Source organism: Enhydra lutris, unplaced genomic scaffold, assembly GCF_002288905.1.
Source record: "Enhydra lutris kenyoni isolate GAN:26980312 unplaced genomic scaffold, ASM228890v2 scaffoldscaffold42, whole genome shotgun sequence".
Taxonomy (NCBI): domain Eukaryota; kingdom Metazoa; phylum Chordata; class Mammalia; order Carnivora; family Mustelidae; genus Enhydra; species Enhydra lutris.
Window position 1 is genome coordinate 665632 of NW_019154126.1, and position 144179 is coordinate 809810.

The 144179-nt window shown below is 41.6% G+C and overlaps 1 protein-coding gene across 2 annotated transcripts; it reads left to right on the forward strand.

Moving 5' to 3' along the window:
• The first annotated feature begins 13841 nt into the window (after window positions 1–13841).
• On the forward strand, window positions 13842–109819 carry LOC111155571 (phosphoribosyl transferase domain containing 1). 2 transcript variants are annotated; one of them, XM_022515815.1, is made up of 9 exons: window positions 13842–13958; window positions 23425–23531; window positions 29494–29677; window positions 89619–89684; window positions 100729–100746; window positions 102116–102198; window positions 102692–102738; window positions 105677–105753; window positions 106304–107084. In XM_022515815.1, exons 1-9 carry the CDS (start codon window positions 13911–13913, stop codon window positions 106349–106351), a joined length of 678 nt encoding a protein of 225 aa, XP_022371523.1. In that variant the 5' UTR covers window positions 13842–13910; the 3' UTR covers window positions 106352–107084. The 2 variants fall into 2 exon arrangements, with proteins under 2 accessions (XP_022371523.1, XP_022371524.1); XM_022515816.1 differs by lacking the exons at window positions 105677–105753; window positions 106304–107084 and adding an exon at window positions 109758–109819 and having other exon boundaries at window positions 13909–13958.
• Window positions 109820–144179: the final 34360 nt, after the last annotated feature.

A 144179-nucleotide genomic window follows, 5' to 3' on the forward strand; every position in this document is an offset into this window, starting at 1 on the left:
CAAAAAAGCTATTAATGAGGTGCAATCAAAAATGGAGGCTCTCACTGCTAGGATAAATGAGGCAGAAGAAAGAATTAGCGATATAGAAGACCAAATGACAGAATAAAGAAGCTGAGCAAAAGAGGGACAAACAGCTACTGGACCATGAGGGGAGAATTCGAGAGAGAAGTGACACCATAAGACGAAACAACATTAGAATAATTGGGATTCCAGAAGAAGAGGAAACAGAGAGGGGAGCAGAAGGTATATTGGAGAGAATTATTGGAGAGAATTTCCCCAATATGGCAAAGGGAACAAGCATCAAAATCCAGGAGGTTCAGAGAATCCCCCTCAAAATCAATAAGAATAGGTCCACACCCCGTCACCTAATAGTAAAATTTACAAGTCTTAGTGACAAAGAGAAGATCCTGAAAGCAGCCCGGGAAAAGAAGTCTGTAATGTACAATAGTAAAAATATTAGATTGGCAGCAGACTTATCCACAGAGACCTGGCAGGCCAGAAAGAGCTGGCATGATATATTCAGAGCACTAAACGAGAAAAACATGCAGCCAAGAATACTATATCCAGCTAGGCTACCATTGAAAATAGAAGGAGAGATTAAAAGCTTCCAGGACAAACAAAAACTGAAAGAATTTGCAAATACCGAACCAGCTCTACAGGAAATATTGAAAGGGGTCCTCTAAGCAAAGAGAGACCCTAAAAGTAGTAGATCAGAAAGAAACAGAGACAATATACAGTAACAGTCACCTTACAGGCAATACAATGGCACTAAATTCATATCTCTCAATACTTACCCTGAATGTTAATGGGCTAAATGCCCCAATCAAAAGACACAGGGTGTCAGAATGGATAAAAAAACAAAACCCATCTATATGTTGCCTACAAGAAACTCATCTTAAACCTGAAGACACCTCCAGATTTAAAGTGAGGGGGTGGAAAAGAATTTACCATGCTAATGGACATCAGAAAAAAGCAGGAGTGGCAATCCTTATATCAGATCAATTAGATTTTAAGCCAAAGACTATAATAAGAGATGAGGAAGGACATTATATCATACTCAAAGGAACTGTCCAACAAGAAGATCTAACAATTTTAAATATCTATGCCCCTAACGTGGGAGCAGCCAACTATATAAACCAATTAATAACAAAATCAAAGAAACACATCGACAATAATACAATAATAGTAGGGGACTTTAACACTCCCCTCACTGAAATGGACAGATCATCCAAGCAAAAGATCAACAAGGAAATAAAGGCCTTAAATGACATACTGGACCAGATGGACATCACAGATATATTCAGAACATTTCATCCCAAAGCAACAGAATACACATTCTTCTCTAGTGCACATGGAACATTCCAGAATAGATCACATTCTCGGTCCTAAATCAGGTCTCAACTGTTATCAAAAGATTGGAATCATTCCCTGCATATTTTCAGACCACAATGCTCTGAAGCTAGAATTCAATCACAAGAAACCATTCCAAAGAGTAACAAATTGAAAGACAGCTCTGTTCATTTTCTTTGAAGCACGTGAACTTGGTTTTCTAAAAACCAGAGAGGTGGTGGTGAGCTTCCTGTAATGCTGGGACTCAGAATTAGGGCTGAGCAAGTACTCGAGGGCTCTGTGGCTCCTGAGGCCTGGGCATGTGCAAGGAACAGACATGGTAGAGGGAAAAGTAAGGGAGGGAGGAAAATTAGAATACCATGAGTGACAATGATCATGATGCTAATGTGAGCCACAGCAATCACATCAGGTCATCATGGAAATTCTCATTTTGCAGGCGAGGAGCTGAACCTCAGGCTGGTAAGTCCCAAGGTCACATTAATTGGCAGAGGCATGACACAGACTTCAGATGTGACTCCTGATTCGGGGTTTGCCTGTGCGACCAGGTGCTCACCCAGGCAGTGGCTTGATCAGCCCAGCATGCACAGCTCTCTATGAAAGACAGGTCTAAGAAGGGAAGGTCACTTCCAACTTCCACTGTAAGCCTCAGGAATTTAAAACACCATTTGGGCAGTCTTATGTCCTCCCCCGAGACTCACCTTTCTTTATATTAAATGGAAAGAATATCAATGAACTTCAGAGGTCTCTTAAACTCAAATCCTTATTTGTAAACTCAAATCCCTATTTAGAAGGACTAGGAGAAAATGAAAAATGATTGAGTCATTAAGAAAAAGACAGTGTAGAAACCAAGTTTGGGTTTTGCTTTTCAACCTGAACATTGATTTGTTCCTCTATGTTTGAAACATAGTCAATGTTTTCTTTATGTTTGGGTTATGTTTCTCTATTCCAGGAAGCATCTAAGAAAGAAAACCCTCCCTCAAACTCTTCTAGCATTATTCTATAGCCAAAAGGGCTATTACTGTCTATGGGTCTATTGGCTATGGGCTACACAGTTTCCTTTACCTCCTTGAAATAGAGTAGGAAACAGGTAAGGCCATTGTAAGAGTTGTCACTCTAAGACAATGATTTTTTTTTTAAAGATTTTATTTATTTATTTGACAGAGAGAGCTCGAAAGGAGGCAGAGAGGCAGGCAGAGAGAGAAGGGGAAGCAGGCTCCCTGCTGAGCAGAGAGCTTGATGTGGGGCTCCATCTCAGGACCCTGGGACCATGACCTGAGCCAAAGGCAGAGGCTTAACCCACTGAGCCACCCAGGCACCCCAAGACAGTGATTTTTAACTGGGAACAATTCCCCCCCCACACCCTGGGAGGGATACTTGTTACTTTCTGAAGGTTTGTTTTTTTTTTTTTTTTTTGAGAGAGAGAGAGAGAAACAGAGAGAGGGTGCATGCATGCCTGGAGACATGGATGTAGGGGAGGAAGGCAGAGGGAGAGAGAGAGAGAGAATACTAAGCAGCCACACCAGAATGAAGCCCCACTCAGGTCTCCTCCATCTCACGACCCAACATCATGACCTGAGCTGAAATTAAGAGTCAGATGCTTAACCAACTGAGCCACCCAGATTCCCTGGGGATAATTTTAGTGACCACGACTGGGACTGCTACTGGCATCTAGTGGGTAAAAGGGGTGCTGCTAAAACATCCTGGGATGCACAAAACAGCCCCCACAGCAAAGACTGATTCAGTCCCAGATGTCAATATTGCTCATGGTGAGAACCTCTAGTCTAAGAGCAGATGAAATGCACTGAGCTTACCCACCTGGGCGCTACCTTTTAGGCTCTCAGACCTAAAGAAAACAGCACGGTGGAGTTGCCTGGGGTGTTCTGACAGGGGGAGAGGGAACATCTCTCCCACATTCTCTAGTAATTTTCAAAGTTCATCGGATGAGCTTAGGTAACTACTTCCACCATCTCCTTTCTCTGTGTTTCTCATTACACAAAAGTAAACTGGCTTTTGAGAATTGTTGCTAGTCTGTTGGACATCACTTTTCATAGCCTGATCTTCAAGCCAGAGTTTCCTCCTTTTTTTTTTTTTTTTTTTTTTTGTAATAAGGAGCAGAAAATGTGGAAGAAGATTCAGAAAAACTTTTCCAACACAAAGAGGTTTCTGATTAACCACCCAAGCGGCAATCTCAGTAACCTTCTCAATATTTATCATTTTTAAAAGTCTGCTACTTTAGGGGCGCCTGGGTGGCTCAGTGGGTTAAAGCCTCTGCCTTCAGCTCAGGTCATGATCTCAGGGTCCTGGGATCAAGCCCCGCATCGGGCTCTCTGCTCCGCAGGGAGACTGCTTCCTCCCCTCTCTCTCTGCCTGCCTCTATGCCTACTTGTGATCTCTCTCTCTCTCTCTCTCTCTCTGTCAAATAGATAAAATCTTAAAAAAAAAAAAAAAAGTCTGCTACTTTAAAAAAAAAAAAAAAACGTAGTTGATCAGACAACAGAACCCAGGAAATGCGCCCAAAGCAAGAACTTAGAAACACAAAGTAGTTTTAAGACCTAGAAAACATGTTGAGAAAGAAGGCAAAAGGTCCCAGGTAGCAAAAAAGTCATCACATAAAAGGTATATGACTTCACTATCAAGGTAAAAAAGTAAGGAGTATAAAGTCCAGGTATGACGTTCATAATTTTGAAGACTGTCTGTATCACCTAAGCTTTGGCAAAATCCCCAGACCCACAGAGAAGTCTGAGTCACTCATCTCTCATTCCTTTATTCTCTGTATAAGGTGATGCGGGTGTATGTTCTGTGGCTGAATGAACGCACTGAGAAAACTGAGCGTAAAAGGCCATTGACGTCAATCGCAGGAAGAGAAAGAAATTATTTCTCAGGTAAGCATTTGGCCTTTACTATAAAAACTAGATTTTTCCTGTCTCTAATTCCTCCGAATGGCTTTAATTTAAAGATGCATTAAAAATTTTCACTGTTGTGACTTTTCAGGTTGTCATTTGTGCGTCTGGTATGAACCAAAGAGAATCTGAAGGTTATTTCTCAAGCCAAGAACAAAGTCAGATAATGTCAATGTTGGCCTGAGTTTCGAGTTCAAGAGGTTTGTGATCATTTTGCTGAAAAAGTGGAGAATTTGGAGTGGAGAAATAGTGGAGAATTTGAGGTAAAGTGAGCGCTTCACCTCAGCAGGAAAGCCACTGACCACAGTAACCAATTAGCATCTAAAATGGCCTGTTGTACCAAAGCACCATTTCTGTTTCAAGGGACAGCTCTTTACCATAGGATTTTCCAGGTCACTCCTTACAGAGACACTGAGAAAAATGTTAAATTATTATTTTCCTTAATTAAGTAGATGCCATACACAACATGGGGCTTAATTAAACTCATGACCCTGAGATCAAGAGTGCCATGCTCTACTGACTGAGCCAGCCAGGTGTCCCTACATGATTTTTAAATTTGGTCCATTTGCACTTATTATTTACATGTAAACCATACATACTGAGATGACTGATGTATTTATGATTGATATAAGCTTATCTGAAGTATGTTAATACTTCTGGAAGTTAACTTTTATTGTTATCCTTCATATTCCAAACATTAAAAGCATTAAATCAAGTTACTTTTTTTTCTTTCTAATATAAAATTTAGAAATATAGAAAATATAGACTTCTTAATTCAGAATCCATCATTATTTGTACTAATCAAACAGATTCTTTTCCTGTAGGTTATTTTTGCTTTACACACGCGTACACACACTATATATATATACACACACACATTATTTATATATGTATTTATATATATTTTACATATATATATATAAAACAAGTTGGTAACACAATATAATTTCAAGGAAATTGTTAGCTCACTTACACGAAGAAACTTTTATTAAGACTTTTTTTTTTTTTTGACAGAGCGAGAGAGATTACAAGTAAGCAGAGAGGCAAGCAGAGGGAGAGGGGAAGCTGGCTCCCCGCCAAGCAGAGAGCCCGGTGCGGGGCTCGATCCCAGGACCCTGAGACCGTGACCTGAGCCAAAGGCAGAGGCTTAACCCACTGAGCCACCCAGGCGCCCCAAGAAACTTTTATAGATTATAAGTTTACTAATTCAAAACTCTTCAACAGATCTATTTATTCATGCAGAAATTCCAACTGACCAGAAATTCCATCTAAAATTATTCTATTTTAGGGGTGCCTGGGTGGCTCAGTCAGTTGGGCATCTGACTCTTGATTTCTGCGCAGGTCATAATCTCAGTGTCGTGAGATTGAGCCCCATGTCCAAGTCTGCTCTGCCCCTCTCCCTTCCACTCCCCCTGCCCTGGGCGCAGGTTCTCTCTCTCTCTCTCTAAAATAAATAAACACAATATTTTATAAACGATAAAATTGTTCTATTTTGATAAAAGAGGAAATGTGCTGGGAACTCCTGAGCTACTCAGTCCCCTGAGTACATTACTTTACTTAAACCTCACAACAACCTTAAGAAGTAGGAACTAAAATTATTTTCATTGAGCAGATGTAGAAATGAAGGTTAAAAAAAAGTTAGAAACTTACCCAAGTTCAGGCAGTAGGTGGTGAAGTCTGATTTTAAAACTGAGTTTGTCTGATGTAGAGCCAAAACCCTGAAACAGAGCACCATAAACTTTTCATTAGTCTAGATATTACTTTATGGACTACTACAATAAAAGCACATTGTTTTAAAGTAATCTTTAGTTAAGAATTAATCACAAATCCAAATTGACTTTTCTTTTAGTTCTAATTACTAAGCTTTTAGCATATGTTAACTAATACCCTTTACCTCAAACCTCAAAGTGTTTTTACTGTAAAATTTTATTCAATTTCAGTTAAAAATTGTATAAAATTTCTTATAGCTTTCCATTGAAGAGAGACATTAATATTGTAAGCTAAATTTATCAATATATGTCAAGAACCTTAAAATATTTATACCTCCTAATTTAGAAACTCCATTTCTGAAGAATTCATCCTCCAGAAATGGTTAAAATGCACATAAACATTTTATTAAAAACATATTTATTTATATGTAGTTATGAAATCAAAATTTGGAAGTAATGAAAATACTTGGGGAACGGCTAAATAAATGACGGTATTGCCATTTCAAGTGACATTTGTACAGAGTTTATTAGACCATGGAAAAAGACTTGTGTGATGTTTATTTTGCTTAGAGTGTGAGACAGAGAAGTATAGCAATACAGAGCAAGTATTTAGTCACAACTTTCCAGAGTCACAAAAGTGGAAGACCCCAGAACATGTTTAAAATGCCTTTCTATTTTACTTCTATTTTTCCAAGTGTCCTGATTTAAAATTATTGGTGCATACTACATTTAAAATGGAAAAATACATTTGAATTTTCTTTTTCAAAAAGTCATAGGTCAGCAAGATGGCAGACTAGGAAGTCCCTTGCTCCTATCCCCCCACAGCAACAATAATATGGCAGATATTCTGGGATAAAAAGGCCTTTGCGGAAGCTCTGGATCGAGGTTGGAAGCTGTGAAACCCTGGTGGAGCCCATTTGGAGGGCCCTTTGGAGAAAGCAAGCCCCGATCCCCATGTGGTAGACTCCAGACCCAGAAGCAGCCCTGTGCACCTGTTGACTTGCTACAGCCCCATTTGGTGTTGGTCCTATGGGAGGAGCCACACCCATCCTCTGGGAATCAGGTTGGACTTGCCAGGAGTCCTACAGGTACAGCTGAGGTGGTGACTATAGTAAAGAGATTCTTAGTTGGAAAAGACAAAGAACTCAGTTCTTTCAAGTACAAACCACAGAACTATTAATGTGGGTGCTACAATAGATGTCCATTGTCCTGGATATGATAGAGACCTCCTTGGAAATTCCAGGAGCCCAGCATGCCCACACCCAGTATGTTTACTGGTTCACCTGGATGTTCTCTATGCTGGCAATGTCTACAAACCATTGTCTTTGAAAGCCACTATACTATCATCGAGAGAGACCAAAGGGAATGGAAGCAATGAGATGGCTTTCATCTCTCTTGCTACTCAGAAGGCTGTTCTTATTCACAAGCTAGGGGGAAGGAGAGAGAATGAATGGGGGTGGGAATAAATTCCTTGTCTTCTAGGACATGCAAAGTTTCATGTCAACTTGAAGGACTATACGGAGATGGAAAAAGGTCTCAGCCATGTCCAATTAAGTTCTTAGTCATATATTTTTTAAAGATTTTATTTATTAGAGAGAGAGAGAGAGATCATGAGCAGGGGAGGGGCAGAGTGAGAGGGAAAAGCAGACTCACACTGAGCAGAGTCAGGTGGAGGGCTCAATCCCAGGACAGTGAGATAGTGACTTGAGCCAAAGGCACACCCCAACCGAGCCACCCGGGTGCTCCATTAGTGCATATTTTTTAAAAGAAAAACATAACAATACTTAGTATGAAAATAATGTTCTATTTAAAGGTTTAGTTCTTTCAGTGTATTTTTAGGACCACGTAAAACGTCTTACTGGGAGATAATGTTAAAAGTATAAATTAAAATATTTCACAATAGTGTAATTTAAAAATCTTTTATAAAACACCCACCCTGGGAAAGGTATCCACGGTCAACAAAGTTAGGGAAATATGGCATTTTGCTACAGTCTCCTTGAATATTGACAGCGTATGTTGGCATGTTGCAAGCTCCTAGAAGTCCCAGAAGATAGAGGTGTGTTTAACTTTGCTTATCTCATTGTTTGTCCAACCTAAAGAATCACAGCTTCACCTTTTTCAAATATAAAGAAAAGCAACACAAAACACACCTTAGGAAATGTTGCTCTAAGTCCCCCCTCTTTTTCTGTCTTAGCCTCTTCCCTCATGGGAGACAATGCCAGACCTCAAGCCACCTCTCCCCAACCTCTTTCCCAAGCTCCCGCTACTTCCTATCTAGAATACAACCCAGACACTGGCGATACTGATGAGTTCCTGGGATGCTGCCAGTGAGGACCGTACATCTATGTTGATCTGAACAGAACGTATGTACAGTTAACAGAATAAGCGGCTCAATTTCCACTCCCATTGGTCTTCCCTCTCCCCACCCCAGCCAAAGTTTAAGGAGATCTCCTTGGGTTTTGTTTTTGTTTTTGTTTTTTTGAACGGGACATCTTTCCATTAGAAGCTCAGCACTGGCTGAGGCAGCCAATTAATTTTGCATAAGCTGCCACAGCAGCATTAGATGCTAATCTGTTCATTCATAACCACAAGGTATTGTGTTAGGGTCATGTACATGACTTGTGCCTCCAGTCCTGTGGATTTATTTAGTGCTTCGCCTCTAGTTCCTGCAGCTGTATCCTTTCAATGACTGCTTTATGGTGGCCAAGAGAGTTGAGGTCGGCTGCCAGGACTCTGAGATCTGGAGGAACACATGGACGCATTATTCTTTTACTCTGAAGCTATCCAATTCCTCTTCCGGTCAGATGGGGAGATAGTGGGAGGATATCTCTGAAACAGCCCAGCACTTAGAGTTGGTGATATTACTCAGGCCTGACATTATTGCAAAAAAAAAAAAGCAGGCTGAAGTCTACCCATCATGTGTTCTTCAGTGGAAGGTTAATTACTAATGAAAGTGTAATAATACAAAACATAATTCTGAATGTAGCTCCTGGCTTTATTTGTAAGAACTACTATGGAGCCATTATTTCCTTTATTCTAAGACTACACATTGGATCCTGCTTCAAACAAGAGGTGGTAAAAGAGGGCTTACTATGCTAATCGAATACTAATGAGGCTTTGGTGTAAGTTGTTTTGTGTTACAATTATTTGCAACTATATTTCTTCTGTACATATGTACCAGCAGAGGCCAAACTACCTCAAAGGTAGCAAGATTCTCACTTAGCCTGAATATTTGGAAGAAAGTATCTTGCCACTCTTTCTTCTATACTTGTTACATTTGTAAAGGGTTTTGTTCAGCACTAAGGAAAAGCAAAATATCATCATCATTATTACTGGCCTTTGTCCACAGTGGATTTCATCCAGACTCTATCCAGTGACTCTGTGACTAACAATCTGAGTCACTAAGTTTCATATGTTTATGTATTTCAACACAATTCCCAGGCTGAGAGGTTTTTTTTTTTTTTTCGTGTTTCAGGGCTGAGAAAAAAATAAATGCCTTTCTGTTATTTTTGAATCCAGTGTTACTGAGTGACAGACTCCAAGCAACTCAACACACAGATTGAAATGCTCCTTCAATAACAGATTAGTATGGTCAAAAGTTTAAAAGCTACTGGAGTGTCAAAAAAATCAGTACGCATTTTTAGGACAAAAGTGTTTTGGTGTGGTGGAGAATTCAGGTAAGTATAAATATTTGTGATTACACCATAGTAGTGACATGTGATAATCTCAGAATTTAAAATGCAGGGAATCTTGGGGCTCCTGGATGGCTTGGTCAGTTAAGAGGTTGACTCTTGGTTTCTGCTCAGGTCAAGATCTTGGGGTCCTAGGACTGAGCTTTGCATTGGGGTCCTCGCTCAGAGGGGAGTCAGCTCGAGGATTCTTCTCTCTTTCTGCCCCTCCCACTTGTTGTGTACACTCTCCCTGTCTCTCTCTAAAACAAATACCCCCCCCCCCCCGCCCAATGAAATAAAATGCAGGGAATCTACAACTAAAATGTGATATGGAGAATGACTGAAAAACTAAAGTATATTTATTGGTTATTAATTAGCAAAGAGGTACATTTTTATTCTTACAGCTCCTTCAAAGAAATATCAGAAAATGGACAGTCTGAGCTAAAATATCCCTTTTTTGTGTGGAAAATTACATTATTTTACTAATTTTCTCATTTTCCTTATAAATTCTCAAACCAACCCCAACTTGTCTCTAGACTGTAACTGCTCCTGATTGGTCCATCACACCCATTTTATTTTATTTTACTTTTAAAGATTTATTTATTTATTTATCTGACAGACAGAGATCACAAGTAGGCAGACAGGCAGGCAGAGAGAGAGGAGGAAGCAGGCTCCCTGCTGTGCAGACAGCCTGATGTGGGGCTCGATCCCAGGACCCTGGGATCATGACCTGAGCCGAAGGCAGACGCTTTAACCCACTGAGCCACCCAGGCGCCCCACACCCATTTTATTTATTTATTTATTTTATTTGACAGACAGATCACAAGTAGGCAGAGAGGCAGGCAGAGAGAGAGAGAGGAGGAAGCAGGCTCCCTGCTGAGCGGAGATCCCGATGCGGGGCTTGATCCCAGGACCCTGAGATTATGACCCGAGCTGAAGGCAGAGGCTTTAACCCACTGAGCCACCCAGGCGCCCCTCCACACCCATTTTAAAAAGGCAATTACCCTGTCATTTTCTGATCAACTAATTTTACAAGCATTTGCTCATACATTTTCATGATGTCTCAGATTAATAGCACCTTACAGTTTCATGGGATTTTTCTAAGGATTCTCTTGCCTGTTATGTTATTCTCATCATTATATGCAACAGAGCAGCAAGGTATTGTCCCTTTTTATAGATGAGAAAATTGTGGCATATTAGATTGGGGTATTTGGCTTAGCCTCACTGGCTAAGATGATAAGGATTATCACTAAAAAGAAAAAAAAATCAGAATTCTAGTGCAAAGCTATCCCACTAGACACATAACAGAAAGTTGAGATTTTAAAAGAATTTTTGCCCCTAAATTTTCATAATTCAAGATTAAGAATTAAGCCTGGCCAGATGAGTTGTTATTTTTGGATATTTGTCCTTGCAATTACTATTTGTGATATCAAGTATTACATAGTGTTACCTTAATGCTGCCCAAAGTACTGAAGTATAATTAGATCACACAAAACGTTATCCAAATATGACAAGATAATAAATTTACTTTAAAAAATGATTTGTTAAAAAAAAACAAGTATATTAAAAAACTAGAACAGGGGTGCCTGGGTGGCTCAGTGGGTTAAAGCCTCTGCCTTCAGCTCAGGTCATGATCTCGGGGTCCTGGGATGGAGCCCCGCATCGGGCTCTCTGCTCAGCAGGGAGCCTGCATCCCTGCCCTCCAACCCCTGCCCCACCTCTGTCTACTTGTGATTTCTGTCTGGCAAATAAATAAATAAAATCTTAAAAAAAAAAAAAAAACTAGAACAAAACTCCAAATAGTTGGTGTCAACTTTTGTATTGCTAGTATAATTTCTACCAAGTTCTTGGAAAATTTATTGATCAATTATATTTGAAATCTCATCCTTTTCGTCTTTAGTTCCTTTCACTCCCAAGGTCTTTAAGTCAATGCAGTAAATTCTAAAGTACTCTAGATTTGCAACACCCAAGTATGGGAACCACTAACTAACCATAGGTAGCCACTGAAAATGTGTCTTTAAATGTGGCTACTTTAAACTGAGATATGCTATAAGCATAAAACACACTAGATTTAAAAGATCTATTATGAAAAAATGAATAGACATCGATAAATGTTGAAGTGATATTTTTCCCATATTGGTTTAAATAAAATGAATTATTAAAATTTTTAAAAATTGTTCATCATTGTGTGGTCTTCTTACGATGTCCTATACAGGTCTATACAGAATGTTCTTGAGCATACATTCATAAGATTCCTGTTGCCTTCCAAGCAAGTTATATTTTTTCATTGTGACCCCATTTGGTTCTGCATTTAAATTAATGGCTTTCTTAGGAAAGATTCACCCAGAGTTTCTCTTTCATCTTCCACAGTGCCTGAGCAGGGCCCTTTTTGATTTCTGTTTAAAAGCTACACCTCTCATTTATTTTGAGGCCCCTTGCCCCTGATCTGACTGACCCATGACCCACAGTGAGCCTCCTAGGGGTAAGTTTGATTTTGCGGCAGTAAGAGATAAAGTGGGATACTTTACAGCCTGCTTCGAGAACCACCTGCCTTTGGCTCATCTTTGTGTCTTGGTAGCACGGATTTCCACGTCCCGCCCCATGACTTCTCCCCATAACCTGCGGTTAGGGTTAAAGCAGCTCCCCAGCTAGTGCTGGGAACTCTACAGTCTGACCACAGCACAGGGAAAGTACTTCACAGTTTCTGGAAGTTTTAGTGACGGTGGTTGTGAAGATACTTCCTGGGTTTGGTCTTTGATAACGTCAGTGCAGGACGGACTTTCTCACCTTTGGGAAAAGAGGTGAGAGGCAGACGATAAAAACGGCCCTGAACAAGGACTTCTGACAAGGACGAGCGACATGTTTACCTATACGCCAGGAAACAGTATCGCCCAGTGCCCAGCGCGGTGCCTCGTGTCTGCGAGCCACAGAGCCGTCTTCCTTGAGGTGCGCTGGCATCTGGGGGCGTCAACAACAGTGCTGAGCGCCGCCACGTCCGAACGACGAATAATTTTCCAACCTAGAGCGACATTAACCGATCGATGACTATTTTCCCCTTAAGCCAAGCAAAATCTGCATTCCTCTCCCTGCCGCGCGCCAAAACCCAGACATGAACAAAAATAGCCTTTTGGAGAGAGAGGCCTGACGCCGAGAACCGTGTTCAGCTCCGGGCATTCAAGCCCAGAACCGGGCTGCAAAGAATGCGACGGGACAGCAGCGAGCAGAATGAGGATAGAGGCAAGGAAAGCGGGTCCCTAGAGGAACGGACAAAGAACCCGCACACTCGGTGGAGAGAAGCCTCGGACGAGGGGTTCAATGAACAAAAGCTTCATAAAAGAGGCTTTCGAATCTGAGAGCGATCGCTTTAAACTGCAACCCGAAACCATTAAAGTCTGGCCATAGGGTCTCAAAAAAGGGGTGAAGTAGATAATTTGTAAAAATTTCTCTCCCCTCGCTCGCTGCCCCCCTCTCGCCCCCCCCGAATACGGGTAAAGAAAGGCCCTATTTCAGATTCCAGATCCTAAACTGCGGGCTTCGGCTGGGAAAAGCCATCACGGGGCTCTTTCCAACCCCGGGATGGGCGTTTCGACGGTTTAAACACACACACACACACACACACACACACACACACACACACACACAGGAGAGTTTCGTCCACAGCCGTCCTTCGAGAACATCCCATATCGCAGACTCTTCCACGGATTTTAGTCGGGATAAAGAGCGCATAAAAATTAGCAGGAAGAATTCAAAGACATTGTTCGCCTGAAAGCCGCGGACCACACAGCCTTAGGGAGGCGGGGGCCATGGGAACACTTTCTGGTGCTGTAAAATTCCAGCCGCGGGGCAGCCTTGTCCTCCCGAGTCCCAGCGGGAAGCAGCCAGGCGGCGGGGCTCCGGGGCTCCGGGGCTCGCAGACCCGCGGGCGGCGGCCGCGAGGGACGCGCCCCCGGCCTGCGCTCAGGTGGAGCGCGCGCGGCTCGGCAGCTGCGCCCCGCGCCGTCCGCCCTGCGCTCCGGGCCCGCATGGCCGCCCGCGCCCCGGGACCCGCCCGGGAGGGGAGGGCCGGCCGGGGGGACGCCGCGGCCGAGCCGCTGGAGCCGCGCCAGGCCAGGGGTCCGCGGCGCGCGGTCCTTCCCCGCCGGCTGGCCCGGGGCGGGGCGGCCCCGTCTCTGTCCCCGTCCCCAGCCCCGTCCCCCCGCAGCCCCATCCCCCTCCCAGCCCTGCGCCCTCCCAGCTCCTTCCCGCGCCCTCCTTTCCTTCCCGCTTTCCCCGGGAGAAACATGGCCGGGAGCAGCGAGGAGGCGCCAGACTACGGGCGAGGCGTCGTGGTAAATGCAAACTCCCGATTTCTGGGCTGAGTCGTGCGCTCCCCGCTCTCTCCCCTCCCCTCCCTCCTTGGCACCCTCCTTTTCGATTAAATGCCTGAAATGCATTCGCGTGAAATGCGGGCGGGCCCCTGCTTTGTTCTCCCGTCCCGGAGCGGATGGCCTCCCTGCTCCCTTCCCAGCCGCCCCTCCCCGCGCGCGACCTGCCCCGACACTCAACAGCCCTTCACCCTGTGTTCTCAGTGTCCACCCCCCACCCCACTCCGCGCCCCTCCCTACCCGCCCGGGCCAGGAGTCGGATACGCCGGCGCTGAGCCTGTGTGGGGCCGGGTCCCCACTCCGGCTAGCGAGGACGGGTCACCTTTGGGAGCGGGGCGGGTCCGTGAAGACCCTCGCGCGCTACTCGTGGGGGCCTCCCTCCCTTTGTGCTTCCTCTCACCCCTCCAGAGCAGGCTTCCAGTTTTGTTTTCCAGAAGGATCCTGAAGCTTCTCGAGGGCAGCTAGGAATTAAAGTTGCTCAAATGGACGGACTTTGAGCTTTGAAACGTGGGCTGGGATCCTGGGGTCTTTGCAGAAGATCGACACAGGCTAAAGCCTCTGGGGAGTCAGTCTCCTTGTCAGCAAAAGGGAGACGCTGCGGCCTTGACCCTTTGAGTGAATTGGAAAGATTTTAAAATATCTATCTAGTAGTGTGTCCGGATGGGAAGATGTGGGATGATGGGTTCCCAGACCAGAGCCTCTTTATTCCTGGGAATCCCTCAAAGAGTCAGTCAGAGGGTACCTATTTGTCAGTGTCCTGGAATCAAATCCGTTCTTGCCCTGTGGCTACTGGCCTCTGCTCCTAGCTCCTGTCTATGAATGGTTTCTATATAGAAGGCGGTGGTTATTACTGTGTCAGGTGTGTGAGCAGGGGTGAGGGTGAAGAGTGGGGCTGACTTGCTGCATTAACACTTCTTTCTTCAGAGATCTGTGGTATTCACAGAGAACCTGTCTGTGATTATGCATGGATTGCTTGAGTATGGGATTTGAAGTCTGGGATTTGAGGAAGGAAACACCACACACTCAGAACTCATCGGTTGAAATATGTTGCTCAGTTCTCCATTTATCAGCAGAAAATTTCTGTCTTCAAGAATAAGGAATTCATTCATTTATTCATTCTACACCTGTTGACTATCCTGCTGGGTTTCCAGGTGGAGTTCTAGGCTCTGCAGATAGAGCAGGGAACCAGACAAAGCTCTGCCTTCCCTGGGCTTCCATTCTAGAGAAGGGACATAGACAAGCAAATAAAGAAGATAATTTTGCATAGTGATATGTGCAGTGAAAAGAAAAGAGAGTGATGAGATACAGAGTGATTGGAGGAGAGCTGTGGCACAGAGCCATGCTGTTTTTACTCAAGTGGTCAGGAAGCCCTCTTGGCAGTGATATTTGAACCATGACCTGAGGGGTGAGTAGGCAGTAGCCATATGAACACTTGGAAGAAGAGGTACAGGGCACACTGATTGCAAAGAAATCATTGTATCCTGAGAAGAAATCCTCACACTCAATTTATGCTTAAAAAAACAAAAAAAAAATCACTCCAGTTGCCATGGAGAGAATAGTCAGACCTAGGAGTGGGGGATGGGGACAAATGAAAAAATAACAAGGGAAGTAAGTTCAGTTCTTGAGTCTTTAAGGCCTCCAGGTCAAGATGCACTACAGGTGCAAATTCATATTTGCAATTGAGGAGAGTGATTGGATAGACTTGGAAGTCTTCAGAAAATAGAAAAATATCTGATGCTTGGCTTGGATAGGAAGGCACCAGGAAAATGGGGCAAAAAAAATTATAAACTGCTGTTATAGGTAGAAACTTGAAAATCCCCATATGTAAGAGTGCCCAGCAGAAGTCCGATAAAGAGACTGAGACTGAATAGCAAAGCCCAAGAGGACAGACAGGGTGGTAGGCGTCTAGGGAAGGGAGTTTTGTGGAGGGGCGAGAGGGCCCCTTAAGAGCGGCAGATGCTCCAGGAAGAGCAAATAGGACAAAGATGGAAAAGAGGCCATTGTATTTAACAATTGCAAAGCCATTAGCCTTGAGAATCATTTAAACAACCATCCCATCAGTAGAATGGCTACAGTATAGCACTACTCTTTAATAATATATGCTCTTAGAAAGGAATTAGGTAAATTGATATGACTAATAAGATGGGCGGATTGTTAAAATCTAAAAAGCGAATTATGGAAGAGTATAAATAGCCCAATCTACTAGTATCAAAAGAAGCGCTCTGAGAAGCAAGGTAATTTTGTGAGAAAGACTGTGTGAGGCAGTGAGAGGACCTCATGAGAGGTTGGAAACAATGTGTCATGGGGATGACCCCTGCATTTATGCTATTTTCTCCGATAGAGCTTGGCATCGTCAGAGGAACTCAAGCTGGATACAGGTAGGGAAGGCAAATTCAGAGCGAGTTCAGCGTTCTGGGGAAGCCCGTGGCTTCCAGGGTAGAAATGAAAGGCAAAGCTTAAGAAGATACCTATACAGGGAAAATAGAGAGCCCTCAAGGATGGTTGCAAAAAAACCAAAGGGTAGGTTTAGTACCAGTGGAGAAAGGGAGCGGGTAATGATAGCGAGCGCTTACTGAGCACTTACTATGTGGTTTCCCTGTATTATTCATTAACTCCTTGCAAATCCATGAGGGAGGACTATAATGATCTCCGCTTTACAGAGGGGGAAACGGAGGCCCTGAGACATTAAGAAAATCCTCAAGGTCACATAATTAGCAAATGACAGAAGCAGAATTGAAGTCAGGGTTTACTTACAGTGCCACATAGAAAGCTGTAATTGCAGGAAGTCCTTTGAAGGTGGGACTGCTCTAGAAGATGGGATGTGGCATGACGATGTAGTTTGGGTTAAGGCAGGTGAAGGAGCCACTGGATATAGTGTCTAGTAGGATGAAGGAGGCAGGTTTGGGGCTGTCCAGGAATGAGGTGCAGAAGAAAATTCCGAGTTGGTAGGAACTTTGTGAAGAAGATGGGGGGTGGGTTGCATAGAGCCAGAGGACATAAGCATAAAACAAGAAGTATAGTTGGTGCTAAAGAAGGGACTATTAAGAGATTTAAGATGGCTGTTGCCTACAAATGGCTCTCTGTTGAATCGGGGAGGTAGGACATTAGTAGATTCTTAACAGTAAGCGGTAGGAAATGCTCATTGCCAAAAAAGAGTTGTAGACCCTGAATTCAGAAACTTTGCTCAAGATTGAGTGGTCCTTTGATCTGGAGGCAGTGAAATCACCAGCTGGTGATTAGCACATCTTTGTTCCCATTTAGGGAGAGATAAAGATCTCTACTCACCTGGCCTTTTGGGACCAGGTTCTTAGATATGTTTTGTTTCTGCCAAAGCACTGTCAAGAGAATCATAGCTAATACCTACGTAGTGAGTTTGGAAGGAAGAAGAAGAAAATAAAATCTAAAATAATTGTTATGTTTCTCTTTTGGGTCTCCCCCTGCCAAAGTATTGGGGCAGTATTGGAGATAAGTAATCAGATAATCCTTTTAAAACCCAACTTTACCAGGTTGGGTGCCACAGAAGAGGAAGGCTTGTGTGATAACAAGGTGTCCTTTGGTCTTTATAGGTCTTTATTCCTCTGAGAGCAGAATCCGGAGCCCCTCTTTTAGGGATCAGCTTCTACACATGGTCTCAGCGTGTGGTTTGAGGCGCCCATCACAGCATGCCTCTTTGCCTGGGCCAGTCGATATTTGATGGTCCAGTGTAGGGATTCCTGGAAGCAGAACTGAGGGAGGAGACTCTTTTCCTCCCTGACGGTCGAGGGGTAGATGTAAGCCTGAAAATTGTCAGCACCCATGGTCACTGCCTGAAGGAGAGAGTGGGGCCCGGCCTGTGGGGCTCAGAGACAGAGAAGAAAAGAGATTTGCTTTTTGTATGTGTTTCCAAACTACTTTTCTCTGTGGGGGGTTGGGGACCTGAAAAATGGTGCGAGAAATATACTAAGCAAAAAAATTATTTGTAATGGCTTAGAAGGCAGGTTTTCAATACACCTTCAAATGGGAAAAAAGAGATGTCGAATGAGTTCTGGGGTTTGAATTTTGTATAAAATGGCTCAGTTAATGTGTTTGTCACTTCCCCAGCCTAGCCATGCTTTGTGTCTTTGGACAGAGAAAGCATTGTTCTGACTAAACTTAGAGCATATTATCTGTGATACTGAAACTATTTAAAGATTTCTTGTTTTGATTTTTTAAAAAGCAGATGAATAACATAATTATCTATAGTTCATAGCAGCCTCTGTTCCTTTAGCTTTAGGACTTATTTGCAATGCAATTTGCATGCACCATTAAGAATTACAAGGAGTAAAGCAGTAGCTTCCCTTTAAAAAAAAAAAATATTACTTTTTCTTCTCCATGATAAGTGTACTCTTTAATCCCCATCGCCCGTTTCACCCATCCCCCCCCACCTACTTCCCGCCGGTAACCAGCATTTGTTCTCCAGAATTAAAGTCTGTCTCTTGACTTGTCTCTCTCTGTCTTTATTTTTCCTTTGCATATTTGTTTCATTTCTTAAATTCCACATATGAGTGAGATCATATGGTATTTGTCTTCCTCTGACTTACTTCACCTAACATAATACTCTCTAGTTCCATCGTGTTGTTGCAAATGGCGAGATTTCACTCTTTTTAATGGCTGAGTAATATTCCTCTCTCTATATACACCACATCTTTATATGTTCATCTGTCGATAGATACTTGGGCTGCCCCCCTAGTTTGGCTTTTGTAGATAATACTGCAATAAATATTGGGGTGTCTGTATTCCTTTGAATTAGTGTTTTTGTATTTTGGGGCGTAAGTACCCAGTAGTGTGATTTCTGGATCGTAGGGTGGTTCTATTTTTAATATTTTGCAGAACCTCCATCCTGCTTTGCACAGTGGCTGCCCCAGTTTGCATTCCCACAAGCAGTGCACGAGGGTTCCTTTTTCCCCACATCCCTGCTAAGACCTGTTGTTTAAAAACCAGTAGTTTATCTCTAATCGTCTTTTTATCTCAACAAGGAAAACTCACTATTTCAAACTCATTGGAAAAGGCAAGTTTGGATTACAGAATAGTTTTAGAGAAATGTATTTCTTCTAGTTTTAAATGTGTAACTTTAACTAGGGTAACAAGACATTGGCAAATAGGTTGGAGGCCTATTTGTAAATTAATTCTGTATTAATTGATTCTGTAAATTAATTCTGTAATGTAAATTAATTAAGACCTTTAATTTGCAGGTTAACTCGTGATGTTTCAGCACACCTAGATGGTTAACCCTATAGACTAGAGGACGATGTGAGAGTTTTATTTCCGTGATATATCTCACTGAATCCTCACAATAGCTGTGAATGATTGGCAGTGACTCCATTTTATAGATGAACACACTGAGGCACAGAGAGCTAAAGCCCCAAGTGAAGTCCAACACTATAAGCCCCCCTCCCAACATGCACTGGATTTCTAAGTCTGGGTGCTTGACCACTGCGCCAGGCCACCTCTGACGACAGGTTACCATGATAGCTCTTATCAATAGGTTGATTTTGCCATTTGCTTATCATTCTTTTCTTCTTTTCGACATCAGTTACTAGGCACTTATTATACATCAGGAAATGTCCTAGGAGCTCAAAGTAAATTATCTCTCTCTCTCTCTTCCGTTTTGTTTGTGTTTAAACAATAGACATGTATTTCTGAAAGTTCTGGAACTTGCAAGTCCAAGATCAATGTGCTGGTTGATTTCATTCATGGTTAGGACTCTCTTGCTGGCTTATAGATAACTGCTTTGTTCTTCTTATTGTGTCCTCACATGGTGGGGGAAGAGAGAGAGAGGAAGAGGGGAGAGGGACGGGGAGAGAGAAAAAAGAGAGCGAGCGAGTGCGCGTCTGTGCTGGAGAACTCCCTGGTTTTTTCTTGTAAAAGCACTAATTCCATCATGAGGGCTCCACTCTCATGACTTAATTATTTCCCAAAGGCCCCACCCCCTCATGTCATCACCATGGGGGGTTAGGGCGTCAATACCTGAATTGGGGGTGGGGGAGCACCATAGACGCAGCTTCCTTGTAGCAGCTCCTCAAAATGGGGTTATTCCTGCCTGCTTTGGAGACTCGCTGTTCTCTCTGAATCCTCACATCAAGCCTGACCATAGGTTTTATTGTGTCTTATTTAAAGGAGGGGGAAACTGAGTATCCGGCAGGGTGAGTACTTTCCCTAGCATCACAGCCAGTAAGGGTCAGCGCTAAGCTCTAGAACACAGAGAGGAATGTAGGCTCTGAGGTGTAGCCAGAGCCGTGGGGGCCGGCAGTGGGGGGTTGGGGGCAGGGCAGTAAAGGATTTGCACGGTAGGAAGAATGGGCTCAGAAGACCACTAGTTAATGATGCCACCACCTGGAAGGGCTCCAGGAAGTGGAGTGGGGAGTGTGTGTGTGTGTGTGTGTGTGTGTGTGTGTGTGTGTGTGGTCTGGAAGGGGAGCCAGAAAATGCCGTGTACTTGAATGATCTCCCGGGGGCCTCATGCTGGTTGGGGTTCTTGTCTGGCCTCTACCGGGGCTTGCCGGGGGATCTTCAGCAGACGCCTCACATCCAGCCGGCGTTCGGGCTCTGACAGGGGATGGTGGTATCAATGGTTACAGCAGGCCCAGGGAGGTCTCAGGGCCGGAAAAGAGAGTTGCTCTGTGCAAATTCAATAGTTGCACCGAGCCAATTTGCAGATAGAGACAGAGCTTATGTGATACTTTTCAAATATGCAGATGGCACACACCATTTGGCCAGCAGTCTGCCCCTGGTAGATTTCTGGAGCCTTGAGCAGCGGTGCTCTTGATGTAAGGAGGCAAATCGAGACAAATCAGTTGGGTTGGAGCTCAGGTAGTATTGGGTAGTCTGTGGATGGAGAATGTGTCAGTCATTAACCCACTGAGCATTTTTGAGCACTTACTGTATTCCAGATCTGTGTTCTGAGTGCCGGGGTTTCAACAGTGACTCAGACATGGTCCCTGTCAGAAGGCCCTGACGTTCTAGTGGGAGGAGACAAGACAAGAGCACACAGAGAGACATACATGTGTCACATCCGGTGGGAACAGATGCTGGGAAGGAAAGTAAAGCTGGGGAAGAGGGATATAGAGATGAGTAGGAAAGAAAGGGGGTGCTATTTTCTATAGGGGATCAGCTAAGTCCTCTCTGTGGAGGTGACATTGAAGTCGGGGCTTGAAGGAAGTGAAGTGTAAGCCATGTAGAAATCTGGGGGAAGAGTATTGTAGGCAAGAGATAGAGCAGGTGCAAAGCTGTTGAGATAGGGGCATGCCTGGCATGTTCAAGGGTCAGCAAGAAGAACGTGGCTGACGCACAGTAAAGGAGGAAGAGAATGCTTGTAGATAAGTCAGAGAGGTGGCCCCCGTGGGCCATGGTGAGGACTCTGGGTAGTTCTCGGAGAGAAGTGGGAAGCCCCTGAAAGAAGACAAGTAGAAGATGGCAGCCATGTTGGAATGGGGTGGGGGTGCCAGGGTGGAAGGCAGGGAGGCAAGTCTGACAGCTATGGCAGTGATCCCTGCAGAAATGATGGTGGTGCAGACTGGGAGGTAGCAGTTGGGATGCTGACAGGTGGTCCTGGTTAAATTTTGAAGGAATTGATGATAGGATTTGCCAATGCGTTACATGAGGGAATGAAAGGAAGAAGTCGACAACAACTCCAACATTTTGATCTGAGTGAGTAGAAAAATATGTTGTCTTTTGCTGAGATAAGGAAGGGATACATTTGGAAGAAAATGCCCTTAGGTTTGGTTTGGCTGGCATTCCAGAACCCAGAACTGGGGTGGGTCTGGGTGGGGATTGGACCATAAGTTGCCCTTCCAAAACCCGAGCTAAGGTTTTGAGTCCTGGGTGAGGAAAAGGGTGGAGAGCTGGGGGACATGCCAGAATTAAATGAAGGGCAAATGGGTTCTATTACAGATAAGAACCAGTGAGCCAGAGGCTGGAGGAGGCAGGAGTCTTCTCAAGGAGCCTGAATGGGAGTCTTTGGAAAGACAGAGAGCTACGACGGTCCTGTCTATGAGGAGTTTTGGAGAGATCAGAGGGTAGGAGCAGCTAGCAAGACCTCCAGAAATAAGTGAGGCCTGACCTGAGCTTCTGCGGGAGGGGGTTGAACTTGGGATACAGAGAGAGAGAGACAGAGAGAGAGAAGGAAAGGATATAGGTGCAAGAAAGACAAACGAACAGGACACAGAGCTGGGAAAGGTCATGACTGAACTGAAGACCCGTCTGAGGATGGGAAGGTGATGATGTAGGGAACTGGGCTGGAAAATTAGGCTAGCTCTGCATGATGAAAGCTTCAGGTTGAATAGAGGAGTCTGATGGAAGTGTGCAGGAGTCATCAAAGAACAGGAACCCGCAAGACGGCCATGGAATGAGTTGAGTGCTAACACTTCCCTAGTGTATCCTTTCTCAGTGATCTGAAAGTAGAAGTAACTCACTCTTCACCTTCATTTTCTCTCCCACATCTTTGCTGTTCTAACCATAAAACTTTCACATCCAATGCTAAGCAAGGGGAAGACTGGGTAGTACTCTATTGCCTACATGAATAGGCCAATTTTTTGGAACAGTTTTTCCCGATAGGACTGACAGAAGTTCCCACCATAGTATATCATTCTGAAGTGTTTACTGTAATGACTAGACCACCCAGAGGTTTGTGTCTACACACTAATCCCAGGATACACGTACTTTAATAGGTAATCTTTCCCAGGCAGGTGAAGCATTTACAATGCATAGAAATTTAATAGCATATGTAATAACATTTATAATAATGTATGATCAGACTGTCCACATTTATAAGTCCATAAGTCCAATATTCTTATGAACATAGTGTTACTTATATTCACTATGCTATATAATTTAGATATTATATTAGATATGCTATATAATTTAGATATTACAACCATTAAAACAATACTATTAGACTAGCTGTAAGACATCAAGTGGATATTTCTTTGTACGATGCCAAAAGTTAGGAGTGGAATTCTCTGTTCCTTTCAGTCCTAGATCCTTTACCAGGTTTCGTGAAACAAATTACTTTCCCCCACTGGGCTTTTCACAGGTTGACAGAATGTAATCTAATGTCATATTGATCATCAGATCAATATGGGTTTTTTTTGTTTTTTTTTTTGTTTTGTTTTGTTTAAAGATTTTATTTATTTGACAGACAGAGATCACAAGTAGGCAGAGAGGCAGGCAGAGAGAGAGGAGGAAGCAAGCTCGCCACTGAACAGAGAGCCCGACACGGGGTTCGATCCCAGGACCCTGGGATCATGACCTGAGCTGAAGGCAGAGGCTTTAACCCACTGAGCCACCCAGGTGCCCCAGATCAATATGTTTTTAATGTTATTCTTTTTTTTTTTTTTTTTTCAAATGATGCCCATTTTTTACTTATTTATGTCTTACAAGGAAAATATTGTAACCAAGGTAATTTGACTTACAGATTATGGACGATTGGCCAGGATATGACTTGGATTTATTCACATACCCACAGCACTATTATGGGGATTTGGAATATGTCCTCATACCTCACGGCATCATTGTGGACAGGTGAGTGTTATTTCTTGTGTTAGTCTTGGTCCTGCCCTGGCTGGCCCCCTCTTGTGAGAATCATATAATATACTTTACAATGCTATTCCTGAGTCTTTCTAGAAATAGTTCTGTGTCGATATATATATTTTTTAATTTGTCAGACAGATATCACAAGTAGGCGGAAAGGCAGGCAGAGAGAGAGGAGGAAGCAGGCTCCCCGCTGAACGGAGAGCCCGATTTGGGGCTCGATCCCAAGACTCTGGGATCATGACCTGAGCCAAAGGCAGAGGCTTTAACACACTGAGCCACCCAGGAGCCCCGGTATATATATATTTTTAAAGATTTTATTTATTTATTTGACAGACAGAGATCACAGGTAGGCAGAGAGGCAGGCAGAGAGAGGAAGGGAAGCAGGCTCCCTGCTGAGCAGAGAGCCCGATGCGGGTCTCGATCCCAGGACCCTGGGATCACGACCTGAGCCGAAGGCAGAGGCTTTAACCCACTGAGCCACTCAGGTGCCCCAGCCCCGATATATTTTTTTAAGGATATATGGGAATTCTTTTTTTTTTTTCTTTTAAGATTTTTATTTATCTATTTGAGAGAGAGAGTGAGAGAGAGCATGAGAGGGGAGAAGGTCAGAGGGAGAAGCAGACTGCCCATGGAGCTGGGAGCCCAATGCGGGACTCGATCCCGGGAATCCTGGATCATGATCTGAGCTGAAGGCAGTTGCTTAACCAACTGAGCCATCCAGCTGCCCCTTGTGCCGATATTTTTAAGTTCTGTGCATACACATACACACACACACACACACACACACACACACACACACACACACACACACACGGTATATATATATATGTTATTATACATAACAGCCTCAAAATAACAATATTCTGCACAAACTGATAAAAACAGCGTTTGGGAAAGCATTGCTGTTTACCTGAGGACCTTTGTCTTGCATTTTTCACAGACGCTTGAGTTAACAAGGGATAATTAACAGGTGAACTTTGCCTTCACGGGACACACCCCTGCAGCCCTGGCTTTTTCTGCAACTTGGCACATATCTCGGATCAACCAGTGTATCACAGATCGGCCAGTCTGTGCCCGATTATGGTTTCCAGGCAGTGGTAATGTTTTGGGAATAGGCCTATTTTCAACTTAAAAATATCTGCACAGAACTATTTCTAGAACACTATTTCTAGGTCTCTCTGACCCGTCTATATAGAGATGCTTTAGCTCCTTCTTAGCCAACTGGCTTTCTAAAAGCCAACATTTTCTCGCCTGTTGTAAGCCCTTAAGTCACCATTTGTTTCTTGGTTTTCAGAGAGCATCCTTCACTTGAGCCCACCCTAAGCATCAGGATTTAAAGGTCTTACCCCTTTCACAAAACTGCCTAATGCCCAGACAATAATCATTCCATGTACTTCTCTGTTTTCTTGTACAAAGATCAAATACTTAAGCCTTCACATTTACATGGAAAGCAAGCCTCACAGTGCACTCCCAGGAACACAGAGACTCTTTAGACACCCAGAAATGGGGGCAGGAGAGGCACTGGGGAGTAGGAGCAGATCGAAACTTTGGAAACTCTACGCTACCTCTTGTTCTTAAACCATAGTACTTCTGCCCCTATTTTTTTGAAAATCTGTTATATCCTTCTGAGTTAATATTTAACTTTATGAAACAAGTCCTTAGCCAAAGTAAAGTTTGGAAAACACTAGATAGTCACTATTCCCAGGATTTTATCTTTTCATCAATTCCTGTCCATAGCAAAAGGAAATGTAGTTCTTTCACTCCAAGATTTTTCCATTGGATAAGACTGGGATATTGCACGTCCTCTCAAATGATAGTATATTATTAAAATAAGGTCTAGTTTGGAGTTTCTCATGGCCTAAGATGGCTTTCCATGGAATACAAGTTGCAATCCTCAGAGGGAACAAAATGTTCTGTGATCAAAGAAACTTGGGAAATTTTGCACCTCTCAGATGGCCAGATCCTCCTGTTAGTGATTTATATTGAAGATACAGAAATTCCTGCAAAAAAAAAAAAAAAGGAAGAAACCGGCTTGACTTTAACAATTAAACCAACCTTTCTTGTGCAGCGGAGTCCTTGCATTCAGCGTACCTCTTAATAACTCAGAGGCATTTTCCCCCTTAACACCAATTTGGGAACCCCCTGGTTTAAAAAAATTCCTGCTTTTCTCACCTACATTTTATGACTTTAGTTAATTGCGTCCTGATCTAGTACATAATTGGGCCCTGCTAAGACTACACGAAGCCAGTTCCCAGTACAGGAGACTTAACCAGTGAACTTGTTAAAATGTGTATTTTTTTTTTAAGCTTTTATTTATTCATGAGAGGGAGAGAGAGGAGAAGCAAAGGGAGAGGGACAGCGAGTCTGTGCTGAGTGCAGAGCCCCACGTGGGGCTCGATCCCATGACCCCAAGATCATGACCTGAGTCAAAACCAAGAGTCAGATGCAGAATCCATTGAGACACACAGGCCACCCATAAAATGTGTATTCTTACGCTTTTTATGTCTGGAAATTCTGATTCAGTGGTCTGGGGTGGGGCCCAGGAATGAATTTATTAAGTGTAATTTACATGCTACAAAATTCACCCACTGTAGGTCAATGATTCAATGATGTCTAGTAAATGTTTATGGTAGGGCAAGCACAACCATCATTTTACAGTATTTCTATCATCCCCAAAAGTTTGTTTGTTGTCAGTCCCTATTCCTACTTCCAGCATCAGGCAGTCACTAGTCTGATTCATTTCTCTATAAATTTGTCTTTTCTGAACACTTCATATAAATTAAATCATACCATATCTAGATACTGATTTACCAATCAGTGGTTATTTGGATGTCGAATTTTGGGCTACTGTGAACAATGCATCTATAAAAATTCGCATGTAAGTCTTTGTGTGGATATACCTGTTCATTTCTCTTGGGTGGTTTCCTTGGAGTGGTATTCCGGGTTTCATGGTTAAGTTTAAGAAACTGCCAATTATTTCCAGAGTGGCTGTACCATTTTACATTTCTCCAGCAAGGATGAGGATCCCGGTTTCTCCACATGGTTACCAACATTTAGTATCGTCTGTCCTTTTGACTATAGCCATGCTCATGGATGTATGAAAGTATCTCATTGTGTTTTTAATTTGTGTTTTCCTATTGTTTAGTGTGCTTCTTAGTTATTTATGTTTTCTCTGAAGAGATGACCATTGACGTCTTCTGCCATTTTTACACTGGGTGGGTTGTTTGTCTTCCTACTGAGTTGTAAGTGTTCTTTATATATTCTGGATATAAGTCCTTTACCAGATATATGATTTTTGAATACACCACCCCCCATCTGTGGCTTGTCTTTTTATTTTCTTATCTGTATCTTTCAAGAAGAATGTTAGATGAAGTATTCTATAAATGCTAATTAGGTCCAGTTGAGTGATGGTGCTGTGTGGTTCAATTATATCCTTAGTGGTTTTCTGACTGCGGGATCTGTCAATGACTGAGAGAGGGGTATTGAGATCTCCAACTGCAGTAATGGATTTATTTATTTCTTGTAGTTTTGTCGGTTTTTTGACACTCTGTTGTTAGGTGCACGCAGATTAAGGATTGCTAGGTCTTCTTGGCAAATTGACCTCTTTATTAGTATATAATGCCCTCTTTATTCCTGATAATTTCCTTGCTCTGACATCTGCTTTGTCTGAAAGCAGGAAGCTACTCCTGCTTTCTTTGGATTAGTGTTGATATGGTATGTCCTTCTCCATTCTTTTACTTTCAATCTATCAGTATCTTTATATTTATAGACAACATATGTTAGGGTCTTTTTTTGAAAATCCACTCTGACAGTCTCTGTCTTTTGATTGGTATATTTCGATCATTCACATTTAAAGTGATTATTGATGTAGTTTGTTTAATATCTACCATATTTGTAATTATTTTCTGTTCATTGCCCTTGTTCTTTGGTTTTTGGGTTGTTGGGGTGTGGTTTTTTTTTTTGTCTTCCACTCTGTGGAATCTGTCCCACCTCCCCACCCCCATGGTATGTGGCCTCCAATAATACGCAGTTTATTTTTCTTGTTTTTACTTGTAAGCCTCACTTAGTAGGACTCACCCCTGTGTCTGAATAGTTTAGTCTTCAGTCTAAGATTGGTTAGAGATTGTACTCAAGCACCTCAAACCCACTAAGCTTCCACTTTCTGCTGATAAATGTGTGTGGGGGCTGGCAAGCACTTTCAAATTCCCAGCCTTTCCAAATCTTCCCTGACTTTTATTGTTTCTTCTATTGTTTCTTGTGCTTCCTTGTGTCCAAGAAAGCTTACAGGCTCCATCATTCAGGAATGTATAGGTAGCTGGTCTCATGCTGGTCTCTGCTGAGCATATGCATAGCTTCTGGTCAACTTGGTATATATGAAGAGTGTATTATCTGTCCCTCTCCCCTGACGCTAACCTCCCAGAACTCCCTATCAAATCCCTAACTAGACTAGTCTGCTAGTTGCTCAAAGAGGACTGCAACTTCACAATAATGGGGCCATTGGCTCTCCCTGTTTACCGGCTACCAAGATAGCCATGCTAACTGGCAATGCTTCCTATGAGGGGAGCTCCTTCTGGCAGTGCCCCACCCTGGTTTAACAACCTAGTTGAACAACGGAGCTGATGTGGGGTGCAGGGAGACAGGAGCACTCTCTGACAAGGATGCCACAGACTTGTCCTGTTTCTACCCATAGTTCAGTATTTTCAGGAGTAAATGATTCTCAGTTTGTTATATGTCTCTCGTTAACTTCCAGAGTGCTGAAATGGTTGTTTTCAACAGTTTTATCTAGCTTTATAGTTACTTTTTTGTGGAGCGAAATGTGTTGACTGTCTCACTCTGTTATGCTGAAAACAAATGTCCCTTTTTGCAGACTATCTATCTGGCAGGCTGATGTCCCTTTTCTCAATGAGGATGTTTTGAGAAACATTGTCTGAAACCATGGTTGCCATTTACTATGTATAAGTTTATACATATGTATGCATATACACACATATATAACTTACATATAAAATATATTAGGCAATATATGAGATATGTGGAACATATGTAATATAATGCTTTATAGATACAGATGTAGATACATATACATATATATGTGTGTGTATATATATATGTATGTGTGTATATATATGTGTGTGTGTGTATGTATATATATACATATATATATATGTATATATATATTCAGATCATTCATTTATCACATTTTAAATCTAATTCTATCTGAAGTGCCAGTAGGAATTTTTTTAAATATGCACCTTAGCTCCTGCCTCCATTCAAGGTTTTAATGTGGGCAATGGACTTCTGGACATGAAACAATTAGAAAAAATACAGTGACAGTTCCAAATCAGGTTTTGGGTGCCAGCCCGAGGCTGCAGTGTTGTCTACCTCCAGGAAGTCATCATTCGCATGGTGCGCCCTGGAAATGGTGCCCCCCCCGGAATTGTACCCTGAGCTCCTTTCACATAGGTAATGTGCTATCTTTGTCAAATAGAAGACAGAGGTGATTCTTTTGATAGTTTCTGTGGGCTTGACTTTTCTTCCAGTCTCTTCTAACACTGTAAGCTGAGTCATTCTCCATGTCCTCTCTCTTTGCTATGACGTGGGCATAACATCACCAGGTACTTTCATAGCATTGTTAGCAACCAGGCTCTGCAGTGATAAAATAATAGCATTCGTGATCTTTGACACGTATTTTACACCTTACCCGTGTTTGTGACACCGAGGAACAAAAATATACGAGGGATGATATGGTTATCAGAAATAATGTTTTGAACACTCTCTCTTTGTCCAGTTTTAACAAAGCTGCTTTATCTGTAGGCTTCTGTCGCCCAAGCTCTCCTCCATGATCCTCTGTGTAATCTAATATGGGTAATGCATCATGCATTTTTTTGAAAGGGAAAAAAAATACTCAGAAGTACTAATGCCTTAATATATCTTTTAATCCCTCTTTCAGAACTGAACGGCTGGCTAAGGATATTATGAAAGACATAGGATACTGTGACATTATGATTCTGTGTGTGCTTAAAGGAGGTTACAAGTTCTGTGCCGATCTTGTAGAACACCTTAAGAACATCAGTCGAAATTCAGACAGATTTGTCTCTATGAAGGTTGATTTCATCAGACTAAAAAGTTACAGGGTAAGTTCTTAATTCTGTTTTCATTTTATAATGTTTAGAATAAAGAACTTTCTAGAATTAAAGAATTGATAATCTGGTAAAAACAAAGAATGTCATTTTTTAAATTTGCAAGATACTGCAAGCTAAAATTAAAATAATATTGTTTGAGCAGAGAAAAAAACCCTCTTTCTGTTATCATATGTACGGAAAGAGGCTTCAGGAATGATTCATGCTTTCTTTTATGGTTATAAAGCTGAGTGGTTATTTCCTGATGACTAGCCTCACAGATGAGTGTGTTAACAATGACTGTTAAGAAAGTCCAGTGAGTGCTGACATGTTTCCGGTCTGGATGTCACCGTTGGCCCTAGAGACCTGTGGGAGAGTGTCCGGTCCAGAGAGGACAGTATTAGTGCTGGGGTGGCTGCAGTCACGGCCTGGAAATGGAGAAGGGAAGTCTGTGGGACAATGAGTTACCAAGTGCAATGAGCCAAAATCAAAGAGCCTCCAACAGAAGGCCCCTCCACCAGTCTGTACTGGGGCTTTCTTGGCCTGCACTGGACAGAACCATGGGAGAGTATCCTCCAAAAATGTCATCTCCTTGGTCTTCCCTCTTCTGTGATATGACCTTCTGTGATGCTTTTGGGTTCAATGTATCATTAAAACTAGCCCACTACTCGTTGAGGAACTGTTGGAGTCAAAATCACAAAAGCATTTTCTGATTAAACTAGCTTGACACATTTTAATTCACTCTTCAAATTGGTTTTCTATTGCTAGGTGGCAGAATCACCCCAAACTTAGTGGTTTAGGCCAACACACATTTATCATCTCAGTTTCTCTAGGTCAGCCATCCAGGCACGTGTTCTCTGCTTAAGAGTCTTCCAAGGCTGAAATCAAGACATTAGCCGGGGTGGGATCTCAGATCTCACCTGAGGTTTGCAGATGATCGACCTTTCCAAGATCCTTCATTGGCAAAAGATCACTGGTTGTTGACAGAATTCCGTCTCTGCTTCCCTGCTGGAGACACTCTCAGCTCCTACAGGCTGCCCTTGGGGTCTTTGCTCCATGCCCTCCCCACCCGACACTGGGCAGTTCCCAGCACAGCAGAACCTTTCCATTTAGTGAGGGCTAATGCTGACCTGGGGTGCATGGATGACTCAGTTGGTTTGAGTCTTGATTTAGGCTCAGGTCATGATCTCCAGGTCATGAGATCCAGCCCCGAGAGGGGCTCCACTCAGCACAGCGTCTGCTTCCCGAAGTTTACTAGTTCCACCCACACTCACGTGGAGGAGATTAAACCGGGTGTGTACACCAGGGAACAGATGGGCGTGTGCCTTAGGGCTCTGCCTTCCGCTCTCGGTGATTCAGTTCTTTAGCTCTTGAGCAGCTGGTGGATTATTACCAGTTCTTGAGACACTCTGTATTCTCCCGATGACTTCTAAGCTGTTTTTTATAGACAACTTAGCCTTCAGTTGGTTTCATCTTCTTCTGGAAACCTGTTCTTTAGGTTCCTTTCATCCCAGATTAAGTCGCCGTTCTTCCATGTAAGATTTTTTTTCTCATTTAATTGGCTCTGAGATTTACTGGATTTTTCCCCCAGAAAACAGCTTTTAAAAATTAAAGTCAAATTTATGTGCAGGAGAAATTACCTGTTTTAGTTTACAGTTTTATAAGTTTTGACAATTGCATACAGTCATGGAAGTCACTACAATCAAGATACAGAACATTCTTCTCCATAAAAAATGGCCCTTTGTACTTTGCAGTCAACTCTTTCTTCAGCTCCTGGAAACCACTGATACATTTTCTGTCCCTAGAGTTTGCTCTTTCCAGAATGTCATATAATGTAATCACATACCACGTAGCCTTAGTACATCTGTAAATCTTAGCATAATCATTTGATATTCATACATGTTGTTATGTATACCAGAAGTTTATTTCTTCTGATTGTCAAATACAATTTCATTATATGGATATATCACAGTTTTAAAATCATTTATCAGAGGCACTTGGGTGGAGCAGTCACTTAAGTGTCCAGCTCTTGGTTTCGGCTCAGGTAGTGATCTCAGCGTTGTGAGATTGAGCCTTGTGATGGACTCCATGCTCAGCGTGGAGTCTGCTTGTGATTCTCTCTCCCTTTCTCTCCCTCTACCCCTCCCCCTGTGCACACTCTCTCTCTCTCTCAAATAAATAAATAAATAAATTTTTTAAAAAAATTTTAAAATAATTTATCAGCTGAAGATGGAGATGATTATGAACAAAGCTATTATAAATATTCACGTGCAAATTTTTGTGTATACTTATATCTGCATTCATCTTGAGTTAATTTCTCTTGAGATTGCTTAGTCATATGCTGAGTATATGTAAGAAATTACCAAACTGTTTTTTAGAGGGATTGAATAAATTTGCATCCCCACTAGCAGTAGATGAGAGTTCCAGTTCCTCCATATTTTCCACAGCATTTGGTATTGCTAGTTTTTAAGAAAAAAGTTTTTAAGAAAAAAAATCTTAAAAAAATAAGTTTTATAGTTTTGATTTATTTTTTAAAGATTTTATTTATTTATTTGAAGAGAGGGAAAGAGCACAAGGTAGGGGTAAGAGAGGGAGAAGGAGGCTGATGCAGGACAGTTTTAATTTAAATCTAGGTGTATGATCTATGTCATGTGAATTTGTTAATACGGTACTTTTTTTTTTTTTCTTAGCAAGTGAATGTCTGTTCCAGGATCATCTGATGAAAAAACTGTCCTTTCCCATTGTATTGTCTTTGCTATTTCACTGAAAATCACTTGACTGTACAAGTTATGGGTCTATTTCTGGACTCTCTGTCTAGTTCAGTCCATCTATATGCTTATCCTTTTGTCAATACCACACTGTTCTGATTACTGTGGCTCTATAATCAGTCTGGAAATCAGGTAGCGTATGTCTTCTAACTTTGTTCTAAGATTTTATTCATTTATTTGAGATAGAGAGAGAAAGCCAAAGCCGAGAAGAGGGTCAGAGGGAGAGGAAGCAGTCTCCCCGCTGAGGAGAGGCTTGATCCCAGGACCTGGAGATCATGACCTGAGCCAAAGGCAGACGCTTAACCATCTGAGCCACCCAGGTGCCCCTAACAGGTTGTTTTGTACAAATCAACAATATGATTTTAAAATCTACATGGAAAGGGGCGCCTGGGTAGCTCAGTTGGTTAAGCGTCTGCCTTTGGCTTAGGCCATGATCTATAAGTCCTGGGATCAAGCCTTCTGTCCAGCTCCCAGCTCAGTGGGGAGCCTGCTTCTCCTTCTGCCTCTGCCTCTCCTCCCCCTGCTTATGCTTTGTCTCTGTATTTCTGTCAAATGATAAATAAAATCTTTAAAAAACAAAAAACAAAACAACAATAACAAAAACCAACCTGTTGGAAATTTTATTGGGATTGTTTTGAATCTATAGATCCATTTGGAGAGAATTAAATCTTAACACTCTTTAGTCTTCCAATCCATAAACAAGATATAGTTCTCAATTTTTCTAGATTTTATTTAATATCTGTGTTTGTCTAATTTTCAAGAGTCAGATCTGAGACATCTTTGGTTAGATTTACACCTAAATATTTAAAATGTTTTTGGTCATATTGTGTTTGGTAAGTTTTTCTTTGAAATTCAATTTCCATTTGTTTACTGCCATATATAGAAATATTATTGATTTTGTTTATTGAATATTATGACTTTCCAAAACTCTCTGAGTGTTCTAACAACTTTCTTGTAGGATTTCTCATAATTTCTTCTGTGAACAGAAACGATTTTACTTCTTCCTTTCTAATTTGTAGACTTTTTATTTCTTTTTATTGCCTTAACGCACTGGTTAGGACTACCTGTACAATTCTGAATAAGAGTGGTGCAGGAAAACATCCTTGCTTTGTCCTCAATGGGTATGATATTGACTATCGCATCCCCCAATTTTTGGTACTTTGTTTTCATTTTCGTTCAATTCAAACTATTTTCTAATTTTCTTTGTGACTTCCTCTTTCACTCATGAATTATTTCTTGTTTAATTTCCAAATATTTGGGGATTTTCCAGAGATAGTTCTTTAGGATTTCTAGTTTAATTCTTTTGCAGTAACTATACTTTGTATGATATCAATTCTTTTAAATTTGTTGAGGTTTATTTTATGTTGCAGAATATGGGCAATCTTGCTGAAACTAACATCGTAATCCAAGTCAGATTTAGCAATACTGCTGTCTATCTCTTGTCCATTTCTCTGGACAACTTCTGTTTATTTGATCAACGTTTTAACCTAGAGGCACACATTCTAACACTCATATTATGCTAACTTATATTTATGTAATACTAATTCAAAGCGAACATTTGCATTTCTAAAACTGCAATAGCATTGTGGGCATGACTGCTGTCTCTAGACAGTTATTTCCAAAACAACATATTTTTCCTGAGGATAAGGATGGGGTGGTTCCTGACCAGTGTTCCAGTGAAGAAGGAAGACGGTGGTAGACTTTACATCTTCACCACCTTCATCCATTCTCACACACTGTGTATGTTTGCTTTCCTGCCCGGAAAGGTCCTAGAGTAAGTCCTGGAGGACCTGAGGACAACTGCCATGTCCCTTCTTTTCTTACCAACTGTTCTTCCCAATGTCTGTCAACAAGGTGACACAGATCATCTCCTGAGAAACTACCTCACATACAATGTAAAAGCCTACCTGCTCAGTCAGAACAAGCTTTTCCCCTAACTAAATATCCTCAGAAATGAATGGAAAAACCGTATTCGTAGACTGAGGTGTGATGTGAACAGGTTTCTGCTGGGAGCGTGCAAGCGGTCTTCATCTAGAGGTGAATTAATTGCTGTGTCAGGTTAGGCCTGAGCTGACCATCCCTTTACATACTTGGGTTCTTTCAACATTCCTGAGGGCAGAGATGTATTTTTTCAAAACCAAAAAACTAATAAACACCACCAAATAAGGGGAACAGGACCAGCTCATTTTCCTCTGTGGTGTTTGGTGTTCCCACATACCTCTAAACCTGTTCACAGAGAGCAGACATCTCGAAAACATCTCAGCAGGAACAGTGACCATGAAAGTGTTCTTTTTATTCCTTTAGAAATTTCTGGAAGAAGAGCAGGACTCTACCATTGTGCGTGCTGATCAAAAGCGTTGTGCAGTTTTAATTCCTCCTAGCTTCTTGCTCTGTGACTCTTTATAGATTTCTTATTTGGGGCAGAAAAATTGAAAGTCCAGTTTGCTCAGACACCATGTTTCTCCCTGTGACAGCCATCTGCGTTCATACGTCACTTGAGGGGCTCTTTTCCCGGGAGGGCTCTCATTGCTGGATGCCCTCCACTCTTTACTAAGGGACCTTCCTGTGGGGTGAATGGCGCCAAACATCCCAGATTCCAGGCAGTTTGACTTGTCTTTGCTGTTATATGAAACCTCCCATAAAACCTGGAATGAATTTGCATGAACGATAGCAATCTAGCCAAAGATTATTTAGAAATTAGCATTAGGCTAATTCCTTGGAAAGCAGGGCCAATATACTCCTGTTCTTTAATGAAAAGAGGAACACCGATAACCTTAATTCCCTAGCAGTTCAAGTTTTCTTTCCTTCCTCCCTCCTTTTTTTCCTTCTGTCCTTCCTTGTCTTTTCACCAATGTTCATTCAGTACTTGCTATATGAATTCGTTGTCTCATGTAATTCTGACTACAACCCTGCCGGGTAGCTCTCATCTCTTCTTTTAATGATGAAGAAAAGGAGGCTCAAAGAGGTTCATTAACTCACCTAATGTCACACAGCCAATAAATAGAAGAGATGGCATCAAAGCCCAGGCCCATCTATCTCTCACGTCTGTGCTCTTTGCAACATACCCACATTTCCCACAAATTCTTTTAAGGTTTTCCACAAAACTCTATTGTTTCATGAGCAATGAATTTGTTTGCCAACATTTATGAAGGAGTTAGTTATATTTTCCTCCTAAAATATATATTAGATAAATACTAAGTACATCTATACAATTATTATCATAATGTAATAATGTGCCTTTAAGAAATTGTGGTCTTGGGTGCCTGGATGCCTGGGTGTTTCAGTCAGTTATGTGTCCAACTCTTGATTTCGGCTCAGGTCATGATTTTTGGTCATGTTGGGCTCAATGTTCAGCATAGAACCTGCTTAAGATTCTCTCTCTCCCTCTCTCTCTGTCCCTCCATTCCACTGCTCTCACATCTGTCTCTCTAAAAAAGAAAAAGAAAAAGAAAAAGAGAGAGAAATGGTGGCTTTACTTGAGAAAATCTGGAATTTGCTTCAGAGAGAGAATTTATTATGTGTATGACATCCCATATGCACATAAGTGGCTATAGTTTGTAGCTTTTCTTATAAGATCAACAAAATTTGTGGAAATATTCAGTTTAATAAAAGAATCAAATTATCAATTATTTCTCATAAGAATTTAGTCACCTGTGAGGCCTAATTTTTCAGGAGATCTAATCCAAGGAAACACTGCACCTCATCTCTTTGTATTATACCAGTATGTGACACATTTTAAAAACCTTTTCTTTTTCAAAAAGTAATACATTCAAGTAGGTTAACGGACCAAACAGAGAATTTGGTTGTGGCAGTTTAATGGAACAGACAACTTGAAAATCCTCTTGCTACCAACACCTAAAAATGCTCAGCGAACATAATAATAAATGTTTAAAAACCTTTTCAGTGCTTCCTGGAGCTCACAAGAAGGTACACGGTAGCCACAAAACAGAAATGAAAAGTCTGAGAATTAGACCAGAAATGAACTGGGGGCTGGGCTTGTGGAAGAGGAGGAGTTGTTGGCTTAGCACTGGATTTTCACACCCATGCAGAGACAGAGAATAAAGCCTTGGACCAATATAAGATGGGAAGTTGAATGAGACCCTCCAGCAAATCCAGTGCCCTCAAAGATGCATGCCCTTGGTGAAAAAATCCACCCTTAATAATGGGAGACCCTAAGCAACTAGCTTGTCTTTTTTAGCCTGGGCTGGAAAGGGAAAGTAAAATATCCTGTGGGAATTTTTTAATTTAAGTCTGTACCACATGTGAGTTAAAGGTTTTAATTTACCTGCATCATCTGGGAAAGTCCAACCTGAGAATTTAGTATTAAAATTGGGCTCAGACCACAATATCCCCAAGGTGCCTGGTAGAAGGCTGCTGAAAACTCTCTGGAGGGAGTCCTTCCACGTAGGTGAGATTCTTTCAGATAAGCTGTATACTTCTGCTGAGTGCACAAACCCAAAGCACAAAGGATACATGGAAACAATCCACCATGGACGAGATCAGCTGCAAATATAATTAGAAATAGGGACACAAACAATCTGAAACAGAATATAATTATACGTAGTATGACTAAAGACATAAATGAAAGGATTTAAAGAAAAGGTGAGACAGCACGAGAAGAAAAAAAAATAAATGAAAACCTTTAGAACTGAAGTAACAGAACGTCTAGCAGTGAAAAATAACGTAACTGGATGGATAGGATGGTAAGTCGGCTGATAGGATAATGTCGATATGGATGGGAATTCTGGACTGGAAGATAGAGCTGAAAACTGTTGCCAGAAGGCAGCTTAGATACAGATGAAATATAGGAGGGAGAAGTTAGGGGACATCAAAGAGTGAATGAAAAGGCCCAAAATATGTCACCTAGGAATTCCAGAAGGAAAGACTATTCCTTAGAGACAATTGAGTAGAGGGAATTTTTTTTAGATTTTTTTTTTTTAAATTTGACATAGAGAGAGAGAGAATGAGAGAGAGAGTGGGAGGGGCAGAGGGAGAAGCAGACTCCCCGCTGAGTAGGGAGACCGATGCGGGGCTCGATCCCAGGACCCTGGGATCATGACCTGAGCTGAAAGCAGACGCCTAACCTACTGAGCCACGCAGGGGCCCCAAGTAGAGGGAATTTTTGATAAGCGGGTGCCTAATCATATTCTAGAGCTGCGGAAGGGACATGACTATTCAGACATAGGAAGCACAGTGAGACCACACCTAGCACGTCATCGTGAAGCTGAAAAACAAAACACCAGACTCAAAGAATAGATTGTGAAAGCAGCTGAGGAACAAAGAGAAACTATCTCTAAAGGAATCACCACTACAGGATGAACAGACTTCTCAAAGCCACAACAAAAATCAGAAGACATGGAGTACTATCATCAACACTCTGAGAAAAGATAATTGTCCACCATGATTTTCATTCCTTGTTAGTCTTTAACTCAAGTGTCAGTGCCAGCTGGAGACGTGAGCAATCACATGCTGAAAGTTTCCTGGTAACAAACCCTGGCTGAAAGCACTTCTTTAAGCATGTATCTTAATAAGAAGGAAATTGAACCCAAACAAATAAATGTGATATGAAAAAACTGACAGGAATGTAGGTAAATCAAAAGAGTTTTGATTGGGATGCCTGGGTGGCTCAGTCGGTTAAGTGCCTGCCTTAGGCTCAGGTCATGATCCCAAGGTCTTGGGATTGAGTCCTGCATCTGACTTCCTGTCCAACGGGGAGTCTGCTTCTCCCTCTCTCCCCTTCCCTCCTGCCTGTGATATCCCTCTCTCTTTCTCTCTCTCACGTGCCCTCTCTCTCAAATAATAATCTAAAAAAAAGAAAGAAAGAAAGAAAGAAAGAAAGAACATTGGTTCTAAAAAGAAGGTTTTGATTGGTTAACAAAATAATTGACAAAATAAAAATACTGATGATGACATCTTTTGGTGGTAAAATAAACAGGATGGAACTAAAATGCCAGTCCACCTTCACTTGTAAATGACCAGAGGGAAAGCATTCTAATTTTGTGCATCATTTAGGGGAAGCCTAGAGATGTCTATGACTTGCAAACTTTAAATTAGCTATGCCTATTTAAAATTTAGGGAGAACCATTGAAAGAATAGGAATATTATGTAGATCATGGATAACTTCCCAGGAAGTGGAGAGCATGAGAAGGGATAAAGAAAACTCAAAACTTGACTGACGCGATAGCAGAGAGAAAATGAGAAACAACTAGGTAACATTATACCCATTTCTCAGATGAGGAAACCGAGACCTGAAATGTTAATTAACCTGTCCAAGGTCAAACAGCTTGCAATCGAGTTTAACTCCAAAGTGCACGATTGCAACCACTGAGACATACTGTTTCTCTAGAGATGTGTTAATGTGTTGAAAGGTAGTAGGCTAAGAATTTCACCAAAAGGAATCAATCAACTTTAGGGGCACCTAGGTGGCTCAGTCTGTTAAGCGTCCAACTCTTGATTTCAGCTCAGGTCGTGATCTCAAGGTCCTGGGATAGAGCCCCGTGTCGGGCTCTGTGCTCAACGTGGAGTCCACTTATCACTCTCCCTCCACTCCTCCCTGGCTCGTGCTCTCTTTCTCTCTTTCTCTAAAATAAATAAATAAATTTAAAAAAAAAAAAAAAAGGGATAAAGGGATCAACTTTATTTTTTTTTCTGAGGTTTATTTTAATACATACCTGACTAGGTTAAGCCAGCTCCTGTAATTTCTGGAAAAAATGGCAATGTCTATAAATAGACAATTGACGGCATAGTTTTTGACATGTTTTATACCTGATATTAATAAACTATGAAGGAGTACCCTCCAGGAAAATGAATAATAAATGTTAACTCTTGGTTTTCCTGTAAATTATGGGAAACTATGCTTTTCTCTTCATCTTTCCCCTTTACTCCATGGAGACTTTCCAAAAGATTTGAACATTCACTATACCGCTTGCTGTCTGGATTCCCTAAAAGCTGATGCTCTTGGGAAGCAAATCCAGCAGAATGGCAAAAGAGCCTTGAGCACCAAGCTCCCTACCAACTCCTGAGGGTGTAAAGACTAGAATCAAGGAGAAACAATCATACTTTAGCTGCCCTTGAGCTACCCAATTTAGTGTATGGGGAAAACTCTGTCAGGGTTGGAGTGGGAGAACTTTTGGAATGTCTGTTCGAAGGGGCTTAGAAGTAGAGAAACATAGGAAGATCTAAGGAAAGTTGGAGGGGAGTACTGGTGGGTGCCAGCAAATGACTTTTCAGCCAGCTTTTTTGTGTGTGGATGTACTATTTGCCAAGCAGTTTTTCTTCATTGCCTCCAAAATGTTGCCCTGATTTAAAGGCCTGTTAATTTACATACAACCCCACCAGAGGCTAAAATGTAATACTCTTCACTTCTTTGTTTTCCATCAATTTGGATAGCTAACCTGTGAGCAAAGTCTTCAACAGACTTTGAGGTTTAAAAACTGACAAGGACTTTGTATTGGGCAGTCTGGAGTTTCCCAAGATCCTTGCCCCATGCTGTTTCAATGCACACTGCTCTGTATTAATTAATAATTCCTGTGTGTTGGCAGTACCAACAGAAAGCTTTTTGGAGATAAAATACAGTCCCGAGATTCGCCATGCAGGCAAATGTGGGCCCCTGGCATCTTTATTAAAGAGGCTCGTTAAAGCTAAGGGTTGGCCACAAACCTATTCCCATGAAAGAAGAGAAAAACTAAAATACGGCTCTTCTCTTTCATTCCCAGGGTTCAGAACAAAAGGTTTAGGTCAGTCCTTCATTAGCCATGCTGGTGAGGAATGAGGATGAGGAGATAAGCCACATTTAGCATCCTTAGTGCTAATGAGAAGTTCTCACTTTGCTGTTCATCGAACTTTCCATACGAACTTTCCATATATCGTAAGGAGGCTTTGAGTTGAGAGAGGGACTCTACCTTTAGCAGAGTCCCATCTTGGGTTTGGGTTGAGGAAGAGGATTCCAGTTCAACTCTTTGGTAAGGAACAAGTAGAGAAGACAGGTCCCTAGTTCTCTGAGGGTGCTGGATGGATCCAAGCCTGGTGTATATGTGTGTGTAGAGAGTATATGAATATACATTATTTGTATATATACAAACTTGTATATATACAAGCTGTATATGTACAAATTGTACATAATTTGTATATATGTATATCTATATATCTCTTAAGCAAGGAAAGGAGGAAAACTAAAGGAATAGGGAAGTCAAAGAAAAGAAAGAAATAGAGAAAGAGAGGTGAGAGACAAAAGAAATTCCATTATTTACCATATTTCATTAAACCTAAGACATCATAGACCGTAAAGTACACCACTAGTTCATGTACGACTTAAGAAAGGAAAAATGCTATAAATTAAGCCATGACATGACATGGATTGTGTGCTGCATCCTGATCTGGGATATATTAAAATGTGAAAAAAAGTACCACTTGGAATGGATGAATTGGTGGTCCTCCCTTTTTTTGCAATGCCATTTGCAAATGTTTGAAAAGCTGAAATGTAGCAGAAAACATTGTCTTTACCCTTTGGTTATTCTTGTATCTTGGGTGCTGTGATATTATTCCAATACTGTTTTGCAAATGGTGAGATACTTCTCTGAGACTGCAGATTTTTTCCACCTAGTATCTGAAGTATGTTTAATATCCTCAGATCGTTTTTGCAGACTTCAAAGGGTGATTTATTTACAAAAGAATAAACCAGGAAGAGGCCTGGGTGGTTTGAATCCATCCACTGAAATCCTTAAAATTAATCAAAAGCATTTAAGAAAACCAGAGTATAATTTCTATGTGACCTCTGGATAGAGACACTGGAACATCTGTCATGTTCATACGTTTACTGAAACAGAGTGTTGACATTACCTGTTTTGTCTTTGACCTTTGGTTCTTAAGATTTATTTACTACTGGCTTTCAACATGCATGGATGAAGAAACTCAGCATGAAGCAAGTATCTAGTCTGACCTTAAGAGAGATAGTTGAGCCTTGCTCTGGGCAAGTTTACTTTGAGATTTCCAATTCTAGCAAGTAAAAGATACTAAAAAAAAAAAAAAAAAGAAAGAAAAAGAAAGAAAGAAACCAAAGCCCACTGTGTAATAAGGTTAATGGTAGGTTTCCAGTGATATTTTTAGTTATCATTCCTTATGGTCTTTATTTTGTAAATAACTCCGCATTTTATTGGTATACATGCTTGGTGTTCACATTTCGTTTTCTGTAGAGATGCTTATTAGGATTTGTCTTTCCTTATGAAAAGCAAACACTGAGAGGGCAAATAAAAGGATAATGCAGAAGTAATTACTAAATTATAGAGGCAACCAAGTTATCAGGTGACTCTGGGATAGAGCTGTGCTTAAGTCGGTCACTGCCACAGGCTGGGGTTGAATTCAGGATGAGAAACAAGACCCAGCACACCATGGGGTGCGCTGAGGAATGGACTCTGCAGCCCGTGCGAGTTAAAGTCAAGTGCAGCAAGTGTAACAGATAGTTGAAAAATGGGATGTAAGCACCACAGGCTTTAGAGCCTCGCACACTAGGCTGGTAGTGTCAGCTGAATTGTATTCTATTATTGCTTCTACAATTAATGAAACCTAATATTCAGAGAGCCCTTATATACTATGACCAACCATTGTTCCAAGTTCTGTATATGTATTAACTATTAAATGCTCACAAGACCCCTATGAAGTTGGCTGTACTAATATTCCCTTTGCACAGGTTAGGACATGGAGGCCGGAGAGGTTAGTTGGACCCCCAAGGTCTGTCCAGCTCCTAAATTAGGACTATTAACCACAACACCATGGCTGCTCTTGGAGTTGTGGGTGAGGAAAAGGACCCTAATGCCTATGAAGCAGGTGGGCAAAAGGGAGCTTCCCAGTTCTTTAGGAACGCTGCATGAGGTCCCAGGAAGGGGCTTGGGCACAGCAAACAGGACAAGGCATAAATCCAGAACACATTGGGTAGTGGATCTTGAGAACAAGGCAGAAGGCCAAAGCCAGCAGGAGAGGACTGAATCATGAGGCAATTAGGCTCCGGTTGCCGGCCCAGCAGTTCCAGAGTTCCGATCCCATCTAAGGTTGGGTTTGTTCCTAGAGATTCACTGAGGTTGAGTCAATAGGTGAAGTGGGCGTGGGGATCATGTGACTTAGCCCTTAAGAGTGAAGGCCTCATAACCTGGGAACTAGGCAAGGCCTGGCCCAGCAGGTGTGTGATCTGGGAGTCCTGACTGCATCCGATGCCTCAGGATTCCCATTGTATCATATGTCCCTGCTTTTGTCTCATTTATCTTTCCCATACATTCTAGACCCACAGAACTTAAGCATGCTATATAAGCATGCTGTTAATCATTTTGATTTATTTGTATCTGACCATTTCCAAAAAAGTTGCAATGTGGTATTTTATTAAGTATGTCCAGAGAGGGACACCTGTGTGGCTCAGTCGGTTAGGCATCGGCCTTCAACCCAGGTCATGAACCTGGGTCCTGGGATGGAATCCTGCATCGGGCTCCCTGCTCAATGGAGAGCCTGCTTCTCCCTCTGCCTGCCCCTCCCCCTGCTTGTTCTCTGTCTCTCTCTGACAAATAAATAAAATGTTTAAAAAAAAATTATGTCTAGGGAATGTCTAATTTTTAGCACAAAAAAATAATCACAGGCAGCAAAAATCCTTGCCCTGATTTTATTAAGTTGGACTACTTTTATCAATGTTTTGTAACTGACATAGAATATAAAACCTAACATCAAGGCCATAAAAGTGTTTATGAACTCAGATATGCCATGTGTATCTCATAAAGCACATGGAGTTTATATGCTAGGTAAGATACCAAGAAATAATTTGGATTTGGAGGGGAAAAAATAGTTGTAAAAAAATGAACTGGGGAAATAGTTATGAGAAAATAATCTCTTTAAATATCTTTTATCATGGTCATTGTGCTATAATACAGTTCAAATTTAATGTTTTTATTCTCATTTTGGATTATAGTATGGATTACTTCATGGCATGAGTTTGTCCTTACTAAATGCAATATTATTGTTAGCAATTTAGGTAATTTCAACATACCTGAAATGTTTGAAATTTGCAGCTTTCAAGGACAGAAATTATTCAACTTTAAAAAAAATTAATTTGGCATTCATTTGGAGGATAGTTGTGAAAATATTTCTTTTGTGGGTGGCTAACATTTTTTTTCTCTTTGAGAACAGAAATGGAATTCAAACAGACATTGACAAATTAGGAAATAATGCGCAAAAACAGGATGACCCTCAGTGAGTAAAAGGGCACAACAATACGTCAAGGACCCTGAAGCTCACGCCACGGATAGAAATGACTAGGCAAAAATGCCTCAGGAAGAGACTCAGCACTCATGGTAGACCAGTAGTCGGTGATGAGTCAGCACCGCCTTTAGGAAGAATGCTAATCGAATACAGTAGCGGGAAGCATTGGTAGTCATGTGACCTGTCAAATCCCGGAATTACTCCTTCCTCTCTCAGGAGCTCTTGGCTGAAGTACTGGCAGGGGCTTTGGTGCCCTAGTAACCTCTTGTCTGTTTTGTTGTAGAGGCTCTTCTAATCAGCAAAGGCAGATGGAAAGGACACTCAGAAGCTGCCCCAATTAGAATTCTAGTAATTCTAGTAATTCTGATACACTTTTGAAGTTCCTCTTGGCCTGTGTTTAAGAGATCTAAGAAGGGAAAATGTACAGTGTTATCCTTCTTTCGCCTGTTAAGAAAATGTCTGAAGATGAAAATAGGGTTTTCCCTTATTCCACTGATTTCTGAGCCCAGGCCACAGGAAGATATTAATTATGCCCATACTCAGTTCTTTAAATCACTTTTCACTGTTGTTGCATTACAGGCAGGGAAATACTTAACTATGAAAGAAACGTATCCTGGTTTTATTTCATTATTTAAAAGAAAATCCACTTCCTTTTAATGCAGATGAGTTGGGACCAGCAAAAAAAAGGGTAACTCTCCGTGTTTTCAAGTAGTGTTCCTTTTTTTTTTTTAAGATTTTATTTATTTATTTGACAGACAGAGATCGCAAGTAGACAGTGAGGCAGGCGGGGTAGGGGGAAGCAGGCTCCCTGCTGAGCAGAGAGCCCGATGCAAGGCTCAATCCCAGGACCCTGAGATTATGACCTGAGCCAAAGTGGCTTTACCCACTGAGCCACCCAGCCACCCAGGTAGTGTTTTTGTAAGAATTAGAATTGTTGGTAATTTTAGATGATTAATGACTATATTTTAACTTGAAAAGCCATCATGTAATCTAGCTCATTTCTTCTACTGGATAAATTTTAAGCATATTTCAAATGGATGGGTTCATGCAGACTTTTCCAAGGATGGTTTCTCCGTCAGCAGCCTTGTTAGGGTTACGTCTAGATATAGAACACATATACTAGAATAATTATCCCTAATATTCAGTACAAATTCTTAGATTAAGCTCTCTTTCTACTATAATAGTATTGTGTGGGTTTTTTAAAAGTTGAGTTAGATTTATGCAAACTAGTAATAGCAATGTTGATTAATGGAGTGCTATGACTGCTATGTGGAAGTGCCATTTTAAATGCTTCACAAATATTAATGCATTAATGCCAACCATGACTTGATGAGTTAGGTAACTGATATTATCCCCATTTTACATATAAGGAAAGTGAGTGACAGAGAGTTTGAGAAACTGTCTCAAGGTCGCAGAGCTGGTTGAAGATTGGACCGAATCACGAAACCAGGCAGCCTGCCTCAGTAGCATAAGGCCTGCCAACATCTTCATGCAGCTTTCCAGAAGAACCTCATGACGGCAGTTCACTTTGGCCAAGAACTTACTTCTCAGGGCTTTCCTTTCTTTTTTGTGAAATGACAAGGTCATCTTTCAAGATCGGTAGGGTACTGGCATATTTGAATTGCTATCATCTTTTCAATCTTTGAATATCTGTATGAAAATGACAGATTGACTGCATACGTTTGATTTGCATTTTCCACTAAAGTGACATTAATATATTAATTATATGTGATACTGATTATATACATATAATATATATACATTCATGTATGTGTATATATGAAATCTCAGTTGACAAATTAAACAGGAGAGGCATTTCACAGTGCCAGATATAATGCACATAATGTCACAGAGGTGCACGGGACCCAAGTTCCTGCAGGAGGACACCAAAAAGCAAAGAGCAAGTCAAGCGGGGCCTTGAGGGACTGAGTCCTGTATAGCAGTTAGTGAGCTAATATCTGCACAGACCATTTGCACTTCCTGGTGCTCTGACCTCACCTTCCTTGTTTGAAGTCAGGTGTCTGCTCTCCTCCCCTCTCACCCCACTCTTATTTCCCTTTTCCACTGTTGCAGGAAAGTAAAGTTTAATTTTGCAAGAAAAAAATGAACCAAAGAGGTGCCAAAATTGTGGACACCAAGGAAAACAGAGGCCTGGGGGATTAAGCTAAGATTTCTATATGAGATTCTGGGAATATCAGCCCCCTTCTTTAGCAGCCAGACACATTACCACTCCACACCCCACCAATGAGGCACTGAGGTTTGAAAGTAAATGCTCTTCTTTGAAGAAATTGAGTGGCCCTGAAGAAAAGACTTCCACATATTGCATTTGCGAGTCTCCCACAGAAAAGGACATCTCTCCCCTAAGGAATCCTCTAGTCAATTCATCTGTCATTACTCTCTGCCCCTTGATGGACACATAACTCTTTCCAATCAGTTTGTTTGGTGTCACTCTTTTAAATAGGAAAAGACAAGCAGGAGGAACTGCTTCTAACTTGGATGAGAAAAACCACACAAAAATACAACAAAATAAAGGGGACCGTCAAGAAATGGAGATAAAGCAGGGAACAGAAGAAAACTTCAAAATATTATGTTTAGCATTCCCTTGGAGACAAAATAAGGTTTGGTATCTCTAAAGCAAGAACAAGACCCTGTAACAGAATAAGAGAAGATGAAGAAGAGAGAAGAAAAATTTCTTAGAAGTTAAAAATATTTGCAGGGCACCAGACGCTCTTGCTTGCTTATCCAAAAGATATCCTTCCTCCCAACTGCAACTCTTCTGTCTTCCGTGACAAAAGCTGCTCATGCCAACTCACTTTCTCAGCCTCTCTTTCACTTAAGAAATGGGCATTTGACATAGTAAAGGAAAGCCTACAGCAAGTCTTCCCAGAGGGAATGATTTGTTTCCCTAATGAGGAAATCCCTCTGTTTTTAAAGTAAGATTTATTTTGTCATAAAGATTGTGGCAGTCTTCTTGGGCCCCCCAGAAAACAAATGTGAGGACTCAGATAATTACCAAGGATGGCAGAGAGGAAGGAGAGCCAGTGCATGGGTCTACAATGGCCCTGTGGAGACCAGGAACTAATTCTGAGCTAAACGGCAATAAGAAGACATGAATATATAGCAACTGAGCCATAAGGGAAAGTCTCTAAATTTAGGTGGAGGAGACAGTCTTGTCAGGAAATAGGAGATGATGTTACTGGGGGTACTATGAGCACAAAATTGCCATAGTGTGGTCATTCGAGAAATAGTTATGCTATGGGTCAGACCCTGTTCTGCATGCTAGGGACCCAGGAGTGAACAAAACAAATTCCTTGCCATTCTGGAGCTTACATTCTGGGTAAAACAGGCAGGAAATTAAAAAATGAGAAAAAAAAAACACCAAGAAAATATGAAATGTGTCAGATAGTGAAAAATACTACAGAGAAAAATAAAGCTGGGTGGGAGAGATAGGGTAGGTCGAAAGGGGTTGTGGGAAGAGTGGTCCGAGAAGGTGGTCTGTAACAAGGAGGTAATTTGAAGCAGAGACTTGGAGGAAATAAGGGAGTAAATCGTGTGGGCAGGGGAAGTAAAATCCAGTAGCGGAAGCAGCAAGTGAAACAACCCTTAGGTGAAATTATGTTTATTTTTGGCTCATTTGAAGAAAAAAAAAAAGGATCGGTGGAGGGGGATTAATAAGAGATGAATTCAGAAGTAATGAGAGGTAAAATCATGTAAAATCTGGCGGGCTGTTGTAGGGACTTCTTCTTTGGCTCTTTATAAATGAGAAGACTTTGTTGGGTTTTGAGTAGAGTGACATGATCTTCCTTACGTTTTAAAGAAGTCTGTTGTGTTGAGAACAGAATGAAGGAGGTAAAGGTTCAGGCAGAGAGATGTCTGGAAGACCTCTGCAGTAATCAGAGTGAGAAGTAATAATAGCTTGATCCAGAATGGTTACAGAGGAGGTGGCAGGGATCTAGATTCTATACACGTTCTAGAGGTAAGCCAAAACCGTCAACTGCATTTGCTGATGGATTTGACATTGCTTTTCAAGAAGGCCTCCAAGGTTTGGGGCCTGAGCCGCAGTATGAACTGAGTTCATTTACTAAAATCAGGAAGGGTGTGAAGAGAGGAGATTTGGAAGGCAAAACAAGGACCTTGGTTTTAAACTTTTTTCCTCTTGAACATCCAAGAGGAGCACGCCAAGGTATATACCAGTCTGGAGTTTAGGGAAGAGGCTGAGGATAAAGAGATGAATTTGAGAATAGTCAATGTGTAGAAGGGATTTAAAGCTGTTATAAAGGATGAGGTCACCCAGGGAGTCAGGATAGATGGGGAAGAGATCCAAGGACCGAACCCTGGGACACCCCAATATTTAGAAATGAGGAGGACAAGAAGAAACTAGAAAAGAATTCTGAGGAAGAGCCGCCAGGGAATCAAGTTCTCCTGGAATCCAAGTGAAGGGGAAGCTGATCAATCACTAAAGGCTGTTGATAGATCACATAAGAAGAAGACCAAAAACCAACCACCAAATTTAGCAAAATGGGCTCATTAGTGGCTTGACCAGGTGTTTTTAGGAACAAAGAGAGAGGGACAGGTTTGGCAAGCCATGATCTGTCGCAATAATAGCTAATCTAGACACACCATAGGAAGTGTGTGGGGACACTGAAAATGGCTCCTTGTCTAGGAGGTGTGTGGAATTCCAACATCGCTTGTAAGGGTGTGGTAGCCAAATGAGGGAAAAGATATTTAAAAGGAAAACAAGAGGCTCTGATTTTACCATCTAAGTTATGCTCTTTGCTACTCTGATTTATTTGGACTCATTGTAAAGGAAGCTAGATGACCCATTTCCCTGTCTAAATGTCAGAGGTCTTTGAAAAGGCAGCCATAATAAAAAGGAATATGGAAGTTATAAGCATCAACTTCCAAATAAAGATGTATCTGGCACAAATTCCAGTATCATAGACTAATTTTTTTAAAGATTTTATTTATTTGTTTGACAGAGAGAGATCACAAGTAGGCAGAGAGGCAGGCAGAGAGAGAGAGGAGGAGGAAGCAGGCTCCCTGCTTAGGAGAGAGCCCGATGTGGGACTCAATCCCAGGACCCTGAGATCATGACCTGAGCGGAAGGCAGAGGCTTAACCCACTGAGCCACCCAGACGCCTGACATAGACTAATTTTTGAAACCAAATTACTGAACCTTTCTGAATCTTTCTCATCTCTAAAATAAAGCTAGTCATGCCTACCTCATGAGAAGATTTTACCGAATCAGATAACATATGGATGACTCGGTATAGAGTCATGCAAACAGATAATTAATAAGTAACAACTATGGTAATGCTGATTTGTATTACATTCTAGTTAGGCCTGAGACAAGAGGCCACCTGCTTTGATGTGGAAAAGATGAAGCATTTGTTGATATGAACCTAGTTGGAAAAGGGGTTGGCTGTGCCTGCAGTTTTAACAAAATTCTTTAAAAGGCATTTATTATGACCTAGACCTTGTAAGAAGCAGAACAGGGCTCAAGGCCATATTTTCTTGATGTATTCCAAAATAAATTTCACTGACTTCTCTTAAACTCTACTCTTTAAACTAGATCATAGCATGTGTAAGGTTAAGATAATACCACACCTCTGGGATGTTGAGGGCAGAAAAGAGAACACCTTGCTGTCTAAGAATGTTGCCAGGCCAAGAAGTACATCTTTGTCAGCCTCTAAGCAGCCCTAAACTCACCTTCATCCTTTGTTTTTCTTCTCACGCATATATTTTTACTTCAGAACACTATGTACACATGGGTGTTGGTTTTATTCTCACTGGTTCACCAAATAGAAAGCAGATAGCAAATACCGAAGAAATAATTTTGTGAAAGTACACGATGACTTCCATTTTATTTTTGCAGTAATCCAAACCAAACTGGAATATTTCTAGTAGAAATAGTCACATTCCTCACACTTGAATAAAATATTTGGAAATTTAGCAAATGGGTTCTATGTCCTAAAACAATGTTTACTTGAAGCTATTATTAACTTCATTCTCTTACTTAAATATGTAATTTTGAGTCCCGGTCCTATGATTTATTTTTTCTAGCTGACTTGACTATGAAACTTTATGGCATGGAAGCACTGTAGCCAAGAGATTCACAGGGCAGTGTTAGTTTTGGATTTCGGTTTTGCATTACAGTTCATGGGCATTCAACATTAAAAAAAAAAAAAAAAATCAAACGAAACGGACATTCCAGAAGTCAAGTCCAGAGAATGCTCAGCTTAGGACTTTTTGACTTTACAGATGATGTGAAGGCAATATGTATTCAGTAGAAGCTGTACTTTGAACTTTAAATTTGGATCTTTTCCCAGGGCTAGTGACATACAGTCAGAATCTCTCTCGTGATGCTGGGTGTGACCAAGGCGCAGCCCATGGTCAGGTCCTCCATCATGAGGGTAAACAAGCAATACATTTATAACCATCTTGCTCGCATACAACCGCTCTGCTGTTCACTTTCAATACAGTATCCCGTAAATTACATGGGATGTTCAACACTTTCTTATAAAATAGTCTCTGTGTTAGAAAATTTTGCCCAACCGTCGGCTAATGTAATTGATCTGAGTTCATTTAAGGTGGGCCAGACTAAGCTATGGTGTTCAGTAGAATAGGTGTATTCAATGCATTTTTGACCTAACCATATTTTCAATTTTTCAATGGGTTCATCTGCGCATGAGGGACTGACTCTCTCCCAGAGGGAAAAGACAATTTCCCCAGAAGGAAAAGAAAAATTGCATTAGTTCCCAAATTAAAAAATCCTGACCTATTTAAAAATAACTGTGGAAATCCTATTTCTTCACATGTGACTCAAAGAAAGATTTGTTTGTGCATCTTGAATGTACAGCAGCTTTGTGTATTTCTTGACTTTCCCTTATATGAGTTCTAGTTCCTATATTAGAGGTAAATTGATTCTAAAAATTGACTTAGAACCATTGCCTGTGTTGTCCTTACCCTTCTTAATCTCTGACTATAACCGAATGAAAATACATTCTAACAGGGGCATTGAAAACCATGTAGGCTGACTTGAAAGGGACATTTCTGGCAGAAATGCCAATTCCTCAATACCCAGATCAGGTACAGTAAGCCTAATTAGATTCTGATCTCTCTCTCTGTTGTGGAGATCACAGTAGAATTTTACTTAAGAAGTTTCTGGGCCTAAGGAATTGTCAGTTTGGGCCTGCCCTAGGTTAAGATATTTGGAGTCACAGAACAGGCATTTGAATGATAACATTCAACAGAGAACTTTACTATAATAACTACTACATAATTAATCATCTCGTAAACCTAACATGTACACAGGAAGTTACTTAAAGTGTCAAGTAAAAGGATCAGTGAGATTGCTCGACATTCCTTGAGACCATTACACCCAGCCCTCTCTTAGCTAACCTAATTTTGAACCAACAGGAGGAAGTCAATTACAAGGTTATCTCTCAACAAAGTTATTCTACTAGATGACTCTGCCTTGGAAACCAGGCAGCCCTAGAAAAGTTGGTGTTTTCTCCCCTAGAGTGGCTGAAATTTCAATGGCAAATGGTATTAGGACTTCTAGATGCTGTACTTGAAATTCTTTATATTTGATTTACTGAAAAGATTGTGTTATACTGTATGGTCGTAGCTGATTCCAAAAAGTGAAAGTGGTGGCATTTTCTCTGTGTGAATAACCACCTGTAGTTTTTTACTTGGTCAAAAGGGAGGTTTTGAATGAAAAGGTGACATGTTTTGATGTATGGTTTGAAAGGATCACTCAGGATGCTGTTTAGAATATAATGAAGGGGCAAGAGAGACCTGTTAAGAGGTCACCACGGTATCCCGTATCCCAGGTGAGAGGTGACAGAGCCATGTGGTAGCAGTGGAGGTGATGAGAAGGGGCAGATTCTGGATACATTTTCATGTAGAACCAGAAGGACTGGATTGTGAAGCAAATGGGAATGAGGGATGTCAAGACTGATTCTAAGATGTGGGACTTAGGCACCAATTAGAAGAAAATACTTTTATTTTAAGACATATCTGAGAAAGGTCTTATATCTAGCCATATAAAGAATTCTTCTAACTCGTTATAATAAGAGGACATGAACTCAATTTTTTTACAAATAGGCAAAAGGTTTCAGTAGGCAGTGCACCAAAGAGATAAATTGAATGGCAAATGAGAATATAGGAAGATTCTTAGCATCATGGGCCATCAGGGAAATGCAAATCAAAACCACAATGAGTTCCTATTTCACACCCACGAGGATGCCTATCATCAAAAAGCTAGTAACGAGTGTTAGAGAAGTTGTTGAGAATTGCAACCCTCTTCCACAGCTGTGGGGAAGGTAAAATCGTATCACCACTTTGAAAAACTCTTTAGCAGTTTCTCATAAACTTAAATACGGTTGACGGTTGAACAACACAGGGGTTAGGGACACTGACCTCCCTCAAAGTCAAAAACTCACGTATAGCTTTGGAGTGGGAGAAGGGATCATCAAACTGGGGTCCAGCAACACAAAGGGTAGAAACCAAGCAAAGAATCATACACGCAACAACACGGGCACCTTTCCAAGGCACTATGCTAAGTAAAAGATCCAGACTCAAAAAGCTACATACAGTATGATTCCATGTAAGTGAAATTCTAGAAAAAAAAACCCCAAACTATCAGAACACAAAGCAGAACAATGTGTGCCAGAGCCTGTGGACAGAGGCGGGGGAAACAACTCAAAGGCCCACAAGGGAGGTTTTTGGGCTGACAGACATATTTTCTATCATGATCATAGTGATGGAGACTTGACTCTAGACATTTGCAAAACTCATTGAATTATATGCTCAAAATTGGTATATGTAAATTAGACCTCAGAAGAGCTGTTTTTTTTTTTAAGTAACACTAAATATAACTGCTTTTATTTTTGAGGTTAGCGCATATTAATTGCTTGGGACTCGAGAAATGAATGCGCAGGTGTACACAGCATAAGCACTCTTGAAAAATCGACTTCCTTCTCTAGCCATCTGTCACCTCAGATGCAAACTGGAGACCATAGTTCCTGATGTAGTGACTTTTTAAATCTGAAAAGTCAGGTATAAGAACTGTTTCTGTAAATTGTGTTGAATTTTCATTGCGTCAAGTTAGTTTTTATTCATTGGAAGCCCGTGGTGATTCATTTTGTAAGGTATTCTTTTGGGGTAAAGTAAGTGGGTGAGAATTATTTTGTGGACTGGTGTTTTTGAAAACTAGATTTTAGTAGAGCTGGATGGATCTATAATTATATAATCCTGAGGCGGGGCGGGTAGGGGAGGGATGCTTGCTCTCATATGCACAAGCAGAAATTCTAGGTTCTTAGGTGGTTCGCACTCAAGTAACATTGGATTACTGTATTCACTGCGATCATACACTGCGCTTGCAGACACACTATTTCATCTTCCACAGCCCCTTGAAATAGGTGTCATTATCCCCAATATGCTTACAATGAGATAAAAATCTATGAGCTGTTAGATGACATGCTCGTGGTCACCCAGCTTGTAATTGGTCAAATGAGAATTAAATCTAAGGTTTTTTGATTTTATGCTTTTCCCTCAACCAAAGCTGCCTTCTTGCTCTAGTCCTTCAAATACATGAAATTGTCAGGATAATAATTGGCCTTAACTTATGGAATCCCCAGCCTCCACCATTATTAAGCATATATTATTAGAATATATCTGCCTAGGAAGCCAGCCATGTCAGTAAGGTCTGGCCATGGGCACTGAGAAAGAGCCCCGTGCTACTAATTTAGCCCTTCCCCTAATTTCATTGCGGTGCTAATGGCTTCATAGACTTTCACTAGGAGGCGAGATGAAACAAAGTAGTCTTTTTCAATATAGAGGGTGAAATATGGAGTGAGAACATTTTGAAATCTAAAATTAATGCCAGGTGCAGCATTTTAGCCTTCCACAATTAGAAGAAAGGGACACTTTTCCCCCTATACAAAGCTGACAAATTTTAAAGACATACATGCCATGTTTTCAAATTCATCCACTTAAGTGATTTGCTGAAAGCTGGTGCATCGATGATTCTGCTAGATCCTGCAAATTTGGGAAACCGTTACACAATTGCACACAATCCCTGTCCTTAAACAGACCCACAGCTTAGTAAGGGAAACAGATGTTCCCACAAATGAGTGCTGAACAGTGAGATAATGGGTAATGGATACTTTTATATAATACAAAGGGAACTTGCACCCTAGCTACTTACTGGAAGTCCGACAATCTCTTTCTCCAATCTTTGCCATAGATCTTAACGTATGGGGGAGGTTAGATGCCCTGCTGAAGGCTGATCATCCCAGGAGGGGAGTTTATGTTTAAAATGCCTGCTCCTTTTCCTGCATAACCACCCCAGCCAGAGATGTTCTGGGTTTCTCGAAGGATCTGGACTCCAAGGAACTGTTCAGAAGAGGGGTTAACTCCAAATGTTCATCCCCGGCCTCCGCAACCCACGTAGGTACGAAGGCCAGAGTGGAACTAGGTCTAGATCCAGGGAGGTACCCAATAGCACATGGAAATCTCCAGCATTCAACCCTTTCCAGCCCCTTCAAGCCCTGGCTTATCAGCAGTGCTCTAGGGGGGGAAGGGGACACTTTGTCACTTGGTACTATATTTCGTTCTGCCTCAGATTGTGAAAAAAACATCAAAATGTGTAAAGAAACATTGTTCGGGCTTTAGAAACACTGCCTTGAAACACAATGGGGTGGTCTTCTAGTTCTTTATTTGATGAAAGCTAGAAGGCATGTTCAATTAAATGCAATTCAACAAAAATGTACTGAGGGTCTTCTGTACCTCAGTGGTGGTGATCAAAGCATGTGATGTAGGCCTGGGCCTCGGGGGCCTTTGCAGCGGATCAAGCAGCAGTCAGTGAAACTATTCTAAAAGGCCCTATTCAACGTTCCCTTTAAAGATCTTGGACCAAATCCTAGAAAGCAGTGCTGCCCTCAAGTAAAATTTTCCCACATTTAACGTTCAAAACACTTGGTTGCTAGAAAACTCTGTAAAGAAATTTTACTGAAAATCAAACTCTTAGGGCAAAGGTTATGACATTTTGTTGCCTGACTCCATAATGAAATGGGCTTTTATTCCCTGTCGCCTATTTATACGGGGTTAGAATACTTCACTTTGAAATGCATGTGCATGTAGTTTTAAAATGAAAGAGGATGGCGAGAAAAAGAAAGAAGACAATTGCTCCAAATATTTTTTTGATTGTTAGCCATTATATTTGAAAAAAATATAATTATGTGGCATTGGTGGAACTTGACGGGATGTTCAGAACCTAAGTGAAGTGAGATAACTCCAAAATGATTATGTTGCTATTTTCAAAGACATTTTTTTTCCCCCAAAGAATTTGCCTGGAAGTGATTGAAGTCAGATAACTTTTATCTTGTGGAAATTCTAACTCCTACAACTCCCTATCAGTCTCCATTTCCTGGGTAATTTTCCATTTTTATACTTATCTACACTATCCCATTTTTCTTTCTTTCTTTTTTTTCTTTCTTTTTGGAGTGGGGGATGGGCAGAGGGAGAAAGAACGAGAATCGTAAGCAGGTTCCACACCCAGTGCTGAGCATGACTTAGGGCTCCATTTCAGGACCCTGAGATCAAGACCCGAGCCAAAATCAAGAGTTGGATGCCTAACTGACTGAGCCCCCCAGACATCCTACACTATCCCATTTTTATGAAGTGTTTTCATGTGACTTTTATATTTAGGAAAGTAAGACATAGCTGCTTTATATCCTCAATGGATATAATTATAGACTATCCATATGCCTATATTCCATAGAATTCCCTTTAAGGAAAGATAAACCAGCAGCAAAACCTGGAAGAGTACCAAGATCTCCTGACATGTCCATTTCCCCATCCCTCTGACCCCATGCCTTTCAAAACCAGAGCCTGTGGTGCTCAAATGGGAGCAGGCAGCTAGCAGCCCTCAAGCCAGCTTTAAGAGCAGCTGAGGAGAACGTCTTACGTGTGAGCCTTGTGGCCACAGTTGCTCCCATGAAATGAGGTCTTGTAGCAACCCTTTTATTTCCCTGATAAATAAAAATGTTCCAGTTCACTGGCCTCTTAGCAGAAATGACAAGGATATTATTTAAAAAAAAAATTAAAGACAGACTTTTGTGTGCCTTCTGTGTGGTCTATATCCTGACCATTTACCAAGGAAGATATTATTCTCTTCGTTCCACATGGGAAGACACATTCATTCATTCATTCATACGAGTCATTTGTTCCAAGTGTCAGTGTAGCCCATCTTCATCTAGCAATGTGTGTGTGTGTGTGTGTGTGTTATGGAAGTATTCAAATTTGCACATTTTTATAATTCTTAATCTGCATATTCAGTATCTTTAGATCTCATAAGATGGGTGGTCCGGGCCTTGCTTCACTTCAGAGAGGACCGGGCAGTCACAGTGTAATTAAAGCTGTAATGAGGCGTATATACAAAGCATGGGAGCAGAGGTGGGGGAGGGGAGGCTCCCTCAGCTGGAGCATCATGTGGACTGGGACTCTCCCTACAGATAACAGGAGAGGAGGAGTTGGAAGCTGAGAAAGAAGCACCCACAACTGCACAGGGATAGGGGGAAGCCCAAGCCGGCATGGATGGAGGGCCACGTGCATGCGTCATGATAGGAAGCTGAGCAGCAGAGCCTGGTCTACCTCTGGACTTGACCCTAACCCTCTGGTCTGGAGGTTGGGAAACTATAAGAGGATTTTAAACAGGGAAGTAATACACTCAGCTGTGACATAGAGAGTCATTCTGAGGATGATATGGAACATCAGAGGTGGAAGAGACTAGGAACAGGGAAGCTAGTTAGGAGTCTATTGCCATAGTCCAGTCAAGACAGGAAGAGGCTCTGAACAAGGGCAAAGACAGAAGGGAAGCAGCAGAAAGAACAGGCTTAGTCTGAGGCTTCGTGTAAGTATTTTGAAGGCAGTTGGGCAAATAACTGAATATTTTTGAGTCTCTGTTTCTAATCTGTGAGGTTACTGTAATAACACTTACTTTGAAAAATTTTATCAGGTAAGATGAGATCACCACCCCACCACCAATGAGTCCTTCCTCTTTCTACTTCCCATGCCAGTCATACTGGCCTCCTGGTTTCCTGAAATATACCCTGAATACTCACACGCAGAGCCACCCCACCCATGGCTTTCCCCACTAGGATGCTTCTTAAATGTCTCCTCATCAGAGATATTATTCTGACTGCCCTGTCTAAAGTAATGTCCCCTACACCCTTCACCCCCCTGATCCTGCTTTATTTTTTGATAGAATTTATCAGTGCAGATATCTTATTTATGTATTTATGTGTGTAAATAATCCCTGTCTTTGTTCACTAAAATCTAAGGCCCATAAGAGTAGATACTTGTTTGTTCACTAGTGTCCCCAGAACCTAGAAGAGTTTCTAGCATAATAGTAGTTGGGATATTGTGATTTGTAATAAGAAATACACATTTGGTTTTCATCCACTTCCTGGCACAGAGCTCCTAAAACCCTTCGAATTTCCTGTGATGAGAGTGATAAAGGTGTCTTTTATTGTTAATGAGTGACTTTTGGAAAGCCCTTAAGCATGGGGGTTGGTTGCCAGTGGAGCTCACCTTGTGATGAAAGGGTTGGATATTTCAGACCCACCCAACCTCTAACCACCATACCCTGACTTTCTGGAAGGGGAGAGGGACAAGAGATTGAGTTCAATCACCAATGGCCAATGGTTTAATCAATCGTGCCTATGTAATGAAGCCTCCCAAAACATCCAAAAGGCTAGGCTTCTGAGAACTTCCAAGTTGGTGAACCAGAATGCATCCCTGTGTTGCCGTGCTAAGCCCTAGACTCCACAGGGACATAAGTTCCTGTGTTCAGGGACTCGCCCTGTGTATCTCTTCATCTGGCTGTTGATTCATATCCTTTGTAATAAACCAGTAATCAAGTGAGTAAACTGGTTTTCTTAGTGCTATGAGCCATTCTGGAAAATTGAACCCAAGGTGGGGGTTGTAGAGCCTCTCTGATCTATAAACAGATGGTTAGAGGACCAACCTGAACTTGTGACTGGTATATGAAATAGACGGTAGTCTTGTAGGACTGAGCCCTCAACCTGTGGAATCTGATGGATGTCCAGGTAGACGGCATCAGAATTAAGCTGAATTGTAAGACACCGAGCAGGTATCAGAGAATTGCTTGGTGTGGGGAGACCACCCATACCTTGGGATTGGTGTCAGCGTCCTACATATATTTTGAATGAACGAACAATGAATGTAAAGTGTCAGATACCTGAATCCTGTCACTTTTTGTATCTATCCATCTATCTTTCTACCCATCCACCCACCCATCTCTCTGATCAAAGCAACTGTCGTAGGGGTGATGATACTACTAGGACTAATAATCATAATTCATTGCATATTTACTGCTCAGACACTATGTAAGTGATCTACATGGACTTTCTCATTTAATTCTCAAAAAAATAAATGAGGGGCACCTGGATGGCTCATTCAGGCATCAGACTTTTGGTTTTGGCTCAGGTCATGATCTCAGGGTCATGAGAGCGAGCCTCACTTGGGATCATGTTTCTCCCTCTCCCCTTGTTCCTCCCACCCCCAACAAAAGCAAAATGAAACAAATGAAATGAGTAATCAATAGTGATCAATTCCTCTAGGTGATTAAATTAATAGATAACATTGAATATGGTTGATAAAAGGAAAAGAAAATAATTCTATGGCTCTGATGGATAATATATCCTCACGGAGACACAGGAGGAAGAAACCATTCAGCGGAAAGATAATAGGCACTTTCGTACAGACTGACTTTGAAGGTCCCATGGAACACCCCTTGTGGAGGTTTCCAGTAGAATGTTAGGAATATGAACTTTGGTACTTTGAAGATACCTTAGCAAGAGGCAAAAATAAAACAAGGCAAAAATAAAATAGTATATGGGGGAAGTTGAGACTATGGAAGAGATTGCCTACAGAATGTGAACAGGGATTGAAAGTGGGGGATAAGACTTTGGTGGAGTGAGGAAAAGGAGCCCACACTAGGAAGGGTCAGTAGTGTAGGGAAAGGACCAAGTAAGAGTGGGCTCTGTAAACCATTGTTTAGTCTTTTGTGGCTACTTCTGGGATAATTAGAGGTCCCTGGAGGGCCTGATGTATTAGGGTTTCCAGAAGACATGGCTCTGGAATGTTAAGTCAGGGAGACAGGATATAAGAGATGGCATAGTAGATGACCAGCGCCATGTGCCAACATGTTCCAAGCCCTCCGTACAGCTGACTGGCATGCCCCTTGACACGCTCTCTCAATCACTGACATACCTACCTCACAGCCTTGCAGGAGCCCTTCTGTACCGCTGACTTCATATGGAGGAACAGTTGGTTGTGCAAACATTTTTGGGAAGAGATATCTCAACAAAGATATAGAATAGTGTGACCGGTTCCACAAAAGCGGAGAATTGTCACATACTCATGTTTATCAACTTCAGAAATGATAAGGAGAATCACAGACTTGCAAATGGAAAAAAAAATTAAACCTTTCAAATGAAAGAGAATCTGAGTGGTTTAACTGTGCAGCCTACTGGGTTACAGAGGAAACCTCCTTTGTTTCTATCAAATGAACTTCACTGAAAGGAGGTAACTCTATCAAATTTCAGGCATTCACAGTACAGTGTATCAGAAAAAGATGAAAACTTCCAGCTTACGGTTTAAAAAGGCTGAAACAAGGCCAAGAAAAAATGAAATGGTACGTTTTTCTGAGTGACGCTCTTCAGAGATGGCCTTTAAAACAGAAGCCCAGACTGTTGAGGAGAGAATGTGGAGATAGTATCAACCAGGAAAACCAGGTCCTACCCCTGGCTCTACCAAAACCAGCCATGTGACCTTTCTACCCTTTACTTTTACTTCCTAGATTTTCTAGGCTTTTCCTTTGTAAAATGAAAGAGGATGACTTATTTTTTTTTTCTATAAAAACAGTAGTCCCCAGTTACCATGGGGGATTACATTCCAAGCTCCCTGTGGATGTCTAAAACCACAGTGAGTACCGAACCCTGTATATACCCTATTTTTTCCTATATGGATATACCTGTGATAAAGTCTAATATAAATTTAGCACAGTAAGAGACTAACAACAGTAATAAAATAAAAGAATTATATGTGGTAATGAAATTTATGAGAAAGTGGTCTCGTTCAAAAAATCTCATTGTGCTATATTCACCCTTCTTCTTGTGATGATATGAGATGATAAAATGCCTGCATTAGGAGATGAGGCAAGGTGAGTGACAGTTAGGCTAGGGTGACATAGCCTAACACTAGGCTTCTGGCAGATCAGACATAGGATCATCTGCTTCCAGACTATGGTTGACTGTGGATAATTGGAACTGCCAAAAACAAAACTATGGATTTGGGGGGACTACTGTATCATAGGGTGACTGTATTAAAATATGAGCTCCTTGAGAATTTGGATTGTGTCTATTAATTGCTTCCTGAGGTATGCATCTTTTAACAATGTTTTATTATGGAGCGCCTGGGTGGTACAGTCAGTTGAGTACTGGACTCTTGGTTTTGGCTCAGGTCCTATTCTTAGTGTTGCAGTATTTATCTCTGCATCAGGCTCTGTGCTCAGCACAGAGTCTGCTTGAGATTCTCTCTTCCTCTCCCTCTGCCTTTCCCACTTGTGCTCTCTCTGTCTCTCTCTAAACTAAATAAGTAAATCTTTATAAAAAAATGTTCAGTTGAAGTATAACTGCATACTGAAAAGTGTTCAAATCGTAAGAGGTCAGCTTAATGAATTTTTCATCAAATGAATATGAACGCACTCCTGTAATCATTACCAGCTAACAACAAATAGAACGTGACCAACTGTTTGCTTTATTAGTTTTCTGCTCACAGGCAATGCTCAGCTTATAACAAGTTAGTTTATGAAGATGACCTAATCATCTTTTGTCACAACAGTCTCTGTACCTTGTTACTCTATTCATAGCGGTAATTTTGTGCTGAATAATCCACCCAGTCTTTTAGAGTCTTAGGAGAATAGCAGATATTTGTTGAAAGAATAAATGAATGAGTATTGAAACAAACAATTATGGCAAAGCACTTAGACAACAAAGAAGGAAGAAATCTAACTGTAATCTTGTTAGACTACATCGTGCTTGCTTTCCTGTTTTCTGTCACCGTGTCACTGTGTGGTAAGAGCAGAAAAGCCTTTAAGCTCCACTGTCACTCTCTTTGGTCCAAAGTATGAAGGAAAATGTGAACATCAGTTTCCCCTGGGGCTTCTAGAAGAGTCTCCTTTCCTAAGAGAGGCAGTTTGCGCTGGATCAGAATTTATGGAGACGAGAGTCTAGTCCCGGTTCTGATGCGACCTTCTGAATCACAAGATCTTGGACAGAAGTGGACCAGGTCTCATCTGGACAATTGCTAAAATTCATTCCTGCTCTAAGATTCCAAGGACACCCACTTCTTTGCAATGACTGACTGTTGCCCACAGAGCAGATGCAAATGAACTGGAACCCCACGGTCATGAGCCATTGACATAGGGCCACACCTCTATGAGCTTGCTGATCCAACCAACCAGGCAGAGATGAATGCTTAACTCAAATGTGAATTGTTGCCTTGCAAAAGAGCAATTTAAAGATTAGGGAGAAAAAAATTCCCGGCAGACCATCCTTCTGCAATCCAGCTAAACAGGCAGCTCTGATGAGCAATCCCTCCACTGCTCCAAGCGGCCAGCTTTGTTCTTTTGCCCACTTTGCTGATGCAGGTTTCTGTGCAGATCTCACCTACCTAACACTCCTCTGTGGGTAGATGGGGCAAGGATTGCAGAGACAGTCATTGGGAAGACTCCGGGGCTTTGACCCTTGTAGACGGATACCTGTCACGGATACCTGTGACAAGTGACCACACCTTTATACCGTCTCAGCTGTGGTAGGTGTTATTCCTAGATGTTCAGGAAGAGAAATTGACGGTAGCTACAGAGTGATTCAGGACGACAGTAAGACATCAACAACATGGGGAAATTGGAAATGCTCTGTTTCAGCCTTTTTTTTTTTTTTAAAGATTTTATTTATTTATTTGACCGACAGAGATCACAAGTAGGCAGAGAGAGGAGGAAGCAGGCTCCCCGCGGAGCAGAGAGCCCCATGCGGGGGCTCCATCCCAGGACGCTGGGATCATGACCTGGGTCGAAGGCAGAGGCTTTAACCCACTGAGCCACCCAGGCGCCCCTGTTTCAGCCTTTTAAAAACACATTTTAGCATGTATTCGTGAGATTAGGCCATGGTAGTCAGTTCTCTTTAAAAGCAAATTTTGAGGCACCTGGGTGGCTCAGTCGGTTGAGCCTCTGCGTTTGGCTCAGGTCATGAATCCAGGGGTCGTGGGATCCAGCCCCGCGTGGGGCTCCCTGCTCTGGTGGGGCGCCTGCTTCTCCTTCTGCCTCTACCCCTGCTAGTGCTTTTTTTCTCTCTATCTCTAAAATAAATAAATAAACAAACAAACAAACAAATAAATAAATAAAAGCGAATTTCTGTCTATGGCTTCTGGTTTTGGTGCATGATTATAGCGTGCGCATGCGTGCGGCCCTGCCAGTTTCCCTTACCTTCTAACTGCTGACGCGATGCCGGTAAAGAAGCCCTCAGTTTCTCACACAGTCGCAGGTTCCCTTTTTCTTACTGGACTGACGTTACCCTGCTAGGCCATTCAAGAAAGGAGAGCTTGACAACTGAGGGGTTTTAATTGTGGCCTTGTGATCAACCACACATAAATAAAGGAACCTAGATACAGTGGTCTATTAAGTTATGTTCTGGGGTCTGAGGTGTATGATTCCGAAGCAGGTTCCAAGCCTAGACACATGTCTGATGCTAAAATATGATTTCCAGGGACGACTGGGTGGCTCAGTTGGTTGGACGACTGCCTGGCTCAGGTCATGATCCTGGAGTTTCGGGATCGAGTCCCGCGTCGGGCTCCCAGCTCCGCGGGGAGTCTGCTTCTCTCTCTGACCTTCTCCTCGCTCATGCTCTCTCTCTCTGTCTCTCTCTCAAATAAATAAATAAAATCTTTAAAAATATATATATATGATTTCCAGGCTGAGGTTTGACTCTGAGACCAAAGATTTCAAATTCTAACTTCAAACACCAAATCAGTGACTGGTGACTGTGAAATAATCTCCTTCCTTAAGGCCAGACACAGGAAGCAGGGTTTTTGTGTTTCAAATACAGTCTTTATGCATAGATTTTATTTATATAAAATGTTTATCCGGAGTTTTTATAAACAGTATTTACCCAAGTTATTTATTTTTTAATTCTGGAAATAAACATGCACAAAACTTAGCAACTAGAATCCAAACTCACTGGGTTTGCAAGTAATATTATCTAGATATGTTGATTGTGTTTGTGGGAGAAACAGTTGATTTTTTTTAACCCCATGAATGAACTTGATGAGAATATTTAAAAGACTAAGGAGTTGTGTATCCCAAAGAGCATGTTTTTTTCACCCAATTTCTCTTTCACAAATCGGTTAGCACATTCCTCTCTAACTCCATGCAAGATTCTGGAAGGGTCTGAGGTATTGCCTTTCTGTTAATTGGCCAGAATAACAAGGTAACTTTTCTAGAGCCCCAGAAGTCAATGGGAAAAATTACGTTGCAAAAATACCAAGTTACATAAGGTTATATAAAAAGTCAGCTACGAAAACAAGGCCTCAAAGTTTCTGGCTTTTTGCTGTCTGCCCCTCTTTGAGCGTTGGTGTGTGTGAACTATCAGCGTTTGAAGGGTCTTTGGATCAATACCCCTGCCGTGTTGTTTCTCACTTCTCCTCAATACTGGCTTAGGTGTTCACAGGAATTTATATTTAGAAAGAAACTCTATAGAGGCCAATACTGAAGGTCTCTCAGTTTAACAAGATGAGAAACGATATAAAGTAAATGGTGTGGTTTTCATAAGGGAGAACTAGGCTGCCGTCGGTCAATTAAGTGCGCTGTGGAATTCTGCCTAGTGATGGACAATAAGCAACAACTAAATTTCTTTCGATTAATTTTCAAACCTTCACCAGCTAGGAGTTCCTACACATTTACTACTCTTTCCATTTAAAAAACAACAACAAATCTGGGAGTTCATTTCCAATCCATCTTTTGCTCCCTTCCAAAGTCCCCCAGTTCCAATAGACGAGAGTCCACAGACATCTACATCAGTATAATAAAGAAAATCTGTAAAAGCAGCATTACTGTTTAATTTAGAATACTTCCCACAACATTGTTGGCTATTCTCAAACAGAATTAGAGAATTTCATTGCTGTGGGAACATGTTTAAAATAACCGTCATGTGTCATAGTCATCTGTCTCTATTGTCTTGAGATATTAGATTTTTAAAGGCTCATGTGTATTTCTCTCTCTCTCTCTCTCTCTCTCTCTCTCTCTCAAGTAGATGGTTCAAGTATGGCATCTCTATGATAGCATGATAGAGTTCATTTCTGGTTAGTTAGAAATCAGTATGTTTTAGGAATGCTCTACTGGATTCCTATGTAAGAAATGGCCGTTTCCCATGACCATTTCTTACCTGCTAAGTTTGGTAGAGGATATGAAGTATTTTGTCAGTGATGGCAGCTCTTCTGTCCGATCCCTCAGACAGTATGGCTGGGGATAGTTCTGCACAGCTCCAATAGTACAACCCCTACCCAATGCCCTTTATCCCAGAGCACTTCCCAACACAGTCTCAAAGGAATCCCTTAGTTCTTGAAATAAAGTAAGACAAAGGTACTCTTTAACACCACAACTAGGACCAACTACTGTGGAAAGCACTGATATATCCTATTATCAACTGAAGTTGTGGGAGACAAATTCGAGTGGGTGCCCCGCTTCCACCAATTTTCCCAATGGCCCAGACTGTGCTATTTCATCCACTCTGCTACTCTCATGGAGGGTCCACATTGCCCCCTTGGCCACAGCTATTGACCTAAGGGTAGATATCTGATACAAAGCAGGCTAATCACCGCAGCTCAGGTATACTTGGCCATAATGATTGGTTCAAGGGGAAGACATGTGATCTGAGTTCATTCTTCTATGGATTTTTCACATCCAAGTTTAAGAAAAATCCTTTTCTCTTGGATGATGAGGTTGTTAGGATGTGAGGCTAGAGATGGAGCAGAAGCAGAGACAAGAGAAAGGGAGGGTCCTGAAGCCATCTGAGTTGCTGGTTCTAGAGTCTCACCATTCCTCAAACTGCCCTGTGCCCTACCTTCCTGAACTTGGTGGTTCAGCTCTTCCTTCCAGTTAATCACCTTTCTGTTTAAATTACTCATCACTCACACTTGAGTAAGACACGTATCTTCAGTAAGACACATTTCGAAAAGAGGACTTTACAATATCACTTTTCATGGTAGGGAAGCATCCCACCATTTGCATATATTCACAGATTTTTCAAGTAATCCTCTATTATTGGACATTTAGATAACTTAAAGTCTTCCTGCATCATAAACAATGCTGTGATAAACCTCCTTATTCATAAAATATTGTACACATCTCTGATTATTTCATTAGGCTTTCTCCTAAAACTGGGTGTACTTTGAAAGCTTTTGATATGTTGTCACCAGATCTTCCTGAACGCTTTTTTTTTTATTTAAGTATAGTTAGCATACAGTATTACATACAGTATTATATTTCAGGTGTATGTAATGTAATGATTCAACAATTCTATACATTACTCAGTGCTCATCACCATAAATGTACTCTTAATCTCCTTCATCTATCTTACCCATCCCCCCAGCCACCTCCCCTCTGGCAACCACCAGTCTGTTCTCTATACATTTCTCTGAAAGCCTTTGATACATTAGCACCAGATTTCCCTTACAAACATTTAATGTACCTTTCCAACAGCAGTCTATGCAACTATCTGTTTTTTTTCACGCTGTCACCTCGGGATATGATCGTTCTGTTCTGTAATATGTTTCTCAATTTTCTAAGCAAAAAGTGCTAATTCATTGTTTTTTCACTTTGCACTTCTTGGGGAAAGCAGGTCATTCTTCTAAAGAAGGCCTGGGTTTCCATCACGTTTTAGAACCCCACGCTAGTGGCACTCTTATCGCTGCACTGAGCCTCGTTGCTGCCTGACTCACCCTATCAAAATGCTAACAGAGTTTCCTGCCATCGGAGGGTTTTGTCAAAATATCACGTTGCCTAATTTTAATCCAAAATACCAACCCTTTTCATGCTGAGAGCAGAAGAAGAGAAGTCATCGAGTAAACATCCTAAGAGATGATAGCAGGTAGTGGGAGCACCTTTGCTTTATTTTGTTGGGTTTTGTTCCATTTAGACTTAGGGATTGAGGGGGATGGGCAAGCTCTTTTACTGGCAGAGAAACTGACCCCAAGTTTCTCTTCCTAAGGAGGAGACTTTCTTTTGACTCATATTGCTCTCAATTTTTTTTTAATGCTCTCACAATAGTTTGTTCTTTTGCTATGGAGCTGGGATGACCTTGGATTTCACAGAGGCACTTTTCAGGACTCTTCCACGTCATCCTTTTCCAAAGCATTTGCAATGTTTGACCGCCCAGTGCTCCCACAACGGACTGAATGACACACTTTCTTTTTCCTTTGCAGTGATTCCAAATAGGGTGCATTTGCACTCCCTTCCATTAGCAGCAGGCTAAAACTAGCATGACATTGTCAGAAATTGAACTTGGTGAACTCTGGGATTCTCGAGAAGAGTCTCCAAGTGAAGACAGGCCATGTTTCACAATTAAAAACTTGGGGAAGCGTCCTTTAGAGTAACCACTGTTGACATCTGTGCTGCTGTTGTCCAGGACCAAAAGCCCATTTTGTGCCTATGTGGCGTGAATGTGATGTGGCCAAAGAGTTCGCTGAGGCTTAAGATTTTCACCGTGTCTGTGCAGTATAAGAAAGAAAGGAGGGAACTATTTTCATTTTATTTTTTGATTAAGTATGTGTTGACCTAGCTTTCAATGGTTGGGAGAATTATCACATGAAAAAGATTTTTAATATAGTTAGGTCTCTACTAATATATCAAGAGATTTAATTAAGGCATATTGGTTTGCATTTTCAATCAGTCTATATTTTTGTATATATGAAAAAATATATGTATATATATATATATATATATATATATATAAGATTTTATTTATTTATTTATTTGACAGGCAGAGATCACAAGCAGTCAGAGAGGCAGGCAGAGACAGAGGAGGAAGCAGGCTCCCTGCTGAGCAGAGTGCCCGATGCGGGGCTCGATCCCAGGACCCTAGGCTCATGACCTGAGCCAAAAGCAGAGGCTTTAACCCACTGAGCCACCCAGGCACCCCTGTATGTATATATTTTTATACATACGTGTGAAAAGCACAGACTGATTCAAAAGTGAAAATCCATATGCCTTGATGAATCTTATTTTAACCTATTACATCAATAATACTGATATTTGAATACATATATGGTAGGTGTGTAGCCCCAACTCTATCCCTCCTAAGTTTTAAGGTTTATTCTCTCCCTTTTTGTCCACTGCTATACCTTTACCCTAAACTCACATCAGCACCACCATCCCCCATGTATAGAAAACTACTTTATTTGAATAAGAAAATTTAGAGATTTCCGGAAGAAAGCAAAAAAACAAAAAACAAAAAACAAAAAACCTATCTGGAGCTAGAAACAGAATGGCTTATAGGCTATAGGTGTTTAAATTTAACCTTGGTACAAGTCACAGCTTCCCTGGATCTCAGTTTTCACATTTATAACAGGAAAGGGATCTAGTATTCTCTATAGTGGTATTCAGTTTTACAGTTAGAAGTTATAACACAGGCAGACATGTCTGGGGAGCCAGGTCCCAAGTTCCTCTTTTATAAAGCTCTAGGCACTTCCCCTTCTCTTTCTGGATTTTAACCTAATTCCCCTCTAGCTCATCACCCTCTAATGGGACCAGATGGTAGTGTTAACAACCACCATTTCCTGATGCCTGTTCTGAGCCAGCATGTATTTGAGGTTCAGAAGGGTGGATTAAGTTGCTCTGTGAGCACCCAGTCCAGGAATGGTAGAACCTGGACTTGAACCCACATTGTCAAGCTCCAAAGCCATGATCTTTACCACCATGCCATGTCGTCTCCCAGTAGGCCTGTGATTTTCAAATGTGTTTTCAGCACTGAAATGTTTTAAGTGGTATCTTCCATAAAACCTCAAAAGTAGAACGGCTTTGGGTTAAGTAGAGTGGGAAGGTGAGTATGGGCCCCTTTGCCTCATCTACAAGCCTAAGTTGGCCTCACTGTGCTTTCACAGGACTCTGAACTGCATGACATGGCTAAGAAACACGACACTCCCATGACTACACACAGTTGTGATAGGGCAACATGCACCTTGTCTCCTTTCCAGACTTTCTGGGTGAAGCTCAAGCAATCAGTGTCCGCAGAGGCAGAGGCCCAAGAGCATGACTCACAGTGTAAGTAGCAATTCCAACAGCCAAAGAGCCAGTAGAGCAGCCCTATTTTAATATTTCCTTTGGGGGCCACGATAACGTTATCAGGAAGCAAGCAGTTTCTGCATTTCCTTTGTCTTGTCTCCATCACATTTTTAATAGACATAATAAGTAGGAACCTTCAGGCCCTCGTTCCTGAAGCACCACTGCCATTAGCATTGCCAAGTTGATTAGTGTATCATTTTCCTGAAGTTTAACATAATGCTCAAGTGTGAGGACTTTGCTATGAACAAGCCTAGGTTTCCATTCTGACCCCACCAACTGCTGAGTGGGTTTGGACCAGCTATCTAATTAAGATCCCATTTTCTCATCTCAAAAATGAGATAAAGTAAGTAAAACCCAGCACAATATCTATCACAATAAAGGTTAGCTATTAATATAATATTGTAAGTTACTGAAACATATTCTTCTAGTTATAAGAAAATGAGAAGGATCAGTACTTCCAAAAAGTTTATTAATATATCTGGTAATCTAATTATTCAAAGATGGACTCCTCTCTTTAAAAACTTTTTTTTTAGGGGCTCCTGATGACTCAGTCACTTAAGCATCTGACTCTCAGTTTTGGCTTAGGTCTGATCTAACGGGTCATGAGATAATGGAGCCCGGTGTGAGGTTCCGCATTCAGTGAGGAGTCTGCTCGAAGATTCTCTCCCTCTGCCCCTCCCCTTCCTCAAATAAATAAATAAATCTTTAAAAACTTTTTTTTTTTTTTTGGTTTGGATACTCCCCTGAATTGCATCTAAATTTTTTGTTTTTATGACTGCCACAATAAGTCTAGTTAACATCATCAGCACACATGATTACAACTTTTTTCCTTATGATGAGAACTTCTAAGATCTACTATTCCTTTTTTTTTAATAGTAGAAGGAATTTTATTTTTTTTTAAGATTTTATTATTTATTTATTTGATATAGAGAGAGAGATCACAAGTAGAGAGGCAGGCAGAGAGAGAAGGAGAAGCAGGCTCCCTGCTGAGCAGAGAGCCCGATGTGGGGCTCGATCCCAGGACCCTGAGATCATGACCTGAGCCAAAAGCAGAGGCTTTAACCCACTGAGCCACCCAGGCGTCCCAAGATCTACTCTCTTAACATGATGCAATGTACAACACGGTGACCATAGTTAATAATAATACTATATTTTATTTTTTAAAATTGTGGTTGAATTTTACATAAGGTCTCTTTCTCAGATATGTAATATTATGTCATATGGGGTGTGACATAATTCCATGTTCCTGGGAGTCAGTTGTGCCATTACAAAGACAGATCCTATAATGATCAGAGTTTAGGTGAATTTTATTATCTATTGATAGCTAAATCCAAGGGATTTTTTAAAGATTTTATTTATTTATTTGAGAGAGAGTGAGAGAGGGGTAGGGGCAGAAGGAGAAGCAGACTCTTTGCTGAGCAGAGAGCTCGATCCCAGAACCCAGGGATCATGACCTGAGCCGAAGGCAGAGGCTTAACCGATTGAGCCACCCAGGTGCCCATAAACCCCAAGTTTTAAAGAGAATTTGGAAACTCCTTTTCCTATTCTCTCAGCCAAATGAAAACTGGAGTTATAGAAACCAAACTTCTGTGTGGCAGGTTTGGGAATCATTAATGCATGCTTAAAATGTAGCCATGTCTTCCAGTGGTAGCAAAACTTGCTTTTAGGTCTTTAGTGCTCCAGAAATAACTAACGCTTTAATAAAACCTGAAACGTCAGTGTTCTCGTGAAGAATCTGCTTTCAATGCCATTGCCTCCTGAAATACCTCAGTCCCTTCCCACTTGTGGACTGGTATATTTATAGTACCCACAATTTGTCATTCAATTTTGATTGTTGAATTAGGTGTGCTTGGAAGGCATATGAACACAGAACCAAGGCTCCATCACTAATTGGCTCCTGCAGCAGATAAATGAGAAGAGAAAAGGATTATTTTGACTGCAGGGGTAAAAAAAAATAATGTCATCAGCCCCTCTGAGCAGATGAGAGTCAGGGGTGAATGTGCAGAAGAGACAGATGGCAGTGAGTAAAGAGAAGGAGGCTAGAAGTTTTACGTAAGAAGTGATTTAATCAGAACACCAGGGACTTGACGCAGATTTGAAGGGCATATTTGAAGGAAGTCTGACTTGGTCTCTATGGTGGCAATGGGATTGAGAAGACTTGGAGCAAATTCCTAGAACTTTTGGCTACAGAAGTTATTTAACATTCATTGAATATGTGTATTGACTTTTTTTTTTTAACTGAGCTTTTTTTTTTTTTTTAACATTTTCGAATACTTAAACCTGATGTGAAAGTCAGTCTTTGTAAACAGCCAATCAATAAGCATCCTTACAGGCACATGTAGGCATAGCATTCTTAGCCCAGCGTTCTTTCCTGGTTGTTCATTCATTCGGGTGCCAGTGTTCTAACCTCAGCACCCTCCCCTGAGCCCACCTACTTGGCCCCTGTTGATGGACAAGTGGGTAGTTTCCAGTTTGGGGCTATATTACAAATACAGCTGCTATGAATATTTGTAACAGGTCTTTGTATGGGCATAGGCTTTCTTTTCTCTTGGGCAAATAAATACCAAAGGGTAAATGGCTGAACTTTATAGTAGGCACATGTTTAATTTTCCAAAAAAAACTACTCAACTGTTTTCCGAAGTGGCTGTACCATTTTACACTCCCCACCGCCCCACCCAACCAGGAAAGCAAGATAGTTTCAGTTCCCCTACATCCTCACCAACACTTGGTGTGGTTTTTAATTTTTGCTGTTCAAAGGAATTGAGGTATCTCATGGTGTTTTAATTTGTATTTCCTTAATGAATACTGATGGTTTTGGTTTCTCTACTTTTTTTTTTTTTTTTACTTTTAACCTATTTGTTTCTTAATATGCAGAGCTGGTGTCTTGAAGGCAGCATATAGCCAATGTGATACTTTTGCATTTTACCTGTGATGTGGAGACCATATTTATTTAATGGGATTATCAGTATGGTTCAATTCTGTCATCTTGTGATTTGTTTTCTATTTGTCCATTTGTTCTCTCCCATCATTTCCTATTTTCTGCTTTCCTTTTTTTTTTTTTAAAGATTTTATTTATTTATTTGACAGACAGAGATCACAAGTAGGCAGAGAGGCAGGCAGAGAGAAGAGGGGAGGCAGGCTCCCCGCTGAGCAGAGAGTCCGATGCAGGGCTCGATCCCAGGACTCTGGGATCATGACCCGAGCCAAAAGCAGAGGACTTAACCCACTGAGCCACCCAGGTGCCCCTGTTTTCTTTTTCTTTCTTTTTTTTTTTTTTGTGTGTGATTCCATTATATCTCCTCTATTTGCTAATTAGCCAAAATTCTGTTTTTTTTTAATTTAGTGATTGTTCCAGCATTTATAGAAACATTTTTAACTTACCACAGTCTACCGTCAAGTTGTAATATACCATTTCACCTATAGTATAAGAAGCTTATAATAGTGCCTTTCCATTTTTACCATTCTAGACTTTATACTATTGCCATGCATTTTACTAATACATATGGTTTAAATGCCACAATATATTATTACTATTTTTGTTATTTTTGTTTAAAGGTAATTATCTTTTAAGGGATGTAAATATGAAGAAACTAAATCTCTATGTACACTCATGTAATTATAGTTACTTTTTCTGATGTAGTTCATTCCTATGCATGGCCATATTTGAACAAATAAGATGGGTTCCAAGAATTCTAAGTAATTTATGTAGATACTTCTTTCCCAAGGAGAAAGAGATTAATTCCCCATCCCTTGAGGGTAGTCTGGGCTTTATGACTTAGGGAATATGGAAAGCAGAGGAAAAACAAGTCACTGTACAGTGGAGAAGCCTGGCAAACTCTATCCTGACCAGGTGGCCAAGGTTAATATCATGAGTGCTAAGTCATGTTGATAGCATGTACCCTTGGTGTGATGTAATGAAAATAGCACTTTACCTCCATGATCATCTTGTCAAGAACCCGTAGCCCAATCTAACTATGAGAAAAATATCACACAAACTTCAGTTGGGGAACATTCTGCAAAACACCCAACTATACTCCTCAAAACTGTCAAGATCATCAAGAAAGGAAAGTCTGAGAAATAGTTTCAGACCAGAGTAGGCAAGAGACATGATGACTATATACAATGCAGTATCCTGGATGAGATCCTGAGATAGATAAAGGACATAACTAATAGCCAAATAAACTTCAGAGTTTAATTAATGTAATGTAGTAATAATGGTTCCTTAGTTATGACAGATTGACAACAGCCATCTAATTAATATGTTAACAATAAAAGAAACTCGGTAGAGGGTATGCAGGGAATCTTTCTACTAATTTTGTAACTTTTCTGTAAATCTGCAGTAATTCCAAAATTGATAGTTTACTTTTTAAAAAGATTTTGATACCAAATGTAAAAAATCTTTTCTATTTATTTGTGTAGTTACCGTATCTGGTCACATTCATTCCTTTGTGCAAATCCCTATTTCCTTTTCAGATCATCTTTCTCCTGCCTGTAGTTTTTCTTCTAACTTTTTTTGTAGTGTACTTCTGCTGATGATGAATTATTTCAGCTTCTGTGTGTCTGACACTGTCTTATTCATCCCCTTTTTTGGAGAGAGGGAGAGAGGACACATGGAGGGGAGGGGCAGAGGGAAAGGGAGAGAGAAAATCTTAAGCAGGCTCCACACCCAGCACCGAGCCCTTTGTGGGACTCAATGTCATGACCTGGAGGTCATGATCTGAGCTGAAATCAAGAGTTGGACACTTAACCGACTGAGCCACCCAGGCACCTCTCACCCAATTTTCGAATGATAATTTTGCTGGGTACAGAAGTCTAGGTTGGCAGTCTTTTTTTAGTACTTAAATGTGTTACACCATTATTTTCTCACTGGAATTTTTTCTAACCAGAGCTACTTTGTCATTATTATTTTCATGCTTTAGTGTCGTTTTATTCATGTTAATTGTACATGGCTTTCATTAAGCTTCTTGGATCTGCGGATGTATATGTTTCATCAAACCTGGAAATTTTCAGACATTATTTCTTCGAATAATTCTCTTCCCCACTTCCCATTTTCCGGAACTCTGCTGACATGTCGATTAGGCCATATTTTAAAGTTGCTCCACAGCTCACTAATGATCTTTTTACCTTTTAAAAATTGTTTTTTTTCTCTGTGTTCCATTTAGGGCACTCTCTATTGCTCTCATCAAGCTCACTAACCATTTCTCCTGCATTATCTCATCTGCCATTTGGCTTTGTCACTTATATGACTTCTATACTGCTGCATGAAAAATCACCACAATCTTAACAGATTAAAACAGCATACATTTGTGATCTCACATCGTCATGGGTCAGGAGTCTGGTGCCAGGATGCTGGGTCCTCTGCTCAGGGTCTCCCAAGGTTGTCAGCTGGAAACATCCTTATAAAGCCAGCTCAGGAAATATACCCTTGCAACCTCCTCCAAGTTGTTGGCGGAATTCATTTCCTCCAGGTTGTGAGCAGAGGTCCCCATTTTCTTTTTGGCCAACAGCTGTGGGCAGTTCTCACCTCCTGGAGGCTGCCCCCCATTCCCTGCCACTTGGCTCTCTCCACAGCATAGCAGTTCACAAAACTTGTGTCTGCTTCCCAAAGCCAGCAGTCTTCCTGTTTCTTTGACAGACTCCTCTGAGTTCTCAGGCCTACCTGCATCATCTCCCTTTTGGTTAGATAGAGTGAGCTGATTTGGGATTTTAATTATACCTGAAAAGTTCCTTTTGCCATATATGGTAACATAAGTGTTGGAGTTATATTCTATCATATTCATGGTCCCTTTCATACTCAAGGATGTGTATGCCAGAGGACAGTCTTGGGACCATCTTAGAGTTCTGCGCACCACACCCATGCATTTTTCATCTCAGACATTTTATGTTTCATCCTTGGAAGCTCCATTTATGTCTTCTAAAAATTGTATATCTTCCCAGTCTACTTAACCAATGAGCATATACAATACAACTGTAAGAACTGTTCTAATGTCCTCATCTTCTAACATCTAACATCTAAAATGTGTCAGTTCTTGATCAATTTCTACTGATTTTTATTTTCTTCAATTTTCAGCCTCTTTCTGTGCCTAAGAATCTTTACTTAGATGTCAAACATTGTGACTTGTACCTTACTGTGTGATGGACTTTTTACATAAATAAAATTATTTAAATAAATAAAAATGCAAGATATTTGCCATATTAATAATTTTTTTAAAATATTTTATTTATTTGACAGAGAGACACAGCGAGAGAGGGAACACAAGCAGGGGGAGTGAGAGAGGGAGAAGCAGGCTTCCCACCAAGCCGAGAGCCTGATGCGGGGCTCGATCCCAGAACCCTGGGATCATGACCTGAGCCGAAGGCAGATGCTTAATGACTGAGCCACCCAGGTGCCCCCATATTAATAATTTTTAACTGTGTGGTTCAGTAGGTTAAGTATTCCACATTGTTGTGCAAGAGAACACAAACTTTTTTTTTTAAGATTGTATTTATTTATTTGAGAGAGAGAGAGTGAGAGACGACATGAGAGGGGAGAAGGTCAGAGGGAGAAGCAGACTCCCCGCGGAGCTGGGAGCCCAATGCGGGACATGGTCCCAGGACTCCAGGGTCATGACCCAAGCCGAAGGCAGTTGCTTAAACAACTGAGCCACCCAGGTGTCCCCTCTAGAACTTTTTATTCTGTGGAACTGAAACTCTATGAAACTGAACGATTCCTCCATTTCCCCCTCTCCCCAGTCCCTTGGCAACTGTCATTCTACTTCCTTCCTATTTCTATGACTGGAACTACTTTCGACACCTCAAATGAGTGGAAGCATACCAGTATTTGTCTTCTTGTGACTACTGTATTTCACTTAGCATAATGTCCTCGAGGTTCATCCATGTTGTAGCACGTGACAAAGTTTCCTTCTTTTTAAGGTCGAATAGTATTCCATCATATGCATATACCACATTCTGTTAATCTCTCCACCTATTGAACTTTTGCGTTACTTTTACCTCTTGGCTGTTGTGAATAATGCTGCTGTGAACCTTGATGTGCAAATACCTCTTCAACATTCTGCTTTTAGTTCCTGTGGATATATATACCCAGAAGTAGAATTGCTGAATCACATGATAATTCTATTTTTTACTTTTTGAGGAACCACCACACTGTTTTCTAAGGAGGGTGCCCCATTTTACATTTGCACTAACGGTGTACAAGTGTTCCAGTTCCTCTACATTCTCATGTAGAGGATCCCAAATGCTTGTTGTTTTCTGGCTTTTTGATAATAGCTATCCTAATGGGTGTGAGGTGATAGCTCATTGTAGTTGGGATTTGCATTTCTCTGACGGTTAGTGATGGTGAGCAACTTTTCATTTGCTTGTGGATGGGTACTTTTTTTTATTTCCTTATATATTCTTTTTTTTTTTAAGATTTTATTTATTTATTTGACAGACAGAGATCACAAGTAGGCAGAGAGGCAGGCAGAGAGAGAGAGGAAGGGAAGCAGGCTCCCTGCTGAGCAGAGAGCCCGATGCGGGGCTCAATCCCAGGACCCTGAGACCATGACCTGAGCTGAAGGCAGAGGCTTAACCCACTGAGCCACCCAGGCGCCCCTCCCTTATATATTCTTGAACCTTGTTTTGAGATGCAGTTGTGACTTGGAAGCAGTTAGATTCTTTCAGATCCTGCTTTTATGATTTGTTAGGTGGGTCCAGAACAAACAACATGCTAGGGCTAGAGAGTCTTCACCACGGAGGCAAGACCCTCCAAAGTACTCTACGCAACTCCCCATCGATGGTGGGATTTCACCTTCTAGTAGGGACAGGCACTATTCTTGGCTCTGCTTATGTTGGACACTGCTCCCTCCAATCCGTTTAGATGGTTCTTTCTTTGGCACAGGCAGTTTCTTCGTCTGTGTCTGCAGATCTGCTGCATGCTCTGCTGCTTCTCCTTCTGCAGCCCTTCTCTCCAATATCATATCCTGAGAACCAACTGTCAGGTTCTCCCGGGTCACTCCTCTCTATCTCGTACACTCCACCTCCCAGACTCCACCAGGATTCTCCTTCCCTATGCTGTGGTCTGAAAACTCTCCCAAGACAGTCAGCCAGTCAGTCATAGGGTCCACTTTGTTGGTTCCCATCTTGGGCATTGCTCTTCTTTGTTGCCTGACATCCAGTATCTTGAAACTGTTGTTTCCTACTTTTTGCTTTTTTTTTTTTTTTTTTTTAAATCTGGTCTTTGTTACTCCATCTTGGCAAGAAGCAGAAGTCACGGGGACTTATCAAAATATAATGAAATTTTAAAACTACAACAACAGTAAAAATTATCCCCTTAAAATTTTTAAATTAAAAACCGAGGTGCTACAACAGGGATAGTGTCATGAACTCCATGATGTTAAGGACATCGTGAACTTCACAGCAAATGAATTTGATGTAATCAGGGGAAGGTTATATAAACACCAAATAAATATTCGACATTTCTGCAACCCAAATGTCGTTTCCTATGCAGCTTTCATCTTTGACATTACCCGTTGGTAACTACAAAAGTAGATCCAGGTGTGAGCATGCCAAAGTACACTGCACTGGGGTTACACTTTTCCCATTGGCCTGATCAAGAATTTACTCTTTGGTTATTTCTGAGACTTCCCAAGGGGGTCCTCCCATGTGTGTCTGAGTCAGTCCCTCAACTGCATTTACTCCACAGCATCTGCTACCTCCTCGGCCAGCCCCTGCTCTAGTTCCTGCTTTTGGTGTCTCTGCCCAAGAAGTGCCTTCTGGAATCATTATCGAGGCCACGGCTAACCATGCCTATTGTGAGTGCCCATGTCCGTGCCAGGGAGCCCTGCAAACTGCCAGCCTTGAGGGCACTAGGACAGGGCCAGGTTTCCCACAGAGGCAGGGCCCCAAACAGTTGTGAATGGGCTCCACTTTCGACCTTTGACTCCTTCCAGAATCTTCGTCTCTAATGAAAGCAGTTCAGTCCTCCAATATCAGGGCTCAAATGCAGTCAAAGGAACCAGATGGAGAACAGTGGTCATCATATCAGCCTCCAGCCTTCTCTTCTCTCTTCCCTATCCCCTCTGACTCATACAAGTTCTCCTGCCCCCTTACAAAACAAAGGCCCTTGTGTCATCAGCCAATGACAACAAATACTCAATGGGGGTAAAGAGAGAAGAGTAGCTATTCATGTGTGAACAGTCAGACAGCCCACGAGCCCTGTTCTATAGCTGCTGGCCCTGTCAGGCCACCTCATGTAGACATTCTGACTTTTGGGGCACTAAGGTTGTTGGGTCTACATCCTTAGCTAGATTAAGCGTCATTAAGAAGTTATTCTTTGATCATCCAGCAGGAACTGAGAGCAAATCCACCTTCCCTGGGCGATCTGGCAGTCCTCATTGGCAAGTACAGAATAAGGTACTCTCCCGTACCTTAGTCTGTATGGAACCCCACCTTTCCCATATTAAAGAAGACACACCCGCTCTAAGTCAGACACAGCTGTGGTCTACTTCCTTCTCCCACTCCCCTCCCAGGCTTCCGCCAACAAATTGGTACAGGAGTCTCATTTCCTTTGCTGTCTTGGACCTTCCTTTCCACTGTGATTATAAAAACATTTATTAGAGAATAATTTATTCCTCAGGCACATTAATGGAGTCCAGATTCTGTTTGTATAACATGGACAGACAGATGTGCAGTGTATTGTGCTACTTTTAGATGAGCAACGCTGTTTACACAGAATTTTCCTGAGACCACCCAGCTCAGTTCACATGTAGTCTCCAGCTACTTCCAAGCCTGGCCTCCAGAGGCAAAGAAAAAATTTAATAACTCAGCGCCCCACCCAGTTTTGAAGACATGACTTAATACTGAAGGAATTTGCAAGCCTGCACTGCCAATCAACATGCCTACATCACATAAACCATCTTCTCTTGTTCTGAAAAATAAAAGGTGCCTCTAGAAGCATTCTGCTCTCGGACCTTCTCACATGATACTTGTGTCTCATCAGATACCTGGAGAAGTTGAAGCAAAACTGTAAACCTAAAATGTAGTAATAGTAGATGAAATGCTTGACATTTGGTATTCTACTTTCTTTGTATTCCATATAAATTGCCTTTTCCCTCTAGCTTTGTATTATGGCTGAGGATATTGTTAATGCAATTTTGCATGTAAAAAGTTTGCTCCCTATTTTCGTAGCATTGGCATGTATAGGCAATCTGCCTGCTCTCGACATGTAAGGCAGGCAGTATTATCCCCATTTTTCAGATGAAGTAAATGGGAAATCGAGTGAGTTTGCCAAGGTGTCCCAGTGAGTAATTGCTCAAAGCAGTCATTGTCTGGTCATAATCATTTCTTCTTGTACAGTCATGTTACCTGGAAACCATTACCTGATTTTAAATTTGGTTATCTTGAATTACATAGACATACCAGTATGTCTATGTAACTGTTACATATGTACATTGCATGCACACTAAATATATTATGTACATTAACTTATACTTTACCACAATGTAAGGACACATGTATTCTTTTCATCCGGTAAGCCCTGATTGAACATGAGTCAATGATTTGCATAGAAAGTGTGAACCAGGAAATACTACTCCAGGTTTCTTCTGTAAATACTGATAAATTTTAGTTACATGAGTGACTGGGGGTTACATAAGCAAAATAAAGTGAAGTAGAGCTTGATAGAGTGGAAAAACCACATAAATAAATGTTAAGATACCTTGGGGGTAAGCCTGGCTTTGTCATTAATTCACTCCCACACCCTCCCCTTTCCCTTTCATGGGTAACAGAAAAGGAAAATCCAATTCAGTAAATATTTATCAGGGGCCTAGTCTGAGCAAAGTACTCTACATATGACATTGAACTTAAAGCTCACAACAATCCAAACAAGTAGGTGTTATTGTCCCCACTTTACAGAAAAGGGGAACACATCATGGTTCCTTTCTGCATGAAAGGCACCTGCTCAGGGCTAAGGAACCTACAAAGATGAAAGATCTAAAGTCTCTATTTTCAAGTTGCTTTTAGAAGAGCAGATGTGAACAGATGCATAGAAAATGAGCGAAGAGGAATAGTGTAACAAGGATGGTAAGAATATGTGCTTAATGCAAAGGAAACACCTTGGCAGAAGAAATCAATTCTGGCTGATGGTGGTGGTGGGATGAGGATCAGGTGATGACTTACAGTGAGAGTCGATTTTTAATTTGTACATTTAGGGAAGTTATGATTTTGACAAGCAGGGATGTGGCAGGAAGACCTTCTGGGTGGAGGGCACATCCATAAGACATACGATGATAAAATGAGGGTGTGTGCTGGGGTTAGCCAGCAGATGGAACATAGACCCCAACCACTCAGAGCATGGCCTGTGGACCTGTCCCCTCCCTGTCACCTGGGAGCTCACGAGAAAGGCAGACTCTCAGGTCCCACCCCAGGCAGGATCACGGTCTGTGCAGGGGACTCCTGTGCATATTACAAGCACCTTGGCGGGGAGAGAAAGTCTAGTGCAGAGTCAGACAGAAAGGTAGATTCTGATCAGACCCAAGAGAAAAGCTGTAGAACGTATTGGTTAAGTGGAGGTTTTGGAGCAAGACAGAGGGTTATCCTGTTTTCAGCCCCCTCACTTTGCAGCTGTGTGGACTCGGGCACTGTAACTTAGCAAAGTTACTTGCATTGGGATGATAACAGCGACTGTTACCCCATAGGATTTTTTTAAAATGGACTTTATTTTTATTTTATTATTTTATTTTTTATAAACATATAATGTATTATTAGCCCCAGGGGTACAGGTCTATGAATCGCCAGGTTTACACACTTCACAGCACTCACCATAGTAAATGGACTTTATTTTTAAGAGCAGTTTTAGGTTCACATCAAGGTTGAGGGGAAAGTATAGAGAGTTCCCATGCACCTCCTGGCCCCACACACCTACAGCCTCCCCTCCATCAACATCCTACACCAGAGAGTTACATAGGTTACAACTGATGAACCTACAATGACACCCCGTAATTCTGTGTTTGGAAAAATGTGTAATGACATGCATCTATCATTATGGTATCCTAGAGTATTTATACTATTCTAAAAATCACCTGTGGTCCACCTACTCATTCCCCCCACCCTTACCAGCCTCTTTTACTATCTCCATAGTTTTGCCTTTCCCAGAATGTCTTATGGTTGGAATCCTAGGGTATATACCCTCATCAGATTGGCATCTTCACTTAGCCAGATGCATTTAACCATCTTCCATGTCTTTTCATGGCTTGATAGCTCATTTCTTTTTAGTACGGAATGATATTCCATTGTCTGAATGTACCACAGTTTATTTATCCTGTCAGCATACTGAAGGACATCTCTGCTGCTTCCATGTCTTGGGAATTATGAATAAAACTGCTATAAACATTCAAGTGCAAGTTTTTGTGTGGACATAAATATTCAACTCCTTGGGTAAATACCAAGGAGAATGGCTGCTGGATGGTACCTCATGGGATTTCGCTAGGATTCATGTACGTGATGTGTTTTGCATAGTGCCTGGCGCTTAGTAAATGTTCAGTAAATGGTTCTCAAAGTCAGCCTTGCCTCTAATACGAATGCAGAGGCACATACCATTATTTCTAAATGTTTAAGGTTTTGAAGCTTTATAGCTTTGTCCATGGCCAGGCTCATGTATCTACTCAGATCCCCTGAGCTAGAGACTAAAGGAGCTGTACTCATCCCTGCAGCCTGCAAGCCTGAGCAGAATGGTGTGTCTGCTGGGCAGGGCAGGGCAGAAGCTGGGCCCAGGACCAGCTTCTGGGTGGTGACTGAGCCTGCCTAAAACCGGCATGAGACTGACCCACTTAAGCTCTTCAGGGACTTGGGGAGGCTAGGCTTTTCTCCCTTGTGCCTCTTTTTCCTGATTCAGGTGCCTCCAAGATGGTACCTTCTGAGTAGAGAGGCAGGAGGGAACATGGTTATCTGGGGAGACACCTGATTTGGGTGGTTTAGAGTCACCAACCTGAAAACATGTCAGCCCTTCTTTTTCTGGTTTCCCAAGATAAGGCTGTGCTTTTCTCCACCACCATCCTCTCCCCACCCTCCACAAACTTGACCCTATAAGGGGGTAGAGGGCAAGGCCCAGTCAGCACACATGTCCCTGTTGCATAATTCTTATTAGTTTAACAGTTACAGAACTTTCCAGAAACTCCCTTATAAGACCAAAAAGAAAAAAAGCAAATGTCTTTGTGTTTTGGTGTTTGTGATATGCAGGGGCCTCTTGCCTGGCTCTGAGGTGGGGCGGGGGTGGGAGTTGGGGGGGAATCAGACACTATTTTGCAAGCATGGGCATCTTCAGAAATGTTTTGAGCTGAGAAGTGATACAAGATAGCAGAAGTTTTTGGACCCAGAGTACAATTGGGTGGGAAAGAAGATAGGTCCAAGTTTAATACTAAAAAGTGGTGTGGGTTCTAGAGGTTTCTCTGGTATGCTATCTGTTGCCAGTTCTCTCCCTTGGTCCTTCCTGTTCACCACCCCTTCCCCTGGTAATCCTAAAACCAGTTCATGAGAGCTGGTTTAAGATTTCATTACTGTTGAACAACTATTTTCAGTTGTTGTTGTTGTTTTTCAAGTTATAATTATAAATCTTCCCTGGGTATTTAGGAGGGAAAAATTGTATGGAGAAAATGGTCTTCCAAGAAAGAGTCAACCACTGGGATATCCACATTTTAAAACACAGATTTTACTGAAGTCAGATTTTACTGAAACACTCAGATGTTTCCAGAGGCTCCACTTGTTTGTCCTTCTGATCCATAATTTAAAAACACAACTCAACCAAAACAACAGCCCATACCAAGATTCAAAACAGAAGGATATCCTGCTTCCAAGTTTTCAGAGTTCATGTAAAGAGAAGTCACTCAATCTGTTTTCAAACTGTGTTTCCCCCTTCCTGGGGTCCTCTATAACTAAATTAAAATAAACGTCTATTTTCTTCTTCCTGTTCTCTTTTTCTTTTCTTTCACTCTCTCACTCTTTTTCTTTTTCTTCTTCTTCGTTTTCTTCAGCCTATAGATTCTTCACATCATTGTGGCCTCTTCTAACCCAGCTCCCCTTTATTTCTTTTTTTTTTTTTTTTAAGATTTTATTTATTCATTTGACAGACAGAGATCACAGGCAGGCAGAGAGGCAGGCAGAGAGAGAGAGGGAAGCAGGCTCCCTGCTGAGCAGAGAGCCCGATGCGGGGCTCGATCCCAGGACCATGGGATCATGACCTGAGCCGAAGGCAGAGGCTTTAACCCACTGAGCCACCCAGGCGCCCCCCCCCCTTTATTTCTTATACAGAAAAATAACCTTTCTTTGTTGGGTGGAGATTCCTCTTAGCTAGCCCATACCCCTCTTGGAGACCGGGTGGAGTAGAATACCAATCACAATGGAGTAATAAATCATTGTCATTAAGCAGAAAGCCATTTTGTCTTCGAATAAAGTCATATCATGTTTGCAAAATTAGACACACCAAGTTCAGGAGATGCAAAGTACACATGTACTTTCAAATGAGTGAAACTGTACATGCTAACCTGTATGTTTTTTTCCTGGCTAAAACACTAGTTTGGCTTTAAAATGTATCTTTTACTAATCATTAAATGAATTCCTGTTATTAAGATATCTTAATAAATCATCTTTTCATATTTCTTGTGTTCAGAATTCACATGGATATGGGCATATAGGTTTTTAAAAATATTGAGGAGATAGGGAACTGAGATAATAAGAATGTGAGAATAAAGAAATATCATTTGGATGGAAATCAGACGTAACAGAGGAAGGTCTACATTATTTCAGTCATCCCATCTTCCAAGTTACTCAAGGCAGCTTTATTTAAGTCCTTCTCAGTTGAGCTTTACAGATATTTTCTCATGTGTTTGTTTATAGTTGTCATTTTTCTCTGAGTCCCATAGAGGAATAAGGTCCTTAAGGCTTCTGGACAGCTGGAGAAGAACTTAAAGGAATAGAAACCAAGTGCTGTCCGAGAACACTTGTTGTCTAAGTGGGCAGGAAAAAAAGTATTAAAAATATAGCTAACGCATGTGCTTGGATGCTTTAGTATGATTCCATAAACACCGGATGCCACCATGTGCCAGCAACAGAGGGAACAATTAGGATGACAGTAAGGCTGTTATGCTGAAGGAGTTTCCATTCTATTGGCAACTGCTACATTCACAAAAATAAACTCCAGTTGGATATGGTCTATCAATATGCAGATCTGTATAGAGTGTTATTGTGACACATATAAAGTCCAGGGGACTCTAGGAAAGCTTCCCAGAAGAGATGATGCCTGAACTGAGTTTTGATGAAAGAACATGAATTACCCATGTGAAGAAAGATGGAGACATGTGATGTGAACAACCATGAGTTAAGACATGGAGGGTAATGCAGTAGGTTCTGTGCCAGGAATTCCTGGGGTCTCAGTGCAGGACAGTGTAGGACATCAATAGTGATGCGATGCGTCACAAGTAATTTGTCACTAGTAATATTTATCAAAATTTGCAAATACCGACTTGTCCTATAAGTTAGCATGGTATCTTAGTTGAGGTTCTTTTGTTTACGAGTAGTACATAAATCAATTTTAGATTACTTTCAGCTAAAATGGTGGATTCGTAGAAAGGAATTAGGGCAGCTCATGATCCCCAAGGTAAAAATGCAGCTGGGCCTGGAAAGAGATTAGAAATCCAGCCTTCCATTCTCATGTTCTACCACAGACCTTCTGCCACCATCTTGCAAGGCAGTTTCAAGGTTAACTCCTTGCTCTACTAACTGTAAATGGTTCTCACAAGGATCTAAAGAGAGTTAAGTATAAAAGTGGGCCAGAGCACCATCTCGAAGTGGCTTCTGCCTGTTGAGGAGAAGGATGAAAACAGCAAAGTGGAATGACAGGAATTATGCCCACCAAACAATCTGCTGGAAAGCATCAGACAGCACAGTGTGGAAGCTGGGAGGTCATTGAGAAACCCAAAAAGAAAACACGTAAGAGGTCATTTTTAACCAAAGCTCCAGCTGGGATACAAAGTGTCAGTGCAATGACATGAGTCCTCCTTACCCAAATGCCTCATGGGTAGCGGTTAGCCTTGGTAAACCCTAACCACAGAGCGCACCCGTGGAGTAGTAAGACACTGAGTGAACTGAACGAAGAATACATCACAAGGTCAAATGTTAGGACACCAGGTAGATTTGCAAGTTTCTTAGGAGAATATGGGGCCTGCTTTATGTACTGCTAACTGTTACATGCCAGGCAGTTTTCTAAGTGCTTAATGGACATGAATTCCTTTAGTCCTCCAATAATCTTAAGAGGTAGGAATGATTAATATGTCCTTTTTATAAATAGGGAAACTGAGGCACTGAGACGGTAAGTAACTTCCTCAAAGTCATACAACTCATGGAAGGTGGGGTTGTGAGTGGAACCCAGGCAGTCTGGTCCTTGAGGGGACCCGGGGAGCCCAGCCACCTGGTCACTTAATCTCCACATTCTTCTTTCCACAGCATACCCTTTGCCCCCCACTCCCTCCGCATAGGTCGTAAGAAGGAGTTCCTAAACAAACACTCTCAGAAGCAGATGGGTAATTAAATGAACAGGAAACCAAAAAGTCAGTCAAGTCCAAAGGAGAAAACACAAACACGATGGTTTTTCAAATTTTTTTTGCCTGCACCACCTCACTGTGAACCCAATCGATGTAAGAGAGACAAGTGGAATTGTTCTGCTTGAAGCAACGGGCTCAGAAGCCATGCAGGCTCTGACCACACTGTGCCCTCTGCTCTGGCTTCAGGCAGCATGAAGGACTAAGGGATCCTGTTAAGAGTCCTGTCCTACATCAACCACTGGTTGAAGAAAAGACTGGGGATACTGGTACCCGTTCACCTGTCCTTGTTCTCTGACTTGGCATCAGATGTTAGAGTTAAAAATAATAATAATTAGTGGTTTGCACCATTTTAATCAGAAACTCTCCAGGTTGGTCATTAAACCTCCTTATAAGGACTTTCTGGGTTTTGTTTTGCATCTCTATCCACTTAATATAGGATCAGTGACCTTACTTAGCACAGAATAGTGAAGAGGAAAGATAATTAGGGAGGAAAAGCAAAGTTAAGGGATCTGTGGTGGCTGAGAACATTGAGAAAACTTTTGTGTGTACAGATTTTGAAGCAAGTGTCTCTGTCTTTGAAAACGAGTGGCTTAGAGAGTGGTTCCTTTGTTTATTTATTTTCCTTACTTTTCCCCTTCCTGTTCCCCAAAAGGACAGGAACTCAGGGTATTTATTCTTGCTCAGTGCTGTTTTTTTCTAAACATGATCTAAGCAGTCTAAAGTCTCCATAGGAGGAATTGTCACATCTGCGGGGCTGCTTGGGCGTGCCCCCTTTGGTACCTGGAGATCAGGTCACCTAAATTAGTTATTTCCAAAATATTTCTTCCAAGGACACCAGGGCTAAATACCAGAGATTGCCTTGGCTTTTTTTTTTTTTTTTTAAGATTTTATTTATTTATTTGACAGTGGGCAGAGAGAGGAGGAAGCAGGCTCCATGCTGAGCAGAGAGCCCGATGCGGGGCTCGATCCCAGGACTCTGGGACCATGACCCGAGCTGAAGGCAGATGCTTTAACCCACTGAGCCACCCAGGGGCCCCTTCCTTGGCTCTTTAAATCTAGATAACCGATGCCACCATTTCTACAAGACGTTGGCTTCTCCTGGCCACTTGAACTCGTGTATTTCCCTTCATTGTGTGAGCAGGACTCACTCCTTCTCTAGATTCCGCTCACAGACATACTATGCGCTTTTCTCTTCTAGGAATACTGGGTGCCAAGGGCTTTACTGAACCTTAGCAAAACCAATCAATCCATTCTGAAACAAACTCTTCTAGAGCCTAGGAAAAAAAGATAAGTAACCACTCGATGCATTGTATGGGGCTAGTATAACTTTGCTTTAAAACTATAAACCCATCTGACTTACGAAGATAAGACAAAAAATCCCAAATAAAATATTATCAAGGAAAAACCAAGGATGTTTTAAAAAACACATCAATCCTAGGACTGTAAGGATGCTTTTGAGCCATTAGAAAAATATCATGGTTAAACACAGTGGATTGACTGCATACAATTAGCTCTATTCCCTCCTGAAACCCCACCAAAATGCCAGTAGAGAAAGAAATGGGAATATATATGTGCAAGGACAAAGAGGAGGGGAGAGATGTCAATGGTTTTTGGAGGCAAAAGTGATTAAGGAAGGGCTCTGACTCAACCTAATAGAGAAAGTGAAAATCTAAATGCCTATGGAGGGAATTGTCAATGAGAATTATAGGATTTGTGCCACAAAACTTCTGAAACGCTCACAAGTTAGTCACTAGGTTCTTAGAAGATGAAGTGATGGGGGAATGGGCTAAAGGAGCAAGGGGTTGGGGAACATATGAATGGAGAAGGGGGTCCTTTGAGTTCCCTTCTCCAACCCAGCAAGACATGAAAGCCTCCTTTGTTGGAGTCATTAAACCAGGGGAGCTCCAGACCTCAGTGTACCAAAGAGGTCTGAGGAGTGACCATTTCCTAAGAAGGTAGGAAAGAGGGAAGCAAGCAGGGAAGAAGGCAGGGAGGGAGAGAGGAAGAAAGGAAGGATGGAAGCAGGGAAGGGAGAGAGGGAGGAAGAGGGGGAGGGAGTAAAATTAATCATATCCAGCATTTACTGAGTACTTACCACGTGCCAGGCTCTGTTCTAAATGATCAGTATATATTAATTTGTTTGATCTTCGTAACAGCTCAGCAAATAGGCCAATAATTGTACAAAGATAGCCGAGACAATTTTTTAAAAAGAACACAAAAACAGGACTTACACTCCCAGATACTAAAACATACTAAAAAGCTATAATAATGTAACAGTATGGTTTGGATGCTAAAATGGACATTTAGGTAAGGAAACAGAAGAATATAAACGGACCCTCACATATGAGAATGAAAGATAAGGATAAAAATGATGTTTCCAATCAGTAGGGGAAAAAAAAAAAACCAAAAACAAACAATTCAGTAAGTGGTATTGGGACAATTGACTTTATAGACATTTGGAAGATACAAGTTCCAGATGAGTTAAGGACAAATGTAATAATAAAAACATGTTATAAACTTGGACTCTAAGGAAGGTCTTCTGAACTAAGACTTGCTTGGCAACATGCTGAAGGCAACACTTAGAGCAAGCACATTATTTAGCTTTCTGATATATTGTGCTTTTTGTTTTTAATCAGTAGAATGAAGATGGTAATAGAATTAATATGAAGTTTACACTGATTGGCAGAGGGTAAATCTCGTTTGTTACGTCGAACTTTGTGGTTTAATAGTTGCATCCAATTCTGTATACCTCCCTCCTCTGGAGGTATTGAAATTTTATTTTTCCTGCTGCTATGAGCAACACATTTGAGTCTAATATGCAGACATTCCCTCTATGTTAACTCCTGTGTCTCTGCACCTCCGCAAGTGATAAGAAAATCTCTCCTTTGACATTTTGGGCAAGTCCCTAACCTACTGCATGACTGGTTGTGAATGGATGGTTATGAATGCCCATTCAGAAACAGCAAGAGATCTGTGAATTCTGGATGTTCTTTGACTTTCTCCTTTTGAGATCAGTTCCCATAAGAAGAAAATTTTTTGGTCTCACCTACTTGGTGGGCGTCCTGTCCACTCCGCTGCCGTAAAGAATGAATGCTTTACCAAGGGAAGTGAAAACATTTTTTTTTTAAAGATTTTTTTATTTATTTATCAGAGAGAGAGAGGGAGAGCGAGCGAGCACAGGCAGACAGAATGGCAGGCAGAGGCAGAGGGGGAAGCAGGCTTCCTGCAGAGCAAGGAGCCCGATGTGGGACTCGATCCCAGGACGCTGGGATCATGACCTGAGCCGAAGGCAGCTGCTTAACCAACTGAGCCACCCAGGCGTCCCGGGAAGTGAAAACATTTTAAGGTCATTTTTTTCCCCCGATCTGGAGCAGTAAGGTAAAAAGATAAAGTCTGCTTCCTTGGTGAAACTGTTCTGTGGGTTATTTGGCTGCTTTTCATCTTCCCAGATAACCCATTATACGACAAAGTAGCTCTATGCCTAGATAGAGACTCAATTCCAAGTGACAGAATCCAATTCAAACCGACCCAAGAACTTTCCTAAGGGGACAAATCTGCTTCAGTCGCTGCAAAGTCCAAGGCCTGTTGTAGCTTCGGGCGTAGCTGGTTTACCTACCCAGGTAAGGCCTGGCCCCACCTGATCCTTAGGAAATGAACCACACCTGCTCCCCACCCCACCACCAGGAAAGAGGCAGAGCCTTTTTGTCAAGAGAGGAGAGCCCAGAGCTCAAAAAGCCACAGCAGTGACCTAAGATGTTTCCTGGTTCATCGAGTCCTGCATGAAGGGCAGCACCGTGATCTTCTCCCGTAGGTTATTGCTGGAAGGTCTGGCTTGGTTGTGAATCCACGGTCTGTAGGGTGTCTGCGTCAGCCCTTCTGCTGTGTCTCCCCAGTGAGGCCAGAACACGAGTTGCCCGTCTCTATTTCCTGTTCTGCCTCCATGTTATTTTGTTGTGATAGGAACTAGGTAACAATCCTTATTTGGTTTTGTGTGTGTGTGTGTGTGTGTGTGTGTGTGTGTAGTTTAATTAGAACAGGATGATCTACAATATATAACCATCATGAAAGTGGATACTCATGACCTCTAACAGAACTGGCGTGCAAATCTCTTAAACATATTCCTGGGCCTACGCAACGTTCCTGAGGCTTCTTCATTCATGCCTGAGGGTCTGAGTGCAATAGTTCTTGATCTGTGTGAACTGTTAGAATTGCCCTTGACAGGGTGGCTCAGTCGGTTAAGCGTCTGCCTTAACTCAGACACTCAGGTCACGATCCCAAAGTTCTGGGATCAAGCCCCTTGTGGAGCTCCCTGATCAGTGGGGAGCCAGCTTCTCTCTCTCCATCTGCCCCTCCCCCTGCTTGTGCTCTATTGCACTGTCTCTGTTAAATAAATGAATATTTTTAAAAATTGCCCTGGACCTCAGATTGGGGGCTGGACCTCTATTGGTAGGAGGAAAGAGGAAGCCCCTAATTTCTTTGGGAACCACTACCTGATTGCTACCTCCTGGGGCAGAGGATGGGGCTTGGTGGCCCAGCGGACAAATGTGTGGCCCATTTCTGCCCACCCCCACATACACCACCCATCTCCCCCACAAACCGTAGCCCCCTCCACCCAGAGAGGTCCCGGAACTTGACAGCCTTCCCCAATTCCATCTGCCTCAGGATAGACTCGGGCACCTTCCATCATTTCTGTGTTCTCAAATTAGGTCTGTTGGTTTTCTCTCCACTCCTTTTCTCAGCCCTCTCCACAGTCTCTCCCCTCTGGGAGCCATCCCAATGCTTTGTCTCCAGCACCGTGGCAGGCGGGTGGCTCTCGGTAACCAGGGGCAACCAGGAATCTGTACCAGCTATTTGTGCCGCATTTGTCAGGCACAATCTAGCCGGCGAGCTGGGCAGACAGGGAAAATGTGCCGCAAAGGTTTTCTTGCACAGTGAAATATTATCTTCGCTTTTTTTAGAACGACCAGTCCATGGGCGAGATGCAGATAATTGGAGGCGAGGATCTTTCAACACTGGCTGGAAAGGTTTGTTAATGTGACTCTGCTGGGGCTGCACTGATGTCATGGGGAAATCAGTGACCTTCATTTCAGGTCAGCTCTCGCAATGCATTTCAGACACTCTCCGGGGTTGGCTAATTCATGCAAATGGATGTGTGAATCCTTTTAATGATTTCTTCCTTCTAAAACACTCCTTTTATAAGGCTTCCAGGACCCAAGGCCGACCAGATCTTTGGTCTCCAACCTTCCTTCCAATCTCATTTCAGACAACCCCGTATTACAAAATCCTTTGGCGCTCCTGCTTTCTTCCTTTTCTCCTCTTGCCGTTCCTCCAGAAAAGGAACCTTTATTTGTATGCTTTTGTGTCTCTCATCTATGCCTCAGCACCTAGGCCTTGCACTAAGACATTTAAACAGGTTTGTTGAAATATCTAATATTTAAGGAGGGGATTGAAAAGGACTTCTGGAGAACTTCTGTTCCAACCTTATGCCTTTTTCACTCCCATGCAAAAAATGCAATCCATTAAATCATGGGGCGAACACCTCCACTTTCAACTTGGCGTTCCAGACCTTCCAAAGCTTAATAATTAAGTGAAAATCTGTTTGGATTCTGACATAAGTACATCCATGGAAGGAAGCATTGTTTCCTAAAGCACCTGGCCTTTGTGGACCCCGAGATTCAAGTTCTGCTGTGAATCCAAGCGACAGCTCTATCGACATCTCGAGTACGCATTATCCTTGAACAACTTTAGTTTTCCGAGTGACAGGAACCAGTCTCTAGCACAAGTTTAATCTCTCATATTTATGGTTGTTATTGTGATGCAACATCTGAATGGGGTAAAGGAATAGCAGACATTTAACAGAAACATGTATAATAACATTAGGAACATGACAGAGCCCCAAGGGCTCTACCTATATAAACCAGCTTCTTTCCCTCTACTCTTTGGAAAGCCTCATAGCCATCCAAGTGGGGCATCGCTCTCTAGACGTAAATTATATTCCACAGAAATTGGAATTAACTGGCTGATGTTAATGCATCACAAGGCCACCAGGTGATATTACTACATCAGTGCATGAAATAACATCCTTGGGGCGCCTGGGTGGCTCAGACAAATGAGCGTCTGACTTTGGATCTCCGCTCTGGTCTTAATCTCATGGTTGTGAGTTTGAGCCCCACGTTGGGCACCACACTGGGCGTGGAGCCTACTTAAAACAAATAATAAAAATAAAAATGACATGCTAGAAAATTAAAATACTCAATTTCCAGAAATTCACAACTTTTCACAACCCTGAAGTGGCCTTTAAATAAGTCACTTTGGGACTTTGCTGGAGGACATTGCCTTACAGGTGTATGACAGAAGAGAAATACCGTACCCTGTGCAGTATTACACAATCACCATGGGCTATTACCAGGAGAGTTTGTCAAACTGTCAATTCTAAGAATTCTAAAGGAAGGCCAAGAAAAAAGATGCATATAAAATTGGTTTTTCTTTCCTACTTTTTTAACATCATCTTCTATTTCATTTTAAAGTGCTCTCCCTCTTACGTGAGTATTGGATATTCCCTTCCCTTAAGAGACAGAGAGTAGGGTGGGGAAAGGGTAGTTTCTTACAAAGCACAGAGTGATAGGAGGGGTGATAGTACTAAGCCTCAGTATCCCTCCCAGAATTCCTACAAAGATACCCTCCCACCATGAGAAAATAGAGATCAGGGAAGTTCAGGTGGGAGAGGGAGAAAATCAGCCAACAGGAAGTATAAGCAGGAGTCAGCTTTAGTGTTTTATTCCCAAGACAAATGATTCTTCCAGGTTACCAGGTGCTACTCTGTGGTATCTTTACATTCACCTGTATGTGTGTGCATCGATGGATTTCTATATATGCTTAAATAGGTGCTGAGTCGAACCCCTTGAGCTTACAACGCATGGGGTAAATACATCTGAGATGAATCAACATTGGTCAGGCAGGTTCTCAATGTTCACAACAGTAAAGGTCACGTATCATTATGCATTTCCGTGGACCTGGACGGACTCACATCAGAGCCGAGTACTTGATGAACCGGGGTAGACCACACTCGGTGTTCTCAAATGTGTTTTCAACCTGCCCACTTCTCTCCATCTTCATGGTAATCACCCGAATCGAGACTTTTGCAGTAGCGAAATGTGGTCTATGGCAGGGCTTTGTGAGCTTTTTTAGGGACGGGCCAAGCAGTAAATGTCTTTAGAGTTTGAGGGCTGTATAGTCTTTGTTGCAACTACTGATTCCATCACAGCGTGAAACTAGCAAACAGCCATAGATAAAATGGAAGCAAATGGACATGGCTGTGCTTCAGTAAAACTTTATTTATAAAAATGGGCCAGATGGGCCATAGTTTGATGACCTTTGGTCTAGGAACCAGCAAGGTCAGCACCACCTGCAAACTAATTAGGAATGCAGTATCTCAGATCCCACCGCAGATCTTCTGAATTAAGTCTTCCTTTTAACAAGAGGTCTAGATGGTTCCTAGGCATGTGCAAGTTTGGGAAGCATTGGTCTAGGGCCAGACCACTACTATCTCTTCTCCGGGATGCTATGGTAGCCTAACTAGTCTCCTCGAACTTCGGCCTTCATTTAACTCTTGCTATACTCCAAACCATTCTCCAAAAAACAACAGCCAAAGAGATCTTCTTAAAATACACATGGGATCCCCTCACTTGCCTACTGAAAACCTTTCAGCGGCCTCTCAATTAGAGTTGTCAGACTTAGCAAAAAAAACAAAAAACAAACAAACAAAAAAACCACCATACACGCACACAAAACAGAGAACAGGATGCCAACAAGCTGAATTTGAATTTCAAATAAACAATGAATACATTTTTAGTATAAGCATGTCACGTGCAGTAATTGGAACGTACTTAAGCTCAAAAGCCATTTATTGTTCATCTGAAATTCAGATGTAACTGGGTGTTCTGTATTTTATCTGGGAACCCTACTCCCAGTGTTCTGAGATTATAATCCAACGTCCTTCTCACAGCCTGTAAGACCTATGTGATCTGGCCCTGCTTCCCTCCCACCATCACCGTACGCCGCTCACCCCTCCTCATAGTGCTGTCACCACACTGGTTAAGCTCCTTCCAGCCAAGACCTCGGACAAGCTTGGCCTCCAACCTGGAATCCATTTTCCTCCTATGCGTCAGGTCTCAGCCTCCTGTGTAAGGGAGGCCTTCCCTGTCTCTCTGTCTAAAATGAGCAAATTGTCTTTCCTTTGCACACTTCCCACCATCCCCATTTATCTCTGCATCAGTACCCTCTTTTTTTTTTTTAAAGATTTTATTTATTTATTTGTCAGAGAGAGAGAGAGAGAGCGAGAGTGAGCACAAGCAGATAGAGTGGCAGGCAGAGGCAGAGGGAGAAGCGGGCTCCCCGCTGAGCAAGGAGCCCGATGTGGGACTCGATCCCAGGACGCTGGGATCACGACCCGAGCCGAAGGCAGCGGCTTAACCCACTGAGCCACCCAGGCGTCCCTGCATCAGTACCCTCTTTCAAGTCAAGCGCTTTCCACAGTTTGCAGTGTTTACTTTGAGGCTAATTTTTTTATGTCTGTTTTCCCCACCAGTCTGTGTAAGGTGGGCAGAGACCCTGCCTATATTATTCACCATCTTATGTCCTGCATCGTGCACGGTGCCTAGCTGACAGGTTGGAATAAATATTTGGTGACTGAGTGAGGGCAGGCTCCTCCTCTTTCTCTTAGAAAGAAACCAGAAAGATGTTTTCAATGAAGTATGGGAAAGGGAGGTCATGTTCAGAGGGAACAGTAAGTAGAAGTCCATCTAGTGGGGCACCTGGGTGACTCAGTTGGTTAAGTGGCTCCTTAGGCTCGGCTTGTGATCCCAGGGTCCTGGGATCAAGCCCCACATTGGGCTCCCTGCTCAGTGGAGAGCCTGCTTCTCCCTTTCCCTCTGCCTGCCTCTCTGCCAACTCTCTATCTCTCTGTCAAATAAATAAATAAAATCTTAAAAAAGAAAAAAAAAGAAGTCTGTTTAGCCAGACCAAAGGACACATCAGCCAGCAGGTTGGGTTTAAGCCAAATGAGAAATGTGTCAGGTGAGAGCACGTTGTCTTCGAGAAGCAGAAGGGCTTTAGTGTCCTAAGAGATTCAACCTGGGGACTGGGTTGGCGAATGCTGCACAGCTGAAAACAATGTCACTCAATGTTCGGAATTTCCTTTCCCTTAAGTAGATGAAGGCATTCATGTGGCCTTATCTGTTCACCCATCCTTCAGCCTTTCAGAAAAAGGCTATGCACTAAGACTTAGAACTTTAAAAAAATGTTTCAGAGGCCTTCCAGAATCTTTCCATCATGCAGAATGTACACCAGCTTGGGAGGAGAAAAACAAACTTGAAAAGGTGCCCAACAACAGGTGGGTACTCTTTTCAGTGGTTGTAGAGGGAAGTCGAACCGTAGTAAACACCTGCATGGGATGGAAGGGTTGTTGGAGGCCAACTTCTCCCTTACAAAGTGATTACACAATTTCTCAATCAATACATTTACACTGAAGCTGCATTTATCATTATCTTATTACACTGCCATCAACTTGTACACCTTTTTTTAACGCTTGGCACCCCGAGAAGAACTTCAAGAGTCTTCCCACACGAAATTCTTTCCTGGCCCTTAAAGAAATCCAGAGAAGGAATGATTCCTTGGAACTGTGACTGTCTTCACAAGTGGAAGTGGTTTTGCTTGGGACCAGAAAGCCTGGGGGAAAGGGAGAGAAAACGCTTGAGAAAAGGGAGGAAGAGAATCACAAAATGAGGGACAAAGGAGGGAAATGAGAGAGCCAGAGGACAAGAGCAGACCAATGTGACCCAAGGAAATCAGCTCAAAATAGAGAAACAATGCTTTAAAATACCAAGAATGTAAATTGGGTTTGGTTTGTAGAATATATTAAATGTCTCAATACAGAGTTTAACTCGCTCAGAAAAGCAAAGAGGAGTCGCAAACGTTTTTGAGGAGAAATGACATCAAGAAGCTGTGTTTCAGGAAAGTGAACTTAATAGGAGGATAGAGTAACTGAGGGAGGGAGAGAGACTCCAGGCAGAGAAACCAGTCAGGAGGCCCTATGGGCAGGGCACACACGAGCACTAGACCCACAGGAGCTAAGTAGGGGCCTTGGAGAAGGCGCAGCGCTTACAAAAGGAGCAGTAGCAGAGCTAAATGATGAAATGAAGGAGGGAAAGTTAGAAAAGTTTTGTTTTGTTTTTTTAAGATTTATTTCTTTATTTGAGAGAGAGAGTGTGTGAGTGGGGTGAGGGAGAGAGGGAAGAGGCAGAGGGAAAGAAACTCAAGCAGACTCCTGGCTGGCGTGGATCCTGATGCAGGGCTCGATCTCACAACCCTGAGATCATAAATGGCCTGAGCTGAAATCAGGAGTCAGATGCTTAACCAACTGAGCCACCCAGGAACCCTGGAAAGATTTTTTTAAAATCAAATTTGTTTATAAAAGAACTTTTAAAAACATGGGGACATAGCTCACCTATATAATTATCCATACATTATAAGCCCCATAACTGTACTCCATAACTTCTTAAATTCTCTAAAGATGTATGGGTTAAAATATTCAGAAAAGAGACTACAACCTCCACGGACCTCTCTTTCTTGGCTCCTCTTTTTACTTTTCTTTCCTTCTTTCTTTCTCTCTTTCTTTCCTTCCTGCTTTCTTTTCTTTCTTTCTTTCTTTCTTTCTTTCTTTCTTTCTTTCTTTCTTTTTTTTAAAGCAAAGAAAAGGAAGCCCATAAGGGAAACTGGCTGAGTCATGGTTCTAAATAGGTCATGGCTATTGAATAAAGGGAACCCTCAATGATTAAGTTAAATGGTCTCCTCGGCTCACAGTATTTAAAAGCGTTGTTCAAGCTGTCTGCACAACGTGCTCTCTGGGTGATTTTTTTTCAAAGTTGATTTAATCCTGGCACTTCATAAAATGTGTGTATCCATAAAAGCAAGAAGATTTTATTCATGTTCAAGGGAAATCTTTGAAAGGGGTGGAATAAAACCAAACGCATGGAGGCAGACCCAAATCTGGCAACAGGAAAACACAGATGTGCAGGTTAAATGCAAGATTTCAGGAGACGTGCCACCTTCCTCCACCAAATAAGTTTCTAATCGAATGCCAGAATGAAGCGTCAGAACCTGCCAAATTTCCTCCTTGGCTGCCTTAACTATTTAAATCATTCCTTTTTTTATTGCATCTGACTAGGCTAAGAACAATAATGGAAATGCCCACCAACTGATGATTCTGGCAATTTTGTGAATTATCACATAAAGTGAAATGCTGTACTGCATTCCTTTCTCCGTGGGGTTCATATTCACACTCCTACCCATGCTCCGCACCCACAATGATCCCATCATCATTACTGCCATCCCTTTGCTGGGTGTGACCATAGCTGCAAAACTGTGTCGCTGCCATTAGACTGTGGTGTGCCAGTCTATATCTGAAAAGACTGAAAGTGGGAATAACCTATTTAAGAAAATACTTAGATTTGTATAACTCCTTCCTTCTTTCTTTTCTTCTTTTTCTTCTTTCCTTTCTTTTTCTTCAGGAAACTTGAGGTGATTAGCTTCCATCGGGATTGCACCATAGCAACGAAAGGACTCACTCGAGAGACCCCCATAGAATTTTTGCCTGTGGCCCTCCCAGGTTGCAAATTTTACTTACTTTCCAGGAGGAAATGAGCTAGGTGTGATGAGATGACTAAGACAGTAACTGGCAGACATCTCAGATTCAGTGATGGGAGTTATCAGATTGGAAGCATTTAAGAGGCACAGCGTGTCCTGAAAAAATTTCTAAGGTTGTCCACTCCAAAAAAAAAAAAAAAAGAGGGGATTTTGGAAGATTTCTTGGTGCAAAATTAAAAGCAGTAGACATTAATTATAGCTCAGTTAAAGGGGAATTGTACATCGTTAAGGAAAAATAATGGAGGGAATGTGTCAAAAGTATAACAGACTAGAGAAAGAAATGGGGTCAAAATTGTTGATTTGTTCCACAGGCATTTCTGTGGAAATGGAAACAGAAGACCGTTTCCACTGGTCTCCATGTTATATGCTGATCGTATAAAGATGAATTTGTCTTTGTCCCTTTGTGGAGCTTATTCTGTTATGTTAAAATGTAAAGAGAATAGTACTCTTAGACAGTAGTGAAAATGTTTCCAAAGTTGGGGCAGTCACTTTCTCTGTACCCTTGAGCTATTTGTTCTGTATGACAATTTCCAAAGGTACTAAAGGTATTGCTTTTTTTGGGAAGTGAACTTTTCATACAACAGGTAGGTTTCTAACAATCTGGACAATAAAGTGATTGTCGTATTACTTAGGAAAGAATTTGAAAATAGTGTGATGTTCTGTAAAGGAAAAGAAATATCTGTATTGACTGCTCTATTTAACTCACTGAAGAATTCTAGATTTCTGCATAGCCCCCTTTCAGTAGCAGATGGGTTTTTTATATCAGTATTCCCTTGACCATCATTTATGAACCCACTGAATAATTTTACTTTTTTTTTTTTTTTAGATTTTATTCATTTATTTGAGAGAGCGATCACAAGTAGGCAGAGAGGCAGACAGAGAGAGAGGGGAAGTAGGCTCCCTGCCAAGCAGAGAGCCTGATTCGGGGCTTGATCCCAGGACCCTGAGATCATGACCTGAGCCAAAGGCAGAGGCCCAACCCACTGAGCCACCCAGGTACCCCAATAATTTTACTTTTTAAATACTATACACAACTCAGAAAGTTCTTTATGTTGTTACAGATTTTATCAACCCACTTAACCTCTTTAATCCTCCAAAATCCTTTGAGAAATATAGTTAAACCCTAATTAACTAATGTTTTCTTCATAACAATCCTTCCAAGAAAGAAAGAAAGAAAGAAAAAGAGAAAAATAAAGAAAAGGAGTGTTGTTGAAGTCTTAGACAGTGGATGATGACAGGGAAAACAATTAGGAATTCCAAGGAAAGAAACAAATTAAAAGGGAACGTAATTATAGTATACTACTTGACTCTGTAGTGGGAAAAAACATGAACAGTACAAGAAGATACAGTCATAACAAAGTATCTACCCCGGGGGGTGGAAAAAGAAGTGAGATAGTGCAAAATAACAAAATTCTTATCATTATATAATATAGTAAGTAGATAATGTCTAAAATTATTAAATTGGGAAATAGAAGTAAGTAAAGGAGACTATTTTAAATTAAAAGAGAATTAAAGACCCAATACATGGGCTTTGATTACCCAGACCTGCTACAAAGGCCATTTTAAAGACAACTAGGGCAATCTAAATATGTCCTAAGTTTTATATATGATATTAAGAAATTATTGCCATATAAAGAAGTTGTGATACACACACACACGCACACACACATGATGGAATATTATTCAACCATAAGAAACTAGGAAATCCTGCCATTTGTGAGAACATGGATGGACCTTGAGAGCATTATACTAAGTGAAGTAAGTCAGATAGAGAAAGACAAATACTGTGTGATCTTATTTGCAGGTGGAATCTAAAATAAAACAAAACAACACAAAAACTGGACTCACAGAAAAAGAGATCAGATTTGTGGTTACGTGAGGCAGAGGGTGGGGTTGGGAGTAGGGAAATTAGAGGAAGGTGACCAGAAGGTTCCAACTTTTGGTAATAAGATAAGTAAGTATTAGGGATGAAATGTACAATACAATGACTATAGCTAACACTGTTGTATGTTATATACAAAGGCTGTTAAGAGAGTAAATCCTAAGAGTTCTCATTATAAGGAAAAAATTGTTTTCTTTTTTTGCTTTCTTCTCTTGCTGTATCTATGTGAGATGATGGGTGCTAACTAAATTTCTTGAGGTAATCATTTTATAATATACATAAATCAAACCATTATGCTGTACACCTTAAACTTATATGGTGTAGAAATTTTTGTGTATGTGTATGTCAATTATGCCTCGATAAAACTAGAAAAAATGAAAAACATAAAATAAAAGGATTATTGTCATTTTTGTTAGGTGTGATAATATTTTGGCTATGCATAATATAGAATGCCATGATAACTTTAATATAAAGTACATAAGCATTTTTAAATACTTTACAGTTAGATACACAGCAACATTTAGAAAATCTTCAGACTTTCCTATTTGATTTTGGATCTGTATATGCATTCCTTGATTTTAAAATATGTTTAAGTAATTTTGATAATGTATTTCTGGATTAGTGCACATTCAAGTCCCACTTCCCAGTCACCACTATATCTTACAGTTAAAGCTAATGCATTCAAAGATGACTCCTGCTTTGCAAGGTTCCAAGCTTTTAAACAACAAATTTAATTATGTTCTGTGCACTTTATCTAATTAGGCAAGAAGGCAGACTAACAGAGTTTTAAAGAGTTTTTCATTATAAGATTGAAACAAACAAACAAAAAAGATTATGAGCTAGGGAATTAAATTAACCAAGTATTCTCCAAGTATTTGGGTTGGTTAACAGGCATGGTTGGTAAGCCTCAATCAGACTAAAAATACACATCCTAACTAACTGTTGTGGGATAATGGTTAAGAACATAGCAAATGTGTTCAGAATACCAAGGGGACTCCTCTGTCTCTGTGACTTTTAGGGTAAGGGATACTGTGGGCATGATCTACTTTAAAAATGGATGAGATAAGCTTACATTTCAATGATAAAACTAGGATTTTTAAAATGTATTTAATTGGGGGGAGGAGTTGGATTGCTCCATCAGTTAAGCATCTGATTTCTGCTCAGGTCATGATGTCAGGGTCCTGGGATCAAGCCCCACATTGGGTTCTGTGCTCAGCAGGGAGTCTGCTTTGCCCTCTCCCTATACCCCTCCCCTACCTTACACACTCTCTCTCTCAAAAAATAGATAAAATTTTTAAAAAATGTATTTAATGACTAAATGACTATTTAATGACTATACCTGAGAGGAAAACAGTTCCAGAAAGATATTTCCTCCTAAGAAGCATGTAGTACATAAAGTAAATATGGTTTTGGTTGGTTGACTAATACTTTCATTACTTAAATCTCTTTTGCACTAGACGGAAATGAGCTTTCTAAGGTGTAAGGCTTGATAGAATTTTTAAAGTATCGTATGAATCACAGGGAGAAATAAGAGTCATCCAAAGGAAAACAACTTTACGTCATACCCACACCCTTCAGTTCATTGCAATGTCATATTAACGCAGTCGTGTTTTAATTCAGGCGACAGTATTGACATATAACTACTAATCCATTTAATTGGTTGGTTTTAACTCATTAATCAGTGTCATCAGTTATTAATCCCCCATTCAGTAAATAATTGCTAAGCATCTATATGCAGCTCTATATACCCTAGGGACTGAGAATAGTAAGCAAGACAGACATGATCCCCATCCTCGTGGAGCTTATATTCTAGTGGGAAGACAGGTATCAAACAGGAATTGAAATGAAACATAGTCAGCGTTTTTAGGGGAGAAGGAGAGGTAGACCTTGAGAGCACATAGAAAGGAACCCAACCATGCTTCTTAAAATATCAACCGGGCGATTCATAGAGCTCTCCCTAGCCCAACCCTTCCTCGAGGTTGAAAATCCAAGAGTAAACACTGAATCCCCAATGACTGGTAGCTATGCAGGAATACAGGACTGTCAGAGCTGAATATATGATCCTTCTGCAGAGCGCTGTCTCCATTAACAACATAGTTTATGTGGCTCATTTTCCTGGTAAACTCTTATAAACTTTGTGTGCCAAGGAATGCTTGGATGGGGTGCTTGCCGGAATTAGGGACGTGGGTTGACCTTGTGGATAGGTCGTCAGACAAGTCTAGGATCTGACATGACCCTGCTAACCTCAATATAGATACCAATATGGTAGCACCGAATATTTGCAGAGAGACTGTTAACATGAACCTAGGATACCTACATGACCACCGAACATTTGAGTTAGATGGATGGGGGAGGACCAGCTAAACAAATTGTGAAATTTCTAACTGTAAGCAAAACTGTGGGTCTGTCTTGTGAGCCAGATTTGCATCGTATTCTTAATAACTGTTGTGTTGGTTTTTGTTTATTTGTTTGTTTAATTTCAGAACGTCCTCATTGTTGAGGTAAGCTGACTTTTCTTTATCCATATGGGGAAGTTGAAAGAATCTAACGGTGAGTTTTGAAATATAGAACTTATTATCCAATTGGTCAAGGATCTATTGAATTTCCACCATGCACATGGCTCTCCAGATTTCCTAAGAGCTAACTAGTATCAGTGGCCTAAAACAGTTTAGAATAAAAGCTTTGGAATAATAATTTCGTGGTACTTTATCCATTTTTATGTCTAATTTCATGCCCGTCCACATTGGTTTTTCTACCAATGTGCGAATCAGGCATTTTTACAGAAGAGGAAACTAACCCAACAGAACCAAATGTATGTAATAGCAAAACCAAGATTTGAATTCTTTTCACCCTTGAGTCAGTGTTCTTGCTAATGACCCCTAAGGACTTCAAACAATTCTACCTTCAGCAACCAAGTCATAAATACAATCAATTTTCAAATGGCAATCCAAGAGAAAGCTATAATTTAATTTAATTTTCTGCTAAAAAAAGAAAAATGGGAGAGAACGGGTCCTACGGAAGCAGCAGACTTAATACAGCACATGGCCACTTTTCCTTCAAGAGCACGCCTGTCTTATCAACTGGCAGGAATTCAAGAGAGCTGTTTTCAAGCTTTCGTTACACAATTGGCTGTGTGTGCCATTTGTATCTGCAGTCCTCCCGGCTCAGACCTAAGCCAGGAAGTAAACCCTCTAGCCAAGCGAATTGCCCAACCCTGGCTAAATTCAGACCTGTTGTTTTGATAATCAGCTCCCCGACAGCTGATTTCTGTCCCAAGGACAATACATTTCTGCTGCCCATTCTCCTCTAATTGTGCAGCAGCTCATCAGCAGAGATGAGCCGAGAGGCTCACTGCAGCCTCGCACCCTCAGAATTCACAGGCTGTCACCAGCTGCTGTCCAGACACATCTCACTTCCCGGCCACAGAATGCCCTATTGAGTGGGGAGGGCAAGGGGGAGGTGTTTATCCATTCAGTGTATTCAAATGTACATCCCATGTCCATGAAAATTCATGCGTTCTGTACTGTGTCGCATAACCTCGGGGCCAAATTTAGTCCTTGCATGCGCGTGCACGAGTCCCAGTGTGCTCAGTGAGCAGCCCCATAGGCTCTCCAAAGGCCGAACTTAGATTTCAACACGGCTCAAGGATTCCAAGAGGAAATATTCACCGATATACTCCCCTAAACCCAGCTTCCAAGAGAGGTACCTGTCTAAAAAATGGAACCAACCCCGCCTCCTACTTTGACTCCATCTGATGGCAATTCTAATTATGATGCATTATTAATAAGGCATACAGTCATCTGTCTTGATGCAAAATCTGTTATGCCGTCCAAATGCGCCCAGCTGAACGTGTCTGTCCTCTTTGCAAAGGATGTCGTTGGAACCGGGAAAACCATGAGGGCGCTGCTCAGTAGCATAGAGAAGTACAAGCCCAACATGGTGAAGGTCGCCAGGTGAGTAGGACATTCATGTCATTGATGCTTCTTTGTGTCCAAAGAAGCCCGAGAGGGGCGCTAACACAGGAGGTTGTCCCCAAAGAGAGCAGTCTTTTCCAAACCAGTGACCCTTTTCCCTGGGGTGTTATGGCTTGACCACATTGAACAAGTAGCACATTTGACTGCCAGCCGGAGACAGAGGAAGGGGAAGAGGACATGCTTTGCTGGGTGTCTGAGCCTCTCCTTACTGCCCCTCCATTAGCGGCTTCCGGGAGCAGCTGGCGGAGCCTGGTGCCAGCGCCCCTCTCCCTTCCTTTTATCTAGGATCACTGATGTGGTGCCCCGGTAGCAGGAGCATGAATTAGGGGGCTGGGATGGTGCCCCATGTGCTCCAGGAGGTGGGGAAGGGGGGATACCTATTTTAATGATGTTCGGTTCTATTTGCAATTCCCAGAAGTTTTATCTGGATCACTAAACGCCTTTTTTTTTTTTTTTTTTTTTTTAATGGTAGTTTGTTGGTGAAGAGAACACCTAGAAGTGACGGCTTTAGACCTGACTGTGAGTGATTTTGGTTTCTGTTGGTTGCTTGCTTGGTTGGCTGGTGTTGTTTCGTGTTGAAGCATGTCTGGTTTCCTATTTGCCAGCATTCCATGTGATACAGAAGCTAGAAAGGTTTGATAATCCCACAGATCTCCCAAGGTGTCCCCAGCCTTGCCGATAGAACCCTTTACAACAGGACAGAACCCTTTACAATGAGAGTTTTTAATCTCCCAGTTCACATTTTTCACAGAAACTCTGTTGTGTGCAATGGATAGTTTTGTGTTTAGGTTTTCCATAGCACCTTAAAGCCAAAGAACTCAGCTAATGGGCTTCAGGGGGGTAGAGGGAGACTTGACCCCACCAGACTGGATGACATGCAGGATCCCTGCCTTGGCCACTGGCCCTGTCAGTCAGACCTGGAAGGCACTGTAGAGGGATCCTCGTACCATCTCCAGGAACTGTCACCAGACAACGCTCGATGCCAACCTTCAGCAAGCCTGAATTTTAGCATGCAAAAGGGGGAAATTCAAGACACCTCTCCCGTCACCCTCAAAGGAAAGTTCAATAACGCAGAGAATTGGCCGAGGAAGTATCTCCATATACCATCTTCGTACTTGACTTCATATGTCCTGGAGGATTTGGCTCATACAGGGCACTTGGCTACTCTCCTTCCCATAATACGAATTGTTCCAATGCCAGGAAAAATAAACAAGCATCTTGATTATTTATTATTCTAACACTAGAGGCGACTTTTTTTCACTCACATAGGCAGACTTCAGTTTGATTTTTATAACTTACATTTGCTCTAAGGCCTCTGGGATCATTTGGTTGCGGTTCTCATCAGCAAGCTGAAAAAACATCAGAGCAAGAGAAGCACGCTATGGACGGGTAATGACATTTCACAAGTGACTCTTTATTCTAAAAACAAGTTTCATCCATGCTGGGCAGATAGAACCAATAGCATGTCCCCGTCCAGGTCCTGGCCTGGAGAATATAATCTGGATGCAGTAAGGTTAGGCAAAGTTAGTAAACAGAAATCTTCGAAGGAAATCATGGAAGATCTCACAGAGAGAATTTAACTGAAGCTGAAAGATTCGCTTCAGACCTAGCCAACTAATTACAGATTATTTGCATCGCTGACAGCAACAACATGAATAAAATAATGGCAGATAACACTAGTAAGAGGTCATGATGGGCCCTCCACTCTTCTAAGGGCAACACAGAGATCAACACATTTCCTCCTCACAACATTCGTCCAAAGTAGTTGCCTATTTCACAGCTGAGGAAATTGAACACAACAAGGTTCACAACAAGGTTCCAAAAACAAGGTCTTGGAAGGTCACGTTGCCGGAAGTGGAGAGTCAGTATTGACCGGAGTCAGTCTGGTTCTGATCACTGCCTTACTCTTGCACTACGTCTATAAGTAACATCCACCAAGTGCAAATAGAAGTGTAGGAAATGCACCCATTTTCCAACTGGACGTAGGTCGCCCTGATTCCTAACTATCCCCCTGATCTACTGATCCAATGTCCTTCTTTCCCTCCCCGACAGCTCTGGAGGTTTGACCTTCGGAACTGGCTTTACCCAGTCCCAGGTGCCATGCCTACTGTAGGCTTTGTTCCGTTCCCTGTGATGTCGTTACTATGGTGACAACCCGGGTGCTCTGGGATTTACTAATACCGTTTTAGCTGGTTCAGAATCTCTGTTTCTTCTCCCTGGATTTCTCAGGCTTGATACTTTTGATTCCTTTCTCATAATTGACTCTTTCCCATATGCTCAATGACATCTTCTATATGCTCTGACATCTTTTCTTCTGCTCTAGCTTCTCCTCTTTATTTTTCTTAAGGCAATGTACAGTGTGGAGGGACCAAAGGGGGTTTCTATCAGTGACATAGAATACAATCCTTTAGAAAGTAAGCCCCTCTCTTCCGGCACTTTCTACAAGCAGGAGCTAGTTGCCTACTCCATGTGAAACATCTTTGGTCATAGGAATCACAGTGGTGGTGAGTAGTCACCAGAGGAATAACTTTCTCCATGCTCTAAGTCCATTGGCTATACCGAAGTCCAGTTTCATAAAACTGAGTTCCTCTCTCATCTGCAATGCTGTAATAAACAAACAGATTCAAAAAAATTGGAAAGAGTTTAAAAAACCATTGGACGATAGGCACATTTATTCTGTTCCAAGACCTGTGAAGAAGGATCACTACTGCCTGTTCCTTAAAGATCCTTTTCCATAAAAATCACCTTCCTTTCAAGACATTTTTCCTTTGTTTAACCTAAGTACCTCATACTGCACTTAAATTCATTTACTCCCATTCTTCCCACAATAGAGATAGAGAGCTAATTCGTATCATCTGTCTCCTGAATTCAAAGACTAGTGTTAGAATAACCCTTAGCGTTCTCTTCCTCAAACTGAACAATCCCACTTCCTGTCATCTGGTCTCCCAGGTTTGGCTTCCCAGGCCTTTGTCCAGCTGAGGACACTGAGCACAGTGGGAGAATGGCTTCCAGTGGCAACAGCCTGTGCACCTAGTCAAGTAGTACAGGATTGGAATACTTCTGTGTGAACTGCACTTCATGCTTCCAAAGTATTTTCTTTGGCATTATATTATTGGATACTGCTCACTTCGGAACCACGGGGCTCCATGACTAACTCATGCATACCTCATGCTCTCCCCTAAGCTGGCTGAGCCCTTTCTCAGCTCTGTGTGGTAGGAGTATAGCCATCCTTCCTTGTATGTTTGTTTGTCTACCTGTCTACCTGCCTACCTGCCTAGTCACTCTGGTCCAGGACCTGTTGAGCTCATCCTATGCTTTGCTTATCATTTTTCTCACACTTGCTTCTCTTTAAATGAAAGATCCTCCAGTTTAGGTGCCAACATTAGCATATAGTGGCTTTCTACTCATTTGATTCCTTTTTTTTTTTTTTTTTTTTGTTCTCTCTCTCTCTCCTCAGATGTTGGATTTGAGATTCCAAACTTATTTGTGGTGGGTTATGCCTTAGATTACAATGAATACTTCAGAGATCTGAATGTAAGTCATGCATGCAAATCCCTAACTTCCTTTTCACAAGAACTTCACAGTTATACGAACTTAAGAAATTATTAAAATAGTAGTCATGATGGCTGCCACTTACTGAGTATCTTCTGTGTCGGGACTATTCTGGGCACTTTGCATTCATAATTCCAATTACCATTGCATGTAGTTCCTATTCCCCATTTGGAGAAATGGTGTCACCATATATACATGGACCCCTAGTGTAGACCCCTCAGCTGTGTGACCTTGACCAATGTTGAATGATCTAGAGGTAAACATCCTACCTAAAGTGGACCAATTGTGTGCACTTTGTGACCTAGGGAGTCAGATTCATAATAGAGCTCAAAACCAGAACAATAATGAAACTTTTTCAAGCATTCAATTGGGTCTCTTTAGATTTTCTATATGTGCACACACATAAATGCGCACATGTAATTTGAATGAACAATACCAATTTTAATATGATATTCTGTTATCACTGCATTACATTCTCTGCACCTCCTATTTTGTTGAGAAACCGAGTCATTTAAATCGTCTATTGTTTCAGCACATATGCGTGATCAATGAGCATGGCAAAGAAAAGTACCGGGTCTAAAGGAGTCAATTCTCACCATTGACTCTCCAGATAACATCGTAACTTATGACCACAGTTGGAAAGCCAGCATGTAGAGTTTGTCTCCCCAGGCATCTTCACTCAGCAGGATATAAAAGAAGAAAAAAAAATGTTTTAATGAGAGAGCTTTCTTTTCTGAGGTTATAACATAAAGAGTACCAAAGGTTGTTAAGGAAAAGAAAGCAATGCTTTGACTTGTTCCAAATTAAATACTCCGCCTTGTGACTCATGAGTTCTATCTACCTTCACACTCTCTGAAACTTCACCTTTCTTGATTCCAACACAGCCTTTAAGCTTGATCACCATACCTCCACCTAGTTACTCAAATATTTTTCACTTAACTTTTTTTTTTTAATATTCCGTTTTGGTAACATTTTGCAATCTGAAGAAACTGGAAGGCTTTCCAGTTAAGCTCTGAACCCAAATCCTGGGAATGCAACTAGATTCCCATACTAAAAAAGGAAAGAAAGGACAATTTAATATAAATTTCTGTTTGTGCATTTCTGGCAAGCCATAACTATTTGCTTTGACAAAGCCTTTTTGAACTGTAGCATATAATGAATCTTAATGATGTTATGAAATGAGCCTTTGCTCAGTGCTGTTGATACTGGCTTCCGGTATGTGATAACGGTGTGTCATGTCTGCATGGATGTACTCAACTGTGTTTAATACTCTGAATTTTAATTAGAAAAAATACAATGGCAGCAAGGCCCTCGTTTCTAAGCTGCATCTTTTTATTTGTGTGGGACATGAGCAAATGGCAGAATTCGCGGGGCGGGGGGTTCAATTCAAATTGAAGCAAGTCTGAGGTTTTTCCTCTTATTTACATCAAAGGACAAAACACTGTTATATATTATCATCAACATGAACACAGAGGTTGAATAATTTTTTGAGTGATCTTAGAAGGCTTATCCGACAGCCCAAGGCATTACAGAAAATCAGCACACTTAAGAAAGTCTTTTTCTGAATAACAATTTTTTCCATTTCCACTGTTTTATGAGATGTTTTCTAATTTATGGGAATTTTAATTGAAAGTAAACTCGAGTGCCAATAGAACTGTTTTTTTTTTCTCACTTCCTAAAAGGAGAAAATGCAAAATAAATAACTAAGCGGCCTTTGTTTGGTTCTGAACCATATGTGGCATATTGTTATCAGGTTCTAGCTTCCTTAAAACTAATAAAGAATAAAAAACCTTGTTACATTTCATAACTGCTTACTGTTTTTCTTCCGCCTTTGTATTTTTTATATACTTTCAGCCATTAAAATGTGTGAGCCAGTAGCTTAAATATACTACTGCATATATCTTTCCTGGGGCTTTATTTTTGTTAACCTGGAAAAAATCCAGTATATGCACTAGTATAAGCAAACGATTAAGCCAGACTTGATCTACTGCTTTTTTTTCTCCTTAAGCTTGTTTGTAAGACAAAGAATTTTAGTTGTAAAAGATTTTCCTGAATATCTTTGTTCCAGTCAGAGAAGAAAATAAACCACACCCAGATATCCCAAGTGAGAAACCAGCAAAGGGAATTCCTTTTAGCTTTGTTCCGTAGAAGAATCAGTTACCAAGTTAGAAATTGAAAATACTAATTGGCCAGTTTCTTAAATTATCAAATTTGTGTTCTAAATACAGTTTCCACTATTCCACCTTTATATCAGAAGACCTAGAAAAACCCAGATACATTTGATTATAAATATAAAATTATCCATAATCTTTACAAAAGTATTTTCCATAGAATGTTGAATTTTAGCAAATGTCAGTATGATTTCTGAGGACTGTATGTTTATTTGAATTAGGAAGGAAATTGATCTGCTTCGCAAAATCTTGAGAAGGACTTGTGCTAGTTAATGCTGAAAAAGAAAAATCCATTAAACACACAAGAAATTTAGTCATTCCTGCAATTTTTTTCCTATCACACAATATTTTGACAGTGATATCCAAGAATGTCATCTTGGGAAAAATAGTATTTCCTTTTCTCTTGCAAAATTCTAATCGGTTTAATACCTCAGGGTTTTTTCAATCCAGACCAAAAATGTAAAAACTCATAACCTGCTTAGCAACCGATGCATTTATTAATTTGGTGTTCCAAAGCTGATTGGTGGGGGTGGGGCAGGGACAGACAAGTGTGTGATGTTTTATTTGGATTCAGTTACAGTAATTAGTAATACTTTTACTACAGTAATACAGTTACCTAATCAGTAATACTTTGGGATATTCCAAACAAATTAGAACGCTTCATTATAAATTGGTTCTTTCTTACTGGGTTGGAATGTATCCAATATTGAACCATGCACTCCCAGTGTGAACTGCAAATAGTTGAATCTTGATGCACCTTATTTAACCTTTGGATGTCTTTGGGTATAAAATGGTTTACCATGTTCCAGGCCTTCTGAGTATTTTTTCAGCCTCCCATAGGATGAACTTGGGTTTCCCCAATGGAGAGAGAAGGTGACCCATCCCACTTCTAGAGAACTGGTGTCATGGAAATATTTCCTCACTTGTGTAATAGAGGTAGTATGTTCTTGGAAATCAAAACCCTAAATCACACTCCCCACCCAGATGTCTGGCTCATTTGGGCAAAAATAGCGTTTGGGATTTGTCGTTACTGTGCCATCATAAAGTTCCTTTGGGATCACCAGATGACACTTGAGGGCTGGTGGGCAGGCTAGTTTCAGGAGAGGAGCAAAGGGATTGTGGAAGGGAGGTTTGTGCGTTGATGTTGGGATGCATGTAGAGGGACAGAAGGTGTACATGGAGAAGACTGCTTTGTTTCTTGGCCCAGTCATCCGCGATGTTTGGTTCTGAACCCTGTGGAGAGAAGGAGACAAAGACCCCAACTGAAAGAGCCACTTTCACCGTAGCCTTTGGGCCACACCCTGGGACAGACAGGCCATTGACATTTCACGGAAGGTCATGCATAGTCCGTTCCCAAAGGGGGAAATAATGTTTTTGCCATTTCTTGGCCCAAAGGACCCCCTTTTCTGACTTTTTCTGCCAGGGTGGGCTTTGCTCAGAGATTAGTAGGAGAGGCCATGAAGACAGAGTGGGATACTGAAGTCCTGCATTTTTCTAAGGGGGGAGAAATAAGCCTGAACTAATGTTACTGTGACGTCGTTTTTATCCAGAGCCTAATGGGTATTGGCTAGTAAATAAGCTGCAAAGGAGGATAGTGAGTGTAGACGACTCTTTCAAGAAACCTGGCTGTGAAGACCAGAGACACATAACCACAGCTAGAGGGCTTTTAAAAGATGGGAAAGGCTTGTACATTTTTATTTACTGTGGAAAACAAAAAACAAGGGAACAGTAGAAACAGTGTATTCATTATCAATGGCTCCATAACAAATCACTCCCCAAACTGAGTAGTTTAAATGAGCAATTATTATTTCTCAGGGCTTATGAGAATTAGGAAGATGGAGCAGGCACTGTGGGGATGGTTTGCTTCTGCTTCGTGAAGCCTTTTGCTTCAGCTGGAAGATTCAAAGGCTGAGGGCTACAACCAAGTGACGGTAAATGGTCCAACATGGCAGCCATTAGCCACATGTATGTGTTTAAATTTAAATGAACTAAAATGAGGGGTGCCTGAGTGGTTCAGTGGGTTAAAGCTTCTGCCTTCAGCTCAGGTCATGATCTCAGGGTCCTGGGATCAAGCTCCACATCAGGCTCTCTGCTCTGCCTGCTTCCCCCTCTCTCTCTCTGCCTGTCTCTCTGCCTACTTGTGATCTCTGTCTGTCAAATAAATAAATAAAATCTTTAAAAATAATAATAATAAAAATAAATAAATAAATTTAAATGAACTAAAATGAAGTAAAATTTAAAATCCACTTCTTCATTCGCATTAGCTACATTACCACTGCTCCATAGCCTCATAAGGGAGTAAGTTACCATATTAGCACAAAGAAAATTTCCACCATCCCAGAAAGTTCTGTGGGTAGCTCTGATCTGAAGATTTGCCTGGTGGTTGATACTGGCTGTTGGCAGGAACCTTAGCTGAGGCTGTGGTCAGTCAATTCTTCTGTGTGATGTCTCCATGTGGTTCAAACGTCCTCACAACATGGCAGCTGGGTTCCAAAGGCAAGTGCAGAAAGACAGAGACAGAAGCCGGTGGAAGCCATACTGTCTCTTAAATGACAGGCTCTCCACCAAATTCTGTTAGTCAAAGCAGTTACAAAGACTTGTCTGAGTTTAAGGGGAGGGAAGGTAGACTGCCACCACTTGATGGAAGAACATTATAAGACCATCATCCAGTGGGGTAGGATGTATATGGCTCTGGCCATTGTCAAAAAGCTGAAGATGAAATCTGCCACAGATAGGTTATTCCCTTGCCCATTTTCCACTCATGAGATTAGAGAAGAAGCTGATTATGCAGTGGTTATAATGCACGCTTGTTTGCCTAGATTTTTAAGAATGACAGAATACTGGGGCACCTGGGTGGTTCAGTCAGTTAAGCATCTGACTCTTGATTTTGGCTCAGGTCACGATCTCAGGGTCTTGAGATGGAGCTCAGCGTGGAGCCCCACATCTGGGTCCATACTGGGCATGGAGCCTGCTTAAGATTCTCTCTTCCTAACCCCACTCTCCCTCCCCCTCAAAAAAAAAGAAAAAAGAAAAAAAGACGACTACTTACTTAGCCACCTGGGGAAAGATGAAATGATAAAAAGAACAGCGGAGTAGCCCACCTTGATTATAAAGAAATACATGTTTTCCCACTGATAGTGTCTGGACCAGATTAAGAAGACTTTGAAAGAGCAGTTTTATTTCTCTTATTATTAAGGTGCTTAAATTTGAAAAATAAAAACCATAGTAAAATAGTTTTTGCTTGCCAAGTATTCTGTAAATGTAAATTCAAGTGGAAACTTTAGAAGTAGTTCCGTTTTTATAGGAAGGAATTGCCATATAATTTGGCCAAGAACCTAATCCAGAATGGGACTCCCTATATATATTTATATAACATCATGCTGGAAATAATACTCACCAAATCAATTAAAAAACATTTTTAAAACAACAAATCACTGAGTTCTAACCAACAGGGCTTCCGATAAAAACTGCTGTGTCCAATTTGTCTAATCTCCTAATATTGAATGATGGAGCTGGTGGACTGGAAAAAGGAAGTGCTGTAATTTGTCTTATCTTTATTTGAACAACGCCTTTGGTTGTGCCGCGTGAAGAATATTCATCAATAGCCTGGGAAAATGATTTATGCTGCAATATGTACACTATGTACGTAGCTGCTGGGTGACTGCGCGAATCTTTATGGTTGTATTTAGTAGAGATCTATCATGAGCATAACAAAACATTGTGAAAGACTGGAACCCAGACATTGAGTGTGTTGACATTTTGCAAAGTTCTGGCCGCAAATACTGTGGGTCGTGCACTATACACAATCTTGACAATAATTCAATTTAGTATCTAGCATGAAACCCACAGGTAGGAACCAGCACCTCCATTTTAGAGATAAGGAAATGAGCACCAAAGAGATTAAATCACTTACCCAGGGTCACAGAGCTGTGTTCAAAACACGATGTGGAAACAGTGTTATTAGACTGCCGGGTCAGTACTCAGTACACTGAGCTGAGTTCATGGACCATGAATGGAAGTGTGTCCATAGATTCACAGGTGGTAATCAGATGAGGAGAAGAAAGAATGGTGTGGAATAATAAGAAACGTGTTCGGTCTTTGTCCCTGGTTCCTGGCACAGAGCTCCTAAAATTCTTGGAATTTCCAAAGTAGAGATGGGTTTATTTGTTACTCTTAACAGCCCCTTTTATCTACCTGAGTTTATGCTAAAGAGGTGACGTAAAGTGAGACCTCTCTAGAGAGCCTCAGGTTGGGGCTGGTCTCCAGAAAAACCAGTGACTGGGAGTTGGAACTTGGAGCCCCGCACACTGACCTCTGGGTAATTATGCAACTGGATCTCATATGCTACTATTTTTATGCATCTACATTCAAATATGAAAGAGTCCAATGATTTTCTTCTATTATTTTTACATGGTTTTGGAATCAGGATTACTTTAGCTTTAAAAAGTGACATCAGCTTTTACTTTTCTTCTGTTTTTCTCAAACAACTTGCATAAGATAGGGGTTCTCTGTGTATTGAAATTGTTAGGACTTAAAAATTTTCAATGTGTATGTAGACATTTCTTCTTTTTATTCCATATTTTACTTGCTTCTAATACTTTTCTCCTTCCCCCGCCCCAACTAAAGAAACCAGTTTAACTTTGTTCATGTTCTTCTAGTGGATTTTCTTTTCCAGACTGGTGTACCCATTTTCCAGATTCCCTTGAGTATTGGCTGCTACAGTCCCCTGTTGCCCCTTCCCTGCTTCCTGGAGGTCTACACCCTCCCCAAGGTAATCACAGCCAGTGACTTGCAGACATGGGAGCACCATGAAATCCCAAGTGGGACTCTGTGGTACGATTCATGCTCTGAACTCCCTGGGGGATCAGGCTGAAGTTCTGCACATCCTTGCTTAGCTTCTCTGTCCTGGCCTGCTTTCATGCTTTCTTCACTCTGTTCCTCCTCAGAGCACTCCCTCAAGACAACACCGAAGAATGAGTGTGCCCGAACAGTTTTCTCCAGTTCTGCTTCTAGGAGGACAAAGTGCAATCCACAGGTCAAATTCAGCTGGCAGCCTGTTTTGACATGGTCTACAAGCTAACAGTGCTTTTTCATTTGTATGGGATTGTTAAAAAAGAGAGAGAGAGAGGAAGAAAGGGAGGGAGGGAGGAAAGAGAAATGAAGGGAAGGGAAGGGAAAGGAAAGGAAGGGACGGAAAGGGAAAGGAAGAGAAGGGAAGGAAGAAAAAGAAAGACAAATATATCAATAAACATCCTATGTGACCTCCCAAACCAAAAATATTTACTAGCTAGCCTTTCACAGAAAAATTTACAGACCTCTGTTCTAGGAAATCTGGCTTAAGATATTTCTCTATTCTTTTGTGTTCTACTTCATTTATTTCTGGTCTTAAATGACTCTTGTAAAAAAAAAAAACATTTGAGCTGAATTATTAGTTTTTTGGGGTTTTTAACTTTTTGTTTTCTGATAAAGATCTTTAGATTTCTCACTTTCTTAGATTTATTGTAAATACTGGTGTATTAGGACTTCATTTCTGCCATTTTAGATATTTCTCATTTATAGTATTTTTTCTCTCTTTTTCTCTTTTTCTTAGATTTCTTGATTTTTCAAGAAAGATTTATTTCTTATCCTGGTTTGAAAGTTACATCATCGGGGCGCCTGGGTGGCTCAGTGGGTTAAAGCCTCTGCCTTCTGCTCAGGTCGTGATCCCAGGATCTCTGCTCGGCAGGGAGCCTGCTTCCTCCTCTCTCTCTGCCTGCCTCTCTGCCTACTTGTGACCTCTGTCTGTCAAATCAATCAATCAATCAATCAATAAAATCTTTTAAAAAAAAAGTTACATCATCAATTTTTGTTGTCATGGTCATTGGCTTTGGGTTACTAGACCCACTCTCATGTTCATGATTTTTAAAATCCTAGTATCTATTCTCCCCCAATATGGTAAGTGCTATTACTTGTCCAGAAGTTAAGTTCTAAGGTACCGTGTGTATCCTTTCTTTTATTCTTTAGTTCCAGCTATTTCATCTTCTTCTTTGTTGTTTTTTTTTTTTTAAGGATTTTATTTATTTACTTGAGACAGAGTGAGAGAGAGAGAGCAGGAGCAGGGGTAGAGGGAGAGGGAGAAGTAGGCTCCCCACTGAGCAGGGAGCCTGATACTGGGCTTGATCCCAGGACCCTGGGATCCATGACCTGAGCCAAAGGCAGATGTTTAATGGACTGAGCCAACCAGGCTCCCCCAGCCATCTTATCTTCTTAAGACAACATAAATTTTGCCAAGGTATTTGACTACCTTTATTGGCTCTGTCTCTCATGTATCCTGGCCTTGTCTCTCTTCCTATTTAAATATTACCTTAAAGCAACTTCTCATTGTGTGTGTTTATGATAAACCTTCTAAGCCTTCATATGTGTGTGAATACTTTTTTATTGTGTTCTCATTTTGAATGAAAAATTGGCTGGATATAAAATTCTAGGTTTCAAATTATTTCAAGACTAATTTACATTATCTGTTGATCTTCTTATATCCTATATTGCTCTTGGGAGCATGATGTCCCTCTGATCATTGTTTCTTTGAAGAGAATCTGCTTTTGCTCTCTGCGCACTCTAAGAAATGTGTTGCCTTCTCTCCTGTTGGGCACTGAACATTATAATCTGAGGGCTTTCGTCTCTTTTAGTTTTGAGAAATTCCTGGTCTTTATTTTTTCCACTATTTCCTCCTTTTTTTTTCCTCTCTCTCGGAGGTTTTATGATTCTGACCTAAGCACTTTTACCTCAATCTTAGCCACTCCTTGGCTTGTCTATCTTTTTTTTTTTTTTTTTTTTTTTTAAATTTTTTTTACAGACAAACCACGGGTAGGCAGAGAGGCAGGCAGAGAGAGACAGGAGGAGGAGGCAGGCTCCCTGCTGAGCAGAGAGCCCGATGCGGGACTCGATCCCAGGACCCTGAGATCATGACCTGAGCCGAAGGCAGAGGCTTTAACCACTGAGCCACCCAGGCACCCCTGAAATATATTTTTTAAGTCATTTTAAATGCACTCATGAACTGTTACAAAAAAAAAAACAAACACAAATTGCTCAAAGGTTGAAACATGAGTAAAAGCGGAAACCCAAACAAGTAAGTTTGCTAAAACCAGTTTTCATCTTAAGACTGTGAAGGCCATGAGAATGAGCCTTAGACCTCCAGCAACAGGGAGACTAGGCTTCAGAGAGGAGGGTGGGGGCATCAGCTCTACTTTGAAACCCTCACCACGTTTGCCCTGAAGTCACTCTACCCACATGCTGCTCCTGGTCAGTGACTGGGCACAGTGAGACCTAAGCCAGTTCTGTTCCTAGAGAACATGGGGGTCCTTCGTTGGGCATCTTTGTCTCCAAGACTCCATGATGGTCTTGCTGAAATTTCCTTAGACCTGTACAACAGTCTAAGATGCTTCTATCCTCTTTTTCCAGATCCCTCCCCACTTTCTCTCATAGGACTGTTCCATTGTAAATTTCTTAAACATTTAATCTCATCATGGCATCTGCTTCTCAGAGGACCCAAGCCAACACAAGAGTATTTACCAAACTTGCTGCACCTGAGATTTCATTTTTATTGCCTTGTGAGGTATAAGGAACAGGAGAGCAAACCCAGGATGGGGGCTGGGTAGGAGTCTGATCACAGAAACACCCATGGCAAAAGTGAGATTAAAGAACAGCAACAGCATGATAACCTTAAACCTAACCACAACAATAATTACATTAAATGGAAAGAGCCTAAAGAAAGGGTAGATAAAGTTTTTTTCTGTCAAGGGCCAGATAGTAAATATTTTATGCTTGCTGGCTATATGGACTTGGTAGTAAGGAGTCATCTCTGCCTTTGAATGCTAAAGCAACCATAAACAATATGTAAATGAATGATTGTGGCTCTGTTCCCAAAAAGCTTCATTTGCAAAAATAGCCTTTAGTCCAGGATCTGTAGTTCACCATCCCTTGGCCTAAACACCCCAATTAAAAGGAATAGATTGCCAAACTGGATAAAAATCCAAGGCCTAACTATCTATCAGAAACAAACTTTAAAGATAAAGACGCAGATAGGTTCAAGATAAAAGTATGAACAAAGACATAACACTATGATACTAATCAAAAGAAAGCTGGAATGTCTATATCAATATCAAACAAAGTAAACTTTAGAACAAAGAATATTATCAGAGATAAAGAAATAAATTTTATGATAATAAAGCAATTTATCATGTGGCCATGACAAACCTAAATGCTTATGCACATAATAACAGAACTTTAAAATATATAAATCAAAAACTGAAAAGTGTGAGGAAAAATAGACAAATCCACAATTATAAACAATGGTTTCAACACCCCTTTTTAAACAACTGATAGAACAAGTAGGACTAAACTCAGTAAGGAGGATATAGTAGAGTTGAACAGCACTGTTGATCAACTTGACCTGATTGATATTTGTAGAACACAATGTCCAAAACAGAATATAGACAGGGCAGGTAGACCATTTACCAAAATATACCATATTGTATTACATAAAATAAGTCACAAAAATTTTTAAAGGATTCAAGTTATATAAAATGTGTTCTCTGACTACAAGGGAATAAAAGTAGAAATCTTTAATAACAAAATGACCTATCTCTTGAAAATCCCCAAATATTTAGAAACTAACAGAGGTTTAAATAAACTCTGGGTCAAATAAGAGGCCAAAAGAAAAATAATAAAGTATTTTGAACAGAATGAACATGAAAGCACAATATATCAAAGTTTGTGGGATACAGCTAGCGTAATATTTAAGGAAATCTTAGAGCACTAAACACATATTAAAAATGGAGAACAGTTTTAAGTCAATAATTCCATCTTTCACTGTTAGGAACTAGAAAAGGAGATCAAATTAATTACAAAGTATATAAAAGGAAGGAAATTATAAATGTCAAAGTAGAAATCTATAACAGAAAATTGAAAAACAATAGAAAGAGATCAATAGATTAATAAATGGTTGTTTGGGAAGATTAATAAAATTGATAAACTCTAGCTACACTGACCAGAAAAAAAGAAAACACAAATTACCAATATCAGGAATGAGGGAGCTGATATTACTACAGATTCCACAGATATCCAAAAGATAATAAGAAAGTATTAAAAACTTCTTATGCCCAGAAATAAAATAAACTAGTAGAACTAGTAAGTTTAATAAGGTTGTAGGTTATAAGAGCAATATACAAAATCAAATGTAAATACTAGTGACAACAATCAGAAATTGAAATTTAAAATATATCCTTTACAGTATCAGTAAATATGAAATACTTAATGATAAATCTGAAAAAAAGATATGAAAGTCTTGTATGCTAAAAACTACAAAAAGTGCTGAGAGAAATTTAAGAAGTTCTAAATTAATGGAGAAAAATATTTATTGTGTTCTAGGCTCAGAAGATACAATATTGCTAATAGTTCCAAAAGAAATCCCAGCAAGACTTTTTTTTTTTTGGCAATAATTTAAAAAACTGAATCTAAAATTCATATGAAATTCAAGGACCTAGAATAGTCAAAACAACTTTGAGAAAGAATAATGTAGATTAACACTATCTAAAATCAAGTTACTATAAAGGTACAATAATTAAAATAGTGTAGTATTGGTATAAATACAGACAAATAGATCAGTAGAACACAGTAAAGAGTTTAGAAATAAACCTACCTCTACATGGACGACCAAGTTTCAGCAGAGATGCCAAGGCAGTTCAGGGAAAGTATAGCATTGGTACTAAAATAATTGGATATTGCATATGCAAAAAAATATGAACTTTGATCTGTACTGCACACTATATAAATAATCAACTCAAAATTGATTATGGACCCATATATAAAACCCAAAACCATGGAATCTAGATAAAACCTTTGTGACCTTGGTTTAAGCAGAGACATATTTGATAAAACACCAAAAGTAGGATATACAAAAGAACAAATTAATAAACTGCACTTTATCAAAATTATGAATTTCTGATATTTGAAAGTGTTAGGGGAATGAAAAGACAGGTCACAAACAGGCAGCAAATATTTACAAATCACTTATCAGATAAAGATTTGTATCTAAAATACATAAAAACTCTCAAAACTCAATAATGGGAAAACAAACAACCCAATTTTTAAAATGGGCCAAGCATTTGAATAATTACTGCACCAAAGAAGATATACACATGGCAAATAAGCACACGAAAAGATATCAACATCATTAGTCATTAGGGAAATGCAGATTAAAGCCACAATGAGACAATACTACAGATCTATCAGTACAGCTAAAATTAAAAAGACTGACCATACCGAGTATTGTCATGCATTTGGAGAATTGTCCTCATACACTGCAGGGGGGAATTTCCAATGATAAACTACTTTGGAAACCAGCTCGGTTGTTTCTTGAAAAGCTAAATATACGCTTGCCATAAGATCCATCTATTTCACTCCTAGGTATTTCCCAAGACAAATGAAAGTGTATATCTAGAAAAAGGCACATGAATGTTGATAGCAGCTTTATTCATAATAGCCCAGACTGGAAATATTTCAAATATCCAGCAGTATGTGAATAAAAGAATTGTGGTCTATCCGTACATTTAGGATGAAACTCAACAACAAAAGCGGATGAACTATTGATAGACACTAAAGCATGGATGAATCTCAAAATAACTTATACCAAGTGAAAAATGCCAGACCCTGCCCCCTGAAAAAAGAAAGAAAAGAAAATGCTGTGTGATTCTTTTACATCAAATTCTAGGAAATGCCAAGCAATGTATAAGGACAGAGAGTAGATCAGTAGCTGTCTGGGGATGTGAGAGGAGAAGATGACAGAAGGTAGAGCAGGAAACTTTAATCAGTGTTGAATTACCTTGACTGCAGTGATGATTTCACACGTATATACACATGTTAACAATGAACAAATCGTATACTTTAAATACAGGCAATTTATTGCCTATCAATTAAACTTCAATAAAGCTGATAGAGAAAATAATACAGGTAATATAATCCCTCAAATTAATCCAATCAGAAATACACTATGGGTGACACACACACTGTGTGGCCGACCCTTTGAGATTATAGGCTCAGGCCGTTTGCAACACTTTACCTGCAATGTGACATTGGACACACGGGCCATGTGAGGGCTTCCATGACAATCCATATGGTAAATGCCAGCAGGGTTTAGCTTCTTATTTTTAGATTTAAAATAAGAAACAAATAGAAGTTTTAGTATTTCCTGCCACCTAATGAATCATGTGTGTCCATCTGGAGCTATGAACATGAACGTCTGTGGGACATCCACAAAAATGGTGGGAAGAGCAGGAACTTAGTGACTGCCTCACCTTTGTCACCAGTGCCGACACAATAGGCAGTTGATAAGTATCTGTTAATTGCATGAAATGGGGCTGTCCTGTTGACTGTAGAACTAATCTGACTTTTTCTGGAGTTCCAGCACCAGTTCTGGGAATAAAGGTGATAAAGAGAAAGCCAAAAATTGCAAAGAAGAAAGGGAGATTAGGTTTCTAACGACAGAATAAAGAAGTTTAGAGAAAAATCTCTGGGTAAGGGTGGAGGTTTGGAGCTGTTAGGGTTTAATTCAGATGTTGTGGAGGTGAAGGGCTAACCCCCACTTGTGAAAAGCAAATGCAAGGGATTCCCATCTCCACTGGGTTCAAAGAAAAGACACAGCCCAATGTGACACCTGAATGAATTCTGATATAAGGAGGGTATTTTTCTCAATTTTCTCTCTAGCAGACACTGTATACCTTGGACATTAAAGAAAAAAAAAAATTTCAGGATGCCTAGGTGGCTCAGTTGGTTAAGCAGCTGCCTTCAGCTCAGGTCATGATCCCAGCATCCTGGGGTCAAGTCCCACATTGGGCTCCTTGCTCAGCAAGGAGCCTGCTTCTCCCTCTGCCTGCCACTCTGTCTGCCTGTGCTCACTCTCTCTGATAAATAAATAAATAAATGAATAAATAAATAAGCTTTTTAAAAAATAAAAATAAAAATAAAAAAATTTTAAAAATTTCTCTGAAATGTGCTTTTGGGGGTGTAGAGGGGGAAGTGAAAGGTCCTGGAAGCCGTAGCTAGGATCTCTCCGAGTCCTTGCAACTAGGTGACGCTATTAAGATTTTCTAAATGGGCAAGTGTAAAAGGTATTTAAATTTAAATCTCCTTTCAGTACAGAACCTACATTTTCTCATTTTGTACCATTGTTTATTACACATACCGCAACATGCTTTCATTAAAAGAGCTGCTAAACTTTGCTTAGCTGTGGTTGCACCCTATGACTCATCAGCTTTTTCCTTTTTTCTTTTTAAAATTCAATTCAACAACATCTGGTAGCTTATATAAGGAGAGAGGATGTTCTTTACAATCACTGATTTTTCTGGACAATGTGTTTCTGCAATTGGCAGACTTCCATTTTTCTCTGAGTTGCTCTCTCCATGTAGTCTAACACTGGCATCTTAATTTTTTTCCTAAAGATTAAAACATGCTGAGGTTTGGGGCGCCTGGGTGGCTCAGTCAGATAAGTGTCTGCCTTCGGCTCAAGTTGTGATCTCCGGGTTCTGGGATCAAGCCACACCGTGCCCCTCCCTTCAGGCTCCCTGCTCAGCAGGGTGTCTGCTTGTCCCTCTTCCTCTGCCCCTCCCCTCCCAGCTCCAATGCTCACGCTCTCTCTTTCTCTCAAATAAATAAATAAAATTTTGAAAAAAAAAAAGTGCAGGAGTTTGATCTAATATTGCACAATAAATTCTTGTAATGATCGGTGCCTAAATCCCTTCCGTTCATTTGTTCTGAGTTGGTCCAACCCTGAAAAAAGAAAACTAGGAATAATTGTGAACGAATTAGAAGAAAACAAAAATATCAGTCTTAGGCGCTTCCCAAGCCGAACAGTATTTCTTTTCTGGGATTTTATATTAAGAAATCCTTTTAGCCTCTTTGATAACCACTAAAAGAGAAGATAAGGATCAGAAATTGCAAAATGTATCCCCAGCTAGACATCATTTTTTTCTATCCAGATGTTTTTAACATCCTTTTTGACTCACAGTGCTTGAGACAGAGATAAACTATGTGTGATATTCATGCTACTCAGTGATCTTGAAACATATCCCTGGATTTTTTAAAGTTCCTGTGTTGGTCTAGTCTGTTTATTAATCTTTGAAATGGGAGTGCAGAACTAGGCTTGTTGTCTACAACAGGAATTACATTCACTTGAATAAGATCTTATACAATTTTCTACTACTGTTTCTTCAGGAAAAGAAAAATGTTAGCTCAAGCCACTTATTCTCCATCTGTTTGCATCTCCATTTTTGCCAGGGGAAAAATGCCCCAGGAGTTAAAAAATAAATGGTAATCAAATTGAGCAAAGAGGTAATTATTGACTCCAGATACTTAAGGGTATCAAAATGAATTTTAGGAAGAAATTAACCTATATTGGTTGACACCCAATATTGGTGTTAATATTGATTATAGATATTAATCAACAAAAGCTATTTTATGCTTATCTTTGCATGGAACTCTTCTAGCTTCCTAATAATTAGATTCACTTGATATTTGGTATCTTGAATATTGGGTAGTTTGGATGGTTTTAATAAATGTGATATTTCTCATTTCTTTTTTAAGCTGTGTTCTTATTTTCATTAGAGACTAAATTAGACTGAATTGTGTCATCAAGCCCAAGGAGAAAACAACTTGGTTTTAAATAATGTGTTTGGAAGAGAAATTAATACACACATTGAATATACTTACAGCAGAATTCTTTGAGGTATTGGCATAGTTTCAAGTGTGGCTGATGTTTCAAAAGGTCGCCAGCATGTCCCCGCCCTGTCTCCACCTTTAATGAGACTTTAAATCCACTCATTCTTCTGTGAACAACTAACCAGAGTAGGCAGGTGAAGAAATTACTATTTCCTTGTGCATTCATGTTCCTGGCAGCACTGTTCACAATAACCCAGGGGTAGAAGGAACCCACTTTGTCCATTGGTGGATGAATGGATAAAAATGAGGTCTGTCCTAAGAGTGGAATATTGTTCAGCCTTCAAAAGGAAGGAAACCCTGTCACATGCTATATAGATGAATCTTGAGGTTATTGTGCTAAGTAAAATAAACCAATCACAAAAAGAGAAATACAGTCGACCCTTGAACAGCATGGGATTGACCTCTGCCCATACATTTAGATGCAGACATTTCTCTATAAAACAAGACAGGACTGCAAATGCATGGTCTCTTCCTTATGATTTTCTCAGTAACGCTTTCTTTTCCCTAGCTTCCTTTATTGTAAGTATACAGAATAGAATACGTACAACATACACAACGTGTGTTAATTCATAGTTTACGTTATCTGTAAGTCTTCTGGTCGACGGTAGGCTGGTAGTAGTGACATTTTGGAGGAGCCCAAAGTTAATTGCAGAGTTTTGACTGTGTGGGGAGTGGGTGTCTCTTACCCTCTGTGTCGTTCAAGGGTTAACTGTACTGTGTGATTCCATTTATAGGAGTTACCTACAGTAGTCAAACCAGCGGCTGGGGAGAGTGGGTGATAGGGAGTCATTATGTAATGGGTGTAGAGTTTCAGTTTTCAAACATGAGAAATGTTCTGGAGTTGGGAGGTGATGAATGAGTGAATGAGTGAATGAATATGGAATTACTCTTCCTTCAGAAAGGTTTTTAATTCCCAAAGTTTATCTCGCTTTAAAATTGCCCATTGCAGGGAGAGAAGAAAGGAAACCTGCTGTTATCTCAGCAGATGCACATGTTTCTTCTTTCCTCGATCCAAAGGTGTTAAGTAATTCATCCCAACAAAATCTGATGGGGCTTGAGAAGTTCCCAGATTTCAGGCAGGAGGATTGCTAGAACTGAAATTCAAAAGCAACTGTGTCATTTTAAGAGGCCTTGAAGCTTGCAATCAGTTCATACCTTCCCTTCCCTGAGAAGTCTTCCTTCACGTCAAATGGCACAGGAGATTGGTTTTTTGATAAGGAGAACAGGACCCGGAACGCAGGGAACGGGCATGTAGTACAAATACCAAAGTATCTGCTGGTCTGTCTGCTTCCCTCTTGTGCTCAGCCAAGGCCCTGGGGTGCATTTCTGTTGTGTGGGCGTGCAAGGCAGCATCCAAGGAACTCAAATCTCCGTTTCAGATGTTCCCACGTGCAGCATGTAATAATGCAGCCTTCAAATCATTGCCTGAGCGGCTGTGGGTGCACACAGGCTCTAGGTGGCTGAATAAAAGTCCTTTCTACCCTGAAGTCTGGGGAAGGATGAACATAACCTTCATGGAAGATTCTCTGCTCTCACTCCATTATCTACCCTGGTCCAAGATCTCTTTCCTAAGTCTAAGCCTCACTCATGTTGGGAGGAGGATGGTTTCTCCACTTTCCAAACACACTAAGTATTTCCCCTGGGCATTAGTTCCTGGTTTTCTCTGGCTTTATGAAGACCCCCAACTAGCATTCCAAAAGAGAGTGGCCTTCTTTTTGTTGTCCGTGCAGACTCGTTCATTCATGTGACAAATATTCATCATTTAATATATAGTAGGCATTGGTTCTTTACCATTTAATTTAATATTTTTATTTATTTAATATTTTAATTAATTAAATGTTTTAAATTTAACTAATAATTTAATGATTATTTATTTAATATTCTAATATTTACCACCTATTTAATATGGCCTTTTCATATCCTAGATTTGGGCCCTTTAAAAATCAGTGGAGAAAAAAAAAATCAGTGGAGTATCTTGAGAATGACTCTCTATGTTTAAACAATGATCTTGACCACCAACACAATGCTAGATATCTATGAGGCATACTTAACAACATTACACAGAGGGGTGTGTGGGTGGCTCAGTTTGTTAAGTATCTGCCTTTGGCTCAGGTCAGGATCCCAGGGTCCTGGAATGGAACCCCTCTCTGATGGTCTCCCTGCTCAGCAGGGAAACTCGTTCTGCCTGCCACTCTGCCTACTTGTGATCTCTCTCTGTGTGTGGTGTGTGTGTGTGTGTGTGTGTGTGTGTGTGTGTGTGTGTGTGTGTCAAATAAATAAATAAAATCTTTAAAAAAAAAAGAAAAAAGAAAAAAGAAACAGTGGGAAAAAAATAAAAATAAAAATATTACACAGACTCTTGCTTCATTTCCAGAAATAAACAAACCAGTTATGTTTCAACATAAAACAAATATATTTTCTGAAATGCATATGGAGGGCGTCACAGTCTTGCTCACAAGCATCTACACTGGCCTTGAACACGGACAACCGTGACCCAGCTCTAGTCCAGGGCCCCCCATCCACGCATGCGCTCTGAGACAGGAGCTATGCGCAGGGTCCCCAGACCAAGCCTGCAGGGTGCTGGGTCCTCGGGAGCTAACGCGGAGCCTGAGTTGCTCAGCTGATTTCTATCCACCATTCCTTGGCCTGCAGAGACCCAGTCTTCTCACATGACTACTGGCCCTGCGCTCAGCCCACGGCCACAGACCCCACCACTTCTTGGCATTCCCAGCCTGCTCCTGGTCCGTGCCCTGCCTCCGTTATCCACCGCGGCTGAAGCCCAAAGCTTGACAGTTGTGACTAATAGGGGGCAGGTCATCCTTTCAGCTCCAAGATGACACCCCATCTACCTCATCTGAGCTGGTTTTACTCAAAGGCATTCTCTTCCCAGCCCCAGCAACTTCAAAGCTACACTAGATTGTGCATTTGCTTCCTAAGGTGAAAAAGCTAAAGAGAAATAAATTTCCTTCCTAATCCTTAGAAACAAATGGTAGCAAAAATTTACTAGAAATCACTTCACAGTTTGACCCGCCTCTTAGCCTCTCTGTTAGCAACACAGCATTTTACTTTTCTAGAACATATGCTTAAAATGCAGAGCTGAACGAACCCTGTCCTCCACCTCTGAGTGTAATACTAGAATATGAGGGTAAAGTCCCAGGGATTGGAGACAGGCCTGTGTTTGAGTCCAGATTTCCCCTTTACAACGGAGACAATACGTACCCCCTAGAGTTGTCGTGAGAATTAAATAGGATAATATATCTAAAATTCCAAGTACTTTGTATTAACCCAACTATACACAACATACAAATATATGGTCTTATGTAAATACCTAATGTTGATATTTTTCTTATTGTTCACCCCTGAGCTTACCCTTCAGCTTCATTAATGTATTTTAAATAATTACTATTTCCACGGTCAAATAGTGTTTGCCTGAACCTTGACTTTGTTACAAAGGTACAAAAATCTTGGTTTTTGAACTTATCCTAACAGAACTATGGTTAAAATAATTGTGGTGCTGTTTTAATTTGAACAGATGGCTTTTTTTTTAAAGTACAAATTATTTTGGTGACCATCTTTGAACTTAGTTAAAAACTTTTTAAGAAAGTTCTAATTTAAAAAAAAAAAGATTTTATTTATTTATTTGAGAGAGCACAAGCACAGGGAGAGGCAGAGGGAGAAGCAAACTCCCCACTGAGCAGAGAGCTTGACGCGGGGCTCAATCCCAGGACCCAGGGATCACGACCTGAGCTGAAGGCGGTTGCTTAACAGACTGAGTCACCCAAGCGTCCAGGAAGTTCCAACTTTTAATCGGGATGCCAGAATGATTGGGTGGCGCACTGGCGAGGTGCTGGGTCCCTGCTAGTTTTGTGCCATAAGTTCATAAACAGTCTTTATAACCACATTCAAATCAGGCACCAAAAACAGGAAGAATGCCAACAGAGCGCAAAACAACGAGAATTTTGATCTCACCATAACTCTCAGTTAACTTCAGCAGTTAAGACCAAACAGGTTCTACTCTCCCAGTTAAAGGCAGAGAAGTGAATCTTAAAGCCAAAACTCAGAATCCAAGTAACTCTGACTTTTACAACATTGAGCTATCATTCTGGGCCCCACTGGGGTCCTCTCTAGGCCTTGCATTACTCAGCTACACGCCCAGGCGAGACCAATGAGCTATGAGGAATAATGAGTTAATAAAAGAAAAGTAAACTTATCAGCAATAGCAAACAGCAAGACGCTTATGATTAATTTGGGGAAAAGAGACAGGCTGAGACGCTTGCCTTCATCACGAACTGCCCTTCTCTGAGGCGAGGCAGCTCACGTTCTAGCATTTGGAAAGTCTTACTGTGAAGTCAAATGTCCTTGAATTGATATAAATTCCAGGCCAGAGTTGTTTCAATATAAAACAAGTTGAGCAAGTTTACATGGTGAGCAGAGGCTCTAGAAGAAATTACTAATATGCATCACACTGTTCATTCATTCCTACTGAAGTCAACAGAATAATGATCGCTGCCCCCCTGCCCAAGATACTCATGCCCTGATCTCCAGAGCATGTGAATATGTTGCCATTCATGGCAAAAGGAACTTCATGGATTGATTAAATTAAGGATCTTGAGATGGGGAGATGATCCTGGATTGTCTCAGTGGGCCCCATGGTATCACAAGGGTCCTTATAAGAGAGGAGAAGAAGACACAAAGACAGAGTAGGGGGTCAGAATCAGAGAGCCAGAAGGTGCTCCACTTCTGGCTCTGAAGGTGAAGAAAGAGGGCAAGAGCCAAGAAATGCAGCAGGTCTCTAGAAAGTGAGAAGGCAAGGAGATGGGTTTTTCCCTGGATCCTCTGAAAGGAACACAACCCTTCCAGGGCTTTGATTTTAGCCTAGGGAAAGCTGTTTTGGACTTCCGGCCTCCAGAACTATATGGTAATTAATTTGTATTGTTTTAAGTCTCTAGATATGTGACAATTTGTCAGGACAGCAATAGGAAACTAGTACACCTACTATGTACCACTGCTTAGGTAATAGAGACTCAAAGATGAAAAGGCACATTCTTCCTTGGGGTATCTCTCCAACAAATACTTATTGGTTGCTAAAAGTCACATGATACCTAATGTTTTTTGGGCATCGACTACGTGTCAGGTAATATGTTAGGTGCTTTGCATGTGTTTCTTGGATCCTCATATCCATCCTATGTTAGTATCCTACAGGGTTAACGTTTATTGGACATCATGTACTAGCCACTGGCCTAAATATTTAATGTGCATCATATTTAATTCTTATAACCCTTTTAATGTAGATAACAATTATTCTCCCTCATTGGACACAAGAGGAAGGCTGAGGCTCCTGGAGGTTGAAAGTAGTTTCTCTGGGGTACCTGGGTGGCTCAGTGGGTTAAGCCTCTGCCTTCAGCCCAGGTCATGATCTCAGGGTCCTGGGATCGAGCCCCACATTGGGCTCTCTGGTCAGCAGGGAGTCTGCTTCCCCCTCTCTCTCTGCCTGCCTCTCTGCCTACTTGTGATCTCTGTAGGTCGAATAAATAAACAAAATCTTTAAAAAAAAGAAAGAAAGAAAGTAGTTTCTCTGGGTCAGATTGCTGAAAGGTGATAAAACTTTAAACTGGTCTGTTTCTAGAGACTGCCTTGTATTTTCCAGATAAGTAAACTGAGGAAAGTTAAATAATTTGCCAACACCACACAGCTAATCAGTGGCAATGTCCAAACTGATTTATCGTCCACTAACACTGTCTTCTTTCTGACTCCCTCTGCTTCCTTCCCCACTGGCTCAGAGCCTCCTGATTCTAGTCTGAAATCGGTTTAGAAAACCTCACATAATGTAGCGACTAGATTCCTCCTAGCCTGATGCCCAGCTGACCAGCTGACCCCACAGAGATCTGGGGGTAGGACAGCTCAGGCTGAATGGTTCATCTCCTCCTTGCTGTCATCAGCCCCCTTTAAGCTGGAGCTAACTGAGTTGTCCTAGCAACACTTTCTTCCCTCAGAGGAGAAGCCACTACTCAGAGGAGAAGCCACTACTCAGAAGAAGCTACCTTCTCTTTTCTCTCCCCTCTTGCCATAATCTCTTCAGGACCAAGAGCTCTCTGTAGCAAATTTTCCATGCAGGTCCTAGAAAGCAATGGTTTTTCAGAACTGTGTGCTCCCAGATGAACACAAACCCCAAGCTGTGAACCTACAAACTGTGACAGAAGGAGCAGAGAGGAGGAAAGAGGCAGATGGGAAGGCTCAGTTGCTCCACTGCCTTCAACACCCTCAGTTTGACAGTATCCTGAATGTTCCCTGAGTTGTATTCTTGCTGGTGGCCCCACAGAAGGCCACAGCACCTGTCCCCCCACCCCCACCTGAACTCCTTCACTTCCCATAGTATAGCCAAGCTACCATTGAGAAAAAACAGGGTTAATGAAAACCTAAAGGATGATAATAAAAAAAAAAAAGAATTAAAAGCTATATATCTGTTTCTAAATATATCTAGACTGCAAGTGTCTGGTGGTGAGAAATGCATTTTTAGAGAAGAATACTAAGGTGCTCCAGACTTACTATAAATGGTTTGGACACATACCAAGCACCCTAGAAATGTTTATTTAATTGAGTTAGTTTACTTGAAATCAACTGATTCGACAGTCAGGCCTATTTTAATCTAGACACACCCCTTCCTCCCCTGCCCTCTCTCAACAGGAGGGAATCCTGTCCATTCCGTCTCTCAGCAAAGACAAGATGGCTTCCTTATGAAACTGCAGACCCTCTCCTTGTTCAACCCGCCCTGTCTTCCAGCTACCTCAGTTCCTTCCCATCAGTTCTAGTGGAGAGCTTGAAGGAAATGCCTAGTCCCTGACTGATCAAAACAGGAGTGGTGGGCAAATGAAGGAGAATGAGAAAGGCTTTATTCACAGTCCCTTCTGTTTCAGGAGCCCTCGGCAGGGTCTTCTCCTGGTGAGTTCCCTCAGGAGTTCACTCCCCACGTGGTCTTACAAAGTACTACCCAGCAGCCCCCACAGCGAGAACAGCCCAGTGATCAGAGAAGAGCCTTGCATCTCTCCAGGGAGAGAGCACGCCTAAAGAAGGGGTAATGCTGTCCTGGCTTGTGGCCAGAAGAGCAGGAAGTGTATAAATGGACGCTTGATGTCTCTTCTTGAGTAGATGGCAGGGCAGAAAGAAAAAAAACAGTGACTTCATTTCCTCATTTAAACATCCATGAATCATACTGATTATTTAGTGCCTCTGAGAATTCCTGGGTTCCCTTAGTTTTGGGAGATATAAAAAGACCTGATTTTCTGCTGAAACTGTTATAACAAAAACCATTTATAAAGAACGCCCAGAGCAGGACTGAACCTATCTTACTCCTTGTATCGCTGGAGCCCAGCATCGTACCTGGAATAGAGTCAGGAGCCCCATCCCTGCTCTGGACGCGTTTATGGAGCTCGTGGATGGCGTCATCATCACTGAGGCTCATGCGGTACACGAGGGAAACAATGCGTGTCCCCTCATTGTTTTGCCTACGACGGGTCTTGTTCCTTAGCTGTCAAACCAGGGCAGATTCTCCAGCATCTCAAATGTCAGACAGCTTGCTGCCTGGAGGTATGACAGGAATGTTGTTAAAGTTGGTTTCTCTTCATGACGTCATTTCTCATTCCTTGTAGATACAGACTCTCTGGGCCAGCCAGAGAGACCTGTTGGCTGCCTGTGCTCTCGGCTCTCACTCCCTGCTTTCCTCTCCACCAATTCCCCCTCCTCTTAGTGACCTCCCTATAGAACAAGGTGTGCTTCTAGAAACCCTTCCTGCCTAACTACCACCCTGTTGATCCTTGAAGTCCTGAGTCTTCTTGACTTGGGAAGTGGTGAGATGCATCCATTGGTGTTTCCTCTCAGGGATCCTGTGGATCCCCAGAGAGGCTGTACGCCTCAGGAAGGGAGGAACCTATCTCCCACTTCTTTCCTGTCACATCCCTGCTGAGACCAGTCATTAGTATGGCCTTCAGTGTTCAGGACACACTTGACAAGTGGTTGTAACTGGGTTTACTCATTACTTCAGGTGGAGAGAGCAGACCTCGGTTGTCCTCCTGGCTCTGTCTTGAGCCACGTGAATGGCATTCACTGGGGCTCTTCACCTGCCAGCCTCAGGGCTCCTCAATGATAAGATGAGAAAGTACAGGAATGATCTCTATGGGCTCTTTCAGTTCCAAAGTTCTACGTATTTATTTCTATCTTGGTGATGTTTCCCCCAGCTCGCCCCATCCTTTCCCACCACCACCCTTTGACCCCTCTGAGACTTTCCCAACACCTTAAGCCATCTGGGGGCACATTCGATGTTCAGTGACAGCCCAGCAAGCCTGAAAGTCAGGAGCTGTCTGCGTCCCAGTCATGGCTTTCTGAGCAGATCCATGAAGAAGCTCCTGGTGTTCGATTAATTGTCAGTTGAGGAAGGAAGCAGCCTCGTGGAGGTTGCTTCTTTCCCATCCCTAACCCTAACCCTTGTATCTCCTCAAAACACTTCTGACCCCAGAAGCCCTCTCCTCATCCCCTCCAGGCATGCCTGCCTTGTGCGAAACACGTGGACACTATTTCAAGTACCTGGTGAAGTAGAATGTCGCCCAGCAAAGTGGGTCCACGGGAGGCCCTGGTTATGTATTGGAGAAGACAGACTGTGACCTCGGGTAAGTGGCTTACTCTCCCTATGCCCCAACGTCTTCATCTGTAAAATGGGGCTACTAAAGGTACCCAGCTCATAGGATTCTCATGAGAATTTAAGCATTTAAAACTGGGCCTGCTGCCTAGGAAGAGCTCCTTAGATGTCAGCCGTCATGATTATCATTACCATTATGAAGGGTCTATCATAAACCAGCTCTCAACAGGGCTTTCATCCGCATGAAGATGGAAACTCAGGCAGAGAGGTGAGCTCATGGCAGAGCCAGCTGGCTTGCTGGGAAACAGAGAAGCCCCGGGTGCCTCACACCAGTATTTTTAGCGGTGATAGTGAGTCACACGCGTTTAATGTCAAAAAGACTTAAAATTGAAATAGCTTCTAACACCTCTCCGGTATTTTTACCGCACTGTTTTATCTGGGCATTAAAAAAAAAAAAAAGTTTTAATTATATCCTGCTCTGCAGGGGAAAAAAAGCACAAAGGTTTGTCATCTCTCCTTCTTTTAATGTGTTCTTCATTCTTAATGAACAGCAGGCCTCAACAATGATGGCATCAAGTGGAGGGCGTCTCCGTCAGGTGGCATCGCCCACTGGGCCTCCGTGCGCCCGATGTCATTACAGGAAATGAACGCATTGTGTTGAAGGCTGTTTGTTGCCCATTGTTTCCCAGGGCCGGGCCTGTGTGGGACTGTTTGTCCTCCAGCACACACAGCAGCCATTATGTCCCCTGCAACGTCCTTCGTGCAGCTGTGAACATTTGTGCCCAAGCCAGTTCGGCGGCGGCAGAATTCCTCAGAAAGGCGTTGCGAACAACATCCCTAGTCAGGGCCTTCCTTCTCTCTGGGAATATCCTGGAGTCTCTGCTTCCTTCTCCCACTCAAGCCAAGGAAATCAAGCAAAGAGAGGCCCCCTTTGACGTAACATACTTACCTCTGCTATTCACGGTGATGGGGGAGCGGGGGTCAGATCAGAATTTCCGATCTCCACATGGGCTGTCCATTCACAGCTTTCTGACCCAGAGCCAGGAAAGGTGATGTCTAGGTGCAGACCGTGGCTTTCCCCAAAGGCAACAAAGTCTAATGACTGCCAAGCACTCTGTCCCCCGGTCCACCAAGTGGAGGGATGTGCAGCCTGGTCCTTGATGCCATCATAGCCATGAGACCAACTTGAGATGTGACTGTGAACACTCTCGGGCTTCTTCTGGCCCACCGACCACCCACCAGAGAACACATATTTAAATCATCAGAGCACAAGGGGCCTCTGGGTGGCTCAGTCGGTAAAGTGCCCAGTTCTTGATTTTGGCTCAGGTCATGACCTCAGGGTTGTGAGATGGAGCCTCGTATCAGGCTCCGAGCCAGTTGTGGAGTCTGCTTAAGATTCTCTCTCCCTCTCCTTTTCTGCCCCTCTCCCCTCCCCAAAATAAATCATCAGAACATGAAACCTTGGCTCCCAGGCTAGAAATGGGCTTCAAGGGAGACTGAGGCAGGAAGCTCCCAGACATTTCCTGTCGGACTCTGTGATCCCTGTGGGTTTGGATTTGATGGCCTATTTGCCCTCACCTTGAGGCTTGGGTTGGCAAGGGCAGCTCTAGAAACTGTTCCTTTCCTCTTAAGCATGATTCCTGCCATTTTGGTTGAGAAACGCTGGTGTTCGATTGTGTAAAGTGAACCAACCATCTGGGCTTTTCCTGGGATCGTAGTGCCGATCTGATGGAACATTTAGCAAGAAGAGCCATAAGTTAAACATTTCCATAAAACATATACGTGTATGGGTATGTCTGTGTTCATATAAATATAAAGCTCTGTGTATACACTTATCAGTATAAATCCCTAACAAACAGGGGCGCCTGGGTGGCTCAGTGGGTTAAAGCCTCTGCTTTCGGCTCGGGTCATGATCCCGGGGTCCTGGGATCGAGCCCCACGTCGGGCTCTGCTCAGCAGGGAGCCTGCTTCCTCCTCTCTCTCTGCCTGCCTCTCTGCCTACTTGTGATCTGTCTGTCAAATAAAATCTTAAAAAAAAAAAAAAAAAAAAAATCCCTAACAAACACCATTTATCAATGTTTGCCTATGAATTTTAAAGTAGATGCAATTTAGAACATGACTTAAATACATACAAATATATAGGTGTACTTGAAGTTCCTTATTGGCCTAATTTCCAGGTCCCATTGCTAAATATGATTCTGATCTTCATTACCAGGGTGAAGGAGGGACTGAACTTGCTCTGGACTCTTACGACTCTGGAACCTTCTGGAGCTTATGCTCAGCTTCTGTGCAAAGGCTTTGGCACTAAAACCCTTATACTCTTCTCCTTTCTGCTAGAATCCATTGACCTCCCACTGACTCTCACTGCCCTAGCAAAAGAATGTTGTCTTTGACCGCCAGTCTCCAGGACCCCAATGCCCTCCAGTTCCTTTGCTAAAGGAAATCCCTGTCTTTCTGTCCACAAGGAACCCAGCTGCCAGAGGTGTCTCCCCACTTCCAGCCCCTGAATGCCATCTCTCTCGTAAGCAACAAAGCAGAGTAGAAAGATATTCATGGAAAGTCCTTCCCTGTGAGCCAGTTTTTCCTGGGACGGTTACTCTTTTTCCAATCAAGAAAGAGTTCTCTTGATAATCAAGTTACTGATTTATTCTCAACCCTTCCCTCCCCACTGATATTTGAGGCTTGGAGTGGCAACAAAAATAACTTCACATGGAAAACTAAGGATTACTCACTAATTGTGTTCCCTTCCCACTCATCTTCCTTGCCAAGCGATCTTGAGTTTTGCCACATTTTTCTTTCTTTTTTTTGGAACATTAAAAAGCAGAAGGAGGCAACAGAGAATGAGAACAGATAAGGCTTTAAAATAGGAGTGTTAACGTGGTTCCCCGCAAGGTGTGTTCCTCGTCTGGTGATCAGCAATATGAGGTCTCTTGCTTTGGGTAGTGTCTGACTAGTAGGAGACTGGGAAGCATGTGAACGATGGAGGGTACGCCAAATGAAGTAACTGTCGAACATCATTCTTCTTCTTCAAGGTTTCTGGTGAAAAACATGTCTAAGCAAATGCAAAATATTGCAAATGAAAAAGCAATCTGTGAAATAAAATCCATAGCAATCGGTCGCTCGTTCAGAACGTATTCGCAAAACACTTTGCACGGGAGGTTCTCAGACATGTTTGCTCCCAGCACCCCCTCCAAAAAAGTCATTTTGAAGAGCTCTGCGCTGTTTTAAAGATAACATCCAGAATTTTTTCACCGGAAGTTTAATTAATGGCCGAGGAGATCATTTCCAGCAGATTGTAAACGTTGATATTTTAAACTAAAAGTGCACACGACTCTCAAATGTGCCTGATGGGAGCGAAGTGTGTGGACAATGTAATGAGTCATTTTCATCCACGCACAAACACAGGAAGATTCTTATTTAATATTTGGAAATGATAAAGCCTTTATTTTTGTCCTTGAACCTATATCCATTCCACTCCTCCGGTTATTTGCACCTTCATGATATGGACACTTATCCTTGAGAATCTTTTATTCACTGTGCCATCATGCTTCTCTGCAACAAGGTAGATTTGCAAACTGTGTTTCTGGCTGGAATGTGGAAGGAGGGTTGGAGACAGATTTATGGTCTGAGGGACTGAAGGACCCTAAGAAAGTACTCAGCAGCCTGAGTCAACATAGTGCTCAGTATGAATGGAGCAAATAGCCTGTGCCTGGGACCTAGATGTTTCCACAGCTTCATCCCTAGTAAATACGCAGCAGAGTCTTCATGGATGAGAAGAGGGAGGCATGTAAACATTGGAAGTGGGTTATCATGCAGAACTCTCTATAAGACTCTGGCAGCACAAAGCAGCCCTAGTTAGGCCAGAGGCATGAAAGCAAGCCCTGAAAGTGAGAGGCAAGTTTTAGCCCTCTTCTGTATAGAAAGCCATCTCTGCACAGGGCACCATGCGTGACCACAGTGTGCCTGCTGCCCCAGAAAGCAGCACAAGGAATCAGCATTCGTACCCCCCAGGCCAGCACCCACTCTGGTGGGCAAAACCCACGCCAGAACCAGCCTGAGGGCAACATCTATGGGCAGCAGCCCCATTGGCAGCCCCGTGATAATGGCATTGGTGGTCTCATCATGGCGGGGAGAGCATCCCGAGAACGCCAGTGCCTTTCGTGGTTGTGGTGACTTCACCAGCAGCTAAGGGTGACTTTGACTAGGTGTCAGTACGTTTGCTCAGATGAGGGGCTTTGCTGTGACTTCCAGGGCGATGTCCCCAGAAGAAGCCAAAGTGGGAAAGCCAACAATTGGCCAACACAGGAAAGACTTCTTGGCAAACTCATGTGAACCACCAACCGGTCACCCCTCAAGAAAACTGGGATGAACTTTCAAGATTCCCAGAGTTACTGTATTAGCAAAGGGAAGCCAGAAGTGAAAAAGTATTGCTTTTCACTCAACACAATGCCGTTTTTACCTCAGACCTTTGAGACCTGGGCAAACTTGAGGTCGGAACAGAATCTCCCTGAAACTTCCAGTGGGTCAGTCCATCGCTGGACGAGAAGCAACAGCTGGAAAACAGAAGACTTCGAGACTGAACTTACCAGGATGGCATCTGAATTTAACGCAAAGTGGGTCTGCCTTTACTTATTCTATAAGGCTTAAAGGGGAATTCTCTGACGCGGGAAACCACCCAATCAAATTAGGGGGAAAGAGTATTAGCGCCAGTCAAACCAGGGCAAAGGGTACAGAGAGTGAAGGAAAGCGGAAGTTACCCTGGGGAGGCCTACCTTCCGATCCTTATACAAGATAAGGGGAGAAAAGAGTCTTGTGCCGATCATCAGTCTCTAGCTCCTGCCTAGAAAATGCCGACCACCAATAACCATGACCTGTGCACTGAATAGCTGATGTTAGTTGTGTTTTCAGAGAGTTTGAGGTTCTGTGAATGAGAAGTCACGTAGATGAGCCAAGTATTTCCCTGATGTGGAAGACAAGAGTCTCTCCATCACCTCTGAGCAGAATGGAGGGGGGCAGGCAGGAAGACAATTGTCTAGAAAAAGACTCCGTGCTATAAAACAGAGGCCTTGCTTCTAACAAATCACCAAAAATGAAAAATCGGTAGGCAGCCAAGTCTGGCTACAACATGTTCTGAAAAGAATTTTCTGTATCCATCAGCACTCTCCCTTTGGTTCTTTTCCCCCAAGAAGCTGAGAAAACAATCCTGAACAGAAACAGCTCTGGGCTGGGAAAGCATTTTGGCACCTGAAGATGAATCAGCAGATATGCACGTTCCCAGAAGCCTCCCCTCCCCACAACCCCCCCATAGACCTCAACCCATACTGGCATGTAACTCCCTAAACCCCCCTCAGCCTGCATGAGGTGAGGGCATCCCTACCCAACACTTGACCCTATAGTATAGGAGGGGCGAATAGGGCCTCAAAGCCAAGTGTGTCCCACTCTGAACATCAGTGAGTCACGGACTTTGTCCACAGTCCATCACTTGGGTAAGTTCTCTATTACTTCTCTAGTTCTTTGGCTTCTGTCCATGAAATTGCAAGCTCCTTTCTCCTTCCTTTATATCAGCGGTAGTACCTAGGGCACAGGACAGGGCTTAATAAATACGCGGTTCAATTGATTGGATACACCTGATTCATTTGCTGAGCGGAAACAAGCCATTAACAGAGACAATTTAGGAGAGCCTTGAAAACCTGACCTCTGCAGATGTGCCAAGCCGTTTTACAGATGCGATCTCATTTACTCCACATTACAACCCTGAAAGGTATTCCTTTTTCAGATGAGGACATCGACAATGGAATCAGTGATAAAACCGGAAGTTGGATCTGATAGACTCTGGGCCTGGGGCTCTTTCCGACACACCTGAGTCCTCCTTAACAAGAGAAGCTTCCCTGGGTCGGTTCCCAATGGCTCACCTCTGGCCCCTGTAGGCAGGTCCCTCCCTCCTGCCTGACCCTCGCCTCCCTCAGCACTGAGTAAGGGCTCCCTGCCTGCAGAGAAGCAGAACAAAAGTATCTCCCTTCTCACAGACCTTCTTCTCCGAACCCCAAGCTGGTCATGGCCTTCCAAACATATTGCATCTATTTATAGAGAAAGAATCAGATAAGAGAGGGGATTTCCTGAAGAGAAGGAAAGAGGAAATCTAGGGATGTCACGTGAGCACAAGAGGCGTCCCCTGGACCCACTCTATTCCCATCTGGAGTACTCGCTTTCTTAGGCAAACTCGAGCTTTCTCACCTTGGAAAACAACTAATACAGAAAAGAAACTCAATGGGTCTTCCAGAAAGAGTCTCTGGAATGTCATCTGAGCCTTGGTTGCTAAGGAATTTGCTCCATATCTTGTATCTGATCACCAGCGTCTACTCCAGACTGGTCAGTCGTGAGTTTCTTGAAAACCACAGTCATGACCTCCACATCCTGTCATTTGAAATAACAGCAGCAATGATCATAGCAAACATTTATATAATACTTAAAATGCCTGAGACATTATTTTACTTTTATGCTCTCAGTGACCTGGTGAGGCTGCTCTTTTTCCACCTGCGTTTCACAGATGAGGGAACTGAGGCATGAGAGACTTGTCTCTTGCCCAAGGTCAAGGACTAAACCACAATGGTGCCAGGATTCAAACCTCCGCAATTTGGCTCCAGTGCAGGCTTGTGGCAACTCTAGGACAGAGATACTATGCTGAATTAGAAGGATATTATAGAAGGTATATAAAATGTATCATCAGAAATAAATCAGATACCAACACAGCTGTGATGAATATCACAGCATCAGCATCTTACTTTCTTCTTGCTTTGCTTTTGCAAAAAAAAAAAAAAAAAAAAAAGTTGGGGGGCGGGGATTCAGAGTCGAGTGCCCTTAAGGTATAGTAATATCTAGTCGCTAGGACTAACTACTCCAACAACCTCTGTATTTAGGTCAGGTTTGCAGAAGAGCCCTCCAAATGACTCCTTGCCCATACTCATTGGCCAGTCCAAGTGTAAAACAACAGATCCTTCAGTTGTTAGCAACCAAAGAAGTGTTGGGGAAGTCAGCCATGGGCAAGACTTCAGGCAAGAGGGGAAGGCTAGAATTGATGGACACCTGTCATTTATATCATTTCCTGCCAGGAGGCAGGAGGTTGAGTTTACTGAAGAAAAGAGAAATGCTACATCCCTGTTCTCTGCCTTGCCGAGAAGTATTTCCCCAGTAACTCCTTTGATAGCAAAGGATGGTCATTTTTGCCTTAGCTCGTTAGACGTCTAGTAAAATACAGTGGGTTTAACACAAGCTTAATAAATCTAATAAAATGTCAATAATAGAATGTCAGGAATAAAAAAGTAAAAAGTCCAAGAGACCAAATGAATGATATGTTCATATCTCCTTAGGAGACAAAAAATTTGATAGATGAGATTTTTATGCAGAAAGGAGAACCCAGCCACCCTAAATGGCTTCCAGAGGGAAAACGAAGATAAGGGAGCCAGTTTGCCCCCCAGAGACCTAAAAAGACTCTGGTCTTGGAGTCACCAAGCAGCGTGGAAAGTTGTGTGAGACTTACAAAGAAAACACAGATAAAAGGATGCAGACATGGTTCAGTGTCTGTCCCTTCCCCTGACAGCCAGACAAATTGCCCGCCTCCCCCCACCAACACGTGTACACACGCATACACACTCACAGACACATGGACACATACATGGGAAACAAAAAATTATTTTCCATCTGATTCTCTTGATTTAAAAGGGCATTGATGAACACCTCCCACAAATGACCCAAACCATATATATCACTGGGAAATTTTAGAACATCAAAAACAAAGAGGAGACCCTAAAAATATCTAGAGAGGAAAAGTAAAGCATTTCACAGAAAAAGTATCAGGACAGCAGAAGCTACAGGTCAAAAGATCATTACCTTCAAAAAATCAGAGGGATTTTTTTTTTCTGACATGAGAGTTCTATATCCTGCCAAATTATTTACCACACATAAATATGGACTAAAAGATCTTTTTAGATATTTAAATCCTCAGATGTTTTACCTTTCATATGCTCCCTCGTCAGAAAAATACTGAATGATGTTCTTCATAAAAATATGGGAGGAAACCATGAAACAGAAAGTACAGGAACCAGAAGACCTAACCCAGGATGACCGCTGTCCAGGAGGCCTAGAAACCAACCAGTCCAGGCTAGACTATGGGAAGGGACGGCTCCAGGGAGATCTTCTGGATTATAAAAAAACGAAACTAATGTAGTGGACTCAGAAGAAAATAGAATCAAGAGGCATATTATCAAGCTACTGGAATATTTAGAATTAAATGATTATACACATTGAGAAAAAACAGTCAATTAATAATAATAATATTTTAGTTTTAATAATAGTATTTTCCCCTTCAAGAAAGTTTATTTCCAGTTCAGAAAAAGAGAAGCAGAGGCCGGCTCTGTAGGTGGGGGAGGCACACTGGGTCCCCCCCCCACCCCGCCCACTCTAATCTGCTCCCAACAGCATCCTGGCTGCCTCCAGGGATCCTGCCAGGGATGGTGGCAAGAGCCTGGGGCAGAGATGGCAGAGCAGCAGGCCCAGAGGACGCAAGAAAGACCAACAGCCTGCAGCCCGGGTGGGACAGGTAAGGCCCTGCCTCTGGCCTTGTCTGCTGGGGCCCTGGACTCCAGAGAAGCTGCCTGCCGGGACTGGGAAGGCAGAGGCGTGAGGACACTCTGCCACCCAGATGTAAGTGGAGGCGACTTCAGTGTTGGCAGTTGGGTTTTCCCCGAGGCCCTTGAGCCAGGAGCACATCCCTGGTTGGGGGAGGGAGGGCCCGGCCAGGCCCCGGAAGGCAGGCAGGGGAGAGGCAGCAGCACATCCCACACCCCTCCAGGGTTTGGACTGTGGATGGTTGCCCCTGGGGCAGGGACCCGGAGACCACAAGCTCCCGCAGACTCACGCGGTGAGAGGTTAGCCACGGCCCCACAGCACTCGTCCCACGTGTTCAGGCACCAGGGTTAGACAGTTACTGAACTGATAGGTGAAAGCTGGAGGGTGGCTTGTCTCCGTGGGGCCTCTCTCCGTCCTCTCAGCATCCTCAACTACCCCCCACCCCCCGCCACTCCCCCATCCCCCGCCACCACGAGGGGGAAAAGGAACAAGGTCCAGGGCAACTGCAAAGACCCAGGGGGACAGAGGCACCTGACTCTCTTGAAAAAGCCAGGGCCTCAGATGGGGTTAGGACAGGTGGCGGAACCTGGAGGGATATCCTAGGCTGGAGCCTCCCTTCACCACAGCAAAGGCAGAGGCAGAAACAGGAGACCACCAAAGAGGCTGGAGCCTCCAGAGCTGGGGGGTAACCAGCCAGTACTTTGTATGGGGTCGGTATGGGGTCTAGACTGGGTCCAAAGGGTAAGGATAGGCACATCTGTCTGTCCCTCGGCCCTGCCTGCTTCCCAAGCCAGGACTCAGTATAACTATAATTCCAGAAACATTTTTTAATTTGCATAAGAAAAGGAATGTAATCCTGATGTTCTACTTAGCTCAGACAAAAACAAACAAACAAGAAACCAGTCATAATAACACAAACTCGGAATGTCGATTCACTCAGAAATTATGATATAGAGGTGCCTGGAAGGCTCAGTCCGTTCAATGACTGACTCTTGATTTTGGCTCCGGTCAAGGTCTCAGTCAGGGTCCTGGGGTAGAGCCCCATGTGGGACTCTGGGCTCAGCAGGGGCGTCTGCATTTGGATTCTCTCTCTCCCTCTGCTCCTCCCCCTGCTCTCTTTCTCTCTCCCTCTGCCTCTCAAATAAACAAATAAATCTTGAAAAATTATGGTATAAATTAGGAAGAATGAGAATTACTATTAGATTTCTAAAATTATGTTCATGTGTTACAGTCATTAAAATTAAAATTAATTAACCTTAAAAGGCAGTAGGGACTCATGATTCCGGACATCTAGAATGGCAGATGCCATGTTTTTGTATTTGTTAAACCTTGCAGGGGTTGCTATTCATAGAGAAGGAAACAAAAATGTCTAAGAAACCAATCTTTTGTGGTTAGCCAGTGAAAGAGGAACACTTAATTACAAGAGGAAAGGCACAAAAAAGAGAAAAACCAAAAAGAGTTCAATGAGAAAAGGTGACCAGAAATTATATGTGGCTTAATTATGGAAATAATCACATATGAGTTTATGAGGGAATTCAAGAGACAGGGTAATTTGAAGAGCTTATTTTCATTTTATATATCCATGCAATTAAAGTAGCATATTCTATACATAGTCATTGTAAGTCATATCTATGTATATTCTATATATATTTCAAAATATGAACAGAGAAATGTATTATGATAGTTGAATTTGGTATTGTGAATGATCTTGGATTTCATCTCTGCTGTTACTGTTATAATTAGAAAAAAACATTTTAAAATGAGTTCTTTTTATAATTACTGTTTTCTGTTTACTTTTCCTTTTGAATTTATAAAATTACAACATTTAGAATTGGAAGAGACAGGAGATTGAATTAAGATGGTTAACTGAACACAGATGCCTAAAAATGACAGAAAGCGGTTACATGTTTAAAATAATAAACCCGCAATATAACAGGAAAACAGAAATATTCTTGGTGGACCAGAAATAAGAAAGAAGTCCTAAATAAGAGAAGGCAGAGAGGATCAGGATTATAGAGGAAGGTGTTTTTCAAAAAAAATAAATAAAAGCCTGTTTTAGAAGGAAGGAAACATTCTGGAATTCTCCAAGACACCAATCCCATGCTTGGAAGTAGCAGCAAGAGGGGAGCCCAGAGGCAAAGCTAGGGATAACTGGTAGAAGCGGTCAGATGGACAAGGTCTGACTCCTTATTACCAAACAGAGGTTCTGCCCTCAGGCAGGGGCAATGAATATGAGCTTTGGAAGAATGTTTTGGAAACATCCAGAAATAAAGGGGAATCCCAATACCCAGAAGACTAACCACTGGCTCACCTTGCTGCCAGTATGTCCCACTTGCGCATGAGAATGCTAGGAAGCAGAGATAACATTCACAGACACGCTGCAAGGAGACTCCACCTCAACGGCGAGCTCACAGCTAAGAATGGTCAATCATTTGAGAAACACCAATATCCCATGAGTTGTACCAAACTCAGTAAATGGAAGCTTTTTTTTTTTTTCCTGAGGACACAGGGGTAATACTCTCAGATACATAAGAGGGGATATTGCATTTCTGAGACCAAACAGGCCTTAAAAAAAAGAAAAAAAGGAAACTATTTGAGGCTTAGAAATAAAAACTATGATGGTCAAAAGAAGAATCTACAAGATCTAGTCTGTATGTCCCTTTCTACTGCATTTCGGACTATCTCTATGTTAACAGGGAACTCACCATCTTATCAACCAGTCCATGCCCTTGTTGCAGAGCTCAAATTTAAAAGTTCAACAGTTCTGGGGCACCTGGGTGGCTCAGCGGGTTAAAGCCTCTGCCTTCGGCCCGGGTCATGATCCCGGGGTCCTGGGATCGAGCCCCACATCGGGCTTTCTGTTCTGCGGGGAGCCTGCTTCCTCCTCTCTCTCTGCCTGCCTCTCTGCCAACTTGTGATCTCTTTAAATAAAAATATTTAAAAAAAAAAAGTCCAATAGTTCTGTCTCATACTGAGTCTGGTCTCCTTGCTCTCAAATCCATTTGTTCTGGATCTTTCTCTGGAGCAAAATTTAGCTTTTTCTTCTGCAAGCACACCTTTCCAACATTTACAGATATTTATTACGTCTCTTCTTGTCTCTAAGCTAAATAGTTAGTTATTCAACTGTTCCTCACCTGACAGCTTCTTTCTAGATTATCCCCAATACCTAGGAGAGAGGCTCTTTAAAGCAAGCTTGAACCTGCACATGGTATTTCAGAAGTGGCCTAATTTTCCCACAGTGGTATTATTACTTCCTTTGGTTACTCAGTTGCTATTAATAACATCTAAGCTGACATGAGTGCGGTGCTTTCCTTGAAGAATTCCAGGAAATGAGTAAGTAGGTCTGTTTCTGTAATGTTGAATATTAGGTTCATCTAGCTAGTAAATATTTATTAACCACAAGCTATGTTCCAGAGACTGTGCTAGGTACTAGTGAGTCTCCCAAGATGAGCAAAGCATAGACACCTTCAGGAAGTTTCCCGTTTACTAGGGAACTTAAAGCACACACATAAGTAACAACGTAGCGGCGGTTATTTGACTAGTACAGACACGGGGCTTTGGATCTGATGGAAATGCATCATCCAAAAGCAGAAATCCTTCCTCATGAGCAGTATCTCAGAAGGCTGAGGATAGAGCCCGACTGCCCAGGTTCTTTGACTGGACTCGGACCCTGTTTGCCAAATTGTCTCTTCCCAATCCCTCCTGCATCCTGTGTGTCCCTTTGGGTTTGAGAGGCCTGGCTTTAAGAACCAAACATTCCAGGGATCCTGCGGTTGGGTAAATGCTAAGAAATATCGAAAGCAGTAATTCAGACAGATATATGTATTCCCATGTTCACAGCAGGACTTGCCACGATAGCTAAAAGGTAAAAGCTTGTGTCCATGGTTGGATGAATTGGATAAACCAAATGTGGTATATACATACAGTGGAAAGTTTTTCAGCCTTAAAAAGACAGGAAATTCTGACACAGGCTACAGCAGGAGGGAACATGGCAGACATGCTACTTGGAATAAGCCAGTGACAAAAAGACAGATGTTGTACGGTTCCACTTATACGAGGTGTCTAGAGTAGTCAAATTCATTGAAATGGAAAGTAGAATGGTGCTTGCCAAGTGATTGAGGAAGGAGGGAACCGGAGTTAGTGTTTAATGGATACAGAACTTGTTTTGCAAGATCAACAGAGCTCTGGAGATGGATGGTGGTGATGATTGTACAATGGTGTGTACTCAGTGAGACTGAACTGTACACTTAAAGATGGTAAAAATGGTTAAAATGATAAAACATATACACTTATGTTTTAAATATATATACATATATTTTATTACAGTAAGTAAAAAGGATCAGTCTATCCTTGGCCCTTACATATTACAAAATTCAATTCTTCACCCCTTTTCCTGGATCTGGTCCACAATTTTGCCCTCGCTGGTGTATTGTGTTGACTTAGAGACATTCCTGACATAGGGCTGCCTCACAGCTGCCGTGCCTGTGACAAAATGCTAGCCAAGGGAAAACTCTGCTCCCAGAGTAGGGGCTTGTCTTCAGGAACTACAGCTAACAGACAGATTCTAGAATCTTCTAGGGCAAGACTCACATGCCACTCTGGGGCTCATCAGCCATTAAACCTGCATGGGCACAGGCTCAGGAACTAACCAAGGGCTGGTTTGGCTCCAGTCTGGACCGAGCCTGACATGAAGGATCCCTATTCATGTCTGGGCCGATCTGGCATTTTCCACAGACACTCATTCTGAAGGAGGTTTTGCCCAGCATTTCTCCTCCATGAGCTCCTCCAGGAGAGGAGCTCATCCCCACAGTAGGCAGCCACAGCACCTGGTGTTGGCATTTAAAAGTTAGGGAACAAGCTGACAGATTTGAAAAAACCGAAGTGACTGTGTCATAAAGAGTACTTTATTAATTTTGTTGACAAAGGTTGTTTCATTTGAATTATTTATGATGCTTTATAGCCCACTGGAGACTGCCCACAGCCCATTCAATTGGAGGCAATTGGCAGCGTAACCTGAGACCTTGGCCTACCTCTAGACTGTCAGATCCTCCAACGAGGAGAGGCAGGTCTTTTCAAGAAAGAAGAGTTATTCATTTATTCAATAAATACTTACAAATATTGATATGATCATTTTACGGTGTGTGATAATAATAGGGTTATGACAATAAATGGGTCTGTGATTGATTAAATGGAAATCCACTGGTTCTAGGTCCATAAACATCTGTTTTCATGTG

What these genes read in the sequence shown, in the direction of transcription:
- LOC111155571 (XM_022515815.1), top strand. Translation starts at nt 13,911, where the DNA reads ATGGCCGGGAGCAGCGAGGAGGCGCCAGACTACGGGCGAGGCGTCGTG. An exon ending in TCAGACTAAAAAGTTACAGG is followed by an intron (nt 29,678 to 89,618) that starts GTAAGTTCTTAA and finishes CGCTTTTTTTAG; the next exon opens with AACGACCAGTCCATGGGCGA. An exon ending in AACATGGTGAAGGTCGCCAG is followed by an intron (nt 102,199 to 102,691) that starts GTGAGTAGGACA and finishes TTTTAATGGTAG; the next exon opens with TTTGTTGGTGAAGAGAACAC.